The sequence below is a fragment of the Dermacentor andersoni genome, chromosome 8, assembly GCF_023375885.2.
Source record: "Dermacentor andersoni chromosome 8, qqDerAnde1_hic_scaffold, whole genome shotgun sequence".
NCBI classification, from domain to species: Eukaryota; Metazoa; Arthropoda; class Arachnida; order Ixodida; family Ixodidae; genus Dermacentor; species Dermacentor andersoni.
The window spans coordinates 32,078,006-32,199,901 of NC_092821.1; the positions used below are offsets into that span (position 1 = coordinate 32,078,006).

At 46.8% G+C, this 121,896-nt stretch overlaps 1 protein-coding gene and 1 long non-coding RNA gene across 3 annotated transcripts in view; one reads left to right on the plus strand and one right to left on the minus strand.

The window, feature by feature from the left end:
• The window catches only part of LOC129383424 (uncharacterized), a 7,678-nt gene extending 4,901 nt beyond the window's left edge, over nucleotides 1-2,777 (minus strand). The window contains exon 1 of the long non-coding RNA XR_008611330.2: nucleotides 2,368-2,777. This is a non-coding gene — a long non-coding RNA (uncharacterized lncRNA). The remainder of the gene's footprint in view (nucleotides 1-2,367) is intronic.
• Nucleotides 2,778-21,074: 18,297 nt separating this feature from the next.
• On the plus strand, nucleotides 21,075-102,194 carry LOC126526177 (cell-death-related nuclease 7-like). Of its 2 annotated transcripts, XM_050174121.2 has the most exons (7): nucleotides 21,075-21,188; nucleotides 40,724-40,919; nucleotides 48,883-48,955; nucleotides 50,332-50,502; nucleotides 67,162-67,356; nucleotides 92,950-93,191; nucleotides 101,923-102,194. In XM_050174121.2, exons 1-7 carry the CDS (start codon nucleotides 21,079-21,081, stop codon nucleotides 102,022-102,024), a joined length of 1,089 nt encoding a protein of 362 aa, XP_050030078.2. In that variant the 5' UTR covers nucleotides 21,075-21,078; the 3' UTR covers nucleotides 102,025-102,194. The 2 variants fall into 2 exon arrangements, with proteins under 2 accessions (XP_050030078.2, XP_054924006.1); XM_055068031.1 differs by lacking the exon at nucleotides 67,162-67,356.
• The last annotated feature ends 19,702 nt before the right edge of the window (nucleotides 102,195-121,896 follow it).

A 121,896-nucleotide genomic window follows, 5' to 3' on the forward strand; every position in this document is an offset into this window, starting at 1 on the left:
TGAGATAATCTCAGCCTCTCTGACTTTCCGCTTGACGTTCTTTGTTGCTATATTGCTTACTATATGGGTCGCATACTTGCTGGTAAGTTCCTGGTTCTTGCCCTCCACTGTGAGTCAAAGTTTTTCCTGTACAACTGACAGAAAACGCTCTAAACCCGTCTACTTTCTTTCATATTCCTCACTTTCTTCAACATCAACTCTAAGCTCTCCTCACTTCAAAGCTTGTCTTGCCCATATCACCCTGCACAGATTCATCTGTAGTGTTCCCGTGAGCACCCTATGCGAGGCGTGCAACTGACATTTGGTTGCCATCGAGTCCTGATAATACCCCTTGATTTCAAGCAACCCCATTTCAGTATGTAAGTACAGAAACCCTTACGTCTTTCCACATGCCCAGGAGCACGCATCACCATTCTGTGTCTTATTAAGGTTGCATTTTCTACCCCTTTGCTATTACTGTTTTTTTTTTCATTTTTTTATATGTATCTATTTCCTTTGTTTATGCGTACACCAAGCAATTTGTGTTCTTTTAACCGAGGTATTTCTTGGCTCTGTATTGACCCTGTCTTTTCCCTGTTTTCGTTGAATACCTTAAAACCTTATTTAACGCTAAATTTCAATCCTAAATTCTCACCTTCCTGTCCTCGCATATTAGCCAGAGGTTGCATGTCACTTCGCTTGTTAGCAAGCTGCACAATGTCGTCCGCACAAAACAAACGTACAAGCTCCTGATCTACGCTATCCCCCCCCCCTCCCCCTGTTGGTATGAGCTGCATGGATGGATGTTATGAGCATTTCTTTTGAAACCCAGTGGTGGGTTCTGCCACCAAGGTGTTGTTCTTATTTTACCTAATGTCCTGCATATCTTTTTGAAAAATAAATATCCATGAAGTCACAGCATCAAACTTTCTGAACTACTACTGGGAACATTGTTCTTGTACGCCTCCGTTGTTTGTTGTCCCTCTGCTTTTCTTTTACGAAACCTCCAATGACATCTTACCAATTCCTACTGCCGACATGTTTATTTCCCCCTGCTGCCCCTTAACCCAAGGGCTTCAAGGACGCTAAAGGAGCCTAAACCGAGACCTAGGCACCTATCTTCACATTCTAGAAAAATATGTTCCATCGTTACCCTAGCTCCACCGCAGCAAGCGCATGAATCTTGTTCCTTGGTGTACCTCGCTTCATACCTTCGCGTTCTAAAGCATCCTGTCTCGCTTAGAAAAGTGAGGAGCTTCCCTTTTAGAATCATAAATTGTTTCCTTCCTGATTTTGTTTTCTCCTCTTAGGTAGTTGCTCATAGCAGGTTTCTGTTCCGTTGCCGCCACCCATGAGATTGTCTCAGTCTCTATGACTTGGCGTCTAATGTTCTTCGTGGCCGCGTTGCCTACTATACCAGTCGCATACTTGCTGGTAAGCTTTCTTCTTATCTTCCTCCACTGTTCCACTGTAAGTTATTGTCTTTCCTGTACAAACGCCTGAGCAATCTTGCAACCGATTTAATTTCTTTCATTATACTCAGTCGTTCTTGAATATCAATTTTACCCTGAGCTTCCCTCACTTCAAAATTAATCCGGCTCACATCAACCTGCACAGCTTCATTTGTTGATGGATGGATGGATGTTATGAGCGTCCCCTTTGGAACGGGGCGGTGGGTTGCGCCACCAAGCTCTTGCTATTATACTGCCTAATGTCCTACCTAGGTTAAACAATGAAAAAAGAAAAAAAAGACTATGAACTACCACGCCCAAATTTTCTGATCCCCTATTGCGAACTGTGCTTTTGTACGTCTCCGTCTTTTGTCGTTTCCCTACTTTTCTTCCAACAATCCTTCAATCGCCTCCTACCAATGCCTATTGCGGACATGTTTGCTTTACCACTGCTCTCGCTGAACCCAAGGGCTTCAAGGAGGCCAGTGGTGCCTAAATCGACCGCTGTGTGGACGTCTTCACATTCTAATAAAACATGCTCCGTCGTTTCCCTAGCTTTACCGCAGCAAGCACATGTTTCTTCTTCCTTCTTATATCTTGCTTTATAGGTGCGTGTTCTAAGGCATCCCAATCTCGCTTCGAAAAGTAACGAGTTTCCCTTTGAGTTATCATAAATGGTTTCTTCCCTGATTTCGTTTTTTCGTCCTAATTAGTTACTCATGGCACGTTTCTTTTCCATTGCTGCCACCCATGAGATTATTTCAGCCTCTCTGACTTTCCGCTTGACCTTTTTTGCTGTGCTGCCCACCCTACAGGCCGCATACTTGCTGGTAAGCATCCTAGTTCTTTTCCTCCACTGTGAATCACTGTTTTTCCTGTACCTGAACACTCTCCCAGCCCATTTACTTTCTTCCATATTCCTATCCAGCGAGCTCACCCGGTCTGTCAGCGCGGTCGACGGGTCGTGTGCGCGCCTGGCCAGCTGGTCCGCCGTCTCGTTGCCCGCGACTCCGACGTGCGAGGGGATCCACTGCAGGCGTAGGTCGCAACTTCAGACGGGAGCTCGCGCTCCGCCATCCCGACGACCGAGTTGCGCAGGGCCTGGCCAGCTGGTCCGCCGTCTCGTTGCCCGCGACTCCGACGTGCGAGGGGATCCACTGCAGGCGTAGGTCGCAACTTCAGACGGGAGCTCGCGCTCCGCCATCCCGACGACCGAGTTGCGCAGGGGCGCCCACCGCGCTATCTCCCGCAGACCGGATTCACTAGGCGCGAGCGCGCCTTCCTCCTCGCCCTTCGTACCGGTTCTGTGTGGCCCGCCGAGCGGCGGCATCGACTGCGTGGAGCCCCCTCTCCCCTTTGCGGCGACTGCGGCGCGATCGAGACGCTCCAGCACCTGCTATGTGAGTGCCCCAACTTTTCGCTCGCGGGCGCGTCCCTTGCCCGTGTTTACCGGGGGCACGGCCTGCCGTGCGACACCGTGACCTAACTCCTGCACCCCTCGGGCTGCCCTTCACGACACAGGACACTTCTACGTGCGCTCCTGACATTCGCCGAGGCTGTCGGCCTCGCCGACCGCCTTTAGCTCCATCCTATTTCCGCGGCGTGCTGCTGTTTCTGGTGCTCTTTCTCTCCCCCTACTTTCATTCCCTACCCCCTGTGCAGCGCGGTTGAGGTGTCCTCTGCTGAGAGACAGTTACTGCGCTGCACTTTACCCCAACCTTTCCTCCCCATCATCAAGAACCTCCTTCTCTCTCAGCAGTTCTTCATACTCACATTTACTGCAAGCTACCCTCACTTCAAAACTAGTGCAGCCCATATCACCCTGCACAACTTCATTTGTAGGCTTCCCGTGAGCGCCCAATGCGAGGCGACCCACTGATCTTTGGTTCCCGTCGACTCCTGATTGTACCCCTGATTTAAAGCAAACAACCGCATTACCAAAAGCAAATTCTGGAACCATTACACCTTTCCACTTACCTCGGAGGACCTCGTGCCTATTGTATCCCCACAGCGCCCTGTGCTTCATTATGGCTGAATTTCTTTACTGTTATGGTTTTTCCCTGTGTTTCGATACATCTATTGCCTTTGTTTATCCATATACCAAGGTATTTATATTCTGTTACCCGAGGTATTTCCTGGCCCTGTATCTCCACTGTCTATTCACTGTTTTCATTGAATACCATCACACCTGATTTGCTAACACTAAATTTCAAACCTAAATTGTTGCCTTCCTGTTCACAGATATTAGAGAGAGCGCAGGCGAGCGCCGTCTGTTGGTAATGAAAGCATCCCAGCTGCGCGCGTGCTCCGGTGTGATTGATTGGCGCATTCGACTCCAGAACAGCCACGCCGCCGCACCTACGGTCACAAAAACCCGGCGAGGTTCACCAAGAAAACCTTCGCATTTAAAACGCTTAGAATTATTTATCCCACCGCTCACAGCGTAGCTAGCATGAGTGGTGCACGCTAGAAAACACTGGTGGCTGAGAAAGCAACTTCTGTAACAAAACACGATTCCGATTATTGTGAAGTCTCTTACCGCACATGGAGCGACAACACCCCTAAAACACGTAAAAACACGCTGAAAAATTTGTTACGGCCGCAAAATCATGAGACCGCACCGATTATGAGTGGAGCGTACGCCCTGCTTCCGTTGGCTTTACCGCCACGTTACCGCGGTTTACCGGCAGGGTAACCCACGAAGCGGGATCAAGCGAAACGATACCAGAGATTAATGATTTAAACTACCATGCTCCTCTACGCTGCTCGAATGTTTGCCGGCTTTCACCCGCCGTGGTTGCTCAGTTGCTGTGGTGTTAGCCTGCTGAGCACGAGGTCGCGGGATCGAAACCCGGCCACGGCGGCCGCACTTCGTTGGGGGCGTGTACACACGAGCACTTAGTTTTAGGTGCAACGTTAAAGAACCCCAATTGCTTGAAATTTGCGGAGTCCTCCACTACGGCGTGCCTCATAACCAGAAAGTGGTTTTGGCACGTAAAACATCATATAATATTTGCAGGCTTTCTAAGTATTACAATGGAGCAGCCGGGCGCGTAGCATCGCACGGCTGGAGCCACTGTCGCCGGCGCTCCCGCCTTAAGATAAGCGCACCGTGACTGCATCATCACTAAGCATCCTCGCACGCTCCATGGTGTGCGCTTCGCATGCCACCAATGACAACGGATTGGATTCTGCGGTTTTACGCGCCAAAACCACGATTTGACTATGAGGCAGGCAGTTTGCTGGGGAACTCTAGAATAATTTTTACCACGATCGCATCTTTAACTTCACCCTAATGCACGGAACATGGTAAGTTTTTGCATTTCGGCCACATCGATATGCGGCCGCCGTAGCCGGGATTGCATCCCGCGACTCCGTGCTTAGAAGCAGCACAGCATAGTCGCTAAGCCACCGCGGCGGTTGCATCGAGAACGAGTACGGCGCGAAGCTGAAGTACGAACTCGGGAAAGTTAACCATCTCGAAAAATGACGGTGCCTTTGCCGATGGAGTGCGATATAGTCAAAGAATGAAAAATAAAAGTTAACAATCCGGAGTAGCAAAGTGATCAATAAGGTTGCCTTACCTGAAAGGAGCCAAACCGTGCGTTGCAGACGCGTAGAAGAATGATACGAGGCTTTCTGCGCTCTGCACAAGTCCATCCGATATATTCCTATCTTCACGCAAGCGTTTGCAGGAAGCAACGATGGCGTGCGTACCCCGGTGAACCTTGGGAACGCAATCTTCAAGTCGAGGAGCCAAACATTCGGGACCGCAACGCTTGAGCGCTCTATCCATGGACCACATGTAGGACGTGTTACCGGCAAGAAGGGGAATCGCTCTGGCAAGCAGAGTGTACATGCAAGGCCGTATTCTGCCAGCATCAAATGCCACACCGAGGTCTCCATTGTATCTGATCACTGACGAGTATTCTGGAACACTCTGAGATGCAGTAATCTGCGTTTGAGTGAACTGCAGCAACAACGCCATTCCAATCATCCACGACACAAGTGCTATTTTCATAGACTCGGAGCTCAGGCGGAGATTATCTGGAGGGCTCCTGCCCAAGTACGTGCTCAGGAAAACAATCACAACCGATGAAGCTTTGTTAGCTCTTTCAGAAGTTGAGTGACCTCTTCCACAGAGTATCACACTAAACACAGCCGCAAAGGGAGCCAATATGAATGAGACTGCGAAAAATCTGAGCCATGTGTTAGCGAATGATGGGCTAACTTGAATGCTCTTACGGACCATGAAGCAAAGGGCATCGGAGGGTAATGCAGCATAGACGTAGTAGAAGCAAGGGGGCGTGCAATATACAATCCCACCGACAAAGTCAACTTGCTTGGAAAGGATGAGAGAGTCAACGCTTCCGTTGTTGCATATCTCTATCATTGTGTTATTTAAGGCTTTATAAGCCTCAATAATGAGCGCGATAATGGGGTTGTGTTTAAAACATGATGTTGCGTGGTCATCCTCAAGTGCATAAGCAATGCTCCGATGCTTTGGGTACCCTTCCAGTCGTCTTTCTTCCTGTCTCGATACATACTCCTCAATCGAAGGGAATACATTACGTAATCTGCATGATTTGTAGTTGTCAGCTGGGACGTTGATTTCGGTGTCGCTTACAGTGGAAACCTGGCATAAATGACCCTCAAGCTTACTTAGCACTTCCAGGTGATCTATCACTGAGAAAAGCCAGTGAACATTTGAATGGCTTTTCTCGGACTGGGCGATTTCCTTGAAAGCTGACAGAGGTGGAATTCTCTGCCGAGGTACAACTATTAAATATTGTTTTGAAAGGGGGCCGTCTTTTGTGAAGGTTGCCGCCATTCTGCGCACACACCCACTCATCTGTAAACAATTCCAAACTGCAACAGGCATGGAGAAGTTTGCAACAAATTTGTCTGGAAATACCGCACGTTCTTTCGACGAGAGAACCACCACATGATATGACTGTCCTGCTAGAGCCTTTGCAGCAGCAAAGATAAAATTACTGTTTGATTGCAAAGCTACAGCTATGCAAAGGAAGTGCAGAGCAATGGAAAATAGAACACATAAAATTGTTAGTTTAAACATTAGTTGAACCAGCCGTGCGTTATTATCTTGCTTTACCGTTAAGAACAAGAAGCTCTTCTCCCAAATGGTCAAAGCTTGTGCGAGAAACGAAACTGCGCGGAAAGAAACTCATGTCGAAAACGTTGAGATTGTTCCTATTGATTTGTTTGTCAAGGCATTATCATCGGTTTTCTACTGAGTACACTTCCATATTACAGCAAATGCACTTAAGCTAGAAAATGGCCTCGCATTTTGTTTCTTCATTGAGAAGCCACTTCAAGAATTCAAGCCAGTCTTGCATTTCATAAAACGGTGAAACACATACTGAAAGAGCGGCGTCAGCTTTCGTTGTTAGAAACCTTTTGTTTGAGCATGTATTATGACCAATCACGCAAGGAAAACCGAGCATGATTTCGTGACGCTCTTTCTGAGCTACGTTTTGTACTAAAGAAACGCTAAAATGCTGGAAGCGATGCCTATGCTTTATACGTAGCGTGACATAAACGTTAATAATAACACCATATGTTGAAAGCGTCCTTCCCATTGATTGCATGAAGCAGTGCCAGAGTCGTTCGCACAAAAAAGCACAATAATAACTCAACTCCCATCGTACATTGTATCATTTCCTATGTGCTCGAACCAGTGCTGAATACGTTTCACCTTGCCCTAAACCGTTACGCAGCTACAAGAGTGCTTGCTTAAATGGCGGGCTAGGGCTGGCGTGTCAATTCGCCCGATCTATATCTACAGCTTGGCCTGCGTTAACAAAGGAGGGATTAGGTGGGAGAGGGCATGTATGAAAGGTTCGTCGAAAACACTCGGAGGCAAACAGACTACGCGGAATAGAGCAAAGGACGGATTGAAAATTGGTGCTTTGATGAAGCTTCTCTGAGAGAGTGTTGCAAACAGAGAGACGAAAACTGTAAATACGACGAACGTAAATTACAGTGAAAGCCGTCCACTTGCTCACAATTGCTAGAAATGTTTATGTACCTCAACTACGCTGATCCGCAAGCCGTGTTTGCATCCTTAGTTCATGCCAATAACGAAGATTATTGCACTTATTCTATTCCCTTCTTTCTGTACCCGCTGCTCGCTTCTTTCCGTGTGGTGTTTGAATACATTGATGCCGCCCTTTCAATGGGCCGTACAAGCATCAAGCACTCCATAAGCAAGACGAAGAGGAATGCTAATTACGGCGGCATAACTACGACGGCAATACCTAAAGGTCTACTGATTACACTTGAGAAGAACTCACACAGATTCAATGCACTCTAGGATTCGGAGTAAGCTGATCATTGTTCCCTCGCGCGCTAGAGCTAGATTGATTGTTTCTGGCCTCATTAGCGCAAATAAGCGTTTCGCTTCTGAGAAACCTTGCTGTCATTCTTGAATATTGACAAAGGTGAGAATAAATTCGAATAAGCTTTTAGACAGACTCGCCCACTTTTAACCATCGCTGCGTGTTTGAATCCTCCCAAACCGCTAGCTGCCACGGGCGAGCAGACGCAAAGCTGAAAATTGGGCTCCTGTGGCGTAATGGTTACAGTATCGGGTGACTATACCTGCGCACCATGCCTCAGGTCCCATTATGGCGCACTTAATACTTATGTATTCACCGTCAACTTGTCTTAAACACCCAGTAAGCCTGTTTGGCGAGACTACGACCGAAACACGCGACACCCTGCGGAGGCATGCCAAGACACCTTGTTCCGTCTTTCCCTTCCAGTGCATGTCTGTCGACGTATGCGTTATATTGTCAATCCTCGACTTCTCCAGTGTTCTGATTGTTTCGTTATGCTTTAAGCATTCCATTCAAAACCACTCTTATTGCAGCAGAGACGGTGTGGTGGCGTTTTCTTCTTCGTACTTGGTGACTTATATGAACGATGGTGTTCACGCGGTGCCGGAAAACACTGAATGCCCCTTCTGTCAGCCATATGCAGTGGCGGACGGTGACGTCATCATTCTGTCAGCGATAGCTAAGCGCTATGCATACGACGATGTCTGCGAGAAGAAAATGTGAAACCTACTGCTCCGGCTCACTGGCTATGGCGTTGCGTTGTTGACTACGAGGCAGCGTGTTCGATTCCCGGAACGGCAGCCTCACTTCAATAGAGCGTAATGCAATGATAACAGAAGCTTTTCTGACGTTTTCCTAAATATATTCGCTTCGCCTATTCCTACATTCCATGTAACTCGACTCTGTTCACTAAATAAAGGCGATGATTTATTTATTTATTTATTCTTTTATTTATTTAGTTATTTATATATTCATTCATTCATTCATTCGAATACCCTCAGGGCCCCAAACGCTTCACAGAGGGGGTGGGCAAACTGTATTCGTGCGATTGTAATAAGGGAAACATTGTTACATATGAAATAAAATACAAAACTAATGAATAACTGAGGAGGTTATTCTAACAGAGGTCAATAATAGAGGCCTTCAATGACGATACCGTAAGCAGCACTAGTGTGCATGTATGGCAGGAAACGGAAGTAACAAATAGCAGCCCCGGTTTTTCTTAGAAGTGCTCAACGACAGCGGCCTTGAATAACTGCATCTTCAATGCTTGCGATGGTGCTGGGAAGGAGCTTCCCTTCTGAACTAGTCTTGGATATAAATGAATCTTGAAACAGGTGAGTATATCAAAAGGAATGGCGACTTTATACTGGTGATCAGTGCGGGATTACAATTATGATGGTTGTGATAAAAGTTCGCCTTTCGATGACTGGTTCAAGAGAACAATTTTTGAAAGAGACAGAGACGTGATATTTTTCTTAAGAGCAAGTTAGGAAGGCTAAGATCAGATTTAATCAAGTATGTACTGGCAGTACGGTACTAGTGTGATTTTGTTATGTTCTTTCAATGCGATTAGCATTTTTAGAACATTTGGCGCGCTTTCCTGTGACCGTTTTGCAGCCAACTTGAGGGGTAGACTACGGTATAATGGGTAGAGCAAAGGGAGCCGCTGTGTTGAGCAAGCTGTGTTCGAAGCCAAACCTCGGATCTTCCTCGGTTGCTGACTACGTGACGGGAGGAAAGATGGCATTATTCACCCAGGCTCATTGACGCCTACTTAGGTCACTGCTTTTACGTGTACTGTATAGTGTTAACGTCTTCATTTGATGGAACTAGGAGCAGCGCAGCGGTGATAGTCTAAGCGGGGCACGGACTCCGATTTCGAGCGGCGTTCCCGAAGAAAAGTGCGGAAGAGGACTACAATACATAGGCCACTAGGTGAGTGGCGTTTTCAATGACAAAAGCTATTTTAAAAAAATGTCCTTCGATTATGATAGTGCATAATCCGAAATTTGAGCGCAGCTGTATACGTGTTTTCATTACGCGATATTTTTGAAGCAAGGAATGGGAGAACGATATCACCGCTCCGACTGGCAGTGGGCCAGTTCCGTCAGTGCCTTTGTAGAAGGAGCGGCAGTATGGGAGAGCTGGCGTGATGAGTGACATCGGAGCCAGCTGTGGAAGAAGACTACGACGAACGTGCTAGTAGTGGCACGAACGCTCTCGCGCAGTTACGCCGTGGGGCGCCGATGCTCAACCAGGGAAGGGGCCCCTATTTTTTTTTTTATAGGAGCTGCGCTGTAAGCTTATTTTGGTGCTGGGTGAGGTCGAACACGCGCGATGTATACCTAGACAATCTTATCGGAATACACATTAACACATGCGTGGACTTCGCAGTGGTGCCATTAGGTTGTGCAGCCTGTATTTATGTAAACGTGAGAGTGTAACCAGGTAGCATAAACGCCTTATACATGGCGCATTTTGGTAGTGCCAATAAGGTGGTTCGCTACATTGCTTCAATGCCGATAACATGAACGTCGACATTCACCGGGAGACAGGGTCTGCCAGAATTTTATTGCCACTCGGCTGGTATTGTAGCCGACTTCTTGCCGTCTTTGTATTCGGTTTTAATTCGTGCTGTAGCGGCTGACACACAATTATAAGCTCTGAAGTCCTTGTTTGGTAAGGATTTGCTGCCTCAGGTGCGCTCACATGGAATACGTATGGTCGTAGTCGGCAGTGAAGCGATTTGAAACCATTACGATTGGGCTGCGTGGAGCGTTGAGCGTAGCACAACGCTCCACGCCCAACGCAAGCTCTGGTCTAATTTTGTTCTCATTACTTTTTTTGTCCGGATTTTGCTGTCGACTTCACTCCTGTTCTCTTGTCTGTTCTGGCACTTAGGCAGTAGCGCTTGTCTAGTCGCGCGTGCCGTGTTGCCCAATTGTCCATTCAGAAATATATCAAGTGGCCCGAGCCCAGTGGCGTTTATAGGGACGCTTGCAAATTGCAGAGCGAGACACCCTTACTTTTGAAGCGATTGTTTTCATTGGCTCTCATTGACAAGTAAGATTGCGTCCAAGTACACGACGCATGCTTTATCTTTAAAGGCATACAGAATAAAAATCCAAGAATGTTGCGAAAGCACCGCAATTGCATTCCTAAGACACGATTTGTCTTGTACATAGTCATTATTGCGGTTATTTTTGAGCGGGTGGCTTTATACTTGAAACTGTGTGAGCGGCCACCAGGTCACATGCTACGCGCTCCCGACAACAAGCCGGCGGATCTGGCGTCACATCTACCTTCAGCATAGACGAAGCGAACTGACCGGCTTAACGCTGTTTAGCTTTCCCCATGTTGCACCGTGCACAATGCTAAGTTCTAGTGAAAGTGATGGTATGCGTGGAAATCATGACTCCGACTTCGATGAGTGGCCTACTGACCGACCGGCAACCACCAGAACGAACGGCATTCCGGTGACACTCCGTCAGAGGTGGCAATGGATTTTTTCACAAATCGCAGCACAGCACGAGCCCCTACCAGATTCGCGCAAAGCATGATGGGAGAATCCAGCGACTGCCTCCCTCGTCGGTGTCTGTCCAAAGTGTTGCCCTATTGAGCCGTGAGCGATGTGCGTCTTTTTTATTCGCTTTCTGTGTTTGTAAGTTTTTCGGAGCAAAATGTAGCAACAGACTGCTCTGGTGGTTAGCGACTTGCCTCTCTGCTCTTTTTAGTGACTTCTTCGGCGTACGACACGTCTGCGAAGACAAATCGTGGTGGCGGTCGAACGTGCTGCGTGGCCAGCTGCAGCGAAAATGCGAGAAAGGAGCCCCATGTTTTATTTCGCCGATTTCAAAAAGACTACAAGGCTCGCAAAGGCGATTTACCCTGTGACAACAATGGATGAACATCATTGTTGACGTCACTTCACGAGGAGCCCGACCAATCACAGGCGGAAACGAAGCGCGCGAGCTGCCCCGAGTCTGCTGCTGCATTTTTCGTCGAAATAAAATCTGTTTGCGCTTTCTTTCGCTCAATTTCGGTGCAATATTCGAATTCGGAGGGTTGAAAACCATGACGTACGGCTCTTCACTCATTTTTTATGGAAAAGCTTTCAGCTTCCCTTTAAGCATTCATCCCCAGCAGCCATAAGGTAACCTCACAGACAAATGCCTTGTGTGTTTACAGTGAGACCTATTTAAAAAATATAGCTAAAATGGAATAGATTTAGATTTTCCAGATGAGACCTCGAAAATATAATCCTGCTATTTTATTTAGCACCAGCTGTTGCCAAGTCCTCCCTAAATGGTTTGTTGCTGTCATTTTATGCTTTGTGTCAACTTTTACTGTCTATAATATCCCATACAACTGCCTTCATTTTTCCCAACCTTACCTTACTATGTCATAAAACTTCTGCTAGTAAAATGCAGCCCATCGTAATGGTTTCAAATCGCTTCACTGCAGACTACGACCATACGTATTCCTTGTGAGTGCGCCTGAGGCAGCACATCCTTACCAACCAAGGACTGCAGAGCTTATAACTGTGTGTGAGCCGCTACAGGAAGAAAATAGAAAGCTGAAACACAATGCAAGTTTCCTCGAAGGAGAAGTAGCAAAGCTCTGCTCAGTGATGCGCAAGGAAAATATTGAAATGGCGAGGGAGAAGCAGCTAACCAAGCAAGGTTCTCATATTGCAGACTTGGTCACGGATGAGAGGCGGCTCAGGTTTTACACTGGTTTCACCTCACTGAAGCGCTTTGAATGATTCATTGCATTTATCAATTCGAAGCACCGCACAATGAAGTCACCATCTAGTCGACGACCTATACTAAGTGTGAGAGAGCAGCTAATTGTTTCTTTGTGCAGGTTAAGAGTGGGCCTCCTTGAGCAGGACATAGCATTCCGTTTTGGCATAAGCACGTAAGCTGTGAGCAACGTATTCGCTTTCTGGGTAGATTTTCTCAGTAACCTCGTAGTTCAGATCCCAATATGGCCATCACGTGAAACTATGTCGTCATACATGCAGTAGCCATTCAGGCTCTCTATCCTTTAACCCCGGTGAGTTGGAACTGCACAGAACTTTTTATTGAAACTCTATCGGAATACGCACTGCAGAGTGACACCTTCAGTACCTACAAAACCCGCAACACAGCACAATGCCCACTGTGGATAACACCTAACGGGTTTATCTCCGTTGTGTCTGACCTGTCTCTTGGCAGGATATCAGACAAGGAAATTACAAGGCAAAGCGGCTTATACAGTCGCTTTGAATCTGGAAATTGTGTGATGACAGAGAGGGGTTTTCTGATCTATAATAATCTTATTGAAATTGGCACTCACTTAAGTGTGCTACCCATGTTGAACGGAAAGAAACAGCTGTCAGTCGCCGAAGAGACCAAAACAAGGGAGATTTCTAACTTCAGAGTGCACATTGAATGCGTCATCAGAGAAGTAAATACATTTTGCACGCTGAAGACCTTTTTTTCCGAATGTTATGGCTCATAAACTGAAGAACTTGAAAAATTTGCAGCTATCTAAACAATTTAGCCAATGAGCCGTTACTGAGCCGACAGCCAAGTACGGTACCTACCTAGAACCACAAAAGGAGTTTTGCTCTATAGAATGTAAGAAATGCACTTTTCAGCGTATGTCCAGGGCTTTTGTTGCATTTGTTGAACACCACAGGTGACATCCGATAACTTGAACTTCACGGGGATCAAGAATCGTTTCATATTCTGCGCAGTTTTTGACCGGGCCTTGTGAATAATGTTGACAGGGCCAAAATATGTGAGTTAAAGTGATTCAAAATAATGCTTATTCACTCTAACGTAAAAAGCACATGCTCTATACAGGCACGGTGCCCATGTTATAAGATCTGTTAGAAGCTGTCCGCACCCATAGGAATTCTTTCCACTTCATTCGTCGTAATAAAGAACAATACGGGGCTGAAAGGGCTGTCATCTCGAGTTGTTCATTTTACTGTAATACACTCTAATACTGCATCAAAAGTCAGTGTCTGTAAATAAAAAAAAGGCATGGTATGTTAGAGAACATGCGTGTCAGTTTGCACGTTCTACTACGACGCAAAGCACACAAGGGAACGAACAGGTACTTCAGTGCAGTAATTGTTAAGATGTTTTTCTTGTAATTAAGCACAATGGCAAGAGCAAGAAATCTGAACCCTGATCATAAATGGCGCATTGCACAAATACTGCTGATGTCTTAACAAGTGCACTTCTTTTACAGCTTTAAAATTGCTAGAGAAGCAAATTGTACTGTTTCTGTCCCATAGCCATCTAAATTTGCATAGTGCTTTTGTGTACTATATGAACAACACGCACTTATTATTAAAAGAAAACAGTAGTACAGGTCAAGGACAATGCAATGAAGTAATTGTAAACACTTAGTATTCGAAATGAGCAAGGAATCTGAGCGCTGGAAATTGCTGCCACATTGATCACGTCATCTCATGACAATTGTGTGTTTATCACAGCTCTAAAATGACTAGTAAAGAGAAGTAATTGTTAACATTCAGTATCGCAATTGAGCAAAGAATCTCAGCAATGCAAATTGCTGCCAGATTAAGCACCTGATTCGATGGCAATTGTGCGTTTATCGCAGCTCTAAAATGACTAGTAAAGAACATTGCACACTCCTTTATTCGTCACATAGCCATCTCAGGTATTGTATTTTGTTGCACAAGCGTTTCTGCGCTGCAGTGAAAAAAAGTGAAAAAACAAATACAATAAAAATAAAATATAGCACACCATGCAAGAGAAAAACTTTTTAAAAAGAGATTTTGCAAGTGATATGCACATGCAAAAGAGTGAACATTGCGACTACTGAAATCACCTACCACAATGTTAACCATTGTGGTAGGTAACCATTGTAACCAAACAAAATGCGCATACCCATTTTGTTTGTCTTTCTGATAATGATGATTGGACAAATATTGTCACTTGGCCTTTCACATGGTTCAATCAGAACAGTTGAAATCGATAAAAACCGCTAACATCCAAATGTAAACCACCTGCGTTCAAATGCATTCGGGAAGAAATGTGACTTCCATGTGTAAACAGCTCGTGCTGTGCGATGTGGGTGCATGTTAAAAAAACCATAGTTGATCTAAATAACCAGGAGTCCTTCCCTATGCAGTACCTCTTATCCAAAGTTCCTGGTTCTGGGCCATATTCTGAAAAAGGCAAGGTTAATGAAAACAAATTTTTGCCTGCACGCACTTCGTACCACTCTCGAACTTGAAGACCTTCGCACTGCTTGTAGACCCTGTACAGCCGGGACAGCATTGTGTTCGTCCATAGAGAACAGTCAACCTGAATTCTCTACAGTGAGTACTCAACGTCGTTGTCGACTACAATATCGCACCAAAAGGGTCCCGTTATTGCCATTTGGCCTCGTGCTTGATAAAAGTATTTATGTTAGGTGCGAAGCAAGCCATCTTTGAGGAACGGTGCTACTTGAATGCCTTTGCACAGAAGTTCTCGGTGTCTGGAAGTCGAGCGTGCCCACTTCCAGGACGCCAAACCTGTCGACATCTTTCACTACTGTATCTGATGTGGCACCTAGTACTGCTACACCAGGGTTAATGCACAGCCTACACTGGAACACTTCAACAGACGTGCTCTTCTCAATAGAGCACTGCACAGCACTTTCCTCGTTAATCAAGCCATCCCTTATATAGCTTGTCTGCAAGTTACTTGATACTAACACTTGCTTCAAAAACGTCTCATCTGTTTGCTTCTGCCGGTTCATAATGTCGCCAAAGTGTGATGCCGTCAAGAGCTTCGCCCTCTCAAAGCGCCATGTTGCAGAGCTGCTCTGGGATCTCGTACTTTCTTCGAGTGCTCCCGCCACTAGGAGTGTGACAGAGCTCTCAGAAAAGTCATAGCCCACTGGCACATTCTTGCTCGAAATCATCCTCCTGGGGAGTCTTATTGCTAGCTATCCCGGTACTGTGCCTTGCTTGATAACTGACAGGGGCACGGCATCAAAACAATTCTTCTGCAGCGTATCACGCGGCATAAGATGCACGTTTTCTTCACATAGTGTTGGATTCTACCCTTGTAGGTCTCGTTGAGTTAACTTGATGCCTGCATTTATCCTTGCACGTTTACTTTATTTTTGCTTCTTGGGCACATGGTTCACAAAGTTCAAATCCGAGAGTTTTAACGTTCGCACGTTAGCTTGTTGTGCCCTAGTTGCCCAGGCGCTTGGCTTACTAGTGCATAAAGCAGTGTCCTGAACATATGCTAGTCCAGAACGCTTCATGTCGAGGACAAACCACAATAAGGCGGCTACATGCTTACACAATCCAGACGCCCCTGCATGGCAGTCGCAACAACCTTCTCTCACCAGTACATTTTGTGAAATTACTGTAGCCACCTTATATTGTGTCGACACAGAAAACCATGCTTCGACAGTGGCTTTGAGGTACACCTCCCCACCAGCATGCAGAGCAGCACCTCGTGCACTTTTGCAGCTTGAAACACCCTATATCAGTAAACGATATGTCGACAGTGGCTCTGATGTACACCTGCCTCCCCCAGCTTTGCAAGGCAGCACCTCGTGCACTTTTGCAGCTTTAAGTATTCTGTATCATAAAACGATGATTCGGCAGTGGCTCTGATTTACACCTCCCCACTAGCTTTGCAGAGCAGCACCTCGTGCACTTTTGCAGCTTTAAATATCCTGTATCCGAAAACGATGCTTCGACAGTGGCTCTGATGTACACCTTTCCCCCAGCTTCGCAGAGCAGCACCTCATGCACTTTTGCAGCTTTAAACATCCTGTATCAGAAAATGATGCATCGACAGTGGCTCTGATGTACACCTCCCCCCCAGCTTTGCAGAGCAGCACCTCGTGCATTTTTGCAGCTTTAAGCATCCTGTATCAGAAAACGATGTTTCGACCGTGGCTCGGAAGTAAACCTCCCCACCAGCTTTACAGAAAGCACCTCGTGTACTTTTGCAGCTTTAAACATCCTGTATCGGAAAACGATGCTTCGACAGTGGCTTTGAGGTATACTTCCCCACCAGCTTTGCAGAGCAGCACCTCGTGTAATTTTGCAGCTTTCAATATCCTGTATCGGAAAACGATGCTTCGACAGTGGCTTTGAGGTATACTTCCCCACCAGCTTTGCAGAGCAGCACCTCGTGCATTTTTGCAGCTTTAAACATCCTGCATCAGAAAACGATGCTTCGACAGTGGCTCGGAAGTAAACCTCCCCACCAGCTTTACAGAAAGCACCTCGTTGACTTCTGCAGCCTTAAATATCATGTATCCGGCTACACAGAGTTTCGAAGCCGATCGAGAATTCTCATGACGCAAAGTTGTGTCCTCTGAAAATTTCCTGTGGATGTCATTGAGTTGCTTTGTCCACGGTCCTTTCTAGAGCCTCAAAGAAAAGGGCGGCACACTTCCCACTGCTGGCAGTGGTGCCTGCAACATACAGATAAATGAACAGATGATATATTTTAGGTCTAATCTTTATTCAACAAAGTACATATGAAGGTTATTGCCACTAAAGCGAGTCACTGCTGTGCACTAGAAATTTGTGCTGTGCTGACACTGTCACAACCATACACTGGGAGACAGTAATATGTGTGCTCATGACAAGTACAGAAGAGATCATATATGCCGACAAAAACTCTCTTAACAGAAAATGTTTTGTACTGTTCACTCACCTTCAAAGAAAATAAGTGCACAGCGTATTTACCTGTCCCAATAATAAGACAGCCAACCTGTCTAAGCTTCCACTTTCATCGTACGTAACATGCATGTGCGGGAGATCTTATGTAACTTCAAATCGCACGCCCGAGCGGCAGTTCATGTGTTGGCGGTTAAATAACGCTCTCCTCTTGCCCGGGCACTCGTTTGCGTCCGATTAGCCACTACTACATTTCGAATACACACTTAGCGTTGCGCGCATACTTAGTTGCTGATGAAGTGAAAACAGCACGATCCCGAACGATCATTACACTCCCAAGCGGCATGACGTCTTGTGAGCAGCAGCAGCAGCAACGAAAACTACACGCGGAAGCTATAACACACCGTAAACAAACAGGACACGCTCATTTCATGGCACGCATTTATGGGGGCGGCGCGACGAGCACGTGCACAGGGTGGGCTACTATACGTTCAGTGGGCGAACGCCGGTCTTTCCGTTTACTTACCGTGCTCGGCTGGTGACCCATGGCCGCAGAACGCTGCCCCCAACTGTGTCATGTGATGCAAAGTTACCGTGGGATCAACACGATGAGCACGACACAGTGCGAAGCAGCGGCGCAAAGATGACAAAGAGATTTCGGGGACGAGCTTCCCAACGCAGTCTTATAGACGGCAGGATACGGATGGTGCGGACAAAGACATAGAATAAAGAACGAACTTTAGAGAATGGAAACTGTACCTTTCGCAGTGGTACCAAAATAAGCAGCGGCCGCGCATGGAACTTACGTAGTTGGACGCCAGATGGCGCTGCTCAACCAGGAAACAATAACAGTGAAGGGGAAGAGAAATGGTAGCAGCCATAATGAAGCACAAAGCGCTATGGGGATACAATAGGTACGAGGTGCTCCGAGATATGTGGAAAGTTGTAAAGGTTCCAGGACTTCCTTTTGGAAATGCGGTTGTTTGCTTCAAATTAGGGTAACAACAAGGACTCGATGTGAACCAAAGGTCAGTGGGTCGCCTCGCATTGAGCGCTCAGTGGAAGACTACAAATGAAGCTGCGCAGGGTGACATGGGCTGGACTAGTTTGGAAGTGAGGGAAGCTCGCAGTAAAATTGAGTATGAAGAACGGCTGAGGAATATGGAAGTAAGTAAATTGGCTGGGAGAGTGTTGAGGTATCTGTACAGGAAAAACATTGATTCACAGTGGAGGAAAAGAACTAGGAAGCTTACCAGCAGGTATGCAGCCTGTAGGGTGGGCAACACAGCAACAAAGAACGTCAAGCGGAAAGTCAGAGAGGCCGAAACAATCTCATGGGTGGCGGCAATGGAAAAGAAACCTACCCTGAGTGACTGCTTAAGAGGAAAAGACAAAATCAGGAAAGAAACAATTTATGATAACTCAAAGGGAAGTTGATTACTTTTCGAAGCGATATCAGAATGCCTCAGAACACGCACCTATAAAGCTAGATATAAGACCGAAGGAGAAGCGTGTGCTTGCTGCGGTAATGCTACGGAAATTATGGAACATGTTTTATTAGAACGTGAAGATATCTCCCTAGCGGTCTATTTAGACACCATTGGCCACCTTGAAACCCTTGGGTTCAGCGAGAGCAGGGGAAAAGTTAACATGTCCACAATAGAGATTAGTAAAAGGCGATTGGAAGATTGTGGAAGAAAAGTAGGGAAACGACAAAAACAGAGACGTAAGAAAAACAATGTTCAGGATCGGGGGTCAGAAAACTTGATTACGGAAATTCATCGTGTTTTTGTTTCTTTTTCAGTTTAGATAGGACATTATGCAGTATAATAGTGAGAGCTTCGTGGCGCAACCCACCGCCCCTGTCAAAGGGGACGCTCATAACATCCATCCATCCGTAAGCGTATGTGTGTGTGTGTGTGTGTGTGTGTGTGTGTGTGTGTGTGTGTGTGTTTACGTAAGTTCAACGCTGTGATGTTCTAGCTACGCCATTCCTTTTCGCGCTTCGACAGTGCTTAGAGCGACGCTCCGCCCGCGTTATTACCGCGATCAGCCGGCCGTCAGCAGTGAGTGATGAGCGGAGCAGTCAAGCGGAAGGCATCGCGATAAAATCATGTCGTACTTGCACGTGGTTCCTTGTGTGTGCAAACAAAGTTTAGCTAGATTTTTTTTTCGGCAAATAACAGTAATGTCCACTAGGCTGATTGTGATATTCAGCTGTCTACTAAATTCGAACGTCTTACCGACAGTTTATTCTTGAGTTTCAATATGCATCAGAAGGCCCCGTATTTACATCACTACATGGTAACAGACGGGATGGATTTATGTACAAAAATGATGGATGGTTAGTGCCACACAAGGAATAGGAAACTCATCCAAGGCCAACAGGTCGCGGCCACCTCCTCTACTTTTCGTTCCGTCGGCTGCGGCGGGCATTGCGACAGTTTCTCCGGGGGCAGATGAAGCTCTCCGAGCTACTTACATAGCCGGGCGGTAGTACAGCTTGAGTCGAGAGACGCGCACGACTTGCGCTTTACGTGACCACCAATTGTGCAAAGAGGCTCTTGCGATGACCTCTTTCACGTCATTCATACCTTTCGCTATGACAGATGGGTCGGTGTATCGTGACAATATTAAATAACTACCTTTTGAAGGTTGTGCCGCAGGCAATTTCTAACGTTTCATAGCTGAACATGGAGAAAGAAAACTAACTTCATCGGTACGTTGAAGATGTAAGAGACGCTTGGCTGATCGTCTTGCGTGCTGCCGCAGGTGCTCAGTGAGACGTATCGTATACTGCAAGTGCGAAATACCACGAATTAGACTCGCCAATGTGGTCTGCGTGTAGCAATCGTGAATACATGCGAAATGTTCAGCCTGGCTGTTGCGGCTACCTGTCAGTCTTCAAAGGCGGCACTACACTGAAGAGCGACACAGTTTTGGTTCGGCAGCGCATTCTGGGCCCCGTCTAAAAGCATCCCCTGTGCGTTTCCCGCCTCAAAATCTCTGCTGGTATTTCTGAGGTCCGCAGGCCTCAACAAAACGTTCTGAATATTTATATTGTGTATGTGTGTTTCTGTTTCTGTATCAGTTGTTTGTGTGATTGCTGCGTATACCACAACTATCATCAAGCATATTTTATTTTTAGCTCCGGGTCACCCAGATGCACCTGGGCTTTTTTTTCTGCTCGTTGCAAGCAGTTTGATTGCCTAAATGTCAAAAGCAGAGTTAAAAATCACGCCGAGATGAGCAAGAAAAAAGGACAAGACAAGCGCTGCATTAAATGTTCAAGCGACACCGAATCCATATAGTAAAACTTCTCGGGTCATTTTTGTGCTGCTTGTACTATTCCAGCAATATATACGTAGTAGCGTGCCCAACCTAGATGACTTTTGAAGAGCGTCTGTGAAACTCATGTATATAATTTAGCATATAACGTAGGACTCAAAGCGAATAAAAATAAAAGACGTGCATTTGGCGTTTGAAAGGTTCTCGCGCACGTCTTTGCTTGAACTTGGCGTTTCACAGAACTCTGAGTTGTGTACAAAAGGCGGTCTGGATTGAAAACCTGTGTAGCCTACTGAAACACTCTGAGTGCCTCATAATAGTGAACTTGTCCAGCATGAACGTTCTTTTATCCGTTTTCCTTTGTCCGTTATGCTTCACACCCAAATATGTGTTCGCTAAAGGAAAGATATCCTGTAAGGATGCCGCTGGAACGGACGTTGACTGGTGAGCGTTGAGTTCATTCTATCTGTAGTCTCTTTGCAAAACGTATGAGATTAACATATGTGACGTCTTCATAATGTTCTTCTGTCGTTTTTCTTCTCAACCGCTTCAAGACACACGTTAACGGTGTGGTTCGTTGCTTTTACCAACGTGTTCTTCAAATATTTGCTGCTGAAAGCGGTAATATTTTAGTTTATGTATTATTGCGTATATTTCCTCTAACCAGCCATGTCATCATGACGCTCACGTTCGGTAGTTCTCAAACAAATGTATAACTTTCAATTAGTGGAATATAATTTTGCACCAACGCTGCAAATTACGAATTTGAGACGCCTGCATGGTTTGGCTTTTTCGAAACCTTCGGCTTGCCGGAAGACGACGTCAAGAAATACGAGGTCGGCAAAAGCAACTTATATAAGCACTTCGTGTCTGCTCGCCACGTGGTTTACGAGAGCTCTTGCTTTCACCGCAGCAACCATTATCAAATTTATTTCTTCCAGCAAGTTAGTTACAGCTCTGCACACACTTTCAGACAGATCAAAATTTGACACTTTCAAAGAGAGAATGATTCGCGACCACTTTGTCGTTGGTCTCAGGGACGCGAAGCTCTACGATACACGGCAAATGGACGCCGACCTCACGCTAGCAAGCGCCGTCGCGAAGGCTTGTCTCAAAAAAACAGTACACGAGCAAACACAGCACTTGCAAAACAACGACTATTCGTCCGTTACAACAAGGGAAACAGACACGGACGCTATCAAAATGAAGAGCGCTTCTTCGCAACCTCTTCGTAAGGAGCATCCCACGCATCGCGCAGGGTGTACAGAACATCTTGACAAAGCTCAGCGGTGTCTGTTCTGTGCGAAAGCGTCCAATCCAAGACTGGCCGGCCCGGCGAAGGCAGCAATGTGCTACCACTGCAACGTGAAGGGGAACTTCAGTGCGGTCTGTCGCAAGAAGTGCTGTCTGGGTGGGATGGTCTTCGCTTGATAAAGACACTGAGTTTTACTTTCTCGGTACTGTTGACAATTACTCCGCGACTACCAAGTTCATGGAAGTGTCTATTAACGGAACGTCAGTTACCGCGAAGGTATACAGGGGCGCTGAGGTATCTGTGGTTCCTTAAGCATTCCCTGAGATCCCATCAAAGTTAGATAGAACGGGCACAGTTTTAATGGAACGAAGTGGAAATCCACTAAAGGTTTTGGGAAAGTTCACTGCGGTAATTAGGTTGAGGCAGGTAACTATCAAACAGGCAGTATATGTCGTTACTTCGTTGCGGTCCGTTCTTCTTGGCAAAAATATCCAGGAGAGGTTCCGGGTGGTTAAATTTGCGGACGGTGTATAGTCTTCAGGACTTTGCTAACATCGGTACCCTCAGCTCTTTAAGGGATTGCGTACACTATCGGGAGAGTATACCATTCCCTTGGCGCAAATTTCTGTGCAAAAAGGGGTTCATGTGGCACGTCCAGTTCCTCTTCACGTGAGAAATGCTGTAAAGCATGAGTTGTAAGACGTAGAAAGAAAAGACGAAATAGATAAAGTACAAGGGCCTTGAGAATAGTGCGCTGGAATGGTTTCAGTGTGGAAACCATCAGCAGCAGCACAAATTTGTGTTGGTTTGGCGCTCCTAAACTGAAATGTACTCAAGGAACGTTATGTTCTGCCCACTGTGGATGAGATGCTAGAGTTGTTAAGTGGTGCAACAGACGCGAATTCTGGTTTTTCCCAGATTAAGTTGTTCAGCGACAGTTAGGTGTTGACCACTTTAATAACGCCGTACGGAAGGTACTACTTTCAGAGGCTGCTTTTTGGTATCGCATTGGCACCTGTGTGCTGCCAGAAACGAATGTCTGAAATGATCACTGGCATGCCAGGAGCTGTCAATTTGATCGATTATATTTTAATTTTCGGGAGCACGAAAGGACGTGAAAGTACAGTGACGTGAAGAAACATTGGAGAAGCTGCAAAAACAATGTGTAACGCTAAACAAAGCGAAGTGTTGCTGCGGGGTCGCAAAAGTAGCATTTCTGGGATGCATATCAATAAGGAAGGTGAGAACCAGATCTAAAGAAATTTGATGCCCATAAGAATCTAGAACCACCTTGAGACACAAGCGGTGTGCTCAGACTTCTCGAACTGACTAATCGCGTAGCCAAGGTAATTCCTCATCTCTCACAGATAAGCGTCCCACTGCGCGAACTTTAGCAAAGGGGTCGCCAGTGGACATGGCCTGAACCTCTAGAAGATACAGAGAGAAAGCAAGGAGAGGAATCGCAGAAAGGTCAACCAAACGTGCGTCTGGTTTGCTACCCTACACTGGGGTAAAGAAAAGGGGGCAGAGAAAGAGGAAGAGAATGAGCACTCGGTGCATGTACGTCGGAGTATCCACACGGACAACTGGTCTCCCAAACCGGTGCACCTCAAGTACTGTCTAGTGCTCAAATCGCTTTGTGTGCCAGTGATAGGTGTGGTCACGGTGCGAGTATCTTTGTCTCAGAGAAAGGTCTCGAGTGTAGTCAATTTAAAGTTGTCTGTAGAGAGAGGCGTTGTATGTTGTAGTCAAGACAGATACACAATAGGTGCTCTATGGTTCCCTCGTGCCTACAGCAGTCGCGCAACGTGCTCTTGGCCATTCCCATACGATAGGAGTAAGCGTTCGCGAACGCCACTGCAAGCCAAAAGCGTCACAGTAAGCTTGTTTCGTCGCGGGAAAGGCTAGATGGCAGTTGTAGTCCTAGAAGGTGGTCCAGCTTATGTAATCAGCTATTGAAGACACTTGAACTCCAGGAAGCTTGTGACTTTTTGCGTGCAAGCAGACGAAGTTCCCTGGCAGCATCCGTCCTTGCCAATGACATTGCTACTCAGAGCGTCAGGAAACTGCTCTTAGAATCATCAAAGAACTCATATGTTATGAACGTTGCATGTCAAAATATAACCCAAAGCGCCCTTCAGTAGTTTCCACTGATGCCTCTTCATTTGAATTTTTGCACGGTATTGTTCCAAGAGCAAAGTGATGGTGAGTTCCACCCGCCGTGGTTGCTCAGTGGCTATAGTGTTGGGCTGCTGAGCACTAGGTGGGGGGATCAAATCCTGGCCACGGTGGCCGCATTTCGATGGGGGCGACATGCGAAAACACCCGTGTACTTTGATTTAGGTGCACGTTAAAGAACCCTAGGTGGTCGAAATTTCCGGAGTCCTCCACTACGGCGTGCCTCATAATCAGAAAGTGGTTTTGGCACGTAAAACCCCATAATTTAATTTTTTTTAATGGTGAGGTCCGTCCAGTGGCGTTTGCCTCCAGTTCATTATCGCCGGCAAAGTCTCGGTACCCACAGATCTAGAAGGAAGCTCTAGCCCTAACATAAACAGCGGAGAGGTTTAAGGGGTATCTCATAGGACTTGACACAAATGCGTCTGTTTGTGGTCCCATACACAAGGCCAAGGAGCTCCGAATTCCCGGACTCTTTATACAGAAAGAAGAGTCGACACAACACTAGAAAAGCTCCGCAAGGTTGGGGACCGAGTGGGGCGAATGGTCCGGCGTGTCTCCAACAAGAGAGGGAGATTACGAAGCAGGGACGCTGTGCGGCTAGCTCACGCTTTCCCAACCAGCTGAATTCTATATTCGGTCCCCTATCTCCATCTGCGGAAACATGATGAAGCGAAACTCGAGGTCATCCTCCGCAAAGTGATGAAGAGGGCCCTTGACCTCCCTGTCGCAACTTCGAACGTGAGATTTCTCGCTCCGGGAGTAGTGAACACCTTTCAAGAGCTCAAGGAAGCCCACCTTACCAGCCAATACACACCTCAAGCTCAGGTGAATTCGGGAAGAAATTTGCTGGACCGGCTCCACTTGAAACACAGCTTTCACATTCAGGAGCGAGTCCCAGTGCCCGAACTCTGGAGACGCGCCATCAGAGTTCGACCCCTCTCCACAAAGATGGATAGGGAACACCACAGTCGTCGTTGCCAGGCGAGGGCGGACGCCTTGCAACGCCACTATGGCAACAAACGCGGAGTCTTCTACGTGGATGTGGCCGGTTCATTCCGCGGGGGGTGGCATACGGCAGTGGTCATCCACGAGGAAAAGCAAGCAGATGGTAGATGGGCTTACCTTCAAAGCCTCGGGCTAACACATTCAGAAGAAGAAGCTATTACCCTAGCTGCCTCTGACCCCCGGTCTCAATATATCGTAACCAACTCGCGCAGGCCTTGTCGAAATTATGAAGCTGGTTGGGTCACCCCGCTAGCGTAACGAATATTGGAGAACTATAGCAAAGGGGGTATTGATCCTACCCCCATTGCCTAGTCCGGGCTCCGAGCCACCAGGGCCCAGCAGGGAATGAAGCCGCGAACACGACGGTCCGAGCACTCATCTACAGGGCGTCCCAGTTAGATCATGGGTACATGGAATCCGAAGGCAGCTATCTTGTTACATTCAAAGATATCACTGCATTTTACAAAGATAGGCATCGCCAATACCTAAGTCCTGCAAAAGAGCTTGGCAAGGCTAATGAACGCATCTTGATCGGACTTTTTACTAACACTTTATTGCGCCCGGCAATCTTGAAACATTTCGATTGTTCCTTCACTGGCAAGTGCCAATACTGTGGGGAGGTGGCTAACACCTACCACATGGTTTGGGCTTGTCAGCTCAATTCAGCTCTTTCCCTCAACCCTAACCCAATCCGAGAGGAGTGGGAGGCGATGCTGCTCGTTTGCTCGGACCTTCAGGCCCAAAAGACCTTGCTCCGGAGGCAAAGCTGCCGGCTCGTACCAATGGGGTCCCGGAATAGGGACTCCACCCACTGCGAAGCCCCTTATGGGCTCCGCCTCTCTTTTTATTTTCAATAAAGGCTTTCAAGCAAGCAAGCATAGGACTCGAAGTAAAGTTCGATACTGACCACAAACCGCTCGTAACGCTGCTGGGCAAAGCACCGCTTGATCTGCTTTCTCTGCGTATTCAACGCTTCCAAGTAAGGCTAATTCCCTTCATGTTCAAGTTCGGATATGTGCCCGGCAAAGTCTTGTATTGTCCGATACTTTGTCAAGGGCTCCACTCCCATTGAGCCAGAGAGATCCTCAAGCACCGTCCGTATCCGAAGTCGAGCACTTTGCCACGGTTGCGTTGATGCCGTGGCTGCAGTTAGCGGCTTCAAACCGCAGTCGGCCAAAAACTCTGTCAAACCTTATTTCGCTTTTGTTGAAACGGGTGGCCACAATACCGCTCTATTCAAGTATGGATGCAACCATATTGTCACGTGGTAGTGAGGGTAAAGAACAGAGTAACAATACTGTGAAAGGCGAAACAAACTTTTATGGGTGAACCTACCCGCCGTGGTTGCTCAGCGGCTATGGTGCTGGGCTGCTGAGCACCGGGTTGCGGGTTCGAATCATGGCAACGGCGGCCACATTTTGATGGGGGCGAAATGCGAAAACACCCGTGTACTTAGATTTAGGTGCACATTAAAGAACCCCAGGTGGTCAAAATTTCCGAAGTCCTCCACTACGGCGTGCCTCATAATCAGAAAGTGGTTTTGGCACGTAAAACCCCATAATTTAATTTTTAAAAATGGGTGGTGAACCTGTGCCCACAAAACAGGCTACACTTAAAGCACAACTATAGCGGTGAACACAGTCGGCGATCGCCGAAATCTGATCTACTGGTCAGGCGCGTCGGCTTTATAGACGAGCCATCGAATGTTCCAGAGTAATCGCTGGTGCCCGCGTGTCTTCCACAATGTTCTACACCATTCGCGTCGCTCATACATGCAATCAGATTACACAAGCTTTGGTGACAACAGACAGCGGATAGAACAGTCGGTAACGTTCTAGAAATTTCCGGTACATGCAGGCGCGTCCTGCACTGAGCGATAACATTCGTTAAAGGGTGAAAGGCGCTCACACGAAAAACATAAGTAAGTCCACGTGTCAATATTAGTAATCTAGGGCGACAATCTCATCTTGTAATGAGGTTTCATGAAAGATATGCGCCTCTTCTTACCGCATTGTCAAATCACCGAAGTCTTGAGTCACCTACGTGGTAGTCACGAGGACATCACTAAATGTGAAGCACGTGCACACGAGTCCGTATGTTGGTCGCGACTAAACTCGGAACTAGCAAAGTTAGCAACAAACTGAAGAGAGTGCTGTATAACCAATGATCTCGTCCTACACCTCGATGCCGCCTTGCATTAAAGCCGAAATTGATCTTTGTCAAATAAAGGATGAGAACTGTCTGGTCGTCGCTGATTACCTGTCACGATATTTAAAGTTGCTCATCATGCAGCGATACCAATGACCACGTCGTTACCCAGCTTAAGATAACCACTGCACGGTATGGTATTCCGCAAGTAGTCCTTTCAGACAATGGAACAGAGTTTATCCCGTCAGCATTTCAGTCCTTTTCGAAAGATTATGAGTTCGAACAAGTCACGTCGAGCCCAAGATATCCACAGGCCAACTGAGAGGTGGAGAGCATGGTTAAGATGATAAAAGGTCAGAAATCCCGTGACCCGTCCCTGCTCTAATTAGGACACAGGGTTACCTCTGGACCTCTGGGAAAGACTTCAGCCGGGCTCTCGATGGGCCAGTGATTGCGTATTACGATTCCCCTGCACCGCATGAAGCTTTCACCCAAGGTCGACAACCTAAAAATGTTCGCGATCAAAGATCGTGCTGTCACAAAGAAGCAGAGGAGGAACTTCAATCGCCGTCATTCGGCACGAAATATTCCACCCTTGCTTCCAGGCAATAGTCTGTGGTTGAACGACTGTAAGACAGCAGGCGTTGTCCTAGAGAACACCAAGAGACCAAGCTTCTACGTCATCAGAATGGACTCAGGAGTACAAATCCAGAGAAATCGGATGGCTCTCGTGCGGCTTGAGCTGAAGGCTGATGATGGAAGGTCACCCCCCACAGCCAGAAATTTAGTCCATCTGCCAAGTGAGCACACTACCGGGTCAGATGTTGGTAAAGAAAGACACCTTGTTCCATTGCCTTGGGATCAACCGAGTGCTTACGTGACATGCCGATGTACCCGAACGTTATGGATACGAGCGGTGAAAATTTTGGTGTCACGATTCAAGTTGCTTGTAGCTCGTCGATTGTCTGAAGTGCTGTATTGTGCGACCAGTGTGACTCTTTTCTTGTACCAGTGCAGTGATATTGCCAAATGTCTCCACGGCTTAAAAAAACAGACGTGGCGTTGCATTAAACGCAACGAGCGCTCCGATAACGGGGAGAGGAACGCATCAAAGTGCTCCAGCGCTCCACCGAGCGACGCGGGCGTTCCAAGGCGGCTGCGGCCTCCGAGCTCGCCGGTAACGTCACCGCCCGCCAGAACATGCGCAACCAAGAGTGGCGCCAGTCAGAAGACGATGATTTGACGTGTGTAGGTGTAATCGGTGTCATCAGCCATATTGTTTAGGCCTCGTTGTCTTTCTCCGTAAATATTCTAAATACGTCGTTATATGTGACTTCTGCAACGTAAAAACTGGTGAGAGGTGTGGGGTACTCACGAGAAACAACAACGGACCTCCGCAGTGGTCGTCACCTCGGACAGGACATGATGCATGCAGCCGGACTTCACATGACGCGGCCCATATCAATGCCTACAATGGCTCAGCCGCGGGATCCAGGAACGTTCTGGGGCATCAACCACCTTGCCGTGGAAGACTGGATCGCCACGCATGGGTGTGTAAGTGCTCACAATAATGGGATCCGACGATTATGTTGGCTAACTTGGTCTTCTACCCGCAAGGCATGGCGAAGGTGTGGTATGACAACCGCGAGGAAGAGCTTAACGATTGGGACACGCGCAAGCAAACCCTCAGGGACTTGTTCGGCCGTCCCGTCGGGCGAAAGACCATCGCAAAGAAAGAACAACCCGCACTCAGAGGTACACAGAATCGTATGTCTCTTAAATCCACGACGTGCTGGCTCTGAGCCGTAAGGCCAACAGCGATATGGCTGAGTTAGACGAGGTGGTGCATGTACTGCAGGAGATGGCTGAAGATGCTTTCAATCTGCTCATGTGCAAAAATTGTGACACAGTACAGAAAATTATAAAATAATTTCAAAGCTTTGGGCAGGTCAAGAGCCACTGTATTGCAACGCCACTCACACGTCTGCCGAACACAGCTGCGACATCCTCTTGTGACAGCACCCTAGGAGTGCAGCTACTATCACCATCAGATGACCTGACGAGGATTGGCATTGTTCCTGCAGGCCGTTTTTCAGCCCCAGGAATCAAGTATCCTCGGCTGAAAGGGGCTGCAGCCTCTTTTTTTCAGCCCTGAAGCCCCAGTCAGCTGAACAAGTTGCCTGCAGCACCATTTGTGCAGGCAATAGTGCGTTAAGAACTCGCTAATCTTGGAGTTCATTCTGTATGCGCTGTTGCCGCTTCACAGATGTCTCATGCTTCAGGTCCATCGACTGATCCACGGGATCCTGCAAGCTACCGAAATCGAGCCGAGTGGCGAACCGCAGACAATCGGCCAATCTGTTTTGCCAGCCGCCCTATTGGTCACATGGCTCGCTATTCAAACAACAGTACTGTCTTCTCACGTGTCCGACCACCATTCAGAACTTATTATCACCCTGAACAGAGCAAGCATCGTTACCAGACTTCATTGGCGCCGCAACAGCCAAAAAATGACGCTCGTGCTCCTTGAACAGTCCCTCGTCGTCATTCCGACGTAACTAGTCCTGTTCGGCGCCAGCTCGTTGCCCGCAGTCCCCGATGCAGCCCCGACGCCTGTCTCTGCAAAACTAAGCGATGCAGCTCCCGGAGGTGATGCTGCATTGACGACTCGACCGCAAAACCTTCTGATCACTTTGCCGACCAAACAGAACTTGATGGACGCTTCAGTCGATGGCGTCAACGTACCAGCACTCATTGACACTGGCTTTCTCCCTCCGAGACACCGAGTTCTTTGGTTCGTTCCGCTTGCTGAGGCACACGTTTCGTTGCCGCGCCGAACTCTGCGTTGTTCGACGCTCACCGCGTGATTGGTGGGTGCAAAGTCCGATGCGGGGCGCCTCGTAAGTGATCACTGCGCCGTAGCGCAATGTCTTACACCCATTGGCGGGTCGACGGGAACGCTGTCGCGTTTCACTCTTGAAGGCGAAGCTTAAGCGTCCTCCAATTTTTGTTTGCCGTTTTGGAACAATTCCCTTGAGACGTTATACACGGCTTAGACTTTTTTATCATCTCATTCAGTCCTCTTTCATTGTGCGTCTAGTGTCATTCAGCTTGAACTGCCCCATGAGTGCCGTAGTCCATAAGTCCCACAACCACGGTTATGCTCTTCCGAAGGCATCCGCCTGTCGCCTGAAGCCGCTACGTACGTAACTCCTTTGTCGTTCCCACCTGTTCTTGATAGCGTCTATGTACTATGTCCCACCGCTTACATACTGCTTGAAAGAATTTGGCTGTTCCCTATACCTACTCACTGTTATAGGCAATCAGACTTCGCTCCCTCTTCTTATATTTAACTGCTCGACTGAAAGTCTTCACACAGGCATGACTTGGACGATATCTCACACCTGTAAATGATTGCGAGATATCGGCTCTTGACACCGAAATTCCGCTGCCGTCTACAGAAACCTCCAATTCACCGACTCTCACATACGAACTTAGCAAGTTGTTTGCATGTGATCTTCTTCCTGCACAAGCTGCTGACCTGCGATGTCTCTTGGGAACTTACTGCGACATTTTTTCACCTTAACGGCCGCCCAATAACCGAGACATCGGTGGTCATTCATCGTATTTAAACACGAGACGCCAATATCAGACGCCGCAGTCTTTCACATACTGAACGACAAGTAATACAACGAGAAGTCGAAAAGATGCTGACTAAAGGTGCTATCGAGCCATCATGCAGTGCATGGGCGTCACCTGTTGCCCTGGTCAAGAAGGACGGCAGTTGGCGTTTTTTTTTTTTTTTGTGGATTGCAGACACCTCAACAAAATCCCGCGCAAGGATATCTACCCCTTGCCGCGTACTGATGACGCATCGGACTGCTTGTACGGAGTCAAGTCGTACTTTTCATCGATAGACCTCCGATCAGGCTATTGACAGACATTCGTATATGATGAGGACAGTGAGAAAACTGTCTTCGTAACACCTGACGGCCTCTACCAATTCAAGTTTATGCCGTTCGGCCATTGGTGTTCCCCGGTAACCTTCGAAAGAATGATGGACTCCTTCCTTCGCGGCTTCAAATGGTCCACATGTCTGTGTTATTTAGACAGTGTCATAGTCTTTTCGCCAATTTTTGCGAGTCATCTAACGCGTCTATCGGCTATTCTTGCTGCTTTGCGGCGCGCCATCCTTCAGTTCAACTTATCCAAGTGCTGCTCTAAACGTCGTCAGATTACCGTTCTTGGCCATCTCGTCAGTGCCGCTGGCGTTCAACCCGACCCTGACAAAATTAGCGCTGTTTAGAACTTTCCTGTTCCGTCTTCCGCCGCTGACATAAGAAGCTTTGTTGGACTATGCTCCTATTTCCGTCGTCTTATCAAAAATTCTGCCGAAAGCGCTCCCCACTCACCGACTTACTTAAGAAGTACGTTGCATTCACATGGGGCCTTGTTCAAAAAGCTTTCTTCCTCGTACACTTGCTCAGGGCTCCCCCATTGCTGGCTCATTATGGCTCATATGCAGCCACTGAACTTCACACAGATGCCAGTGGTCCTGGAATTGGGGTGATACTCGGTCAATGGCAGCGGAACGCCGAGCGCATATTTGCATACGCCAGACGCCTCATGTCACCCACCGAGAGGAATTTTCAATTACCGAACGGGAGTGCCTGGCGTTAACTTGGTCAGTCGCCAAATTCCGCCTCTACTTGTATGGCCGCACATTTCCCGTGGTTACCGATCACCACGCCTTGTACTGGTTCTCTTAACTTAAGACCACACTGGACAATTCGGTATATGGGCGCTACTGCTCCAAGAATATTAATTTGCTGTTTTATACACGTCAGGCCGTTTTCACAAGGATGCCGACTGCCTCTCTGGTCATGCTCTCGAGCGCCTTGAATATGATCTGCCTTACACCGACTCTTGCATCCTGGTCATTTGTTACCTGCACGACATTCGCACTGAAGAACGGCGTGTTGACTGCTTACGTGTTCTCATCGATCGTCTCAATTCTGAACATTCGGAGCCCACGCTGCGCAAGTGTGCTCCGCGACGACTTTCTCTACCGTCGCAGCTTACGCCCTGAATGACCAGAATTTTTACTCGTTGTGCCATGCCATCTCCGGACATCAGTTCTTGAGCAGTTGCATCACGCTCCTACTGCAGGCCACCTCGGCGTTTTCCATACATACGATCGCGTACGCCTCTTCTACTGGTCAGGCCTGTACCGCTCTGTGTACCGCTACGTTGGAGCCTGTGTGCTCTGTCAGCGCCGAAAATAAAAAAACCTGCTGTGAAGCCCGCTGCACGCCTTCACCCCATCGATGTGCCCACAGAACCATTCTTTCAGGTCGGTCTCAATCTTCTCGGCCCTTTTCCGACGTCGAAATGTGGCAATAAGTGGGTTGTTGTCGCGACTGATTACGCGACCCGGTAAGCGATCAAGCGAGCTTTGCGCACAAGATGTGCAACTGAGGTGGCACATTTCCTTTTACATGACGTCATCCTCAATAGCGGCGCACCCCGGCAGCTCCTCAGTGATCGTGGCGGCACTTTCATGTCCAGGGTAGTTGAAGACCTACTTCGGCTCCTCTTCTGCCGATCACGAGCTTTCCATCACCTACCACCCACAGACAAACAGGCTGAGGAAGCGCCTCAATCGCACGTTGACAGAAATGCTGTCTATGTACGTTTCTGACGACCACAGAGATTGGGACAGCACGTTACCCTATGTGACCTTCTCCTATAATTCGTCCCGTCACGAAAGCGCTGGCTTTTCACCATTTTGTGTACCTTCTATTCGGCCGCCACCATTCTTTGCCCTTTGACACGCTGGTTTTTTCCTCCACGAGCACTCCCTCTGAATATGCTCAAGACGTCTTCGCCAGGGCTCACACGGCACTCCAGATTGCTGGCTCCCGGCTCAATGAATCTCAGGCCGCCCAGAACATTCGGCACGACAGCCGACACCGGGACCTTCAGTTTTCCCTTGCCTCCGTTGTCTTCCTATGGACACGCTGTCGCCGCGTCGGCTTGTCTGAAACCTGCTGCCGCGCTGCACAGGGCCCTACACGATAGTGCGTCAGCTTGGCGATGTGAACTACGAGATTGATCCGCTGGATTCACGTGTCTCCGCGGACGTTGTGCATGTGTTCCGGCTGAAGCCTTAGTTACTTTGACGCGAGTTTACCTCCCTTCGCGCCGAGGCGGTGCCTTTGCAGGCGAGGGTTATATTACGGCGCAACCAACAGTGGCGGCAGCCAGAAGATTATCTGACGTGCGTAGATGGGGAACGGTCTCGACAGCCATCTTAGTTACGGATCGTTTTCTCTCTTGTAGATATTGTAAATATAATATGTCTGGCATCTGCTACGTAGAAATGTAAAAGCTTCACTGACAATAAACGGTGGGGGTCTTGGTTTCACGATTGCACGGTTGTTTGCTTTTTTCATCCCTCAACGCGCCTTCCCCGACACGATGGCAGTAGCGCTACATTATCTAGTGGCCTTGCCTTTGCACCCGGAGTTGATATGACTCTTCCCCGCTTATTCTTTTGCGGTAGGCTTCTGTTTATGAGCACCCGCGGTTTTTACTGTAGACACGTTTATACGTCTTCATACCCAAAATTTCCTCCACTGATCCTTGTTCTTTTCTTCAATGTGTTGCACCGACGCTGTGCAGCGTCACCCCGCCGTAGTGCCTTAGCGACTTCTTCTTGATATACGATTTCCCTATATTGTAGCCGTCCCTTTGCTTCTTCGATCTATCCTTCTCTCGATTGTTTGTTGCCACCTCATCTTTTCTCTCTGTGAAATCTAGCTCTCCGGCCGATTCTATGCCTTGTAGGCGGTATACTTCCGAGTCACTCTTGGAGCTTGTGCACCTCTCTTTATCTGGATATGCCTTTTCTTGCGGACTGTTCTCCTGCTCGCGCTTATCGTTATCGATATCGACAACGCTAGTTATCTTTTTCAAACAATCGCCTACGTGGCAGTTGGGTACTGTCATATCCTGCGTAAAAACTTCATTCGCTGTTTTCATAACAGAGGCGCTCTGCATGGATGAACTCTTTCTTTCTTTCATGCCCTCGTGGCTCGTCCATTCTGGTGCTTGGAGCTCTCTGAAACAGTCTTCAGTTACAAAAACAATGTCGTTCCGAGGTGAAGCAACTCTCGTCTCTTCTACATTCCTACATTCTGCTCGTTTGCTATGCAAAACTCAATTAGAATATCAGCCGTCCTCTCGTCTGGGTCATTCTGCAGACGGAGTTCCCAAGTCGCAAGCGCCTCTTCAAAGACGTTATGAGTGCTCTCTAATCTCTTAAGTTCTAGCATCTTTCTCCTGTCATGCTGCTGTGCTACCATAATAAGCCCACTCTACATGGTAATCTTAGCATCACTGACTTTGATTTTGAAAGCATGTAATCTTTCTCGCAGCATGTTTATAGCTTTCTCTTGGTACTGCTTCCCCTCCTCATATGCTTTCCGAACTGCAGACGATGAGCAAAACGAGAACAAGGTGAAAGCAGGAGCCAACGTTTCGACAAGTGCAATTGTGCTGCAGTCTTCTGCAGCACATTCTACGTATGAAGTGGCATGGACAAGGTTTCCTTCCATCCGCAATTAGCTTGAGGCCCTGCTCCTTGCTAAGCCTTTCCTAATATCCTGTTCCAGTTCATCTATGCGCTACCAAAATCGGAGTGCAGGACCGGAAGTTTATCCTGACAGGCTCGTTTATTGTTACGAATTTTAGCACTCTCAAGAGAGACAGGAGGCAACGTGTGCATGATAGAAAAATAAATCCCCGACGATTAAGATACTCCGCAATTCGCAATTTTAGGACCGCTCTGTTGGTGTTTTCATGTCGCGATATATTGATGCAAAGAATTTGAGAGAGACATGTAGCAAGGTCGGCGATCGTCGAAAATCTGATCTGCGGGTCAAGCGCGTCGGCTTCATACATCATTCGTTGAAGGCTCCACGGGCTTAAAAGGGTCGGAAGGTGAGCTCGTTCGATGCATAACAGCGCCAGTCCTGTGTTTCTTCCGCGTGTCCGTGTTTCAGTGCTGTTTTTCTAGCAATGTTCCAGTGTAATCGCTGGTACCACATGGCTTCCAGAAAGTAGCACACAATCCACGTCACGCATACAGTCAGATGACAAAACAAACGCAAACCAAGACAATCCAAACGAGCGTGAACGAGACCATACCATGCGCGAAAAAACAAGCGCGAACGAGAGCTGACGCCAGCAGACGATAATGCGAAACGAGCGATCCGGCTGAGACCACATACGAGTGCGCACCCAGCGGTCGGGTAGGTCGGCATGAACCAGTTTTCTGCGCGCACGTCGCTGAAGGAACCGCTCTCATCGGTCCTTTCGCGCCTCATCCCTTTCGCCATCCACTCCGTGATCGCTCTTTCATCGTTAGCTGTGCTCGTTCACTCGGTCATGCCATCTACGCCGCCACCCCTCGGCACCGAAACGGGCGCCTAAGACCCAATCCGACGTGGCACAAGACGCGGCTGTTGTAGTTCGGACGTCACGCAGGCGTCGGCCTCCGTCGCTGTCGCTTGACGGGACTGGTTTCTGCAACAGCGGTGATGACCACGTAGCACAGGAGTTGGTCGTAGTCGGTAGTGCACTCGGTCGATAACGTGGCCAGGCGGTTGCTCCCGTGGCACTGGACGGCGGTGGGTGACGGGTTCACGGGGCTGAACCGAGGCCGTGGTGCACTGCCACAGCACCGTAGCCGGGGCTCAGGAGTTGGAGCTGTCGGCGACCAACTCTCAGACGTCCGCTATTCGGTCCGGGTCTCCGAGGGGTCCCGATCACGTCATCTTAGCATAGCTAGTGATGCATATAACGTTATTATAAGTTTTTGACCTCCTTGATACGCTTGCAAATAAAAATTCTACGGAACTAACTTGAATGATTCTTCGCAAATCAAAAGGATATTCGTGCCTATATAAATGCAACGTTGTGCTGTGTGTAACGACCTTTTATGTTACATTTTGCCTCAAGCGTCGGTCCTTGGCGGTTGCTGTTCCTCATATTTATCAATGATATAAGTGAAGGCTGTGTTTCAAATATCAGATGTATGCGGATGATTGCGTTGTGTAGCATATTGTGTCATGTGCCGAACATACGAGTGTGTTGCAGTTTGATCTCGAAAAAATTTATTGCTGGTGTGCTTAATGGAAAATTCTTTTGAACGTAGCAAAGCTTTATCATGTTAAATTTACGAACAAAAAGGAAGAAGGTGCCTAGTTCATACTCTGTAAATAATGTTTTAGTGCAATGCGTTGACGAAGTCAAATACTTGGGCGTCACTTTAACTGCGGCATTAGACTGGACATCCCACATTGACATAACAGGTGCTAAAGCGTGCCGCCTTTTCCACCTTTTCCAGAGAACTTTAAGTATGCGCCCAAACGTTTGAAGAAAGCTTTGTATCTTACAAATATTAGGCCTGTGCTAGAATACGCTTGCGCAGCATGGGAACCCTTCACAAAAGTTCTTTAAGATAAGTTGGTTTTCATCGGTTAGCAGCTCGCGCCCCGTGTTTTCTGCCGCCTTCGACAACGTCAGCCACGCGGCCATAATGGAGGGCCTCAACAACACCAACTGCGGAAGGAAAGTGCACGACTACGTCAAGGACTTCCTAACCGACAGAACGGCAACGGTATGGCTGGGGGAGTTGAGAAGCGACACCTTCTCCACACCGTGTAAAGGCACACCCCAAGGCTCCGTGATATCGCCCGTGCTATATATTGTGGCGATGATCGGCCTGGCAAAACGACTCGGCGAGATCCAGGGCATCCAACACGCGATGTACGCGGGCGACGTCACGGTTTGGGTCACGCAAGGTTCACTGGGAGAAAAACAAGAGAAGCTACAAGAGGCTGCGCGCTGTGTCGCAAAGTAAACCAGAGAGAGCAGACTGGTATGCTCCACAGAAAAATCCGAACTACTGAGAGTAGGTAGACACCCCACCCAAGCAGCACTGGTAGTAACGCTTGACGGTCAAAACATCCCATAAAAGAACATGATCAGAATCCTGGGCATGTGGCTACAGGGCAGCAGAAAATGCAGCCACACCATCAGCCTCCTGAGCAAAGCGACGGAGCAGGTGGGCCGGATGATCAACAGGGTCTCCCAAAAAAGATACGGCATGAAAGAGGAAGACACACTCAAACTCGTCGGCAGCTTAGTCGTCAGCCGAGTCATCTACTCGCTACCGTACCACGCGATGACCAAAGGAGAGAGGGAACAGGCGGACACGATACTCAGGAAAGCATACAAGACGGCTCTCCATCTGCCAAAAAAAAAAACGTCAAACGAAAAACTGCTCCAACTGGGCATCAGCAACACTTTCAGTGAACTGGCGGAAGCCCTGCTCGAAACGCAAAAAACCAGACTCAAAAGCATCCCTGCAGAGAGAGCGCTCCTGACTAGGCTGGGACGGGACACGAGCGGACACGTAGATAGCTACGCAGACGTGCCCGACTGCCTAAGAAAAACAATAAGCGTTAGGCCAGTACCTAAGAACATGGACCCCAACCTCCACGAGAGCAGAAGGCAGACACGAGCCGAATACGTGGAAAAGACACTAGCGCGACTAGACAACATGGTATACACGGATGCTGCCACGTACCCGCGAGAAGGGAAGCGCACGGCCACGGCGGTGGTAGTGGACAGTGACGGGAATCTGATCACATGTGCGACGGCAAAGGCAGCCGGCACAGCGGAGGCCGAAGAAATTGCCGTGGCGCTGGCGGCAGTAGAAGGGCATAGGACAGACAGGCCTCTAAACATCTTAACAGACTCGAAGAAAGCGTGCAGAAATTACAAGAGGGGCAGGATTAGCAAAGCCGCCCTCAGGATTCTTGGTGGAGCCAACTTCGCCGAGAGGAACGTTACGCACAAGTTAATCTGGATTCTGGCCCACGCAAGCATAGAGGGTAATGAAAGGTCAGACAGCCTAGCTCGAGAGACCACGTTCCGAGCAGAGCAGTCGCACGCCCCGGAGTATCACCCACACGCTTGTGAAGGAGGATACACAGAAACCTTAAACTTACACAGAGGGACGAGAGCCAAATATCCCCCACCGCACAAAGCTCTAACGAAGGAGGAAGCAACGAGTTGGCGCTGATTGCAGACAAACTCCTTCCCAAATTTATACATCCTAAACAAAATGTACCCAACAGAATACAGAGACACCTGCCCATGGTGCGGGGCCACACCCACACTCTATCATGTCACATGGGAATGTAAACACAATCAATCGTTCCACCAACACAATAACCCGAGTGCGGGGCTATGGGAGAGCCGGCTTACCAGCTGCGAGCTCACGGCCCAAAGGGCCTTAGTGCAGCACGCTAGTGAGGTAGCTAGGCTCAGTGGAGCCCTGGAATAGGGGCCCACCCTTGCCGGAAGAGGTGGAAGAGACAGAACCAAGTCGCCGGCGCCCAAGAAGACGACGGAGACCTCGAGACGCTAAATCCTTGAAAGAACCAAATAAAGTTTTTCTCTCTCTCTCTCTCTCTCTTAAGATAAGTTAGAGCATGTTCAGAAAAGGGCTGCAAGATTCGTCACGGGCGTGTACGACTGCAAAATTAGAGGTTCGCAAATCAGGGAAAATCTAAGGTGGAAATTGCTGTCCACACGCAGAAAAAAAGCAGGTTAACGCTTTTACACATTAACAGCGGTAACACAGGAATCGATTAGAACATATTGACACGTGTACTTATCTTTATCGGGCGACCACGTTTCGCCGCCTAACAAATGTAATCGCACAGCGCGGGACGCGCCTGCATGTATCCGAAGTTTCTGGAAAGTTATCGATGCTTCTACCCGGCTGTCTGTTGTCGCCGAATTTTGTGTTATCTGATTGCATCGCGTGACACGAATGGTGTAGAACTTTGTGGAAGGCACGCGGGTCCGAACGATTAGTCTGGAACATTCGACGACTGCTCTATAAAAGCCGACGCGCTTGACCCGCTGATCAGATTTCCGACGATCGCCGACCGTGTTCGCCGCTATCGTTGTGCTATAAGTGTAGCCTATTTTTGTAGGCACAGGTTCGCCCAATAAAAGCTAGTTTTGTATTCCACCGTATTGCTGCTTTCTTCACCGTCACTATCACGTGACAATATATTTAAAACCACCTCATCATCAGTCTAAGAGACGCGGCCATTCCAAGAAAATAAGGGCCTACCAAAGTCGTATAAATGTATTTAAGTTTTCATTCTTTCCGCGAACAATTGCACAAGGGAATTTGCTCCCGGACGAGGTAGTGTCTGCACCCGATTTTTCATCTGCCATAGAGAACTTTACATGAATCTGTTTTAGACAATATTTCTAGTGTGCCGTTTTATGCATTGTGTAACAAATTTTATAATTGGATGTTGTTAGTATTGGATGTGTTGTCTTTCTCTACTAATTACGATGATTGTATTTTTAATACCATAACTGATATGATCCCGTTTATCGCGAAGTTCAATCTTTGACCTTTATGTTTGTAATTAACCCCCCTACGATAATACCCAACTCGGGCGCTGTAGGTATTTGTAATAAATAAATAAATGCATTACTTCATTGTATTGGGGCGAAGCGCTGTATTGGAAGTTTCTAGGATTCTACATGTGCAGGACGGTCCAACTATCATGAACCAAGATTTATAGATATGCACATGCCATGGTGTTGGACAGAACCAAGGTAATGTTATTTGTCGTCGCTTGGAGATCCTCAAACTATTTTTTGCATTCCACCTAAATATATATTTAGTCTTAAATAATTAAATAACTTCTGAAATACTATAGTTACATTAAAACTGCCAATGAGAAGATTCTGGAGCAACATGAAAAACTCCCGATACACGTTTTCATTGCTCAATATATGCTACATAAAAATGTTTTTCCGAGCGTGAAAGAAGCTCCCGAACAGACGCAAAGTGCCTGGAGTGGCTAATCGCGTGGCAATTTTGCGTGTATTCGTGTGCTTCGTTCGCTCTTAGTAAAACACTTTCATATAGGACGTATTGAGCAACAGAAAGGTGTATCGGGAGCTTCTCATGTTGCTCTACAATTTTCACATTGACACTTTTCACCTCATTATAATAATTCAGAAGGTTACTAAGGACTATTTATGCAATTAGGTGGAATGAAAAAAATAGTATGGATATCTCCTAGCGGCGGTAAAAAGCATTAATTTTGTTCTCTGCAGTTACGTGCCAATTGCATATTTTTAAATCTTAGTGTATAATAGTTGCGACATCCTGTATACACCAGCGCAGCTTAGGAAACAGCATATGTACTGAATATAAATGCTTCCAATTGAAAGTAACAGCACAACGTGAAGTGCGCAATGCCATTTGGTTGTCATTTAGGTTCGTGTTATACAAGCTTCCGAAGACAAGTCGAAACAATAAAACATCTCTGAAATTGTATGGAGGTGAAATGGCGTATTACGACAGCATTTCAAACACAACAACCTGGAAATTGTTGCCTTCAGATATATACAATGACCTCAAGAACCCAGTTACGGAGACGCTCAAACCTATTTTTGGAAAGAAACCTGAAAAAGTGAGTACTCAGCCTGTTTGGTCTCATCGGAGTATTGTACCTCACCGTATAGAGGAACAAAAGCGTTTTACAGAGTTTTTTTTTTTTTTTACCTAGAACTGCTGACACTTCACGTGACATCCGTGAAGTGTTTCTGAATATATTACAATTTCTGCGCGTAGCAATTGCTGTTTAAATAGCGTAGCTTTCTTCCCGAATTATTTCTCTAACGCATTTAAGTTCTTCATGAATCATGTTGACTTTGGCTCATGTTATTACGCGCGCATCGCAGTTTGTCCATGTCGCAGTGTCTTTATTTCAACCCTACAGTACGACAAAAAATTTTCACAGCTTCAAGCATAGTACATCTTGCGACGTGAATGGTTTTCAAGTGCATCCGATAAAATACCTCCTGTGTGTCATTGCACCTGTTTTACCACATATGTTTAACCTTTGCTTGGAATTCGGCACTTTTCCGGCGCAAATGCAACCACCTAGACTAATATAATTAAGAGTTCGACGAAAGTTCGTCTGGTCAGGCATGGAAATGAAGGGATTACGGTCACTGACCAAGTCTGATGAATAATCTGACGTTTCGGAACCGCGTACGGGTTCCTTGTACACTGAATTGGACATGAAATCGTCGTCACTTATATAGCCAGCACGTGACGTGATGAATAATCTGACGTTTCGGAACCGCGTACGGGTTCCTTGTTCACTGAATTGGACATGAAATCGTCGTCACTTATATAGCCAGCACGTGACGGCTATATAAGTGACGACGATTTCATGTCCAATTCAGTGAACAAGGAACCCGTACGCGGTTCCGAAACGTCAGATTATTCATCAGACTTGGTCAGTGACCGTAATCCCTTCATTCCCTTCCTTTACCCAGACTAATACCCGTGTTCAAGAAGGAAAGCCATGAAGATATATACAATTACAGGCCAATATCATCACATTCCATCTTCTCTAAAGGGCTTGAAAATGCTATTACAGGACGCTTCTCTCACTTCCTAGAGAAAGCTAATGTCATCACAGCTTCACAGCACGAATTTAAGAAACACTGTTCGACAGAAACAGCTCTTCTAACTCAAAAAGAATATACAAGAAACAACATTGAAGCAAGAACAATAGTTTTAGATGTATTTATAAACTTTAAGAAGGCTTTTGGTAGCATAAGTCACGATATCTTTCTTGTAAAACTTGATAAATACGACCATCCGAGGCAACCCTCCACAGTTCGTCCGTTCATACCTATCACAGTGCTGTCAGCACGTCGATCTCAATGGTCACGCTTCGCGAACGAGGCCAATTCGAAGTTGAGTAAGTCAAGGAATCCTCTTGGGACAACCTTTCTTATTTTTGATAACAATTAAATCGAGAACATTTACTAAAATACATTCTTTATTATACGCGCTCGCGACACTAGTATATTGTTTGGTTCGGCAATGAACCAAGTGAGTTCGTTGTTGCCGCAAAGACAATAATCTGTAGTCTTCACCATTGGGCCATGCTGAATGTTTATAGCTAAGATTTTCAAAACTGAATCAATACTTTCCCCCTTCAGGATAAGCGACTCAGTTACTCTAGAACTCTTCACTATGATTCGAAGGATATCGGAATCCTTACTGGGTTGAAGACATTAGGAGTGTCGTTTTGAATTAAGCTTCTGTAGGATACACGTCATAATTTCATCTGCCTGAAGATTCCTCGTACTGTTGCGGTATCGTTCCCATGATTGTGCGAAGGTTGTGGGATCGTTCCGAATCTGCGGCAAGTTGTTTTTTCATCCACTTTCATTTCCATTAAAATTATCGTTTCTTTATTTCATTTATTAGGCACAAGTAATTTCCCCTATGCTGTCCTTGATGTCAGTGTTTGTTGGCTTCTTCTGATATGACTAATAAAAATCGGGCACCTCGGTTAACCTCCTTTCTTCTCGTTTATTACATAACGAGTGTCTTGAATCCGGCAACACTGATTGCCTTCAGGTAGCATGCGTGGGTTTATTAACCGGTTACCTTCACCCAAAAAAGAACACGTTCTCGTGACGCCTGCAGAAGAAAGGACGTTCTACACCCGCCCCCAAGGTCTGTGGGTGGTGGCACTGGCTAGCACTCTCATGGTTCTACTAGGAAACCTGAATACCCAAGAAAGTGGAGGGGGAAACGACGCCGCGGTAGCTCAATTGGTAGAGCATGCCACGGGAAATGTGAAGGCTGGGGGATGGTTCCTCACCTGCGGCAAGTTGTTTATTCATCCACATTCATTTCCATTCATTTATCGTTTCTTTATTTCATTTATTAAGCACAAGTAATTTCCCCTATGTTGTCCTTTGTGTGAGTGCTTGTTGGCTTCTTGTGATATGACTCGTACTGTTGGTATATTATGTCGTCATGCAAAATCTTTTCCTCCAATATGAAATATATTCTCCTCCAATCTTTATTTATGTCGCATCTTCACTACCGTCATCTCCTTAGAGATAGCCCCAGTTCAGAACGTTTTCTGAGTAAAACAAGGCTAAAATTTGAAGTCTCTACGATGGCTGTCTTTTGATTCGTTATACGCATGAGCTTAGATGCACCATCTCAGTTATTTCTGATATAGCTGCACTCGCCTTCCTTATAGCCTCGTACCCTTTACGCCGTATAAGCACCTTTACACTACCCCACCATGTACAAACCACGGAAAAGACATGCTGCAGCACTATTTACCTGAGCTCCTCAACAGCATTACTTCTGTAGGCTTTGACATAAGCACGAGTAGTGATGCTGCAATCCTCATTTATTTTATTACAAAATGATATCTATTTTTAATTATTGTACTCCTTCGCGAATATGCAAGATTGTAAGTTTACTATATCCTTTGTACGCTTAATAATACTCAATATGCATTGTTTATTTTGAATACTTGCAGTTGTGCACTTTCTTAATGTCATGGTAATTAGATAATAGCCAACGTTTTCTCTTTCTTTGCTGTCTCGTTTTTGTGCACGTTGTATATGTGTTTCCTTGTCTGTACCTTTTTTTTTTTTGTTGAATACCGGTTGTCTTCTTCATAATTGCTTTTGTTACACCGGTTTTTGTGAGTCTTGTAAACAAGGGGGGTGGGAGCTTGTCAAGCTGCTGTTCAGCAGCTTTTTCTTCCCTCTCCCCATGTTTCGAACAAACATGAAATAAATCGTATTCGTATTCGTAAATGTAACCTGCATTGTGTGCAGTCTGCATGCAGTTACTGCCGTTAATGTTAGATTTCTCTCCAACTGTTTCGGGCTCAGGAGCTCGTAAAGTTCTGGCTTGTTCTGCTGTCGCCTTGTTCTCATTGTGACGGAAAATAAAGATTGATTGATTGATTGATTGATTGATTGATTGATTGATTGATTGATTGATTGATTGATTGATTGATTGATTGATTGATTGATTGATTGATTGATTGATTGATTGATTGATTGATTGATTGATTGATTGATCAGCTGATGTATAGGTTGCCTAGAGTACTTTGCGAAGGGAATAACAAAATTACCGTGATGCCCGACACCGCTTTTGATATGTGAAAATGTATAGAAAAATAGGAGTTCACTGGTTCACAGAGTTAGACTTCATATGTTCAATATAAATTAAGATCAAAATACAAGTGGGCGAGAAGCTAAATTGCAATGGCTGAGAGCTGAAGCATTGTGATGCTCTACGCGGCCTTCTACCAATTCAACTACGGCGACGAATATATATTTCATGCCGTTATCGCGTACCCCTGTTTATCTCATAAAGCTGCCCCTAGAAACTTTGGAAGCGTTACTCACGACTACAACGATGTATGTGGCGCACACACCTATTAGAAGATTGCAAACATCGTACATACGTTGCCAATTTGAGTCCCACCAGCGCAGATTAGTAATGTGGCTCTATCATTTCCTTATATCTTTATCAAAAACATAAGCTGATATTGACTGAAACCTTCATTTCAACAGTTGTATTTATTGTCACGTTGTAGTTACGATAAATAACACAGTAGTGAAACTGTGAAGTACGAAACTGAGTTTTTTATTGGGTGAACTTGTGCCCCTAAAGAAAAGTGACAGTAAAAGCACAACAATAGTGGCGAACATAGTCGGCGATCGTCGAAAATCTGATGAGCGGGTCAAGCACATCAGCTTTTATAGATGAGTCATCAAAGGTTCCAGAGTAATCGCTAGTGCCCGCGTGTCTTCCAGAAGGTTCTACTGAATGTGCGTCGCACTTACAGTCAGATTACGCAATATTCAGTGACAACAAACAACGGATGGAACTCCAAATAACATTCTAGAGAATTCCGATACACACAGGCCCGTCCTGCGCTGAGCGATAACGCCTACCATTTGTGAGCTGGTGAAGAGCGGTCTCCCGAGAAAGATAAACACGTACACGTGTCGATATCAATAAACATTCAATTCCTTCTGTGATTTCCCTGACCTCTTTGTAAATTCGCTTCATGTGGTCATTTGAAGTGTTAGAGTACCTCAGCTCCCCTGATTTTCCTCACCTAGATCGCTCTGTGCATTGTAGAGACAGAGAGTGAAATTTGTTTACAGAAAGGCAGAGAGGTCAGCCTGAGCTATAACTTGCTCTGGCCTGCTACTTTACACTGGGGAAAAGGGACGGGGAGGGAAAGGGCTGATGAATGATGATTGTATAAGGAAGCGATGCGTATATACAAATTCACAGAGTTGTGCCATCTCTAAAGCCGTGCATCCAGCCCAGTGGCTTGGAAAAAAGCTATAGCAGCTCTTGTTACCAGGGCTGCGCTGTTTGCATTAGGCCAAGGACCTCAAAGAAACTCGTCTGATAGCGGTCTCTCGTGGATCTTTGCAATGGAAGAGACAAGTTGCTGTCGTTCTTGCTCGTACGCGGGACACACACAAAATATATGTTCAAGTGTTTCTGGCACCTCACAGCATTCACAGTTTGGGCTAGTATCACTGGCACCTATCACATGTCTATAACGGTTGGTGAATGCGACACAAAGGCGAATCCGGTGCACCATGCTCGTGTGGCTTATTTTGAGATTGTCAGGCATACGAAATTTCATTTCTTGGTCCCATTTGTGCAATCGCTTGTGTCGTCGATCTGATTGGGTCCAGTGTTCTAACGTAGAGTTGCGGTCTACGCGACGAAGTAGGGCGTTTGTGTCTGCTCGTGAGAACGGAATGCGTAATTCACAAGCATTATCTAAAGCATTTTTCGCTTCAGCGTCTGCCTGTTCGTTCCCGATCAGGCCACAGTGTGAGGGTATCCCCTGAAAGGTGGCATTGTGGCCATTTCTAGTTGCGTGGTCGAGATGCTCTGTAATTTATATAGCCGTGGAATAATACGGGCCCCGTCTGAGGGCACAGTCAATCGTTTGAAGAGCTGGCTTGCAATCGCAGAATATCGTCCATGCGTGAGGAGGCTCCTCGGAGAGAAATCGAAGTGCCTCCCGGATAGCAACAAGTTCTGCGGCAGTTGATGTTGAGCTATGGTCTAGTTTAAACCGCCGAGCGGTAATCATATGTGGAATGACAGAGCCATCGGTATACACGTGCACAGTATCTCCGTACTTTGCAGAAATGTGCAACAGGGTGAGTTGCCTGAGGCCAATAGATGCAACGGATGACTTTTTAGTAATTCCAGGGATCGGCAATGTAACGACAGGTTTAGGCAGAACCCACGGGGGTATTCTCCAAATACAGGCAGGAGAAAATCCTGACGACAAAACACTCTGATGGCGTGATATAGTCCTTGAAAAGCTGGAACCTGGGTTGGTGGCAGGGAGCGATGACAGAGGACAGGCACCGTCCTCTGTCAACACGCGAAGGTACATTCGAAGAGGCTCGTAGAGCAAGTATACCCCAATAGGACAAGCACAGGCTTCTGCTATTGTTCCATTGGTTGACGTGCATCGTGGAAGGGCTAAACATGCGCGATGCTTGAGCTTGAATGCTCTCCAGCACGCACACACAGCTAAGTTCCATGCTTGAGAGCGCCGGAATGCTGTACCGTATATACCCTATGAATAGTGCTTGGTAAAATTGGAGTAATGACGACTCCGAGGGGCCCCATCTTGTTCCTGCAACGACGCGAAGGACGTGAACAAAACTCTTCAGCTTTGACTTCAGTGCGGTGACGAGTCTTGACCAAGATAATCCCCGGTCTATGACTAAGCCAAGGAATCTGTGGTGTGTAGCCGTAGGTATCGCTACTCCGTTAACGATTATCGGACACCGGGTCATTTGTTTTCGCGTGAATGTAATCACGGAACATTTTTCTGTTGAGAGTTCGAGGCCTTGAGGCCGCAGATACTTAGCTGGGATTGTCACTGCGTGTTGAAGCCTAGCAGGCATTTGGGGACGGGTAGCTCCAGATGTCCATATGCATATGTCGTCCGCATACGCGCTAATCTTCACCGTGCTAGGAAGTTCGGATGCAAGGCCAATCAATGCAACATTGAAAAGAGTTGGACTGAGAACTCCCCCTTCGGGAACACCGCGATGCATATGGTACTGTACGGTGTCGCCATCACTTGTCGACGTATACACCGAGCGGCCACTGAGGTAGCTAACAATCCATGGATATAGCCGGCCACCAACGTCTAAATATTCCAGTGCATCAAGGATTGCATAATGGAGCACATTGTCGTATGCACCCTTAATATCCAGAAAAACAGCTCCAACTAACCGAAGGCAACTTCTTTCCTGTTCAACAGTGGAGACCAAGTCGATAACACCGTCAATGAAAGAACGGCCTCTTCTAAATCCGTGCATAAAATCAGGAAAGCAATTATTTTTCTCTAGAAACCATTCCAGCCTTGACAAGACCATTCTTTCCATTACTTTGCCGACGCAACTGGCTAAGGCGATCGGTCTGTAGGAGGAAAGCTCGTTAGGGCACTTCCCCGGTTTATACAGTGCTACAACGCGACTGCATTTCCTGTCTCCAATGTCGTATTATAATATGATAGAAGAAGACGTCGTGATTCGGTGACAAGATGGCAGAGTGCAGCGTATGTGATTCCGTCTAGTCCTGGTAACGATGAGCGTCGCGAAACCGAAATCGGAGCGTCAAGCTCTTGCATCGTAAACGGTACTTCGAGTCGCTCATCAGGTGACGGGGGAGCGACAGTGACAAGGGATGAAGTCACTGCATTAGATGCGTCCACAATGAGTTTAAAGTAGTCCTCTGCTACCTTCAATTAGGTCCGGCGTTCATGTAGAGCCACCGCACATAATTGGTGTCTTTGTTGTGGAGTTCCCCGGAGACTTCGTATGACCCGCCAGATCTTAGATAGAGGCTGTCTTGGATCTAGGGATCCACAGAATGCCCTCCAACGCTGTCTGTCAAGCTTCTGCAGATGTCGAAGAACATGTCGTTGAGCTCGACGACTGTTCGAAAGATCTGACGGTGACTTTGTTCTTCTGCATCGCCGCTGTGCATTATACTTGTTAAAAATATTTTTAAAATAACTTCTGTGGATTCGCAAGTAGATATTGCAAAAGTCATCAAGACAGCCTGCACTTCCGGTGCTTGCTTATACCAAGTGCATAAGCACACTGACTACTTTGGGGATACAGGGGCTATTTAGGATGTACGTCTGGTCAGTAAGCATGAAGGCTCCTATCGAGCAATGTGGACATTAAAATCACGTACGCACTGAAATTCACAGAAGTCTGTGGCCACTTTAACGGTGTAATTCAAATATGCTAGAGGTAAGTTAGGAAAGTTTTCTTCCACAGGCTAGGCTGTTATTGCCGAAAGCCTGCATTATTATTCATGTAAAATATCATGCATGAGTAAGGGTAGAAAATGAAATGTCTTAGTGTCTAATTGGTCCCAAAGACATTTCACTTTCGTTTTCTTTGTTGTAGACTTCCCAATGAAAAGTTCAGTAAGCATACCTGACATACGTTTAGGGCATGTTGTGAAATAAAAAAAAAAGCGAATTTTCTAAGGAATAATCATACCTTTTTTAGGGCGTTGGAGCCGTGGTGTACAATGACCAGCCACCAAAAAATTTTAGTGGAACACGAGCAGGGCATTCGAAAGGTAGGTAAATTTACATATCGTTAGAAACAACACACAATGCGTAACATACCAATTTAACTATGAATAATTCGTGGCACGTTCGGCGCCTGAAGGCAGCGTGATTTCTTTACATACTAAAAGGTTTTTTTTTGCGTACATTCGTTGTACGACAAAGCGAATAACTCGCTCCCGAGACTACACTACTGTGGCGCAGTATAAGCAAGATAACTTGAGCCTACTGCCATTGTACCTTTGTACACTTGATGAAATAATGAGGTGGTGCGGTGTCGCAGAAATGAGGTGTCGCGATCGTCACCGGGCGCTTGTTACCGCACGTACACGTGAATTGGTGCCAAGCGTCTCTCGCGTTTGGTTACGTTCATGGGTCCTGCACACCCCATTATCCAGCTCCTGCTGTTACTTAAAGTGCATACGGTTTGTAGAATGGTTCGGTAGCGGGCATTACTCGCCCATGCGATAATTCATCTTCCAAGGTAACGCCAATGACATGGCGCAAATGGCAACCTTTAAGACGGCCATCTTTTCTGTGCTGTTCTTTTTCTGGCAGTGTTCTAGACAACGTGGAGAGTAAGAAATGGTATTGCGCATGCGAGACCCCAGGAACACAGTCAGGTCTATGATGCTTGGGGAATCGTTTCGCAGAGCTTTGAGCGACGGAGCCTTTGAAACTGAGCTCCCGGCCCTTTACTGCTGTACTAGACGTAGCATCGGTACTCGACACGTTCGGTTCTGCCGCGTTTTACACGTCATATTCATTATTCAGCTGCTGTCAAGTACTCTGTTTTGTTCTTATTTCGCGTATTTTTCTATGTTTAAAACGTAAATCGTGTTCCATCCTTGATGGCAAAGTAACAAAGGTGGAAGCAGTAGGTGAAGATTAGAGGGGTGGTATCCTCTGGACATTACCATCGGAGATAGTTTCGCTTTCATGATGTTCCAAGACACTAGCGCCGGACGCGTTCAGCGACTACAAGCCGCAGCCTTCTGGCACTGTGCCAACTGGGGTGAAATAATTTGTCAGGAACGCAGTCTCTAGAGTTCTGCGCGTCCTCACGCCACAATAGAAACTGCGACTTAGCACGCCAAACAATGATGCGATTCAGTAAAAGGTGTTTCCCTCAATAAAGACATTCATGATTTTAGGCTCCAATATCATCGCTTCGGGTGTGATTACTTTTGTCACCTTTTAAATGGAGTCGTCACCTTCTGTTCACCCTAGAAACATCTCTAATGCAGATAATATCTTAAAACAGGTATTTCGCCTAAATTTTTTGTGCGCCAAGGAAACAACAGCTGCGACGATAACAAAAGAATACAGCGTTACTCTATACTTCACGCGTGAAGGCGTAGATTGACTACAGAACATTGTGCTTCAGGAGTCCTCATGGCCGGGAAAGGGAAGTACGGCGGCACAGTGTGGCTCCAGCACAGTGTTCCCAGGTTCTTGGAACATCTGGAACAAGGCTTTGTGTACCCAACCAGTGGACGAGAGAACGGACAGCTGTTTCTGTGCCTTTCGATGGAGCTTGAGGCAGTTGAAGTAGTTGGTAAGCTTCTTCTTATGCTGCTGTTCGGTATTATGTAAATACCGACACGTTATTAGTGACATTCGCCGAGGGTTTTATAATTACAACTCTTGCATTGTGTTGCGCCTTTGACGCACGAGCGAGACAGGCTGGATACATTTGCTTGTCGGCACACCTAGCACGCTACTCCAGGTAAACGCGAGGATATTTGAAATAATACAAGTAAATACAACAAACGCACCGAAAACAATACATAAGCATGAGGGCTCCGGCATGAGCTATATGGTAATAACAAAAAGCTCAGGTGTACGATATCAGAGTAGATTTTGTGTTAAAGATTGTTAAGTTTCTTGCAGAATGCAGTTCTGATGTTTATGTCATTTTTTTTACCAAGAAATCCCGTACTCTCTTGTAGGCGTAAGCTAATGAAATAGTTGGCATTCGCTCCAAATAACATCTAACAGCACAAAAAGTGACTGAGCCTATACCGGCGCATAATGCTTTAAGGAATACTTGGTTAATGCTGTTGTCAGCCATAAAGTTGCTGTTAGTGAGGCAATACCGAATTACATATAGCACCAGATTCATCATTCCTTCTTGACTGTCATTAGAAATGACGCAGCATCTTCCCGCGAGCATAGGCGGAACGAGGGACATTTCTCAACCTGTGGGTGTCCAACAAAGCTAAGATAATATTGTAATAAAACACCGGAAGGCAATTTCCGCTTCCCGCAGTAGTTATGGATGTACTGCGTTCAACCACCGCTGTAGTTGCAGCACCCTATAGAAACCCTAGGTGACACGTATTGTAGAAAATCTCTAATGACCTTTTGGGCATTTTTTAATACAGTCCAACGACAGCGGGAACAGGTTGGGGCCGTAGTGGCGCGAGAAGAGTGACAAGGTCGTACGTCGCTTTGAATCTACGGGCTATCACATACATTGCACAGCAAATCCAAGCCACTATCTGCAAATGTTCGCTTAGACTTGTCATAGCGAGCCGCACACATCTGTTTTCTCAGGTGCAGTTTCCGCCGGTGTGCGTGTCGTAGGATTTGGTCATCGTCGTCACTTCCACATGCGATGGCATCTTCAAGGTAGAGTCGGCAGCCTTTGGGTTGGGAGATCGCATAACAGCTCTACGTGAGAGCCGAATCAGTTCCCTTGGCCCCCGATTGCGCATCTAACTGTTTTCAAGGAGACGTCAGTAAGCTGGTCTTCACGGCGCTTTCTGTTCTTCAGCGTGAGGGGTTCGCTGCTCACTAGACGCGGCGATAACTTCAGCGTTACGAAGCACGTAACATGAAGGCAGTGGCCATACGCTAAGGCTTTTAATTTGCTATCTGTCCTTGGAATTTGGAACACTCGAATCAAGCGCAAATGCGACCTTTATCACGAGGCTCTCAGCACGATTAAAACTGCCCTAAGGTCTAGAAGCTGGCACCGACAAGTCACGCGCGCGAGGTTATCGATATTCTCCAAAGGGAGGGCTTATAGTTGCTGCACTTTTTCGGTACAAATTCATTGAGCCTACAACTTATCAATTTTTTAACGTCTCCCTTTTCATGGATTAGTATAATGTTGGCATTTTTCCAGCTCCCTGGAACACTCGAAGTCGTGAGACATTTCGTATAAAGAGCCGGAAGCATTTCAAGCTTCAGAGATCCTCCATATTTGATTATATTGACTGTTGTTCCACCTTGTCCTGGCGCTTTTCCCTTGGTCATGTCTTGCAAGATCCTTCTAACTTCATCGTAAGATACAGAACGGGCTTCTGTATCCTGTTTATTACTACTTCTAGCGGGGGCAGCGTGGTTGGTCTTGGTACTGTACAGGTCAGTACTGAGTTCTTCCGCTTCTTTTACTATATCTTCGCAATTGCTGACGATATTACCTTGTTCATCTTTCAAAGGCAAGTAGGAGAGTTCTAAATACCGTGGAGCATCCGAGATATTTATTTTCAAGCTTTGACACCGTGTGATGTTCCTGCAGATGTCGTGCGCTCCTTCCTTGTGCACCATGTGGAAGTTTTCTTTTTCTTTAGCAGTGGTGCCCGCATATTTTTAATGCGTAAGCATTTCTTGACGTATACCACAAAGAAATTTGTCCGTCACGCGAAAGGTGTCATGCCTTGTATCTGTGCAGAAATGCGTAATTTGCAAGGTTAGCCTATTTATTATTTATAATAGTGTAAATGTACATGATTGGTAACTTTATAAGGGATCAAGAACAACTGAAACAAAAAACGACAATGATCAGAGAGAATATTAATAGGATACAAGTGCTGCATTTAAAACGCATAGGGAAGCTATGAACCACAGCTTGATGGGCCAAATGAATCTTGCGTGTAGGTCAACCCGAAGTTAACGGAATGCTTACGCATAATTAGGCAACGCCAGCGGATTTTCTGCCTGCTTTTTAATATAAGCGAGAAGGAATGCTACTGAAAAACTAAAATGTGCATTTTTTATGCATATGCGTGTAGCCGTGTAAAAAAATTCTGCATAAATAAACTGTTAGAATACTCAAGAAACAAATCAGAATTTTACGCAATAACACTTTAGCAAAATATGATGTTTCAGCCTTAAACATTTTGTTGAAAACTCTGCTGATTCGATCAAAATTTAGGATATCCTTATTTATCCTTATTTATCCACATATCCTTATTGTCCGCAGCGAATCGTTTTCAGGGCGTATGATGTATAATTTATGTAGGACGTTTTTTTTGGCTTTTGCTTAATGTTTAGAATCATATTTCGGATGACCAATATGAGCCTTTGATTATGCGTTATTTTGGCAAAAAGAAGCTAAACCCGTACGCTGTGCCCAGCATGCTCTAATGTTATTAGCCAGAGCGCACAGTCACTGCCACCGAAACAAATATTAGTGTTTATTTTAAGGCTGTAGGCGAAGCCATCATGCCAGAATGGCCGATGCGACTTCAGTAGCCACTTCCGCTCGCTTTAACGACGTGGCTGTATAACTCAGCCGTTACACTCGGTCGTATAGTCAGAACAGATTTGTAGCTTCTATTTCTCACGAACACTTTGAGGCAGCCGTGCTTCGCAGCTGCTTGCGACAATGCACAAACAGTACTAAGCGAAAACGAGTACAGAGACGTGAAGGCGTGCGCCTACGCTATCGTTGTCGTGACTCTAAAGCGTACATTTCAGAGCGCAGCTCCTAGGCGCCCGTGCCTGCGTTGAGCGTCGGCTTCATACATCGGCGGCGTAACCGAGCGAACGAGCAGAGCAAAATATGAAAGCGAACGCGCAGCGAGAAAAGAGAACGCGCGAGGACGAAAATGGAGAAGGATGCTACAGCGAAAGCATGAGGCGGGAAAGGAGCGCAGGGAAGGCGAGGGTAGACGGCCTCTGGAAGCGGCTCGTTGCCGGTGGCCACGGCCGCCGCAGCTGCATGGCCGATATCATTTGCGCTTTCGAGGGGAAGGGGAGGACAGAGTAGCGTAAGGTGGAGAGCGCTACGCTCGTCCGCGGCGTCGTCAGTCCGCGGCACCAGCGTGTGTCACGTGGACCACTGCTCCTGCAAGGTGCGATGCAAGCGGCTACGAGTGATGCGCGACGTGACGCTCCCTTGGGTGTGTTGTCGCCGCTCAGACTCGTGGCACAATTTCCCCACGACGAAGGGCCGCTGTCATCTTCGGCGGAACTGAAACGTGAAAAGAAAGGCGTAGTGTAGCGCGAGACGGGCAACGATGGCTACGATATTGCGCCAGAATAGCGCGCGTCGTCTGTATTCAACAGCGTGTGCTACGAGGTCGAACCAAGTTGGCCGTCGGAGAGGGTTCGGCAGGGAAAGCGAGGTGATGGAAAAATAAGATAAATTTAATACATCGTTAGCAGGGGCGTAGCCAGGGGGGAGGGGTGCTTATGGGGCTTCAGCCCCCCCCCCCCGAAATTTTTTCGTGCTCTCCATGCACCGCCGGCGCAAGAAATCATTCTAGATTTCGTGTAGAATGTATTTCTCACGCTCAAAAAGACATTTCAGCACGCACATTGCGAACTCGGGCTGGATTTCGAGGCCACGCCCATGCACCGGGAATCGCATAACTCTAGGAGCCCCATCCGAGCACAAAGTTTCGAGGGCATTTTGATGGCGGGCGGGCTCGTCGCGGCATCTCGTTAGGCCACGGAATCTACGGAGCGCATGGATTTAAATTGCCAGACTTTATGGGTATAAAGTTCTCATAAATTTTTGATGCGAAAGATTCACTGACATAATTGCAACCTTTGCGCATAATTGCAAAGGTTGATGAGCTGATTAAACAGTCTTGCTTTAGATTTTCAATTACGGGGCTCTGCGCGTTTATTGTTGTTATAAACATCTGACGCCAAAGGTGCATTGACTTTTCTAAAGTACATCGGAACATACAATGAGACATGCCAAATCAACACACTATCAGGCAAGTTGACAAAGCACGCAGCGAGCTCCAATGAGACGAAGCGTTGTGGCGGTTCATTTGTGCCATCATGTCACAGAAAAGAATACCAACATCTTCATTCACCTCCGTTAAAGCATCAATGTCACGACACTAAAGCCAGCAAAGGTAACGAAGTTCTTATCTATTTTTTCAACTTCGCCTTTTATTTGCGATGACCACGTTGAGCCTCTTCAATTTTCTTGTTCTTGCTACCCGCGGGCTGTCGGCGCCAGCCAAAGTGCATGCGTTTTTCTCGTGTTGACCCGACCACCGCACGGCACGTTCGATGCGCGTTCGTTTTATGCGAAGCATATTACTAGAGCTCAGCCCAGCTCCTCAGGTGCGGCGGTGTCGCCTTCAATACCACGTGACACCGTGACGTCACGACAGAGGAGAAACGGGGTTCCAACTCGCGCCGTCGCTCGCGGCGTCGCCTTCAAGGCTGGCCACGTGACACCGTGACGTCACGACAGAGGATGGTGGTGGTGGTGGTGAAAAACGTTTATTTGCTCTATTTACATATGGAGTTATCGGTTCTTCAGATGGCTTCTTCCATCTTGATTTGCAGGGTTGGTGCCCCTAGTCCAGGGCCCCACTGAGGGTAGCTGCCGTGCGAGCACGCCTTACTAGCCCTTGCTGGACTTTCAGGATGTCGCTGGAAAGCATCCTCTCCCACTGCTCCGCACTCGGGTTTTCTATTATGGTTATTTCTTTTGCTTTTTGGCAGGCCCACGTGATATGATATAGCGTGGGCTTGTCCCCGCACCAGGGGCATGTGTTCTCATATTGGGTAGGGTAAATTTTATTTAGAATGTATAAGTTCGGGTATGTGCCCGTTTGTAGTTGCCGCCAGATTACGGCTTCTTCTCTGTTGAGTTGTTTGTCTGGTGCCGGGTATCTCATTCTGGCGCCCCTGAAGTAGTTTAGCGTGTCAGCGTATGTTTGGCCTACCGGTTCTGGGTCCTCTATGGCGGCAGTGTTCTTGGACGCCCGGTTTGTTGCGTACCCTCGAGCTATCCTATCTGCCTCCAGATTTCCCTCGACACTCATGTGTCCCGGTATCCAAACTATCGCGTGTTTGCTTTGCTTGTCTGTGGGTCGGCCGTTAGAGCGGAGAATGTTCAGCGCTTTGCGGCTGATCCTGCCATTCATGTAATTCCGGCATGCTGTTTGCGAGTCTGTTAGAATCGTTAGGGATTTGCCTAGTCGATAGCCCTCCACTGCCGCTAGAGCTACGGCCGCTTCCTCGGCTTCAACTACCGTGCAGTTTCGTATTGACGCGCTGGTGATTTCCCTGAGGTCCGGGCCAATCACCGTCGCCACTTTATGCTTATTGCCTTCTCCTTTGCCGGCGTATGTTGCGGCGTCAACATACACCGTTTCGTTCCGGGTGGCCAGTGTCCTTTGCACGTACTCTGCCCTCGCCTCCCTGCGTGCCTTGTGCAGGTTCGGGTCCATATTTCTGGGTATTGGTGCTACCCTGATGGTACTGCGGTACTCGTCCGGGATCGTCATGTTATCTTGTACTTCTCGTAGGGTTGATTCGCCGCCGTACCTGACTAGAAGCCTTCTACCGGTTTCAGTTCGCTGTAGTCTTTGGAATTGTGCGATCCTTTGGGCTTCTTGCAGTTCCTCAAAGCTGTTGTGCAGCCCTAGGGCTAGCAGCTTCTCGGTCGACGCTGTTTGGGGTATTTGAAGCGCCGTCTTGAGTGCTTTCCTTAGGATGGTATCGATTTGCTGGATTTCGCTTTTGACACAGTTGTAGTACGGTAGGCTGTACACCACTCTGCTGACTACTAGGCTTTTTATCAGCTTGAGTGTGTCTGCCTCCTTCACACCCGGTTTATCATTCTGGCCACTTGGTTGACTGCAGTCTTGGTTAGTGCCAGGGCGTATGTGCAACGCTGGTTTGTTTGCACCCACATCCCCAGTATTCTGCATTGCGTCACTTCCGGGATCTGGTGTCCCTCCAGGTAGATTTTCAGGGGCTCGGCCTCGTCGCTGGCCTTGCGTCTCCGGCGTACTCTCAGGAGCTCAGATTTCTCCGTTGAGCATGCGAGTCCTCTTGCCCTGACATATGTTTCTACGCATGCTGCGGCCTCTTGCAACTTGAGTTCTTGGTATCCTAGCGGAGCTCTTTGCGCCCAGATGGTGATATCGTCGGCGTACATCGCATGACGTATACCCCCAATTTCCTCTAATTGTTTGGCCAGTCCTATCATTGCCACGTTGAAAAGGATGGGCGAGATAACTGACCCTTGCGGTGTGCCTTTGTTTGGAGTGCTGAACTTGTCTGATCTTAGCTCTCCTAGCCCGATGGTCGCTGTTCTGCCCGACAGGAATGCTTTGACATAGCCGTGTGTTTTTCTGCCGCAGTTCAGGTTGTCTAGGCCCGTTAGTATGGCTTCGTGACTGACATTGTCAAAGGCGCCTTTGATGTCGAGTGCCATGATGATATTTTCTCCGTAGCGTGGGATTTCGCTGAGTATTTCTTCTTTTATCTGCAGCAGCACGTCTTGCGTCGACAGCTTGGCTCTGAAGCCGAACATGCTGTGTGGGTATAATTCGTTATCGTCCATGTAGTCTTGAAGTCTCTTCGTAACCACTCTCTCGTATATCTTGCCCAAGCATGATGTGAGAGAGATTGGTCTGAGGTTCTCTACTTGGAGTTTCTTTCCTGGCTTTGGAATCATGATGATTTTAGCGTGTTTCCATTCTTCTGGAACTGTTTCCGCTCCCCAGTGATTGTTGAGGTAGTCGGTTAATTTTTCGACTAACTCGTCATTGAGGTTGCGGATAAGTGCGTTGTTGATTTTGTCCGCACCCGCTGCCGTGTTTCTTGTTGCTCTTCTTATTGCCGCATAAACTTCTTCCTTACTTATGGGCCTGTCCAATGCTTCGTTTTCTTCCCCTTTATATCCTTCTGTGTAAGCGGCCGGGTTGCTGTCGCCAAAGCATTTCTTGCGTACGTTTTCTAGCAGTTCTTCATTCGTCCCTTCATACTGGTGAACCAGTCGATGGATGGCTTTGTTATTCTCTGACGTGGTTTTGGTCGGGTCTAGTAGGGCTTTGAGTATGCTCCACGTCTTTGCTGTGTTCAAGGTCCCGTTCAGTGAATTGCTGAACTGCTGCCAGTTTTGTCTCGCAAGCTGCTCCGCATACTCCTCCGCTTTCCTTGTGATCTCTGCTATTTTTATTTTGAGCTTTCTGTTAAATTTCTGCCTCTTCCACCTCTTCGTGAGTCCTTTTCTTGCTTCCCACAGTCTGAGTAGCCTAGAGTCCACGTCCGGTGTTGGCTGCGTGCGTTCGACTTCTTTCGTGAACTTCCTTACTTGTTCTTTGAGGTTTTCTCCCCATTCGGATATCGACTGGATTTCCCCTCTTGTCGTATCGCTGTCCGACTCTCTGAAGGCTCTCCAATCCGTGATTCTGGCTTTGCCTATTTGCCGTCTGATTTTATCTGATGTCGTGATTTGGGTTTTTATTATATAGTGGTCGCTTCCTAGGTTTTCCATTAGGTTTTCCCACTCTGCTTGTTTTGTTCGCAGGACGAAGGTGAGGTCTGGGCAGGTATCTTCGGTTACGCTGTTCCCGGTTCTTGTCGGGTTTTCGGCGTCGGTGATTAGCTCGCACCCCGTGTTATCTGCCGCGTCGGCTACTGTCCTACCTTTTATTTCTGATGTCTTGTACCCCCAACTTTCCTCTCTGGCATTGAAGTCGCCTAATATAACCAGCGCATTTCCTTTTGCGATTTTGTTTGCTCCTCTAAATAGCTCTTCAAATTTGGCCTTCTTTTGCTTAGGAGAACTATATACATTGACTATGAATATGCTTCCTCCTGCCCTTTTCTTTTTCGGAATTATTTCGACTATTACATGTTCTACGTCCGTGTCAGCTATCCTGTCGCGTTGTATGGCCGTGAGGCTTTTGCTAACTAGGATCGCTGTCCTTTTCCGTTCTTCGTCCGGACTTTCGTAGCACGTGTAGCCTTGTAATTTTGGTTCTACGTTTGTTTCTTGTAGCGCAATTATGTCCGGAGGTATTAATCGCTTGTTAATGTATTGTTGTAGTAGTCCTTGTTTTCTTTTGTAACCTCTACAGTTCCACTGCCATATTTCTAGTTTTTCTTCTTTTTTCTCTCTTTTGGCTCGACTATCCATGATTATATTTCGGAGTCGTCTCTCGTACTGTAGTTTTCTAGCATTGGGCGTCTCTGATTAAACTTGTCTTTGGCTCCCTCCGTAATTTTCTGTTTGCGCATGGTGCGGATTTCCGTACCCTGCATCATAATTTGCTGTTTCATTTCTTGCATTGCTTTTTGCACTTCTGCCATGAATTGGGCAAAGTCCGGTTGGTTTGTTATCTCAGGTTGGCTAGGTGGGGGGTTTGGTGTCGTGAGCGATCTAGGGGGGCTACCTGATCTTAGCTCCTGCATCTCTTGCATTAGTCTATTAATTTTCGCGTCCTGCTCTTCGAGTTTTCTTTTGAGGACCTTATTTTCCTCCTCTAGTTGTTTTTCCCTATTGCTTATAATGTTTTGATTTTGATTGCCCGAGTGCGGAAAAAGGGATTTGGGAGGGCCTGCTTCCCAGCTCACCTTTGTGCCGCCGTTGGGCTTCTTCTTGGCCATCTTCTGCTGCTGCTGGCCCTTGTCCTTGGTGGCCGGGGGCACCAATGGCGGGGATGATCTGGAGCAGCTGCGTGAGCGGCTCCGTGAGCGGCTCCGCGAGCGGCTCTGCGAGCGGTCCCACGACTGGTTCCGCGAGCGGCTCCGTGACCTGTCTTGTCCTCCCTCCGAGCTAAACCACCTTGGTCTCCGTTCCCGTGCCGTTCCATTCCGTTGCTGGTGTAGTTGCTGCTGTTGCCGGCCTCGCAGCTCTCTTGCTTTCTTGAGTCGGTCCCTGCAGTCCCTGGATCCCGTGGCGTGATCGCCTCCGCAGATCAGGCACTTGGCTTGACATTGGTGGTTCTCCGGCGGGTTCTGCATACCGCACGCCCTGCACGCCTTTGTGCTGGGCGCAGGGCAGACGTCGGACCGGTGGCCTTGCTGACAGCAAATGTAACACACCTGCCTCGTCGGTCTGTACGGGTAGCATCTGAATTCCCCTCCGGCGAAAAGCACGTACTTGGGTATGGTGGGGCCGTCGAAAGTGATAACCGCCGTTGCTGATTCTCCTAGCATTCTTGCCGTGAGTACTGTGACTCCTTGCGTGCGTACTTTGATTCTTGCTTTGAGCTCTTCCGACGAGGTCCCTGCGTCGATGCCATGTATAACGCCTCGCTTGACGTCTTCCGGTAGAGCCACGTACTTGTTGATTTCGTAGGTATGGCCTCTAAATTGTAGATTAGTCATCCCCAGCATCGTCTTCGCTGCTTCCTCGTTTGAGGTACTTGCGATGATGATGTTGGATCCCGTTCTTAGTCTGACGGTGACGTCGTCTTCTTTAAACTTGCCGTTGCATGCCTTTACGATAGCTCTTGCAACCTCGGTCGCTTTTAGCTCTCTGATTGGTAGGCCGTTCCTCGGGCGTATTATAATCTTCGCGTCGTCCTTGGGGAGCGGCGGTAACCTTTGTCTCGGCTGCCGTTGACCTTTGCTCGCAGCTGCTGCTCCAGCTGTCTTCGCGTTCGTGCCACCCTCTGCCGAGGTGGACGACGCCATCTTGCTATTCGTCTCCCCGCTCGGGGCTTCTTTCTGATTCAAAGTGGCGGCGTTCCGGGATCCGCTCTTCTGTAGTTTCTTCTGGCGTTTAGAGTAGTAAATCTGCCAGTGGTCGTCGAAATTTTGCATACCTGAGGTACTGGGCTGGTCTTGCTGCATGGCGGTGGCTGTGAGCTCTCCGTCTCCGGTGGCCTCGGTGCCGGAGGAGCTGCTGTAGCGATCGTCCTCCATATCTTGAGATTCGAGCGGTTTTTGGGCAGGGCCGCTCATGAAAAGCTTGGGGTTCGGTAGACTCGGTCGGCGGGAGTCCATTTCGGCCCGCGTCGGTGTCGTCGACGCGGCCTGGTCTCCCTCGAGCGTCGTGCTCGTGCGTTCCTAGCCTAGCGTTCGGCTTAGCTCCACGGCCACGTGGGAGGTTCAAAGTCCGGTAAAACGCCGAAAATTGGGCCTACCGCCTTGAAACTGGTATCCGCGTGGTCCAGCTTGTGAGATGTATCCGGTCCTAAAAGCTTTTGCTGGCCCCGTGGGTCTTGATCGCATGGGTCGGTCGAAAACTGCGGAGCGCATGCGGCGCACGTTCGCACTCCTCCGCTGCCACGACGGAACTCCTCACGACAGAGGAGAAACGGGGCTCCAACTCGCGCCGTCGCTCGCGGCGTCGCGACGGTATATAAGCAGCTGCGCTTGTTTCTAGGTGGCTTTGGCTCAACTCTTGCAAGATGGGCTGGGTGGGAATCGAACCAGGGTCTCCGGAGTGTGAGACGGAGACGCTACCACTGAGCCACGAGTTTTTTTTTTTCTTTATTGCCCCACTGAGCCACGAGTACGATGCTTCAAAGATGTACAAAAGCGCCTCTAGTGAATGCGGTGTTGCCTTAGAAACGAGCTGTTTCTAAGGCTCAGGCGTGCGTCGCTTGCTCAGGCGCACATTTCGTTGCCGCGCCGAACGCTGCGTTGCTCGACGCTCACCGCGTCCAATGCGGGACGCGTAGTCGCTGCGCCGTAGCTCATTGTCTTACACCCCTTGGCGGGTCGACGGGAACGCTGTCGCGTTCCACTCTTGAAGGCGAAGCAGAGTAACGCATTTGTTTCTTCGTCTAGCCGAACCAAATATAGCCAAGCAACAGCAGTTCACCAGGCTAAACAGTGGTTCAACAACTAAAATAAAGGCTAGTATGCTTCGCATCCTGGGCTTAACCTTAGCTAAGCCACAGCCATTTTTTTCTCTAGCCAAGTGCATTTTAGCCTGGCAGAGATTTGGACGCTTTCTGGCTAGCAGACGAGAAAAAGAAATAATAGTCGATCGCCGCCATCACTGTGGGGACTCGGCGGATTGTAACGCGTTCGCTTGAGCGCAACCTCTGCGGAAAGCCTTTTCTCGCCAGTGTAGGATACCGAGCAACATGCGTATGGTTCTCTGTAGACCAAGTGTCTCACGTTTTCTTCGATATTCCGTGGGTAGCCACATTAGGTTCCCAAAGTAGGCATTCGATTGTGGCCAACATGCTTTCACTTGCGTTTCTTCATTTCGGTTCCCCCGCCGCATAAAAGAAAAAAGAAAGACGTTGCAGCGCAGCGCATTGTCGCATGGTAAAAGTGCAAGTTTGTTGGTTCTTCATTTGCGGAAAGTAATGGGCCCCGGGACGCTTCATTTGCCGGATGCTCGTATTATATTATTGCGATAGCAATCATATGGACACTGCAGGCGCATTCCTGCCGTCGCCTTCGCCCTCATGTACCGTATAAAGTTCAAGGGCCATAACCTTGTGACCGCGCGGCGCATGCTGTATGTCCGAATGAAAACATGGGGGGGGGGGGGGGGGGGGAAGGCATGGGTGAGCGGATGGTGGTGGTTCAGTATGGTGTGCGCAAGGGAGGAAAGCGGGGAGGAAGCGCGCCGCCTTCCATCGTGCGCGATACATCACGGGGGAGCGGAGGGAGGGGTGGCGGGCGTTAGGATTTTGTTTTCTCTGAATCTCTGATTGCGCAACATGTTTATTTGCCTTGTTTCGCGCATTATATACAGTAACTTTTTCTTAGATAAGTAGATTTATTTGGGACTTATACATATATTTAAATATCTTCTTGCGAGGTTTTGTGTATACGTGCAGCGAACTTTATTTCCAGTGGCACTTTTTTGCCCTTTATCAAGCTCTATCTTCGCATTTGTATATTCCATTGTATCTTCGCATTTCTAATCTATGAGGGCGAGTCAAATGAAAGTGAGCCAACCAACGCCGCTCAATAATGGTTATCCGTGAGGCATGCGGGTAGCACACAGGCATCTATCATTTACGAAAGTGACACGCAGGTGTGAGAATAAATGTTCGTTAATGCTATCATACACTGCGTCGAATATGGTTGCGCGACGTAATGGACGCTCGAAAAGTAGAACAGCGCGGTGTCGTGACAATTTGACAGCTGAAGGCATTTCCAAAAATGAAATTAGTCGCTGTATGGATGCTGCGTACGTTGCACATTGCATTCCATTGGCCGCAGTGAAGTGTTGGAGGAAAGGCTCAAAGAAGGAAGTGATAGTTGCAAAGACGATCCAAGACCCGGTGAAAGCTACCGTGCAATCACCTCCAACACAACTGCAAAGGTTGATGAGCTGATTAAACACGAACTGAGGATATTCATCGATGAACAGGCAGGGCGTGTGAACATCAGTCACTGTTCGGTTCACAACATAATTCGTCAACATCTCGGTTATCGGCTCATGTGTGGGCAATGGTTGCCGAAGATTTTGAACTGCTGCCAGAATACGGAGAGGTTCGGCGCTGCCTTGACTCATCTGATCCGGTATCACAATAAGAGTGACGACTTCTTGTCTGCACTTGTGACTAGGGACGAATCGTGGTACCACTACTACGAGCCTGAAACATGACGGCGAAGCTCACTGTGGAAACATTCGAATTGACCACCCCCGAAGAAAGCAAAGGCCGTTATTTCCACCGGAAAGGTGTTGACTTTTTTTAGATCGTCAGGGGCCATTACTGATCGAATTTGCTAAGCCTAGAAAGACTATCAATCATTTCCGATATTGTGAAACGCCGGATCGGCTGCGTGTCGCAATCAATAACAAACGACGTAGAAAATTGACGAATGGGGCCATCTTGCTCCACGCAATGCCCGTCTCAATGCCGTTGATGTCGTTAACATAAAATTGGCAATGTTCAAGCGGGAAACGCTGCAACATCCGCCATACTGCCCAAACTTGTCGCCTTGGACTTCCACATTTTGGGGCAATTGAAAAAAAAGAGCTCAAGGGAACTAGACTCGTGTCCAACGATGACGTGAAATAGACAGTTGCGGACTTTTTCAATAAGCAACCGAAAGAGCTTTATGAAACGAGAATCACGCGACTCGTTAGTCAGCGGGACAAATCTCTAAATGCTCATGGAGACTACTTTTAAATAAAGTAACCCGTTTGTCATATATTCGCATTGGCTCCCTTTCATTTGCCTCGCCCTCGTATATTCTGCAGAACTTCTGCATTCTATATGTGCTCTCTGTTGAGACTATAATTTCGGTGCCATTACAACGCACGACCCGTGACAACTGCTCCTGCGCAATACATTAGAACAAATGACAGCGTCATTAAGATTCTTCCCTGGCCGTTGCATAAGTACAAAAGTGTAAACAAGGTCCTTTACTGACAAAGTTTTATTAACATATTTGTCCTCAACTTGTTTATTTCATGGCCTTTACATTCTTTTTTTCATATCAGCGGCATGCACTGCTTTGCTGGTTTCGAACTGATATATTTCTGAAGTTGGTGTGATATTTTATTTACCTATTAAATAGACAGAAACATCGAAGCATTGATATCACTTATTTTGAGCGCAATTTTTGGGACATACGAGTATATTCTTTTATGAAAAATACATACTTGTCTTGACAGTGCGTAGCGTTTAAGAATTCGTTTGCAGCATCTTTGGCAATGACAATGCAGTTATTATTCATGTATTTGATCCCTCGACGAATTCTATAACGAGCAGGCTGAGTTGCATCGTGAGCCCCCCCCCCCCCCCTCCCCCGAACAAAATTTCTGGCTACGCTACTGACCGTTAGGGGTGAACGGTACGCTCCAAGAGAAAAAAAAATTATGAACCTTCAAAGTGCTTACACCTGCACGCAAGGGCAGAGAAGATGCCACCACACGTGGTGGATTTCTTATACCCTCCACCAACCAGGCATCCGCCTTCTTGAGGATGCCCGCTTGGTCCTTGTCAGGACACGTGGGGACAACTCACACAGAGGGGTGTAGAGGGGTTGAGCGCCGTAAAGAGGGCAGTACGATTTGTACATTCCGCGCATAATCCTGTCGCACACACCCGACGGACAAGACTTACCATATTGGAGAGCGTAAAGATAACGCAAACCGTTTCTCATGCGTTTGGCATTTCTTCCATTCATTGCCGCATAAAGTGATCCGTAACAATGGAAACAAAGCGCGCTATAAACAGCGTTGTCTTCGTAATATAAACTGTGCCCTTATGTTATCGTAATACAAATATTGCCAGGCGAAATGAAAACAAGTATAGAGCTGCGCTCAAATTTTGCATTAAGGAGTATCGTAATCGTAGGTTAATTTTTTTTCTTGTTTTCCCCCTATTATTTCGGTCGTACCGCTTCTTTTCTTCCCAGGGTTCAAATACGGCTCTCACAGGTCATTTCAGTGCGCTGAAAATAAATAGGGGCTAAAAGAAAAGCGCGAACGAAAACGTTTTCTCCCATTAACGCTTGGATTCGTCTGCTACGCTGCATCGGACAAGGGGGCGCCACCACTGAGGGGCGAGAGTGCGCGAGATGAACCGAGCGCGAAGCGGAGAAAGGCCGCGGATATGGCGCTACATTTAATCATGGAGGGGTTTTGGCAAGCATAAATTTATGTCGCCCCCTGGCGGCACCTACAGAAAGCAGCATTCCAGGGAGTGCTGTCGTGTGTTCCAAGAACGGGCAAAACGCGGCAACCCTCCCTGACCAACTGCTTTCTATATCTACCAGCAGGCGGCGACCCAAGATTATACTTACTCAGTGGAGGAAAAGAACTAGGAAGCTTACCATCAAGTATGCGGCCTGTATTGTGGGCAACACAGCAACAAAGAAGGTCAAGCGGAAAGTCAGAGAGGCTGAAATGATCTCATGGGTGGCGGCAATGAAAAAGAAACCTGCCATGAGTAACTACTCAAGAGGAAAAAACGGAATCAGGAAAGAAACCATTTATGATAACTCAAAGGGAAGCTCATTACTTTTCGAAGCGAGATCGGTATGCCTTAGAACACGCACCTATAAAGCGAGATATAAGAAGGAAGAAGAAGCATGCGCTTGCTGCGGTAAAGCTAGAGAAACGACGGAGCATGTTTTATTAGAATGTGAAGACGCCTACCCAGTGGTCGATTTAGGCACCACTGGCCTCCTTGAAGCGCTTAGGTTCAGCGGGAGCAGTGGTAAACCAAACATGTCTGTAATAGGCAATAATAAGAGGCGATTGGAGGATTCGTGGAAAAAAGCAGGGAAACGACAAAAGACGGAGACGTACAAGCACAGTTCGAAATAGGGGATCAGAAAATTTGGGCGTGGTAGTCCATATTGTCTTTTTTTTCTTTTTTCATTGTTCAACCTAGGTAGGACATTAGGCAGTATAATAGCAAGAGCTTGACGGCGCAACGCACCACCCCGTTCCAAAGGGGACGCTCATAACATCCATCCATCTATCCATACGTTGTCGCGGCAGAAGCTCGCATCCCCATAAGCGAAGGGAACTTTGCACTTTACAAAAAGACAGGCAGTTATATTTAACAAAGAACTTTACGCAGAAACTCCTAGGGGAGTTGTCTAGGAGTTCGTGAGCATTGTGGCACTTGCTCATCTCTACACGTCAGGTGTCATAATCAATGTTATGAAACATTATCCGTCGAGCGCAAACGACAGCGCTGAGGTGACACGAACTGCTGCCGACGGCAGCGCAGAGTGGATTGATTACGCAAGCAAACTACTGTAGATGAGGGCGCCAGCTGCGCTGATGACGTGGCGATCATTATGAGCCATTATCGCTCTTTAGCGCCTTATCCATGCGCATCGAACCATTATTAACCTTGTTTACCCGCACTCTGGCGGCGGCGGCAGCGTCTAGCGCGGTCTCGAGGGGCGCATCTTGAAAGCGATCTGCAATGGCGACAGAGAGCGTCGATTGCTGACAGCCTCGTGGGCTCTGTGCTCTCGCCGCGTAGCTCGCATTGAAGTGACAGGTAGCACGAAGATGAATTCACTCCTTGCAACGGGCGCTATATTGAAAGCGATCGTGTTACGGGGCGGACGGTTAGTTGTTCCTTGAATAAGCATATAAATACTTACGGATTAAAGAAAATATAAAATAAAGTTTGCTTTTTAAAAGAGGAAATACAACGTATACATTCATTCCCGTTCAGAAGTTCCCGTAAGGCGTTCTGCCCTTTCACCCTCCGTGACTTCTCTTGTTGGTCCTCTTTAAAAAATGCAAAACATGTCGTTGCCCTTAGGACTTTTTCGCCTATAAGTGTCTTTCACATGTTGCTTTCTTTATGTAACGCAGCCAGTCATCTTCAAGTGCAAGCAGCCAACGTTTACCAAAGAAATGTGGCAGAATGGGCTAAGAACTTCCCAGAATTTTGGAAGATACTCAACAAAAATTATATGCGGAGCCCCAAAGAAATAAAGGTCGATTTTCTGAAGACCCTGAAGGAGCAGACTATAATAGCAATCGCAAAGCCACCGAACTGGCAAAAAGGTAATTACGCTCAAAACAGCGCTCACATTATCCTTTGCACATTTGAACTCTTCGTCATTCATTTTACTCCACTGTAATAGGTTCAATCTTTGCAACAAATTTATACATATCCGTTTATTAAAACGTCGGCAGATCCCACGCCCTGTGGGAATCAATGTTATGGGAAGTAGTGTGCGAAGAGCCTACCAAGTTAACGAAACGACCATGAGAGCGCCAATACATAAGTGGCTGTTTCATCACCTACATGACACGCATGTCATGACATTCATGTCATGACCTATCGTTTATGTTCGTCGTACACTCTTGTCATGCTATGACAATTTTTGTACTCATTAAGTTAACGATACAAACATGAGAGCACAAATACGAAGCCGGTTGTTTCATGACGAACATGACACGCAAGTCACGACATTGATGTAATGAACTATAATATATGTTTGTCATGCACTCTTGTCATAGTATGCCAATTTTGGTACATACCAAGACGTGGACGGCTGTTTCATGACCTACACGACACGCATGTCATGGCCCATCATTTATGTTCGTCATACACTCTAGTCATACTATGACAATTTTTGGTGTTTACCAAGTTAACGAGACCACCATGAGAGCACCAAGACGAAGCCGGCTGTTTCATGACCTACAAAGCGCGCACGTTACGACATTCACGTCAGAAATTATCATTGGTGTTTTTCATGCACACTTGTCATTCTATGCCGATTTTCGTACATACCAAGACGTAGACGGCTGTTCCATGACCTGCATGACAGACATGTCATGACCTATCATTTATGTTCGTCATACACTCTCGTCATACTATGACAATTTTGGGGCATACCAAGTTAACGAAACCACCATGACAACACCCAGACGAACCCGGCTGTTTCATGACCTACATGAACGATCATTTATTTTTATTATACAATCTTCTCAAACTATACCAGTTTTGGTACATACCAAGTTAACGGAACGACCACGAGGGCACAACTTACCGCTAATCTATTCAATGGCTCGCTCCATTGGCGATTATAATCACTGTTCTAATGGTGACAGACAGCAAACAGCCCCAACAAGGCATTTAAAAACAATATACAGTCGTATATAGAGTGGTCAGAAACTGAAACGTGATACTCGGAGCGCGTCGCTGGATTAATGGATGAATGTTATGAGCGTCCCCTTTGGAACGGGGTGGGGGATTGGGCCATCAAGCTCTTGCCATTATACTGCCTGATGTCCTACCTAGGTTAAAAAAGAAAAAAAAAGAAATACCCACGATCATTTCTCCTAAGCTAAGTTTCTAACCCCCTATTGTCAACTTCGTTTTTGTACGTCTCAGTTTTTTCCGTTTCCCTACTTTTCTTCGATCAGTCTTCCAATCGCCCCTTTCTAATCTCTATTGCGGACATGTTTACTTTTCCCCTGCTCTCGCTGGACCTAAGGGCTTCAGGAGGCCAGTGGTGCCTAAATCGACCACTGAGCAGATATCTTCATATTCTGATAAAACATGCCTCATCGTTCCCCTAGCTTTACCGCAGCAAGCAGATGTTTCTTCCTTCTTATATCTCGCTTTATAGCTGCGTGTTCTAAAGCATCCTGATTTCGCTTCGAAAAGTAATGAGCTTCCTTTTGAGTTATCATAAATTGTTTCTTCCCTGGTGTCGTTTTTTTCAGCCTCGATCCTGCGTCGAATCCAAACTAAATCGTTCCCCAGCCCACATTGGCTAGCCATAATTACCAATGGGCAATGGAACCCAATATGTCAAAACTGCACAAATCAAACATTGGCTACCCAAAATCACATTCTTTGGGGGTGCGAGGGCTTACCCTCTCCCAGGTCGCTCCTGCCAGCTCCCTCACAACAGACGTGGGAGGAGCTGCTCAGAACGCCGGATGAAAAAGTACAAAAAGCCCTCATTGCCTGGGCTGAAAGGGTCGCTCCTCGTGAGGGGCCATTCTAGGACTCGGGCCTGCCAGATCATAACTGAGCAGAGTCTCAATAAGGTTGTTACCACCACCACCCCTCTTAAGTATTCATTCGTGGCAGGTTTCTTTTTCCATTGCTGTCACCTATGAGAATATTTCAGCCTCCCTGACTTGCCGCTGGACGTTCTTTGTTGCTGTGTTGCTCACCCTATAGGCCGCATATTTGCTGGTAAGCTTCCTAGTTCTTTTCCTCCAATATGAATCACTGCTTTTTTACAAATACCTCAACCCTCTCCAAACCCATTTGCTTTCTTCCATATTCCTCAGTCGTTCTTCATAATTATTTTACTGTGTGCTTCCCTTTCTTCAAAACTTGTCCAGTCCATCTTTCGCCGCCCATCTTTACCGCCACCGATGGCCATTGTGAACACTGAGTTGATGCATTTTTTAACCACATGAAAACGAGAGCTTTTGTTATGCATTTTGAGTGAGATTTTCACCTCCTGAGATTACGCTACGGTAACCGGTGTTGCAAAGAGCTCCGGCCGCTATGCTGTGTGAGTATGGCGTTTCACCTTTTGAGCACTGTACACGATAAATTTCACTGGAAGCTGATGGCTCAGTCTTGTAGCAGAAGAACTGACCAGGCCCATAAGGCGTTGATCACTGCTTTTGTTCCTAAAAGCCCCCACTTCTTCGTCCTTAGGAGCTTTCTGGCTTCCTTTTTCTTCAGCCAAGTTGTAATCAGAGGTGTATTAAGCTGTCTTTCTGCTCTTCTCCTGATATGTGACTTCTTTATTCGTGGAGCCAGTTGATCTTGGGATTTCATACCATGTAATTCTACTCCTCCGTAGACAGTGCTGACACTATAACAAATGCTCAGAGGTTCCTGAACATTCTAACACGGCTCCTTCATATTCTGCAGTAACACTTCTGTGTTTGATTTTCGGAGCCTAACTCCTCATCCCCTGTCGTCGGGAAATCCCATCATAATCAGTGTAACAAGTGAAGCCTGGGAAAAGCAGAGGCACTTAAATGTAGCAGTTTCCATTTCTAAAAAAAATAGCCAATAACGGACCCGGAGTTGAACTTGTAAGATGTAGCTTCATCCCAGCTTCGAAGCTTTTTCTCACCGAATGAAATTAATGAGCTCTGTTTCCACTCGTTCCATGGGCGTTCCGCTTTTTCACAAGCTCGAAGCTCCGGCCAATTCTTTGCACTATCTCGCAAGTACAGTTGCATATTTATAATTTTGTCTTCCCAGCAATTCCTGTCATAGACGTACTCGTAAAAATCCAGACATTGGGCAGTTCTTGTCTACGACTGGTCGTACATCCCCGGCCTGACGAATTGCTAGTGTAGCAAGCATGTCACGCCCCCTCAGGTATAATCTTGGTTCACCGCTAGGCTCGGTGGCCTGCCAAGCTCGGCAGGCAACATTGGTCACCGCACCGTAATAAACACTGACGAGCACGGCTGCTCGGCGGTCAGTCATCGTTCAGCACCACCAAGCTGCGGAGCGTCCGTCTAACGGAGGGTGCCTCGAGCCGTCCCTTGTTCACGAACCCGGGAAGATACTCGTGACACTGGCGACGAGGACGGGATACCCGTGACGCTGGCGACGAGGATGGCGACGAGTACCCACGGATCGTCCCTCGCCGCCGAGAGCGGCGAAACCCCCCCCCCCCCCCCCCGTTGCTGCCGCCATGCCGCTGTATGGAAGGCTCGAGCCGTTCGAGGGAGATGGGTCCGCCTGGCAAATTTACGAGGAGCAAGTCCACGTGTTTTTCCGGGCAAAACGACACACCCGAGTCTGAACAGAGGGACATTTTCCTGGCCAGCTGCGGGGCCCGCGTCTTCAGCCTCTTGCTCGACCTTCTCAAGCCAGCCACACCGCACGTTAAGACGCTGGGTGAGCTGCTCGCCATAATGCGCTCGTATTTCAACCCACCACCGTCCACACTAATAAAGCGTTTCCGCTTCAACAACCGGAGCCGCCGGGAAGGCGATATCCTTGGGCAGTTCGTTGCTGCGCTACGAGGGTTAGCGAGTGCCTGCGCCTTCGAGGACCAGCTGGACTCGCTGCTCCGGGACCATTTCGTCTGCGGCATCAACAGCCCCGCCATGCAGACGCGACTCCTGGAGCTCCCCGACTCCTCGCTGGACGACGCCGTGAAGGCAGCTCTGGCAATGGAAGCTGCCGCCAAGGACGCCGGCGAGATTTCCCGTGCGACTGGCTCACCGTCGGCGGAAGCGTCGGTCAACGAGTTGGCGACAAAGGGCAGTACCTGCAGTCACTGTGGTGGTGCCGACTCCCCCTCAGAGTACCAGTTCTCTCAAGCACAATGCTTTACGTGCGGGAAAACTGGGCCACTGGCACGTGTATGCCGAAGGGGGAGGACGAACAGCAAACAGCAACAGCAGCCTGATTCAAGCCCAGGTACCACACAAGCCCGTGGCCAGGGCAGCCGTCGCAAACGTACGCGGCGGGGGCATGCGGCAGAAGGCTCAAGTTCTTCCGCGGCCAGGCTCCACGTCGTGGCCGAGAACCCGCCGATTTTCGACATGTGGCACACAGGCTTTGTACCGTCGCCTGTGCCGCCGTACATGCTGACCGTCAAAATCTGCGGGCACCCCATTTCCAAGGAGCTGGACACGGGGGCCCGCGTGTCAGTCATGGCCGGGAAACTCTTCAAGCGTACTTTCCCCGGCGTGTCCGTCGAGGGTTCGGCCGTGATGCTACGCATCTACTCCGGGCAACTCTCCCAGTTCCAGGGTCAGGCACACGTCAGCGTTCACTTTGGCGACAGGGAGGCAACCCTTCCCATTTACTTAACAAAGGGGTCGTCGCCGACGCTGCTGGGCCGAAACTGGATTCATGCACTGGGCGTTTGTCTGCCAGAGTACCAGGAAGCCAGCGTGCATGTGGTGCAGAGTTGCCAAATCTGCCAGAAGCATCAGCGAGCCTCGCGTCATGTGGAAAGCACCCCCTGGCCGTTCCCACAGAGACCCTGGTCCCGCCTACATGTGTATTTTGGGGGACCCTTCAAGGGCCATTACTTCCTGATGGTGGTGGACGCCTTTTCAAAGTGGGTGGAGGTTCTACATGTCACCACTCCATCAGCAGGCGTGATCATTGCAGCGCTACGACAGGTCTTCGCCGCCCAGGGGTTCCCAGATGTCATCGTGTCCGACAATGGTCCTGCTTTCGCCAGCACAGAGTACCTGGCCTGGCTGACGAAGAATGGAATCCGCCGGTTGATGGCTCCGCCGTACCACCCTGCTTCAAATGGTGCAGCCGAGCGGGTGCTGCAAACCATCAAAGACAAGCTAAAGAAGAGCCAGACTGGGGATTTCCGGACGCAGATTGGCCGGATACTGTTTCAGTACCGGACCACGCCCCACGATGTCACTGGCCGTGCCCCCTGTGAGCTCCTGTTGGGTCGGATGGTCAAGACAGCCTTGGACGTCTTGCATCCGGACCTCCGATACACAGTGCTCTTGAAGCAGCTGAAGCAGAAGCTGGCTGCTGACCAAGGGTGCCGTCCCGGGCCTTTGCCAGAGTCAGGAGCTCCAGTTTTCGCCAGGAACTTCCGTCCTGGTCCACCCTGGTCTGCCGGACAGGTGATGTCTCCTGCCAGCGCCTCATCGCTGCTCGTCCGCATGACAGACGGGGCCATGTGGCACAGACACGCCGACCATACACGCCGGCCTCGGGATCTGGCCAGCACCCTCGGCTGCCACTGAGTTCCAGCCCGCAGGAGGACTACTGGCAGCACCAGTCGCTTCCAGCGGAGCACCACCCACCTCGGAGGCGGCAACCGTTACCAGTGGTGCGGCACCCGTTGGCCCGGTGTCGAGCCCGGCACCACTCGCAAGACCGACCGCTACAGGCCCTCCGGTTGGAGCGAGGCTGGCTCAAGCAGCACGCGGCGTTGCCACACCCGACCCATCAACATCGATGCCCAGGCGGAGTACTCGACGGCGGAGGCCACCGGACCATTACTCGCCTAGATAGCAGGCACCGTCGACGCAGCTAGGGTGGAGGCAGAGCCTCATATTTTGAACATGGACGTTTGTTTTTTATTTAACAAACAAACTGGGGGTATGGGGTGTAGCAAGCATGTGACGCCCCCTCAGGCATATCTTGGTTCACCGCTAGGCTCGGTGGCCTGCCAAACTCGGCAGGCAACATTGGTCACCGCACCGTAATAAACACCGACGAGCACGGCTGCTCGGCGGTCAGTCATCGTTCAGCACCACCATGCTGCGGAGCGTCCCTCTAACGGGGGGTGCCTCGAGCCCTCCCGGGTTCACAAACCCGGGTGGAGCGTGACACATAGGTATTTTGTCCTTTTTCCGAAAATCAGCTTCCAGTCCACTAGTTGCTGCTGACGCTGACTATTCGTTTCTTTCAATTTTATTATATTGACACGTGTGCTTATCTTTATCGGGCGACCACGTTTCGCCGCTTAACAACTGTAATCACACAGAGAGGGACGCGCCTGCATGTATCCGACGTTTCTGGAAAGTTATCGATGCTTCTACCCGGCTGTCTGTTGTCGCCGAACCTTGTGTTATCTGATTTCATCGCGTGACTCGAACGTTGTAGAACTTTGTGGAAGGCATGCGGGTCCCAATGATTAGTCTGGAACATTCGACGACTGTTGTATAAAAGCCGACGCGCTTGACCCGCTGATCAGATTTTCGACGATCGCCGGGCGTGTTCGCCGCTATCGTTGTGCTATAAGTGTAGCCTGTTTTGTGGGCACAGGTTCACCCAATAAAAGTTTGTTTTTGTCGTTCACAGTATTGCTACTGTGTTATTCAACGTCACCATCATGTGACATCTGGTGGAGGTGCTTTACGTTCATGTACCGGACGCCCCCGACAAGCCGTAATTCAAGCCCGGACCGCAAAGACAACACCAGCGCCGTCCCGGAACATCGAGCAAGCCGCCGGCTACAGCAGCTGCCCCCGGAACACGGAATTCTACCAGAGACGACCAAGAAGAGCGTCAGAGAAGTTCGTCCAGAGACGACCAAGAAGACAGCCCCAATGGCAGCCGGAGCAGCCCCAATAGTTCTGCAGCAGCCCAGGGAGCCACCGACGTTCCGCGGTTCCACATTTGAGGACCCGGAAAGCTGGCTGGAGACGTATGAGAGGGTCGCTAAGTTTAACAGTTGGGACAGCGACGACAAGCTGCGGCATGTCTATTTCGCATTGGAAGACGCCGCCAGGACGTGGTTCGAGAATCGGGAAGCCACCTTAACGACGTGGGACCTTTTCCGAAGCGGCTTCTTGCACACGTTTACAAGCGTCGTGCGAAAAGAGCGAGCCCAAGCTCTACTAGAAACCAGAGTGCAGCTGCCAAACGAGACAATCGCGATCTTCACGGAGGAGATGGCCCGTCTTTTCCGGCACGCCGACCCGGAAATGTCGGAGGAGAAAAAAGTTCGCTTCCTGATGCACGGCGTCAAGCAAGACCTTTTCGCCGGACTTATTCGTAACCCACCGAAGACTGTGGCTGAGTTTTCTGCAGAGGCATCGACGATCGAGAAAACTCTGGAGATGCGCACCCGGCAATATAACCGCCAGGGGCACACGCCGCAGTATGCCATCCAAGGACTGGGTTCGGACGACCTTCAAGAGACCATCAGGGCCATTGTGCGCGAAGAACTGCGCAAGGTCCTGCCTTCGTCGCAGTCTCAAGTAGCTTCGATCGCTGACATCGTGAAAGATGAGGTTCAGCGATCGCTTGGGGTTCCTGAGGTGCAACCTCAATTACCGCAGCCCCAGCCAGAAGCGATGACCTACGCCGCCGTCGCACGCCGTCAAGGTCCCCCTCCGCGACCACACCAGGGCCCTGCAACGACGCAATTCCGTCGTCCGCCGCCGCCGCCGCCGCCGCCGCCAGCACGCCCACCCGTCGCCCAGCGCACCTACGCGAGGAAGACGGACATTTGGCGAGCCCCCGACCACCGACCGCTCTGCTATCACTGCGGAGAAGCCGGCCATGTGTATCGCCGATGCCCATACCGGGAGATGGGACTGCGAGGTTTCGCCGTCAATGCTCCGCGCCCGCAGCGAGGTGAACGCCCTCGCGATATCGCCGACTACCTCGCCGCTACTCAGTGGAGCTCTCGACGACCGTCGCGTTCGCCATCACCAGGCCGCTACCTGTCGCCGCAGCGCCGACCATACACTGGCCCAGCCCGCGGCCGGTCAGCGAGCCCGTATCCGGAAAACTAAAAGCAGCAACCGATGGAGGTGCGGTTGCTGTTCGTCGAACTGACGAAGATCCTCCGCCGCCGACGAAGACGACGAAGAAACCATCTCGACGACCTAATGACGACACGCCGCCGTCCCGACGAAGTCAGGAAGCCAAGACTACACCGACGAAAGACGACTTGACGACGCGACGTTCCAGCTTCAGTTCAACACGACGCAGCCGTGATCCGACGCCGAGACCTAACTGTAACGCAAGACAAAAAACCACCGACCTCGACGTGCTTCTCGACGGCCACGCAGTCACCGCCTTAGTAGACACAGGAGCCGATTACTCCGTCATGAGTGGACCCATCGCCGCCCAGTTGAGGAAAGTTAAGACTGCATGGGAAGGCCCTCAAATTCGCACCGCTGGAGGACACCTGATTACGCCGACTGGGATCTGCACGGCAAGAATTACCGTTCATGACCGGACTTACCCTGCCACCTTCGTTTCCTCCAACAGTGCTCACGAGACGTCATTCTCGGCATGGACTTCCTGAATCAACATGGCGCAGTCATCGACCTGAAGTCGAAATCGATAACGCTGTCACAAGATCAAGCAATACCGCCGGAGAGCTGTCGTAGTCACCACGCCTTGAGTGTGCTCGAAGATCAAGTGAGCATCCCGCCGCGCGCCAGCATTATTATTTCCGTCGGCACTGAAACACCCGCTGACGTAGAAGGCGTCATCGAGGGCGACCAACATCTACTGCTCGACCGTGAAATTTGCGTCGCAAGAGGGATCGCTCGACTCCACGGGGGGCAAGTGGAAGTTATGCTAACCAACTTCAGCGAAGAGTTCAAGCACATCAACAAGGGCACGACAATCGCATACATCGAGGAAATTGTGGAAACCAGCAATGCCTTTGTCCTCTCGGATTCAGCCGCATCTACCCCGATGAGCATTGTCCCCGAACCAGACTTCGACGTGAATCCAAGTCTTCCTATGAGTAAGCAGCAACAGATCAGAAGTCTTCTCCGACGATACAAAGACTGCTTTTCGACGTCATCGAGGATTCGACAAACACCAGTTGCAAAGCATCGCATAATAACCGAAGAGAGCACTCGACCACTCCGCCAGAGCCCTTACCGAGTTTCGACGCGAGAACGTGAAGCTATTAGGCAACAAGTCGACGAAATGCTGCGCGACGACATCATCCAGCCGTCGAAAAGCCCGTGGGCCTCTCCTGCAGTCCTGGTAAAGAAAAAGGACGGAACCCTACGCTTCTGCGTCGATTATCGTCGACTGAACAAGATCACGAAGAAAGATGTGTACCCACTTCCGCGGATAGACGACGCATTGGATCGGCTCTGCAACGCTAAATACTTCTCGTCGATGGACCTCAAGTCTGGCTACTGGCAAATAGAAGTCGACGAGAGAGATCGCGAAAAGACTACCTTCATCACGCCAGACGGCCTCTACGAGTTCAAGGTCATGCCATTCGGACTGTGCTCGGCGCCTGCAACGTTTCAGCGCGTCATGGACACGGTGTTAGCCGGACTGAAGTGGCAGACGTGCCTTGTTTACCTGGACGACGTCGTTGTCTTCGCCGGAAATTTCGACGATCACCTTAGGCGGCTTGCGACAGTGTTAGAAGCCATCAAGTCATCAGGGCTCACTCTGAAGCCGGAAAAGTGCCGCTTCGCTTACGATGAGCTTTTGTTCCTAGGCCACGTGATCAGCAAATCAGGAGTACGCCCCGACCCACAGAAGACAGCTGCCATCGCAAAGTTCCCGCAGCCAGCCGACAAGAAGGCAGTACGCAGATTCCTTGGCATGTGTGCCTACTATAGGCGCTTTGTCAAGGACTTCTCACGCATCGCGGCGCCGCTAACACATCTAACCAAATGTGATGTCGCGTTCAAGTGGGAAACGCCGCAGGCCGACGCATTTCAAGAACTGAAACGACGCATGCAGTCGCCGCCGGTACTTGCACACTTCGACGAGGACGCCGATACCGAAATCCACACTGACGCCAGTAGCCTAGGCCTTGGTGCCGTCCTAGTCCAGAGGAAAGAAGGACTTGAAAGGGTAATATCGTATGCTAGCCGGTCGCTGTCAAAAGCGGAAAGCAACTATTCTACGACTGAAAAGGAATGCCTCACCATCATTTGGGCTATAGCTAAATTCCGCCCTTACCTCTATGGCAGGCCATTCAAAGTCGTCAGTGGCCATCATGCATTGTGTTGGCTAGCTAACTTAAAGGACCCTTCAGGACGGCTGGCGCGGTGGAGCCTCAGACTACAAGAATATGACGTCACGGTAATATACAAGTCCGGAAGAAAACACTCCGACGCCGACTGCTTATCGCGCGCCCCCATCGATCCCCCGCCGCAAGACGACGAGGACGACGACGCCTTCCTTGGGATAATAAGCGCGGAAGACTTCACTAAACAGCAACGAGCAGACCCGGAGCTAAAAGGCCTCGTCGAGTACTTGGAAGGAAACACCGACGTTGTCCCTAGGGCATTTAAGCGCGGGTGGTCGTCGTTCACGCTACAAAACAACCTGCTCGTGAAGAAGAACTTCTCACCGGTCCGCGCCAGCTACCTTCTTGTTGTACCGTCAGCGCTGCGTCCAGAAATACTGCACGCCCTACACGACGATCCAACCGCTGGGCACCTCGGATTCTCCCGGACGCTGTCGAGAATACAGGAAAGGTATTACTGGCCGCGTCTGACCGCCGACGTCGCCCGTTACGTCAAGACATGCCGAGACTGTCAACGACGCAAGACACCACCGACAAGGCCAGCAGGATTACTACAGCCGATCGAACCTCCTCGCCGACCATTTCAGCAGATTGGGATGGATTTGTTGGGGCCGTTTCCGATATCAACATCCGGGAATAAGTGGATCGTCGTGGCGACGGACTATCTCACCCGCTTTGCTGAAACTAAAGCTCTACCAAAAGGCAGCGCAGCCGAAGTGGCGAAATTTTTCGTCGAGAACCTCCTCCTGCGACATGGTGCCCCAGAAGTCCTCATCACCGACAGAGGAACGGCTTTTACAGCAGAGCTCACCCAAGCCTTTCTGCAGTACAGCCAGACAAGCCACAGGAGGACAACTGCCTACCATCCGCAGACGAATGGTCTCACGGAGCGCCTGAACAAGACCCTCGCCGACATGCTAGCAATGTACGTCGACGTCGAACACAAGACGTGGGACGCGATCCTGCCGTACGTAACCTTTGCGTACAACACGGCGGTGCAAGAAACAACACAGATCACGCCGTTTAAGCTGGTTTACGGCAGAAACCCGACGACGACGACGCTTGACGCCATGCTGCCGCACGTAACTGACGAAGAGAATGTTGACGTCGCTAGCTATCTCCAGCGCGCCGAAGAAGCCCGACAGCTCGCCCGCCTGCGAATCAAGAGCCAGCAGAGGACCGACAGCCGACACTACAACCTCCGACGACGCTTCGTCGAGTACCAGCCTGGCGACCGTGTTTGGGTCTGGACCCCGATACGCCGTCGAGGACTCAGTGAGAAACTACTCCGACGCTATTTCGGACCCTACAAGGTCATCCGACGTATTGGCGCTCTGGACTATGAGGTCGTGCCAGACGGCATTTCGCATTCACAGCGGCGCCGCGCGCGATCTGAAGTGGTCCACGTGGTGCGCCTTAAACCCTTTTACGGACGCTGACGAACTTCGTTATTTTTGTTCTTTTCTTTGCTACGAGTGCTTTTGTTTATTAACTTCGTTTGTTTGCACCATCGGGTCGATGCTTTTTAAGAGGGGGGTATTGACACGTGTGCTTATCTTTATCGGGCGACCACGTTTCGCCGCTTAACAACTGTAATCACACAGCGAGGGACGCGCCTGCATGTATCCGACGTTTCTGGAAAGTTATCGATGCTTCTACCCGGCTGTCTGTTGTCGCCGAACCTTGTGTTATCTGATTTCATCGCGTGACTCGAATGTTGTAGAACTTTGTGGAAGGCATGCGGGTCCCAATGATTAGTCTGGAACATTCGACGACTGTTGTATAAAAGCCGACGCGCTTGACCCGCTGATCAGATTTTCGACGATCGCCGGGCGTGTTCGCCGCTATCGTTGTGCTATAAGTGTAGCCTGTTTTGTGGGCACAGGTTCACCCAATAAAAGTTTGTTTTTGTCGTTCACAGTATTGCTACTGTGTTATTCAACGTCACCATCACGTGACAATATCGTACATCAGCGCACTTCTACGGTGGCCCGCTAAATCGTGGCTATAAGAGCTTACCTCCGTTTCTGTGAAAACGGGATTTGATGTGGTGCAATCGCGAAATTCTCTTCAACGCGGACGTCTGCGTCATGCGGAGGATCACTCATGGCAATCTTGAAAGTCCTGCTAGCTCTCGACTTCAGGGAATCAAGCCTGCAGTAAAAGAGTTCAATATGATGAGCGCTCACTCGAACAGGACGGCTCTTTACCGTTACCGTTTACTTTCACCGGCTTATCATCGGCAACTTTTGGGTCAGTGCACATTGTCCATGGGCAAAACCGGAGCGGCTCAGGCGAGCAGTACAACGTTTCGTATCCGACATCGCCAAATTTGTAACAGAAGTTAACAGGTGAACAAGGCGATCATCACTGTTTAGGTATATGTAGATGTAGAACCTAGATGTTAGTGGCACATACCCACCCTGGCCCATTGGCCAAGAATCAGGTGGTTCAATACAAAAATAAGAAAAACGAATTACTACATAATGTAGGCAACATTTGGGAATAGGTAAATGGGAAATAATAGATTCCCCCCCCCCCCACCAGCGTATGATTTTATTAGAATGAAAAATAAATAAAAACACAGTCCAAATAATCTAATTCATTTGTAGAAGTATAACGAAACCTTAAGTTCTGATTTTATAGTCTGCATCTTTCTGACGATGCAATAACACCCTCGACGGCTTCGGCAACCTTGCTTTCGCTGTGCCAAATGATCGAGGGCCCCAAAGATAGAAAAATTTGTATATGCAAGTATAATCTATGAAAGCAGAACGATATTTCTAATGGCATTTTTTGCAATTCACAATAAGCTAATAAATGAGAAAGTAATCTAATGATCATGTTTCCTCAAGAGCGACAATTCGGTGAGGGAGCAAAAGCAGCTCCGCGTAGGAAAATTTTGGAAATGTTATTCGGCAGCGCGGTCTAGTGCTATCGACTTCAAGTGCTGGCGCTTGAGAGATTTAGTATTGCAATAGTGCGACAAGTACTTAACATCTGCAGAGTTTGTTAAAGAAGGGGCGTGAAATTCATGCAGCGTCATTTGCCTCCGAAATCTGGCCCCTATGATGAAAGCTGATGCCGGTAAGCTTTCAGTTACTGGATATTTCAGAGACGCTTTCGCCAACTAATCAGCCATTTCGTTTAGAAATAAGCCCTTACGCCTTGCAACCGAAACCAATCTAATCAGAGCTAAATGAGGGGATACTGACAATTTCAATGTTTCCAAAACCTGGGAGTCGTCGGAAGCAGTAAAAAAGGGACACAGAGACAGAAAATGCGTCACGACGCCTGTGGAACGTGTTGATGCATTTAGTTAGCGGAGGGCTAGAATTACAGTGAAAAATCCTGCTGATTGGCACGAAGTCTGGGAGGCGAGGAGGAAACTACCAATCGATTATAGGAGGAACTATTCCAATTGCACACTTTTCTTCACTTCGGAAAGCATGAGTTACAATGACTGCCTTGATTGGTATGTGCAAAAAGTGATCATTTAAGATAGAGCTGAGGGTGCTGTAAATGATGCCTTTGCATTTTCAGGGAAAGTATAATCAAACTGAACTTTTGATGGAATTTCTGTTGCAACAAACAGGAGTCACCTCACGAAGTCGGATGCTTAACTGATCTACGGGAACTTGCATAAAAATGATGTGAGGTTTGTGGAATTGTAGCCAGTGCAACCAAAAAACAAATCCCGCTGGGAAGCCTAAAAATGATTGTACAGCTAACTATGGAAACCGCGTAACCAGAGAAGCGGTCCTAACTTCCAGATGTAAAACTCCATTTGCGACAAAGTTATGTAGTAATAAACGTTGTCGCAAGACCTGCCTCTCACATGCACGAGCTCCGCTACAACACACATCCATATTCCAATACCGGGTGAACGTAGATGGGGTATATTGATAACAGCATATTTCTTCGAAATCCTTATCGATTATACTTAGCCTGCATAGCATACCAACCGCACGAAAATCTTTTGCAGCAATATAGTAAATGTGCGCCTTCCAAGACGTAGAGCCGCGATATATCACGCCAAGACACCGGATTGTCTCTACTTGTTGGAGAATATTTAGATGATAAGCGAGAGAAATAAATGTGGGGTCTTTTAACGATATTTCTAGCAACGAGCATTTGCTAACCTTGAAATAAAGATGCATTGCATCAAGCCGGCTTTCTATAACAGGCAGTCATGTCTGCAATATTTCATAAACGTTTGGATGTCATTTGCCGGCAAGAAGAACGCTATATCATCAGAATGCACGTAAGTATGTACATCATCATGGCACGGACTGTAAATAAGTAAGACTGGAGAAAAGATTGCCCGTTGTGGAACGCTTCTGGCCTGCGCGTACCTAGCCGTAGAAATGCAGCTTTGAAAGCAGTAAAACTCTTTGTTCCTTAAAAAGTCTGCAATCTATGCTTGAAGCTATTTTGGAAAAGTTATGTGCCTAAGCTAATTGAGCAATATCACATGGTCAACGCTATCATATGCTTTTGAGATGTCTGGAGTGACTAATGCCGCATACTACCTTTTGTGTCATGCCAACTGAATACGGCTTTCAAAGTCAATATGTGCCTGCCAGCACTTTGATTTGAAATCAATTAGTTTCGGGCTGAGGATTTATCGCTCATAAAGGAAACTTATCAAACGAATATTTATAACTATTTCAAGTAATTTTAACAAACTTGAAGTTAACCCGATGAGCCTGATATATCGTCTAACACATAACATCCACCCGGATTTTTTAATAAAGGTATGACCTTGGCAATTTTCCGCTCAGTGCAAAGCATTCTATTATGTTGGAATAATTCATGATCTCTAATTGATAATCTTGTGATTCTTTATATAAAAATTTTTAACATAAACGAAGTGATTCGATCGGGTCACGGAGCCGTTGACGGAAAGCTTAGTAAAACATTTGATAATTTATACTTGTGGATTTCCGTGAAATTTTGCTAGGTCGGTGATACCAATGGACCTAATGGAAGTTGGGAAAGAAAACAACGTTCTAATTCTCTAGCGATTACCTCCAATGAATCCTTAATTTAATCGTGAGACAAAAGTGCGTATTCTGCATTTATTCGCTGCCGAATCACTTTCTTGGCACGCACAAAGCTGTAGAGTGTGCGTTTATTATTTATTTAAGAACAAATTCAAAATGCCGAATGCCGTACTCATCATTTGCCTTCAACACTGTCCGTCTAATAGTATCCGAGTAGAATGTGTAATCCATCCGGCTATGAAGGCATTGATTTTGTAACAGTTTCTTCCAAGATGCTTTCCTTCGCCTGTCGTCAAGCAAACAAGGATCATCCCGCCAAGGAGACGAATTCGTTTTAACCGATTTTGGCAAAAATTCACAATCTTCACGCGAATCTTTTAAAACAGAACAAATGCACAATGCTTTCGATTTGAGACTAGCATCAGTCGCAGAAGCAGATGAGGATCGTTTATTTCTGCTCCTAAACATCCGCTACGCTTTCGTCTTCAGGAGCACCTTCCTCGCTTCTTTTTCTTCGGCTCAGTTGCAAGTCTTCTATCGCGCATGCCGTGTTTACGTCTGTGAATAATTTTCTCGTAATAGCATCATGTCATGCGATATAGAAATAGTCCGTAGCAATCGGCTGCCGTTAAACGAATACGCGAAACGAGCAAATATACGATGTAAATTAAAACGGCAACTTGGCTGTGCCTATATCATGTACCTCGAGTCTTATGGCTTTGTTCGCTGTCTTGAACTTGAGAATAACTAACGTACCAAGGTTAAAGTGAATCGTCGCATTAGTGTTCGTACCGTAATGGTAAATACGGCATTTATAAAAGAAGCAATTAGTTTACTTTTAATTTAACACCCGAACACATTATCATAAATGTGATAAGTTAAGCGTGTGGCTATGGGTGCATTGATTTTAATGAGGCCTGCATTGTTCGAGCAATACATAGCTTTAGTTCTATGTGATACATGATACCTGTGCGTGAAACGCTACCGTAAAAAAATGATACGGTAGGCCAACTGCGCGTACGCGTTTTATACAACTAACTACCGCTGCAGCTACTGCTAGTCACCATGATTTAACAGAATATAGTAACATTCAAGCCTCCAGCTTAGATATGAATTTGTTCTTCTTATTTCTATCTCCCTCTCTCGCGACAACAGCAAGTAAATTGTCAACTCAGAATTCGCTTGGTCTAGTCTAGCGTTGACAACAAAATTGTCAGCGATGTTTTCTCGGTATTATCCAGACCGTGCGGGGTTATGCCGGAATGTACGAGTTTGGCATAGTTCTGGATCTCCATGATCTCTGGCGATGTCCTCACATGAATGAGCTAATGGTGTCAACAGAAAATTAAACATCCGGCACGCCTCGAATTTCATTGGCTTATCTAGATTCACTCTTGTGAGTTACATCCACTTGGGTCTCACCTGATGGGTGGCCGAAACAGGAGTCACGCGGTCAAACCGGCAGTGCCTTCTTTTATTCCTTTATCCACCCAGTGCATTGCCAGTGCGAATAAGTTAGAGAAAATTTTATATTTTAATGTGTTCGAAAAGGAGGAGAGGAATGGCTCGAGAATACGCCACGTCTGTACTGCTGAGATTCAGCGATGGACAGCCAGAAAATGTCCGAAACAGGAGACATGGTCATGACACATCCCAGAAAGGCATGCCAAGCGGCGTGCGCTGAATGTGTGGATAAATAGCTGTACAGTCGCCGTATTGCGATATTGCGTTGATAACAATACATCTCTTTAGAATAAGGTTTGCAACCAAATGCAGGCGCATTACGTACCGTCGGCCAAAAAAGTTTGTGACCATGGGATCCCAGAAAACGATTAAATTTTCAGTAGCTTGTATCACTCGTTAGTAAAACTGTTTATCAGAATGTTATTCGCATATACTCGTAGAGGCTGGAAGGGCAGATACCAGATTGGGTTGTGAGGTTGCTATTTCCGATGGTCCGTAAATGTTTTTGGTTGACAGTACGTCAACAAAAAGCGTTGCTTTCACTGCGCATACACTGATGCATGAGACGTGTGCGATGATAGCGTACGTTATTTGGCGAATTTAACGTTCATAATGTTTGCGTACGCTAAGAAATAGTGTTGCCGAACATGGCGGCACACGTGGCTCCCGCTTCCTCGTGGATTCTCGTTATGCCTATCCTCGCGCTCCCGTTGACCGCGAATAACTATTCAAATGAGATTTCCCTTCCTCTAAACTCACGTTACCTATGAGTCAATAGCGTGTCTAATTTCCCAGATCGTTTGGCGATTCCGGCCTCCCTAGGTAAGAGAGACGCGACCACATAGCAACAGGGTGGTTGCTAATGGATTGCCTTGGCTTCGATACGTTTGGGTTGCGGCAAAATACGGCGCCTTGTTTGATAATGTCTCCCATACGTTTGCGTTTCTGTACGGTAAACTAAAAAATTTGAAAAGACGCGCACCGTAACGTCCCGCTAGGATGCTTACGTTTAACCCTTGTTTAGCGGACGTGAGGCGACAAATACTATTCTAAATCTCTCTAAATGTCTTGAAGGGACGTGCACCGTAATGTCCTGCAAAGGTAATTGCATTTAACGTACAAAAGCCGACAAACGCTATCCTAAGACTATCTCATAACCGGTGTGTGTGTGTGAAAACATTTATTGGAATGAGGTCCGGAGGCTCGACTTCTTAAGTCAAGGCGGGCCGCTGCCACGGTGGCACTGTCAGGCCAAGCCTTTCAGCGACATCATGGGCCCTCTGGACGGCCCTTAGTTGGTCCTGAAACAATGGGCTTTGAATCCTTTTCTCCCACTGTGTCCATTCTTCAACGAGGTTGGGGAGAATCGCGGGGCACCCCGCCAGCATATGTCTGATTCCAATAATAATAATAATAATAATAATAATAATAATAATAATAATAATAATAATAATAATAATAATAATAATACCTTTATTGCCAATAATCAAAACAGTACATTCATACAGGCCTGCCAAAGCCTTTGAAGGCTTGAGCGGCAGCGCCTGGCAGGCAGCAAAACCATACACGGTACATTAATAGACCAGTTATAAGCAGCGAACTCAAGTATAGAACACCAAAAAAGGTTATTAGAATTGATACAGTGTCTATTATATCACGAGATAATGCATAACCATATACCAGACTGACCGTCATGGTTCAAAGGAATCACAGAATCACATGTACGAACCCAAACAATAACGGTAAATAAACGGAACAAGGACGCATTTACGAGCAGATACGCCTTAGCAGTCTCTTTAACTTATATTTCGTTTTTGCACAGAAGGTGCTGTGCGGCAGTTTATTGAACTAGGTGGGCACATAATGGGCCCGAGCTCTAGTGCCATACCTTGTGGAACAACATGGCCTCCAAAAGGGGTCCCTGGGCCTTAAGCAGCAGGAAGCTGTGTACGGAACTAAGAATTGACTAGACCAGAAGTGTTCTAAGACAACCGTTTGCATTAAAAGATCGTTGAAATTCGGCATCGAAAGTACTTTGAAACGGTCTGTGTCAGCATTCAGGCTCAGATCATCAGATATGTTTTTTAAGAGGGAGTGCAGTATCGCATTTATTCTGTTGTGCCAGCGGACAGCACAGTGCCCGTAAATTGTTATGCCATACCGGAGTAGACTGTAGCCTGTGTTATTGTTTTCCTTACTGATAAGGGCATGTAGTATCTTATATTGTACAGTAGACATGATATGGCGCGAAGTTTTTTGCAAACGTAAGCAAGGTGGCTGTTCCAAGAAAGGTGGCTGTCAAGATATAAACCAAGATATTTTACAACAGATGAGTACTGTAATGGTCTACAAGAACAAGCTGAACAATCTGAAGAATGCAAAACAAGAGGAAAGTCAAGGGCTACCTTCCTTAAAGGATTATGGAAGCAGATTAATTGCGTCTTAGATACATTTATAGCAATTAGGTTGTTTCGAAATCAATCCATAGCTTTTGTGGCAGCAGACTGTAAAGAAGCAATCGCATCATAGTAGCTGTGGGCAGAAGTTACGATCATCGTATCATCGGCGTATTGATAAAGCAAAACGGGTATCACGCTAGAAAGGTCATTTACAAAAATATTAAATAATAACGGGCTGAGTATAGATCCCTGCGGAACTCCAGCATTAATAATGGAGAATGCACTATGAACTTGCCCAACTGAGACGACCTGACGCCTACCCCAAAGCCAATGATGCCATTACAATCGTTGCAGTCCATCTTAATCTCCCCTTCTGGATATATTTTATTAATGGTGTACGGTGTGGGATATGTACCTGTTTGCAATAAGCGCAGTGAGACTGACTGAGCCCTGATCAGTTTTCAGTGTGGCAATGGGAATTGCCTGCGCCCTAAATAGTAGTGTTTGGTAATGTCATTGTATGTTATTAAATTATCTCTAGATTCCCTGGCTTGATGGTGAACGGCTCGGTTGTGTCTGTCACGGTTAGCAAGTCCTCGTGCCAAGTCATGAGCAACCTCACTGAGGTTTATCCGAGTCTCGTCCACTTTTCCCATATGCGCAGGAAACCATCGAATTTCAATTCTCATAATCCCAATGTTTTCAAAAAGTTTAGCTGCAACACCAGCTACGTAGCCTTTTTCAAAACACTTTATAGCGTATTTCGAATCACTGTAAATGCAGGCCCACTTATTACTCCTGATGGCTAGAGCAATTGCCACTTGTTCCGCCACCACGGGGTCCTTGGTAAAAATAGTGATAGCATCTTGCACCTTCCCTTGATAATTTGAGACAATGGCCGTATATGCTTCTTTACCTTTCACCCAGGCTGCATCAACTATAGCTGCCAATTGGTTCTGCTGTTCTATTTCCTGCAAGAGTGCTTTAGCTCTTGCCTTTCTCCTTTCGACATTGTATTCTGGGTGCATGTTTCTAGGGAGAGGGTTGGTTCTGATCTTGTTCCTAACGTCAGTCCTTAATTCTACTTCAGCCTCTATTGGGCTCCTTGATGTATTCAGTTCTGCACCTATTGCCTGTAATATGTTCCTGCCAGCTCGTGCTTTTGTCAATCTTTCGTGTTGCGCTAGCTGTTGGGCCTCCGCGATTTCTTCCATTGTGTTGTGCACCCCTAGACTCATGAGTTTGTCAGTTGCAGCGTTACTGGGTATCCCTAGGGCTACTTTAACGAGCTTCCTGAGCATCACATTAAGTTTGCTAAGTTCTGCCTGCTTCCATTTGAACAATCCAGCCACATAAGTGAAGCGACAGAGAGCAAAGGCGTGTATTAGCCTCAAAGCGCTGTCCTCTCCTAAGCCTCTGTGTCTATTGGTAATTCTCCTTAGTAACCTAATGACTTCATCTGTTTTATTCGAGATATGTTGCATTGTTCTATAGTTAGCATTGTTTCCGTCTATGTGATACCCAAGAACCTTGATTGTTTCAACTAGCCTGACTGTGCATCCTTCATGAGTGTATAAGCACACTCTTGGCTCATCTTCCGGACTGTAACCTCTTGGTTTGGGACCTTTTCTGCGATGTTTAACGACCAAGAGTTCTGATTTGGCTGCCGAGCTTTTCAACCCCACGTCTTTCAGTGTGTTCTCTACAACATATAAGCTTTCCCTTAATCTGGTCTCTGTCTGTCCTACATTACCCTTGGCACTCCATATGGTTATGTCGTCGGCATATACCACATAATGTATACCCTCAATTTTCTCCAGATTTCTTGCAACCTTGGGCATTGCTAAATTAAATAGCATGGGTGAGAGCACAGCCCCTTGTGGAGTGCCCCTATTTCCCAAATTCTTAGCTTCTGATTTAAGCTCACCCAGCATGAGTTGTGCAGTTCGATTTCTAAGAAAAGTCCTTAATCATGTTAAAAAGTCTCTTACCTAACCCCATCTCCGCGAGGACGCCAAGCATTGCCTTATGCTTTATACGATCAGAAGCTTTTTTCCGCATCCAATCCCAAAAGAGCTTTCGTATGCGCTGGGCTGGCCTGTATAAGTTGGTGTTTGATCAGCAGCATAGCATCCAGAGTAGGCAGCGCGGGACGAAAGCCGATCAAGTTGTATGAGAGGATGTCGTTCTGCTCAACGTATTTAGTGAGTCGATTTAGGATGACATGTTCCATAGCCTTGCCTAGACAGGACGTTAAGAAAATAGGACGCAGGTTGTCCAGAGTGAGTTGTTTTCCTGGCTTTGGTATGAGGATAGTATTGGCCACCCTCCATTCCTCTGAGTATACCCCTTTTCTCCAACACTCATTGAAATGTTCAGCTAGATAAGAAATTGATTCATCATCCAGATTTCTTAATATCTTGTTAGTTATTCCGTCAGGTCCAGCCGCCGATCTACTATTAAGACTGTGACGAGCCGCCCTCACTTCACTCTCAGTGAAGTCCCGGTCAAGTTCTTCACATATGCCTTCCGTATATTCGGGGCTCTCGTCTTCTTCGTTTGGTTGTTTAAGTGGGAGATATTTGGCTGCGAGACTATCCATGATATCCTTCTGTGTTTTATCTTGGCTTTCCTGATGAACCAGCTTAGATATAGCTGTTCTCTTGCTTGTCCTTGTTTCATTCTCGTTGAGCAAGTGCTTGAGGAGGTTCCAGCTACCTCCATGCTTGAGTCTACCATCAGCCGAATTACAGATCTCATCCCACTGTTGCTTCACGAGAGTCTTCGAGTGATCATCAATTTCTCTGTTTAATTGCGAACTTTTTTTCCTTATCCTTCTGTTAAGTCTCTGCGTTTTCCATCTCTGTAATATAGACTGTTTGGCCTCAATCAGATGCGCCAGCCTGCTGTCCATAGCCTCAATATTTTCCTCTGTCTTGATTTCTTTAGTGGCCTCTTTGACGTCCTCTCTGAGCTGGGTGACCCACGTCTGAAGGGGATCCTGCTCGGCATCTAGAGGCCCCACTTTTCTTCTGTTCGCCCTGATTTTTCTGAACTGATCCCAATCAGTGAATTTGAAGATTCTAGTTTCCTGTCTCGGTATGCGTATGGTTATGTGTTTGATAATGATCGCTTCCCGAGATCCATGTTTCAATTTTCCCAATTGGCTCCTCTTGAGTTCTTTACGACAGTAAGATTTGGTGTGGAGTCCCTGCTTGTGGACGTGCCACAGCGGGTGGGATACGCCGGATCAGTAATCAAGCATAACCCCAAATCCATGGCAAGACTCCATAGCTCCTCTCCATTCTTTGTGTTCCAAGTGTATCCCCATGTGGGATAGGGAGCATTAAAGTCCCCTCCAATTATGAGCGGGGAGTTTTTGGCAACCGAAAGCACCTTGTTGAAGAGTGCTCTAAACCTCTGTCTCATGTCGTTAGGACTGCTGTAAATATTCAAACAGAAAATGCTTTGCGTCTTACCTCTGTTCTTTTTAAGTATTATCTCAACTAGAATGAATTCAAACCTGGAATGTCTAAGATGAATATCATGCTCAATGTATGGCAACTTTTTGTCAATGAGGGTCGCCAACCCCCTCCCCGTTTTTATGTCTCTACATATAACTTTGTACCCAGTAAGCATAATTTCGTCCGCTAAGGTTTCCTGCAGCACAATTACTTTTGGCCTGGCCTCAGATGACCTGATCACCTGTCGCAGTGCTGCTTTTTTGTGTTGGAACCCGCGACAATTCCATTGCCACACGTTAAATCCATGATTACTGTCCATTGTTATTAGGTAAGGCTGCCTTTCTATTACCCGCTACTTTCCTCTTTGTGATGGCCCCCGACAATCCAGAAATGGACTTTATACTATCCGCCTCCGATGGCAGATACTCATCGTCGTCATCCCCTCGCGTCTCAATTTTCCTAAGTCTTTTCTCCGCCGTTAGTCTCCATTTCCACAATTTGTCCACTTTAATGTTGGTCGTTTCCACTGTCTCTCTTGTCGCTTTAATTGCATCTTTTATTTAACTGAGAGCTGAGAAGACTGACTCATCCTCGGAACTCACCGCCCTCTTTTTAGGGGCAGGAGATCTGGATTCTCCTGGATCGTTGCTTTTCCTTACAGGTCTATCTATCTCTACTCTAGCAGGGCTCGACTGGTCTTTCTTACGAAGCTCTACTACCTGCCTGGTCAATTCTTCATTAGATTTTCTTAAAGAAGTTACTTCTTTAATTAGTTGCTCTATTCTGGCATCATTGTCATCCCCCACAGCAGCCGAGGCGCCCCCAGCAACTCTCGCCATACCTTTTACTTTGTCAGCCCAAGTGGTTCCTAGCGTCTTCTTCTCGCCAGGTATTGAGTCCCTTTGCCCGAAGAGCACCTGCACTTCCCTTGACTTGGAGCGCCTTCTCTCCCTGGATAGTGAACGATGCCTGGATCTGGTGCGACTCCTGGAGCGTGAGTGCTCCCTGTCCTCGGGGCGATGGTTGGGCGCCAGCTGTTGCGCTTCAGACTGCACTCTTGTTGACGACCGAGTCCTGTTGCGCTCTCTTCGATGAAGTCGTACGAGGTAAGGGATTTGAAATCTTTGCTTACAAAACTTGTCGCCGGTAGGGTGATCGCCTTCACAAAATTTACACTTAGGTACATACATGTTCATCTCCTGGGTTGCGAGTTCCACATCCCCTACACTGAACAAAGTCAGGTGTTGGACACACATCAGAGCGGCGCCCGACCTTTCCGCAGGTGAAGCAGACGTCGAATTGCTTCCTTTAGAGGTAGCATCTCACTAGTGTGGATCCGTACCTGACAAAATTGGGCACTTTGAGTCCATCGAAAAGTACGATGACCGATCCCGACGTCTTGATGCGCTTGGCAGCCAGCGCAAGCGGGTTCAAGTCATGCACAATGTTTCTTGTTATTATAGCTTGCGAGTCTCTGATGTCCACTCTTCGGATGACGCCTTTGCATGCGGCATGTGGTGCCGCTTCGTATTCATTTGCTTCGTATTCCGCTTCCATAATCTTGAAAGACTTGATTCTAACGTACTTCGCAGCATGTTCGGGCTTAGGTGTGCTTACTACGATGATATTTTGAGTGAAGTTCGGGCAGACAACATCTTCACGGGCCTCCTCTTCTGTTAGGCCGGACGCCTCGATGACTGCGGAACCAATCGTGGTGGTGCTCACTTTGTTTAAATTGAGCCCTCCTCGAGGTCGTATAATGATTTTTTGTGCTCCTCGAGCAGTTGAGGCATCCTCGAAGCTTTGATAATCCGATTCTTGACCATTCCACCGACGGCGGTTCCCTTGACTCCATGCTCTCGCTGATTACGTGGCAATGTGCTGTCCTCATCCACAGCCTTTGTGCTAGCTCGTGATCTTCGGCCAGCCACTACTTGCCAGCCGTAGTCGTCCTGACCATTGTTTCCTTCATTTTCAGTAAAATCTTCATCTTCCATGTTTGTATCCGCCATGACTGCGGTCAGGTGGGCTTACTAGGCCCAACAAAGGCCCTACTCCTCACTAAGGAGCAGAAAACGTTCCGTAAGATTGTGAAAAAACAAGCCCCACCTCGAATCTTGGTGTCAGTAGATTCGCCGTCGCTTCGCGGATCCAGTGGTATGCTTCTTTTCATTGCACTCTCAAAACTGACGAGCGGAGCATGGAAAAAGAAACGGAGCCGATGCTTCCACGTCTGCACTGCTCGGCGCTTCTTCTTCTTCCCCATAACCGGTGCTGGCGCGCAACATTACCGCCGCAGCTTTCTGTGTTTGAAACGAGGAAGCGGCGTCTGCAAGGTGCGTTCCCCGCCTCGACATAGGTAGCTGTTGACATAGGTGACCGCGCTACCTTTGTTCAGTGCCTGCCGTCTAGGAAACTCACGCGAGCGAGAAACTCTGGGCATCCTCGCTGCACAGCTGCACAGCACCCCAGCTCTTCCTTTCGACGCTGACAACGTAAACGAACGCTTATCAGCCGGAACGCTCAACTCGGCGGCTAGCTTCGCACATGAAGTGACTATGCGGTCCGAAAATGTGACCTGCACTCAGGTGTTTGAAGGACATAACCGCATTGGCAAGCGTCTGTTTATGAATATCTACCAACACTCTGGATACAAAAGTCGAGTGCCGAAATGCAAGTATCTGCAAGACCCTCCAAACTGTGAACATAAGTATCAAGTTTTCAATAACACCTAAGAGGAACGCTGTGAATCAAAATGTAGTGACATGGTATGTTCGTTCGCTCACGGCGAACCAGACAATAAACCAGACAATGAAAACTAAACATTTTACGTATTTCGTTCCATTGCCTTTAACAGATGTATACACTGAAGGACTGAGGGATCAAGTTAAGGATAATATCACAGTACAGTCCTGGAGAAATGGCGCAGGCGGTGCTCAAGATACGTACTGCACACGAAACTATAGCGTCAGAGACGTTAATATAATAGGTGTGCAGACTAGCAATGGATATGCTGAGTTTGGGAGCAGTGAAGACCACAGCAAGTGGTGTGTCGCACAAGAGAAGGGAATCTTCTGCGTTTCCTCGCTGAACCGCATGGTGAGCTGTTCTTCTAAACCTTAGACTTTGCATGTGTGGGAAAACCAGGGCTCTGTGAATACCTTCTTTTTCCACCTTTGGGTACTCTGCGACTGAAACTCATGATTTTTCCCTGAATGTCATTTAGTATATCGGCTATACCCATTTGCTCTGTGATCTAAACAGCTCTCCTTCTGTGTCTCTTAACGTTATGCATAGCATTCTTCGTTCTATTGCTCTTTGCGCGGTCCTTCACTTGTTCTCAAGCTTCTCTGTCAGTCTCCAACTTTCTGCCCCGTATGTGAGCCCCGGTAAAATGCACTGATTGAACACCTTCCTTCTCAATGATAACGGTAAGCTTCCAGTCACGAGCTGACAATTTCTGCCGTATGCGCTTCAACCCATTTTTATTCTTTTGTGAATTTCCTTCTCATGATCAGAGTTCCCTCTGAATAATTGGCCTAGGTAAACGTACTCCTTCACAGACTCTAGAGGCTGAATGGCGATCCTGAACCTTTGTTCCCTTTCCCGGCCATTCATGATTATGTTTGTCTTGTGCATATTATCTTCGACACCACTCATACACTCTATCTGCTAAGGCGACTGATGTCCCGTGAACGTACTTTGCCTCTGTGGGACTCGAACGCTTTCACCATGTGTCGTTTGCGTTTGTTGTCTCCGGACATACGGACACACCTACTGCCTGGGTTACCTCGACGTGAACAGACCATGCTATACCATCTGTGGCTAGGTGTTGCATTTACAAACTCGTATGCTTTCCTTATTGGAATGGCCAACAGCCCAACGTGCGCCACATGCAACATCGATGAGACTCTCGCACATATTATCTGTGTCTGCCCGCGATATAGTGCCCAGAGACAAGTGCTGTGCAGAGCACAGGAGCAGTTGGACAATCGTCCCTATCAGAATTCAAAGCTTTAGGTCAGTACTCCCTCAGAACATCCACGCTGAAGGCCTTACTCGCGTTATCAAGGTTCCTGCGGTCAGCGGGGCTTCACGATAGACTGTAAGAACACCGCGCCCTACCGCTCTGTAGTGTACGAGGTTTGGTCGTGCTCGCCTCTATTTCTATCACCCCTTTCCGCTCTATTTCTCTTTTTACCCCTTTCACCCTTCTCCCCGTGCAGGGTAGCCAGCCGAAAGTGCCTCTGGTTAACCCCCCTGCCTTTCTATGGATCCTTCGGTCTCTCTCTCTCTCTGCTATGGTCCTTAATCATTTGTTGTAACTCGTCTGCAGTGTTGCGGAAGAGAACAATGTCATCTGCAAACCGAAGGTTGATGACATAATCGCTGTCAATCCTTATTCCTAAGCCTGCCCAGTTTATTAACTTGAATACTTCTTCGAAGCTCTCAGTGAATAGCATTGGAGAGATTGTGTCTCCTTGTCGGACCCCTTTCTTTATAGGTATCTTCGTATTTTTCGTGTGTAGAATTAAGGTAGCTGTGGAATCGCTAGATATTTTCCAATATATTTACGTAAGTGGTCTGTACTCCTTGATTACGTAATGCCTGTATGTCTGCTGGTATTCCAATGCCTTTTCGTAATCTATGAAAGCCATATAGAGAGGCTGATTGTACTCTGCGGATTTCTCAATTTCCTGATTAGTCACATGGATATATAGAAAATTATCAGTCATAGCACTCGTAGTACAGCCCGCTGGGCAGTTCTTTTTTTTTTCGAAAGTAGTCCTATAAAGGGTTATAATTACACGAAGGTATTTCGCCCTCGTCAGCAGCAGTCCTTGAGATAGTTACTCTGGCTAGCTTCCCACGCTATGGATGCCGTGCTCGCACCTGTTTAAGCTTTTCCTAGACGCTAGAGCTATACTATGTCCGCACAACTTTGAGCGATCGGAACGCACGTTTTCTGCGCTTGGCCGGCAGAGAAGGGAGGCTTTGTTCCGGCCGCAAAGCCCTCCATGTCTCAGTAAGGTGCCTGGTGGTGGTCTCGTGCGGACGCTGCCCTCTCGGTGAGCGCATATTCCCCTCATCTTTTAAAAAGTTCAATACTTACAAGCATTTGTCTCGCAAACCATACTTAGTTAAAGGGAATTTTCTACGTCTTAATAATTTCTCTCGTCGTATTCGAGTGCTGATTGCCGTGTTATCGTTTGTTAACGAAGCTTTCCCTCAAGTCTCAAATATTTTAAGGCAGTTTGTCGTGTGCGTATCATGGCCACGCACGCTTATATCGCCTACCGTTTCGCTACCGCGGGTGCGCTTTAAAACCACGGCAATGCAATTTCGCTTCAGAAACTTTCCTTTCCTTTCTTCTTCTCCTCCCTTAAACTGGCTCCCTTAACTACTACACGCAGAGACAAAGCAACAGCGCTCGCATTCGATCCCATAGATGAGATGAATATATATATATATATATATATATATATATATATATATATATATATATATATATATATATATAGAGAGAGAGAGAGAGAGAGAGAGAGAGAAACTTATCAGTCATAGCACTCGTAGTACAGCCCTCTGGGCAGTTCTTTTTTTTTTTTGAAAGTAGTCTTATTTAGGGTTATTATAATTACACGAAGGTATTTCGCCCTCGTCAGCAGCAGTCCTTGAGATAGTTACTCTGGCTGGCTTCCCACGCTATGCGTGCCGCGCTCGCCTAGCACGTGATCCAGCTTTTCCTAGTCTCAAAAGCCGCTCGAGTTCGCTCTTCTCCACGGGCGGCCATTTTTCCAAGAAAGTATGCCTTACAACCACTCGGAATAGCAAAAATCGACCATCGCAGACCCCATCAGTCCCTTTCCACGTAAGTATCCAACCGACTGAGCTAGCTTCCTGGGCAACATCCAAGGGTTACGAGTTCAAATCACCTATTCTCTTCTTCTTTTTTTGTTTCCCTTCCTTTTTTTCTTCCCCCTTTTTAATCTCTTTTCTTTTAGTTTATCACTGTACGGGAACCGTCCTAAAAAAAAGAAAAAAGAATTATATATATCCTCAATTATGTATGACCACACATGTGCAGGTCATAAATACCAGGTTCTCTAGCCGAGTGCCATCAGTGCGGTATAACCGAGCTCAGATTGGTCCACCTTGACTGATCAAATAAGGCACCACTGTAGGTTAAATGAGGCGTACAACTCCTGCGGGACCCGCCGTGGTTGCTCAGTGGCTATGGTGTTAGACTGCTGAGCAGGAGGTTGCGGGATCGAATCCCGGCCACGGCGGCCGCATTTCGATGGGGGCGAAATGCGAAAACACCCGTGTACTTAGATTTAGGTGCACGTTAAAGAACCCCAGGTGGTCGAAATTTCCGGAGTCCTCCACTACGGCGTGCCTCATAATCAGAAAGTGGTTTTGGCACGTAAAACCCCATAATTTAATTTTGAATTTAACTCCTGCGGGGGCGGTAGAGTATCCGCCTCCCGTGCAAGAGGACCATGGTTCAAATCCTGGTTCAAATCCCCATGGTTCAAATTCTCCACCGGAAAATACAAAAAAAAAGCCGGGTGTTGAGAAAATTGCACAAACAGGCCTGGAGTGCGGCCTGATCCCGGTGACCAGAACCGGTAACGCACTCTCTCACCAGAGCAGGATTGGCCACCCTGGTGCAGTACTTGGCCACAACCTCCTATATGAATACAACAATCAGACCCCGGCCCTCAGTCTCCAGCAGCCGCGAAGCAACTGACCACGGCGGTGGTCAGATCTGTGACGCAGCAGAGGGTGCTAAGAATACCTGGCTCCGGACAGGCCGCCATTGGAATCTGAACCTGGCAACGTTTGACATTAGAACGTTATCTAGTGAGGCGAGTCTAGCAGTGTTATTGGAGGAATTAGAGGGTAGTAAATGGGATATAATAGGGCTCAGTGAGGTTAGGAGGACAAAAGAAGCATATACAGTGCTAAAAAGCGGGCATGTACTGTGCTACCGGGGCTTAGCGGAGAGACGAGAACTAGGAGTCGGATTCCTGATTAATAAGGATATAGCTGGTAACATACAGGAATTCTATAGCATTAACGAGAGGGTGGCAGGTCTTGTTCTGAAACTTAATAAGAGGTACAAATTGAAGGCAGTACAAGTTTACGCCCCTACATCCAGTCATGATGACCAGGAAGTCGAAAGCTTTTATGAAGACGTGGAATCGGCGATGGGTAAAGTCAAAACAATATACACTATACTGATGGGCGACTTCAATGCCAGGGTAGGCAAGAAGCAGGCTGGTGACAAGTCAGTGGGGGAATATGGCATAGGCTCTTGGAACAGCAGAGGAGAGTTATTAGTAGAGTTTGCAGAACAGAATAATATGCGGATAATGAATGCCTTTTTCCGCAAGCGGGTTAGCCGAAAGTGGACGTGGAGGAACCCGAATGGTGAGACTAGAAATTAAATCGACTTCATACTCTGCGCGAACCCTGGCATCATACAATATGTAGACGTGCTCGGCAAGGTGCGCTGCAGTGACCATAGGATGGTAAGAACTCGAATTAGCCTTGCCTTGAGAAGGGAAAGGAAGAACCTGGTACATAAGAAGCCGATCAATGAGTTAGCGGTAAGAGGGAAAATAGAGGAATTCCGGATCAAGCTACAGAACAGGTATTCGCCTTCAACTCAGGAAGAGGACCTTAGTGTTGAAGCAATGAACGACAATCTTATGGGCATCATTAAGGAGTGCGCAATAGAAGTCGGTGGTAACGCCGTTAGACAGGAGACCAGTAAGCTATCGCAGGAGACGAAAGATCTGATCAAGAAACGCCAGTGTATGAAGGCCTCTAACCCTACAGCTAGAATAGAACTGGCAGAACTTTCTAAGTTAATCAACAAGCGTAAGACAGCTGACATAACGGAACTATAATATGGATGGAGGAAGCGTAAAAGCAGTGAAGAAGAATCTAGGAATATGCAAGGATCAGATGTATGCGTTAAGAGACAAAGCCGGCAATATTGTTACTAATATGGATGAGATAGTTGAAGTGGCTGAGGAGTTTTATAGAGATTTATACAGTACCAGTAACACCCACGACGATAAGGTGAGAGAGAATAGTCTAGAGGAACTTGAAATCCCACAAGTAACGCCGGAAGAGGTAAAGAACGCCTTGGGAGCTATGCGAAGGGGGAAGGCAGCTCGGGAGGATCAGGTAAGAGCAGATTTGTTGAAGGATGGTGGGAACACTGTCCTAGAAAGACTGGCCACCCTATATACACAATGCCTCATGACCTCGAACGTACCGGAATCTTGGAAGAACGCTAACATAATCCTAATCCATAAGAAAGGGGACGCCAAAGACTTGAAAAATTATAGACCGATCAGCTTACTGTCCGTTGCCTACAAAGTATTTACTAAGGTAATCGCAAATAGAATCAGGAACACCTTAGACTTCCGTCAACCAAAGGACCAGACAGGATTCCGTAAAGGCTACTCAACAATAGACCATATTCACACTATCAATCAGGTGATAGAGAAATGTGCGATGAGAAATATATAGCCTTCATTGATTACGAAAAAGTGTTTGATTCAGTCGAAACCTCAGCAGTCATGAAGGCATTACGGAATCAGGGTGTAGATGAGCCATATGTAAGAATACTGGAAGATATCTATAGCGGCTCCACAGCCACCGTAGTCCTCCACAAAGAAAGCAACAAAATCCCAATAAAGAAAGGCGTCAGACAGGGAGATACGATCTCTCCAATGCTATTCACAGCATGTTTACAGGAGGTATTCAGAGACCTGGAGTGGGAAGAATTGGGAATAAAAGTTGATAGAGAATACCTTAGCAACTTGCGATTCGCTGATGATATTGCCTTTCTTAGTAACTTAGGAGACCGATTGCAATGCCTGCTCACTGATCTGGAGAGACAAAGAAGAGTGGGTCTGAAAATTAATCTGCAGAAAACTAAAGTAATGTTTAACAGTCTCGGAAGAGAACAGCAGTCTACAATAGGTAGCGAGGCACTGGAAGTGGTAATGGAATACATCTACTTAGGGCAGGTAGTGACCACGGATCCGGATCATGAGACTGAAATAACCAGAAGAATAAGAATGGGCTGGGGTGCGTTTGGCAGGCATTCTCAAATCATGAACAGCAGATTGCCACTATCCCTCAAGAGGAAAGTGTATAACAGTTGTGTGTTACCAGTACTCACGTATGGGGCAGAAACCTGGAGGCGAAAAGGGTTCTGCTAAAATTGAGGACGACGCAACGAGCTATGGAAAGAATGATGGGTGTAACGTTAAGGGATAAGAAAAGAGCAGATTGGGTGAGGGAACAAACGCGAGTAAATGACATCTTAGTTGAAATCAAGAAAAAGAAATGGGCATGGGCCGGACATGTAATGAGGAGGGAAGATAACTGATGGTCATTAAGGGTTACGGACTGCATTCCAAGGGAAGGGGAGCGTAGCAGGGGGCGGCAGAAAGTTAGGTGGGCGGATGACATTAAGACGTTTGCAGGGACAACATGGCCACAATTAGTGCATGACCGGGGTAGTTGGAGAAGTATGGGAGAGGCCTTTGCCCTGCAGTGAGCGTAACTAGGCTAATGATGATGATGATGATGATGATGATGATGATGATGGTGATGGTGATGGTGATGATGATGACATGGATGCGACCCATTGTGGAGTATCCCTTCCTGAAGCCAGCCTGTTCCCTTTGGTGACTAGAGTCCAGTGTTGCCCGAATTTTATTGCAAATAATCTTGGTGAATTTTTATATAATACTGCGAGTAAGCTAATGGACCTATTATTTTTCAATTCTATAACGTCTCCCTTTTTGTACATTGCTATAACGCTTGCATTGTTCAAGTTTTCTGGGACCCTTGAAATTGATAGACACTTCGTATAGAGAGCCGTTAGTTTTGCAAGCATTATGTATCGTTCATCATTGATTAAATCGACTGTCATTCCATCTTCTCCTGCCACTTTTCCCCGTTGCATGTCTTTCAAGGCCCTTCCGTCCTCATCGCTAGGTATAGGAGGGGTATGTGTAACCTGTTCATTACTGCTTCGAACGGAGGTATCATGGCTCCTCTAGGTACTGTACAGGTCATTCAAGAATTATTACGCTGCTTTTCCTATACCTTTGAGATTGCTGATGATATTACCCTGCTTATCTTTCATTGCATACATCTTGGTTTGTCCTGTGCCAAGTTTCCTTCTCACTGACTTCAGCCTAGATTCATTTTAAGGCTTCCTTAGTCTTTCTCACGTTATAATTTCGAATATCCCTTATTTTCTCCTTGTTGATTAGTTTTGACAGTTCCGCGAATTCTATCTTATCTCTTGAGTTGGACACTTTCATTATTTGTCGTTTCTTTATTAGATCCTTTCTTACTTGGTAGAGTTTGCCTACTGGTTGCATTGGTGCCATGTCCCCTACTTTGCTGCCTCTGAAGCCAGCCTAGTTACGGTTACCTCAATGACACCTGCATCTCTCCGTGCTAAGGCTGCATGTTTGTTTGCAAGCACGATCGTGAATTTGTTTGCTTTACGCTTACTGCATCTAGGTTTTCCTCTTTCTTCTTGACCAGATTTACTCTTTTTCTCTTCATATTGAGGTGAATCCTAGCCCTCACTAACCTACGATCACTGCACTTTACCCTACCGAACACTTACATCCTGCACTATGCTGGGATCAGCAGAAAGTATGAAATCAAATTCATTTATTGTTTCACCATTAGGGCTTTTCCAGATCGACTTTCTGTTGCTATGCTTCCTGAAGGAGGTGTTCATTATTCAAAGCTTATTTATTTCTGTGAATTCTACCAGTATCCCTCCTCTAGCATTACTACATTTGACAATGTAGTTTCCAGTTGCTTGTTCATCAGCCTTCTTTTTCCCCACTTTCGCATTGAAGTCACCAATTACAACAGTATGCTGAGTTTGCGCTTTTCTCATCGCTAATTCAACATCTTCGTAATAACTAATTTACTCCATCATCATAGTGACTCTGCGTTGGAGCGTAGGCTTGTACTATCTTTAATCTATACCTTTTATTAAGTATGCTTACGACAACAGCTTCCCTCTCGTTAATGCTGTAGAATTAATGCTGTAGAAGTGTTGCCCGCTATGTCCTTATGGATTAGGAATCCTACCTCGTATTGCTTCTTATATGGGAGACCTCTATAGCAGATGAAATAGCCGTTAGTCAGCACTGTATAAGCCCTCCCCAGTTCTACTCTCCCTAAGGCTGATAATATCCCAAACAATGTCTGATAGTTTCTCAAAGAGTCCTGCTAAGCTAGCCTCACTCGACAGAGTTCGGGTGTTAAAGGTCATGTAATGCGCAGGTTAGATAACCGGTGGACCATTCGGGTTACAGAATAGGTGCCAAGAGAAGGGTTGCGCAGTCGAAGACTGGATAATAATACGTGGAGCGATGAAGTTGGGAAATTCGCGGGTGATAACGGTGGTGCACAGGATCACATCCTCACCGTGGCCACCTTTCACTGTGATAGTAAATATAAGGACAGTTCTAGCGCATTTCTGCGGTCGCCATCGCCGTGAGGTTCCCTATAAAATTCAAGGGCGATGACATATTCGTCGCGCGCTCTACGCCATATGTGCGAGCGAAAGCGTGGGAATGTGAACCGGCGATAGCGGCTCCATCTCGCGCACGCAACTGAGGAAAGCGCGGAGGAAGCACACCATCCTCCGTCGCGAGATAGGCTCCAGGGGTAGTGTTTAGCTCGGTTTAGGTTTAGGTTTACGTTTAGTATCGTTTAGCTTTTACCTCAGAAACGTTTGTTGACGCTTCCAATTTCCTTGCAGAATTCCCAGAAGAAGCGCGGTGGCGAAGTCACGTGTCTGCTGGATGCCAACTTGGCTCAACTCTTCAGGAGCACGATCGCAGAAAGCACCAAATGCGAATAACACGTGGCACTGCAGTGACGGCATTAAGAAGAGAGCGTTGCAACTACTGTAGGAAGCCACCACTGCAGAAATGCCGCAGCACGGTGCGAAATTCCGAGGGAATAGAAATTTGGGGGCTTTGTACCGAATGTGTCTGGATTATCCCTTCGAGGAAAATAACAGCAAGCTAGTATCAGTAGCAGTTATGACAAGCATTTATTATTCATGCGAAGAGTTCATTTGCTGGCAAAACACGAAGCAGTGACACGATAGCCGACAACTTATAATGTGCAGTAAGCCATAGAGTGTTTCATGCGCTCTCTATAGATTGGTTCTGCAGGAAGTTTGTAGCGAAGCTCTTAAGGAGATTTTTGCGACTGCTTTCAACTGCTTCCATGTCTGTTCGATATCAAATGTGAATGTCATACAACATATATAAAAGCAACAACTTTGCTGTGAAACGTAATATACATGATTATAATATAAAAATTAACTTGCGTTTTTCACATTCGAATAAACAGCAACCAGTATTCTGCTACTTTTATTCCTCCCAGATGAAGTTGTCAGTCAGCTGGGAGTTTACAGCTAATGCAGTGAAATCTTACGTTGTTTTGTTGCAACGCGGCCTGCGTGGGGACCGCCCTAGGACTTTGCGTTAAAATGTACCTAATAGTTATTGTACAATAAAAGTTACCTATCGCACACGTAACTGTAATATACAACTCCTTTGCCTCGTTTTTAGCAGGTAAATTGTAATTGCAGCTTCTCACGTTGCTTTCAACCGAGTACACATTGCAGTCCAGCTATAATATCAGTGTGTACAGCAGCGAAGGTAAAATATGACGGTGCTCTCCAGCGTCGCAGCTTGCGTGAGAGCATTAAAGCAGACATATGGCCACACCATCATATACAGTTTTTATGGAACCATATCAGCTAGCGCCCCCAATCGCCATGGCGCAAGGCAAGCGCGTTTTCAATAGAATGAGCAGGTTTTTCGCGAGCAAGTGAAATTACAGCTCGGTTATTGAAAAAGACAGGTGATAGAGAGGTTCTGGAAGGCAAGCCACTTGAGACAAATGAAATGAAGGGCTGTTGAAAGCTAGAATTTTGTCCACGCTGCGCTTAAAGATTCAGTCATGTGTAGTAAGGATCAAGCAACGCACGCAACAGTGGGACACTGTCTGCGCAGGAGGTGCGAGCGCAGATTGCGAGCTGTTGACGCCGGATGACACTGTCTTTGCTGCGCCCGTAGTCCGGTTCTTCCGCCTGTCATCCAACGCTGATAAACGCCCTTTCAAAGCGGTGAAGGGGCGAGGTATTCAAACCTGGAACTCCAAAGTCGGACTCTACCAAATTCCCGGACAATGCCTGACGAAACCACCCAGCAGGCAGTCGCCCAATCCCCGCCGGTTTTCGAAACTGGCAGGCTGCGCAAGCGCGACCATCCCTTCCTTTAGTGGAACAGATGACCACGATGTGAAAGATTGGTTCACGGCATTCGAAAAGGTGAGCGGTTACAATAAATGAGATGAACCGTCGAAACTACAGAATGTCTCGTTTTATCTGCAGTCGTCGCAAGCCTGCAAAAACGCAAAAATTGGCCGATTTCACGTATTTATTTTTATTTATTTATTTATACAAGTACCTGCAGCACCACAAGGGCATTATTGCAGGGGGGGGACAAATTGAAGAAAAATGAACATGTGATAAAAACTTGATACAGCTAAGCACAGGTGGTAAAAGTAACAAAATACGTGACATCGATGAGTCATCTCGACGGCAAAACAGTCTTCAGTGAAATGCGGTGCCAAATTGCAAGACAGAAATGAGAAGGGTTCACTATCGCATGAAGTGCAATGCCAGCCAAATGATATAAGGAAAACGGGATAATATACTACGACAGACTGCGTGACAATAAAGACAGAAACTCTGAACACGTTTTACATTTACCAATGCTCCTGGGAAACCTATTCCAATGTGTGGAAGCATGCGGTTTTTGTGAATTACGGTAGACATCAGTACGACAGCGCATTTCAAGAACTTTAAGCTCGTGACCACATCGTTCAGAGATGAAGTGGGGAGGGAAAATGTACAAGTTCTTGTTTATTCCTGTGAGATCAGAGTAGATTCGGAAAAACAGTTCTAATTTTGCAGTTAATCGGCGGTGTGCTAGTGTTTTCCAACCAAGGTCCTCTTTAAGTAATGTAATACTGCTACGGAAGTTATAATTACCAGAAACAAATCTTGCAGCGCAGTTTTGGACGCGTTCGAGCTTTTCTATAAGTTTAGAGCTTTGAGGGTCCCATACCTGGCAAGCGTATTCGAGCACCGGACGAACATTTGTTATGTAAAGCAGTTCTTTTACTTTCTGGGGGGCGTTTTAAAAATTACATCTAACAAGGTTTTGCATACGAGATGATTTTAAGGTTAAGTATTCAATATGTCCGTTCCATGTTAAATTTTCTGAAAAATAGACCCCGAGGTATTTGTAGTGTTGGACCTTTTCAAGAAGTAGTCCGTCCAATTCATACACTGATCTCACAGGAAAACGTTTACGGGTGAATGACACAAGTTGGCATTTAGCATTTTTCAAAGACATGCCCCACTTAATGCACCAAGCATGAATTTTGTTTAGATCATTCTGCAAACTACTAACATCACAATCATCTTCTACATTCTTGTATATGGCACAATCATCAGCATATAACCTCACTTTGCATTCTAGATTGTGGACAATGTCATTTATAAAGACTAAAAATAACAAAGGCCCCAAAACAGACCCTTGGGGCACGCCAGAGGTTACGGTGACAGGCGTTGATTTAGTGCCGTTTATTAAAACATGTTGTGTTCGTCCAGGCAGGTAATTTCCAATCCAATGTACTATGCAGGGTGTATACCGAGACAAGATAATTTATGTAAAAGCAATGCATGAGAAACGGTGTCAAAAGCTTTCCGGAAATCCAAAAATATACAGTCTACCTGAAATCCAAGGTCCAAAGAGTAAAAGAGATCATGAGAGAACTCTACCAGTTGAGTCGTACATGACAAGCCAGGCCTGAATCCACGTTGAAAATTCGAAAAGAAATTATTGCTTTGAAGGTGTTTCATCACAGCACTGTATATGATGTGTTCTATTGTTTTGCAACATACACATGTTAGAGAAATAGGCCTGTAGTTTTCTAGTACATTTTTGGGACCGTTTTTATGAATGGGAACGACGTGGGCTACGTTCCACTCTGCAGGTAATGAAATGCTATTTAATAATTTATTAAACAGAGCGACAAAAAATGCGCAATTTCTTGAGAGCAGGATTTCAATACCTGTGACGGAATACCATCAGGACCACCAGTCAGATTCAGATTGGAAATAAGCTTCAGAACACCGTTATATGTGACAGTGACCATAGGCTTATTCTCATAGACTATTTCTTGTATTTCAGGCGGTTCACCAGTGTACGTCTCAGAAAAAACACTTTTAAAATAGTAATTCAGACAGCAAGCCTTCTCATAATCATCAAGCACTGTTTTCTCGCCAACTGATAAAATAGGGACAGTTGTGTCCACTTTACCATTTATTTTAACAAATTTCCAAAATTCTTTAGGATTATCCCTTAACTTTGCGTCAAGCGATGAAATATAAGTTTGTTTATTCACCTTTATTTCTTGCTTAATTTTGTAGTTCACGTGACGCATTTCATGGAAAACAGACTGCGAGTCTTCAAATACGAAGCGTACAGCGGCGTTTTTTGTTAATTAGCGAGCGAATTTTCTTATCTACCCAAGGTTTATCTTTCCGGCGTCTAGTTGTCAAAAGTTTGGAAGGTATGTATTGTTCAATTAAAGCCTTTAATTTATCTCTAAAAAGAATCCAAGCTTCATCTATGTCCCCTGTCTGGCTGACCTCATAAAAAATAGGGAAGAAATTTGAAAGCTCTCGTGATAAAGACATGTAATCCCCTCGGTCGTAGAAAAAAAACTTTTAGGATATTTATGGGCTGGTCTAACTGAAGCGGCACTAGACGTGGCAACAGCGCAATCGTGATCACTGATACCACGGATGACAGCTACATTTTGGATCAATGACTCAGAGCTAGCAAAAAACAAATCTAAAGTGCTGGCAGAAGAATGGTCTCGTCGCGTGCATTCGGAGACGAATTGGGTTAGGTCATTAGTTATAATAAACTCGGAAAAGACAAGAGATAGGGCAGTCGAGTCCGTGAACACAGGTTTGCCATCTTCCCAGTCAACAGCAGGCATGTTAAAGTCACGCCCAAGTATATACTCAGTATTTATGGTCGTTAAAAAGTTTGATAGCTCGGTAAATGATTCCGGATTACAAGAACTAGGAGACCGGTAAAAAGACCCAACATGCAAGGTAATTGCCATTGCTCATTCTAACCCTGCACCATATGGATTCAGAGTGATTGAAAGAAGTAGGGAGTTCATTACTGTGAAGGCACTCAATAATGAGAAGAAAAACGCCACCACCATGTGTGTTTATGTCACACCGGTAAACATCATAACCACACGGAAATACCTCGTTATTGGCGATGGATTCATGAAGCCAGGATTCAGTTCCGATCACTATGTGCGGTTGAACAGCGGAAAGTAAAGCTGCAAACTCATCGACCTCATTTTTCAAGCTTCGGCAGTTAAATAACAGAAGATTAAGTGTAAGATATCAAGAAGTATTATTTTCCGCACCAGTACGCAAGGTTTCAGGCTCTGCACAATGCTTGACCTGTAGCTATCTTATTTCGGTTACCACCTTTTTTCCGCTATCATAGCCAAAGATTTTGTTGCCCATGTGCAGTTTATCGAAACGTAGTTTAAATGAGAGGTTTGTGGCTCGGAAATATGCGGAAATCGGTGATAAGGAAAGCTCTTGATGCTTGGTTAAATGAATTTGCTTCACTGCTCCTTCTTACCTTCCGTGTAGTTCAATGCTTCTTTGCAAAAACAATATTCTGGCTTAATTAGGTTCGCTTGATGCGATTAGTTTCTCAGGATATTTAACGCACTTTTACGTGTCTATGTCTGTAACCGTTTTCCCGCTATATTGGCTTTTTGGTTAGTCTATTGCATAATGGGAAAATAGTGCCTCCGCAGGGGCGTCTGCGTGAGCAGGCGTTTGGTGGTTTGCGACATCACGTACCCGAGCACATGAGGGTTGGACCCTCCCGCGTGTAGCCGTACGCGGCTTAGCCGTGTCTGGGGAAAGGGGGATCCGGGGAGTTGAGCCGATGATGGGTGTTTGGACCATTGGGTGTTTGCCTCCCGGTGAAGGCAACACACCTCTTTGGCCTCTGCTTCACATAGACTGCACCTCCAGACTGACCCACCTGGAGGAAATCGGCAGTCGCCTTTTCCTGTCCCCCTCTTCCATCTTTTTCTTTCTCTCTCACTTTCCCATCTTTCCCGTCTTCTAGTCACTTCTTCTCACTTCCGAATTTCTGGGCCTAGATTACAGCATATTTGGTTATAGCAATCATGTACTGCTGACGTGTACAAAACTTGCACTTATGTAGTCACGTACCCTTGTTGGGCTCGGTGGTGGATGGCAGGCGTCACTACTGAACATAATACTACATACAGTCGGATCAACCTATCCTCCACTTCCTGATCATCTCCCTCAGAAAAGGGGGCACACCGACGCAACACTCAATTTTTTCGCCCAACCTAAGGTGACATTCCCGTAGTTCCACATTGTGCATTGTGAAAATCAAGGCAAGACTGTATCAACAATCTCACTATTTCTCGTGTCAAAATCTCTGACTGAAACAATAGGGTCAGGTTACGAAGCAATGAACATGGCTGGCGCTGACTTGCTCCTTGAGCTGAGTGATAAAGCACAGCACAGCAAGCTGTCTCACCTCCAGGCGATTGAGGACAACCCTGCCTCCATTAATCCACACCGCTCACTTAACACAGTCCGTGGAGTAGTATCTGAACAAGACCTTATGGACCTAACTGAAACAAAACTGCTTGAAGGATGGAAGGAGCAAGATGTAGTCAATGTACAGAGAATTAAATTGAGACGCGATAACAAAGAAATACCAACAAAGCACCTAATTCTGACCTTCACCATGAGTAACCTACCAGAGTCCATTGAGACAGGCTATATTATGATCCGTGTGAAATCGTACATACCGAATCTCCGCCGATGTTTCAAATGCCAGAGGTTTGGCCACGGCTCACAGAGCTGCCGTGATCGGCAGACGTATGCTAAATGTGGAGCGAATGACCACCCTGCAGATGTCTGTCAAGGGGAATTTCCCTGTGCTAACTGTGATGGAAGGCACGCCGCATACTCGCGGTCATGTCCCAAATGGAAACAAGAAAAAGAAATTCTAGCGCTGAAAGTAAAACAGAACATCTCTTTCAAAGAATCACGCAAGCGCTTCTTTTTTCCTTTATTGAGCACACAACTTATGCCGATGTAGCCTGTCAGGGGGCGGCACCACCACGGCCAAAGGCGGATGATAAGACCACTAGCTGTGAGCTTGCCGTTCCGCCACCCACCCCCTTGGTGACTGCAGCTAGCCCTGCCTCACCTAACCCGAAAAAAGGGAAGCTGACCGCTGAGTCAGTGACTCCCAAAACCCCGCGAGAGTCGGGGGCCCGTGGCGAGTGGCAAACTGCCGCCTCGCAGAACATATACTAAATACGGCCTTAGAGTCCATCCTGCAAACAGGACGCACTCGAGTTAATACCAAGCCGTGGTGGAACCGCGAGTGTGAATTAGCTAAAAGGAGACCAAATAAGGCGTGGGGTTAGCTTTCGCGTTACCTCAATACAGAAAATCTAATCGCTTTCAAGCGAGCAAAGGCATATCCGGCGTGAAGCCAAGACAGAACGCTAGAGAAGCTATCTATCGCACATAACCTCATATGAACGTAAAAATAAGGTCTATGCCAGGGTGTGAAAGCTTAAGTGCCAAGCTTCTAGCCAACTATCATTGGTAAATAATCTGGGCAACACACTGGAACAACAAGCTGACGCACTAGGTGAGCATTCTTAAAACATTTCTGGTTCACTACATACACTATGCAAAAGCGTTTTAGCGCACAAAAAACAGGCTGAACGTAGACCACTTCTTTCCCATAAACGAAGTCGAGAGAGCTACAACAGCGCTATAACAATACACGAATTAAAGATCGCTCTAAACAGCTGCCGAAGTTCCGATCCGGGTAAGAACCAGATCAGTCATGACATGCTAAAGAAACTGCCGCAGTAGACGCTTGAATGCTTGCTGGGCCTCTTTAATAAAATTTTTGGTGATGGCTGTTTGTTCAACAGCTGGAAAGAGGTCATCTTTATACCCATCCTCAAACAAGGCAACGATCCCTCCATGATTGCAAATTATCGGCCGATAGCTTTAACTAGTTGTTTATGCCCGGTGTTTGAAAAAAAATCATGAATCGTCGTATTATAATTTTTTTGGAAGACAATCGTATACTAGATCCGCTACAAGCTGGTTTTCGTGCAGGTAGATCAACAACCGACAACATGGTCCTCCTCGAATCGTACATACGAGATGCATATGTCCATAATCAGTACTTTCTTTCTGTATTTTTTTATCTCGAAAAGGCATATGAGACAGCATGGCGGTATGGCATAGTGCAAGGCTTGGCCGCATATGGGATAAACAGAAACATGCTCCAAGTCATACAGAGCCACCTCTCCCATCGAAAGTTTTGGGGGAGGATAGGTAACAGACTATTTCGAGCTTTTCTGCAGGCAAATGGTGTTCCTCAGGGAGGTGTACTTAGTTACACTGTTCATTGTAAAAATGAATTTGCTTCTAACTTCTGTACCACCAACAATCGCCTACTCAGTCTACGTACGTGTTCTGCAAGTGAGCCTCAAATCCGTATGTGAGCGTCAGGTTCAGCTTTGTGTAAATAGGCTATCGAGATGGGGAAATGAGAATGGTTTCCACTTTAATACAGCAAAAACAACATGCGTACTATTTGCAAGAAAGAAAAGGCCCGCACCCTGATCTACTCATTGAACTAAATAGACACAAAGTTACCGTCACAAGCGAACATAAATTTCTTGGCGTCATTTTTCATAGCAAACTTTCATTTATTGCGCATATCAAGAATTTAAAGCTAATGTGCCTCAAATCGATATTTATTTATTTATTTATTTATTTATTTATTTATTTATTTATTTATTTAAGATACTTTCAAGGCCCGAAGGCATTACAGAAAGGAGTGGGTGAACATAACAAAAATATTGTGCAAAATACAAACATATTCAACGTGGCGTTTCATGAATGCTGGTTTTGAAGGTGTCGGTATCTAGGATGGCTGAAATGGTGGCGGGAAGGTGGTTCCAATCTTTACTTCTGCTAGGGATGAATGCATTACCACAAAGTTTAGTACGTGAAGACGGCACACCAACTTTGAAACTGGTCAGAGCGAGATGATATGTATGACGGTTGGGGGATGAGCTGTTCTTTCAACAAATGATTGGGGTGGTAGATTTTATGGAATAGCGAAAGGTGGAAGCATCTACGACGGAAAGAAAGTTCTGGCAAGTTAAGTGTTGTTTTCATTTAGGTAACGCTAGCATGTCGAGAGTAGTTTGATAAGATGAAACGCGCTGCACGATTTTGAATGGCTTCTATGCTGTTTATGAGTGTAATGTTAGCCGGGTCCCAAATGGCGCATGCGTATTCTAGTTTGGAGCGAACTAATGTTTTGTAGAGAGTTAGCTTCAGTGACGATGGCGCGGATGAGAAGTTTCGGCGCAAATAGCCCAACACGCGATTGGCATTGCTACATATAATGTCGACATGCATGTGCCAGGAAAGGTTGCTGGTGATGTTTAGTCCAAGGTATTTGTACGATGAGACCACTGAGAGAGGGCTATTATTTAGGAAATATGTATGCAGATTAGTACTATTGGTACGCTGTGATACGCGCATGCATTTACATTTCCTTGAGTTAAGCTTCATAGACCACTTGGTTTACCATAACAGAATGTTATTAATGTCGTCTTGAAGTTTACGAGAATCATTGAGGTCCGTAATTTTATGATATATAACGCAGTCATAAGCAAAAAGCCTAATAGTTGAAAATTTCACACAGGAAGCAAGATCATTATTATAAACTAGAAAAGTAGAGGACCGAGAACCGACCCTTGCGGCACGCCTGACGTTACCGCGAGGGGCGCATACGACGAATTGTTCGCGATTACGTATTGTGTTCTATTAGAAAGAAAGATTTTAATCCAGTCCAGTACTAGCGGGTGAATGTTAAGTCTAAATTTATGGATTAGTAGGTTATGGGATACGGTATCGAAGGCTTTAGCGAAATCGATAAAGATGCAATCGGTGTCAAATTCTAAGTCGATGTTAGAAAAGAGGTCGTTAGTAAAGCAAGCTAGTTGCGTTTCGCAGGAGAAGGATTTCCTAAAGCCATGCTGGCTGTTGTTAAAAAAAGAGTTCGTCTCAAGAAAATCAACTATGTGGGAATATATTATATGCTCCAGAATCTTACAGGGAATGCTGGTTAGTGATATGGGACAGTAGTTTTCGGGACAATGTGTGTTACCTGATTTCTGAACAGGAACCACCTTTCCCACCTTCCAGTCGCTTGGTAGTGATGAGCAGTGTAATGATTGTTGGAATACCCCAAGAAGAATAATTTATTAATACAGTTCGGTACACTTGAGTATATTTGAATTAATTTCATCTGAACCCGCAGACGAAGATATATTCAAATTACCCATTAGTTTTCTAATGCCCACCCAATCTATAAGAATTGAATCCATTGGGGTATCATAAACTTTCATTGAAGGTTTCAAAAGCATAGGTGCAGCGTCATGAAAAAAGGAAGCAAAGACATCATTAAAATTGTGCAACACCGAACACTTTGAACAGAGGTGTTAGATTGGGACAATTGAATTGTGGCTCGTGTATTACCACGAACAACATTCCAGAATTTACGTGGGTTGACATGTAAGCATGATGGTAATGTAATGTTGAAAAAGATTTGCTTAGGTTGGGAAATGGCGCTACAATATTCATCGTTGATGCGGTGGTATTCGGACCAACGAATCGGGTTGTTAGATATTTTTTTTGTGTGTGGAACGAAATAACCATTTTTTTCTTTTCCCGAAGACGGCGCAAGGCGGTCGTAAACAAAGGCGACTGGGGATTACAGTGTACTTTTCGTTGGGGAACATATTTTCAAATTAGAAATAACAGATTGCACTTATAAGGGACCAGGTTTCTTCAAGTGTTCGTTGATCGAAATCGGGCATCCTTGCATCCATAAAATGCTCCATTTCTTGCGTAATTTTGGGAATATCAGATTTGGAATAATCGCGAATTCTCTTAACCTTCTTTGTGTAAGAAAAGCGTGTTATTAAATCAAACTGCAGCGATGAATGATCACTTATCCCAGGAAGATAAGTTATGGAGGAATCTCGGTCGGGGTAGCAGACAGCACTAGGTCAAGTGCGTTAGAAGATGTTGAAGTTACTCAGGTTGGTTTGTGGACCAGCTGTGTTTAGTTGAAGTCAAAGCACAAATTTAAGAATTCAATGGAATCGGCTGAAGTACGCTTAAAATTAACACAGTCAGTCTCCCATATTATATGTGGAATACTCAAGTCCCCCAAAATAAATACCGGAGAGTTGGGAAACCTAATACTCAATTTGTTAAAGACATCATGGAAATCTGAACAAAATGTAGAGGACGAATTTGGTGGCCTATAACATGCACAGAATATAAAGGGACGGTCTGAAATGCTCCCGCGCACACACACTAATTCTAGAGGTGATGTAATGTCAATAACGGATGAATTTATGTTATCTTTGATGGCACTCAAAACCTTCCTGACCGGATATCGTGGTCGCACCTGTAGATGTTATAAGCACTTTCACAGTCGAATATTTCACTGTTCTTTATTTTCGTGGGAAGCCAAGTTTCAGTAAGGGCAATGACGTCAGCGGAGCAAGAATTGATAGTTGAAGGTAAAGCTGTTCGCTTGTTGGAAACGCTACGCACATTAATGAAAAGAACAGACACGCTATTTTGACAAGGTCGACTTGGAGATAGCTATGCAGAATGAGAGGAAGGATTGTTAAGACCTGTGGCATCGTTATTCACTTCAGCGGCGAAATCGTAAGAATGAAGTTCGCAGGTAGTATCGGTGACAGAAGAATAGACATAGGTTTTTTTTGTTCATGACTAATTTATTTGTCCGCAAGGAAAATGATCGCCCGCTGGCTTTTCCGAATTCAATTAGTTTCTTTCGAGACTGGCGTGTAGCCCTGCAGAAATCTTCTCCTAGCGATACTCTTGTGGCCTTTAGTAGGCCTTTCAGTGACAGGATCTTTTCTCTTGTTTTGAATGATGAAAACTTGATAATAATGGGGCGAGTCTTGCCGACCACAAAAGAGCCAAGACGATGTGCCCTAGCAATCGCTTCATCAGATATTTCTCATTTTAGATGGTTTTTAATAAGATCGCGGACAAGGATTTCAGTTTGTGCACATGTTTCCGAAGCATTATCAGCAACGCATAGAACAAAAGGTTGTCCCTCCGTGATCGATCCTACAAGTCGTCAAGCCTTTATTTCAATTCAGAGTTTTCGGTACTAACGGCAGTAGTACCTATTTTGTATATGTCTGTGGGAGGTGTGGAAGATTGAAGTGTTTCTACAACCGTTTCAAGGGTTACCAATCTGGTTGACAGGTCCGACACTTTGTGAGTGAGGGCTTCTTGAGTTGCTTTAAGTTCCGAAAAGGAACGCATTACGTCTTCATGAGCGGACTCAGCTAAAGCGGATAAAGCAGCAATGGCAGCAAGGACTGGGCTAGTTAAATCAACAGGTCCAGGATTCAACTCTACATCCCCGCAGAGAAGGAGCAGTTTAGAAACGTGCGCACAATCACAAAAATGGTATATAACACACTCGGGCTCGGCAGGAGCAGCAAAAAGACGTTATCTGAACGCTTTCAACGCAGGGACGGACTACCACTAACCTGCACATAGAAGAAGGAGACATTGAGCGCCGAGCGCATTGTGGCTGCCTCTCCGTGCCCACTGAAGGCGGCCAGGCCGTGCGAGTCCTTTAAATAGTGGCGCCGTTGTGACGTTGCGTGTGACGTGTGGAAGAGGGAGGCGTGGCCGGTCTCATGGTGGTGACCACAGCAGAACCCACACTGCTCGGCTGATGACGAAGATGGAAACACTCGTGCTGACGATATCTGGTAATCAGCAGCTTGTGGTACCGAGCCTAACGATCCGCCAAGGAAGAAAATCTGCACATAAAAAAAGGAGACATCGAGCGGCGAGCGCATTTTGACTGCTCCTCCGTGCCCACTCTAATAAACGTCATAAAGATCCTTGCTCATTATTCCTGGGCAGCTGACACGAAATGTCTGCTGTCACTCTTCAATAGACTTGTGAGGTCCCAAATCAACTATGGCAGCATAGTATTTCAGTCAGCATCTAAAACAACGTTAAAGATGCTTGACCCCATATACCATTTAGGCATTCGGCTAGCCACTAATGCTTTTCGAACCAGCCCTGTTCATAGTCTCCACGCAGAGTCCAATCAGTAGCCCTTGGAGTATCAGAGAACGTACTTAGGAATTACATATGCCCTCAACATAATAGCTCAGAGGGAACACCCGTGCAGAACACTAATGGATGACAGAACATCGGAAAAGCAGTGCGTGAATAAACCATCACTAGCTCAGCCATTTCCTTTGACTGTCACAACATTTGCCAAAAAATTAGGGCTTATAGTTTCTCAGATCTCTACGAAACTGTACCTAATGATATCATTGCTCCTTGGTGCCTCCGCCCAGTTCTGTGTGACATATCTTTTAAAGCACTTGACAAGAAAAACGTGCCACGCGAGGCTATTATGCAACAGTTCTTGTCACCGGAAGACAAGTACAATGCAACATTCTTTTTTACGGACGCCTCAAACATGGCTAAGGCAGTCTCATGCGCTGCACATTGTCACTGCTATAATATTACAAAAACCCTCAATAGAAACTGCAGCATATTCACTGCCGAAGCATATGGTATGCGACTGGCTGTACATCATATATTACAACAAAACATACAAAAAGCTATTATCTACACAGATGCTCTAAGTGTCGTAACTGCATTAGCCGGTGGAAGGCAGGGGGATAACCCTGTTTTTAATCAGCTGCTGAAATCCATTTATGATGCTTACAATAAAGAACTTTCCCTCATGGTATGTTGGGTACCGGGGCATTACGACATAATAGGAAATGAGGTAGCAGATCAGAATGCTAGCGAAGCTGGTCTATGTGATGACATTGAAGTTACTAAGGCCCTTAGTCGAGATAATAAACCTTCCGTCCGTAACCGGCTACGCCAGCACTGGCCGCATCAATGGGATACAGAAATTGAAAACACATTACATCCAATAAAACTCCAACTAGGCAAATTTTCCTGCAAAAAGTCCCAAGATTAACAGAAGCCACACCGTGCAGGCTACGTGTAGGACACACATACGCAACACACATTTGCCTATTAACAGACACACAACCACCCGTTTGCGCAAAATGTGAACCACTCACAGACCGGCACATCTTAATTGAATGTCAAAGATTTGACCATGCAAGATTACAGCACTTTCAAGAACATTACACGCATAAAACACCGTTTCACCTTGCATTATTTTTATCCCATAACCCTATGTTTAGTGTCAGCAGAGTTTTTAAAAACATTGCCAAGGTCAGTTTTTTAAACAATGTATACTACAACCCAAACCGCCACGCTCCACCACCAAAGATCCATGATGATAAAGCGTGATGAGGAGCTGCATGCCTCGAGGTCTCGCCCCTCTTCGCAAGGTAAAAGTTTATTGCTGACGGCTTCAAGGCAGAATTTATCGCTTATAATTACTGGAAACTACAAATAATCTGTATAACACATACAAAGCTTATAACATATAACAAGTCATCGCTCATAGTCACCGAAGTCTGTAACCCACGCACAGATGAAATAACTGATATAACATTAACAGCATTGTTTAGCTAGGCCTTTTATATCTTCTTAACTAGCAAATATCTGCCCCTTTATATAGCACACTTCAACAAGCTTACCATTTTGGTCTGATTCTGCTATTTATACTATAAATCGTTGACTATATCATAGACTTGGCGTTCCTTTGGCAAAGATGCCCTTGCGCCATTAAAACCCACCAATCAATGAGCAAATCGTGAGGCTCTCCTGCTGAGGGAACTATGTTCGAAACGAAGAGTCCCGCCATCTTGAGTTCGTGGTTATGTGACGCTGTCTGTCTACTGCTCTTCAATTAACCTGTCTCACGCCCACTCGGATCACAGGTTATATGCCACTTGATATTTGCCGCTCTTCACTGAACCTCTTTCACGGCAACTTAGGGCACTGAGTATGGGCCACTCTTCAAGGAACATCTTTCGCGCCAACTTTGATCAGTGGTTGTGTGCCACTGGGGATGTTACACTCTCAAATGACAAAGAAAACCTTTCCATTTTTCTGATTCTGGGCGGAATCGAATCCGCGTCATATAGATTCACACAATCTTGTCAGAATACATACTCGCGCGTGCATCACACGGACTTACTTCGCAGAGGCGCCGCTGGATGGTACAGCGTGCTTAGAAGGAAGCGTGAGAGAGGAGCGCTGTAGCCTACACGCCTCATACATTACGTGTTTCAACCCTGACAACAGGGTGTTTCACTACAATGCGTCAGCGCTAATTAATCGCAATAACGTCGCCATTCATCGTGATATGGCTTTTCTCAGATTTCTTTTTCACGTCCCGCTGCTATTGTTGCCGAATTCTTCGATTCCCCGCAGCCCGCTTTAACTTTTTGTTGCTGACTTCTTCACTGCAGTGTAGTCCAACGCTCCACGCTGAATGCACGATGTGGTTCAATTATACTCGGTCGACTTGTCCCTCGAATTCGCTTCCTTTGTTGAAGACTTCACTTCTTCCCTCTTGTACTGCTTGTCTGTTCGGACACTTACCCAGGCGCACGTACACTTTGGCACGTACATACTCACTCATGTTGTTTATTCGTAGACACAGTTTCACATGGCTAATTGCACATACCCCGTGGCTCAGGTTGTGTATGTTGAAACATGCTTAGTGACGCATGTGCAGTTGTACATACGCAGCGGCGCAAATTGTTTATTCGGAAATACACTCAGTTACATATTCCCAGTTACACACAGTGGCCTAAGTCCTGTATTCCTGCAGAGCCCCAAGGACAAATCCACAATCACACAAGTTCTGTAATCGGCAAAACACCAGCTGCCGTCAGCCAGCACCCGCTAGTAGGATAGGAGACAGAAATAAATTTTGCTTTAAAACTTTAGTATATAGGGTTTAGGGTGCACGTTAGAAACACAAAGTTGTCAACATAATCGAGGGCCCTTCCCTACCGTACTCCTCATAAACCATTGTGCAGCTTCGTGACGTTAAACCTCTCCATTTAGAAGAAAATACCATAGGGTTGCTACGGCGATTCTGGAGAAACGACACTAGAGGACTAGACGGGCAGACAACATTCTGTGCGGGAATGCTGCAAAGAAAACGCACGCAAGTCAGCGCTCTCTTGAAACTGTCCAGCATTGTAATTGGTGTTAGCTCAAGCTGGGGAAAAACCATTAACCTGTCGTTTACAACAACAAAATTATAGTAAATACGTCATTGAGTGGCGAACATTTGAAATATATTTTTTTTTTACTGCACTTGATAAAATGGGAAACCGTCGCACGACAAAGATACGCCGATTAACCATCTGCTCCAAGTAACCAAAACCGCTTCCAGAATATTTGCGCAGTAACGCATCGCAGAAGCTCTGCCACTGCAGGTCGTCGGTCAGTGCTACAGAAAGTTGGCCGCTTGCATAGTGCGCTGCGCCGAGCGTAGAGTGAATGAGTATTGTGGGCTCTCACGCCCAGCATGCCTATGGTTGCTGCGCAGCACTACGACTCTGCAGGGCTGGCTAATGAGCGCGTATTCTATTTGTGAGAGAACGCGACCAGTACACCCGTCTTCTGCAATGTAAGCGACAAGCGTGCTTCAAGTTCGAAGGATGGGTACTGGGATTGCCAGCTGGCATTGTTATATGGCACATGATTTATTCTGTGCTCGATGGTTGGAGCCTCACGCGGGAATTGTAGGATCGGCACCTACTATCACAGCACGGAAACGTGCAATTTCGGCGGCTGTGTGTCTTTAATTGTCGACCTTATTGAACAAAATTATGCGATTGAAAAAAAATATAAGCTGAACAGCGCGAGTGCACAGGCTTGTATACCCGTAATGAAAAGTATACGGATGACCAACTTTTCAAAAATATCCAATTTAGTTCTTCCATATATGCAGACACAGAGATTTACGAGTGGGTGATTTGGTTTTTGTGCTGAAGTCTGGACTGCATTGGCAAATTTTAGGATGCGTGACAAAGCTTCTAATATAATGAGCCTTTTTCCAGAACCCATGTTCCGTACACTTTTGACTACGAAAGTAGGCACACAAAACCAAAATTACATGGCTGCATCATCTCTGATTCTTTGTTCTGCATAAGAGCGGCTATTCTTGTGTGCCCTTGAGGCTTCTAAGTTTTTTGCCACTATATTATGCAGCGATGTCAAGGAAAGCCTGGAACTTATCGGTTACATTTTCCTTGCACTGAAGAATTGCATAGTTCTTAATTCTTCAATGTGTATTAATTGTTTCATTGTGACGCCTAACCTAAACTTTATCGGACGTATGATTTAGCAATATGTAACAACGTTTTTACTTAAAAAGCCCTTCGTCGCCTACATCAAGGGGAAGCTTAGAGCTATGCAAAATAGGATGAATTTTCATTCTTTCGTTTTTAGCTGCGAATAGAGAATTCAGAAGTGAATTTTCATGTAGTCAATGTCTTCCATAATTCGTTCATGACCTGACTTTATTGCCAAGAAGAAAACTTTCTGGGATTCACGTGAAGAACACAACACGTCAGGTTAACACAAAATTTCATGAGTCATTCCACTCTGTGATGATGGATGACCAGCGAAGCTGTTTAGTGCACGACACAGAGGTTACATAAAATATTAAAGGTACGAACATATTTAGCGTCCTAATCTGTGGTCATCGTGGCGACATAGGATCCCACAGATATTGGCGTGTATGACCTCTGTTATTAAATGTGTCCGGCACGTAAGACAATGAATGGCTCATACCTCTGGAAGGGACACTAAAGGCAAATGCTAGGTCCACGTGCAGTACTTAAATATCATTACAGAAAAGTCGCAGCGCTTGTTTCATGCCAAGAAAAGACTTAGTTAACGAGAAAATTGCTTCTGACGGGTTCGAATATCTCTTTCAGAATTCAAATCTCCCGTCACCCAACCAGGGAAGTGGTGACGTTGCATACCTAATCACCAGCCTTTGCTGCCGTCGATGAGTAAAATGGCGCCCAACAGACGGCGGTTGCGAGCCAAGACAGAGCTATGGTGACAATAGCCACCATGGTTCTGTCTATCGCTTTGTTATGGAGGCTACAGCCACCATAACAAAGCGGTGGATTTGCCGCTGCAACTGCTTTTTGATCAAGTGGTGTAGACTGTTTGGGCATCCCGAGACGTAACATAGAAGTTGAATTCACTGCTACTTTCAGTTTGTGCGAGTTTCAGCAGCCAGCCAAACCAGCGCAGCACTACGCAATAACGAAACTACTGAAGCGGTAAAGCGTGGCGGGCACAGAGTCGAGCGAAAAGAGAACCTCTAGTCCGCCTGCTTCTTGTGAAAGGGTAATTTCAATTAGTTCTTTTTCTAAAAATGAAATTGCACTGGAGAAGTGGCATTTTATTTCGCCTTATAATGAAAGGAGGTTCTTTTTCAACGAGTGGTTGAGTACTAGTAACAGAATTTACCTGAGGAGTGCGTCCGTCATCGGGCAAGTACTTGAACGTCCCGGGAGAATCTGTAGTCATGTCCTGCATTCACCTGAATTTCTCGATTATTAAGGCTCTGTTCACAATAATATTGACGCCTTAGAGATTCTCGAACAATAATCTATCACTTTCGCTTGCTTAATATTTGCCTTTAGTGGCCCTTTATGCAATGGCTCATACCTCCGTAAACGTGGCCTTCCCATAACGAAGACAGAAGAGAAATTCAACGCCGGAATTATGAGCGGTGCGGAATTATGAGCAGCTGTGGAAGACCACGACGCTCAAGCCACTGCTTATGATGATAGCTTTTTGCACAACGGAGTCAACTGTGAAACAAGACGACGACGAAGGTGCGAACACTGGCACTCGTACGTTTGCGCGGTTTACGTCGAGAATTGTTTAAAAGTTCTTTTCGAAAAAGTTATACAAACCATTTTTTTTTGCAAAGACATCTGTTCTTACCCTTGTGCCTGGAACCACTTCGGGTCCCACGTGTGAAAAGGATAGTTCAAGAGCGCGTTAAAGGTCCCCGAACTCACATGCGTGTGTGCCATTGAGCTTAGACCCTTCCTGCACTGTCACCAGGACCGGCCCCCATGATGATTTCTTTTTGTCAACATCTCGGACACAAGTCCTTCCAGATCCTAGCCACAGACAGCTTCGTCCTAAGAAGCGTAATAAGAAAAAGCCAATCACTGAATCAGCTTTTGCTGCGACATAGTTACTTGCGCTAACAAAACTAACGAAAAAAGGTGGTACAGAACAGAGCGCCAGATTGATCAGGTTGTTCTGAAGGTACAACGCCTCTTCATCAGTGAGTACCAGTGCTGGAGCGCTATGCATTCATTCGCAGCTTTGGAAATGCAACACGCCTCAAATATTTCCCTACCTAACTGCCTGGCGAACCGCTTGAGCACTTGCGTGTTATGAAAACACGGGGAGAATTTACGTGTGCATCTACAACAGTGGTCAGCCAAGCGGCCAGCGCCTGCCAGAGAACTAACTGCATTCCGGTGCTCCCTAGGCCGGTAATTCAGGCACCTACCAACACAGCACTTTCCCCAGGGAAGTGGAAATTTGTACAGCACCCCTATAAGCTGTACTAGCTGTCGTGCTAATATGGCCTAACTAATCGAATCAGCAAGCTCAGTATAACGAGTGTACTACATGACAAACAGAGGTCGAATTGTCTGAATTTGTCTGTGAGAACACAGTTCATCTAAACTGTTTTTTTTCTACATGACTACATGTGACAACACCATCGCTTTGAAAGGACGCGTCTGTCTGAAGACAAACGTTCGCACATAAGTGTCCACGACCGTGGCTGTGGACTCTGATCGTAACGACAAGAATTATGAGGTACTTAATAGGTAATAGGCTGTGCTAGGAAGAACAGCGTCAACGCCGTGAAGCTGGTAAAATTGTGTTCTGTAGACCACGGTAAGTGTAAAAAAATCTGCGTTGTGGTCGCACAGCTGAAAGGCGTGCGCATCTCATGCTATATGCGGAAGACGCGCGCATAGCAAGCCGGAAGCTTAAGCACATTAGGCGTCATCTTGATGATCACACCAAGAGAGAATGGAGGTCACTCTACTCGAAGCTTGCTCCAACAAAACCACCAATCATAATATGGAAGAACTTCCTCGAACTGACAAGCGCAAAGGGAAAGAGTTGGCACAGGGAACGAGTTGACTCCATGGAATCAGCTTCTTTCCTTCAGCTGTGTTGCTCACCAGTACATCAACAACCAGGAAGCAGCAGAGGCTTTCTGCGCAAAAGTAACTGTTCCAGCTGCCTCATTGATATTGTCAGTGCCAGCTCAGAGAACAAGTTTTTCGCTCAGCTCATATCTAATGCAAGTGCCATTTACCACGGCCAAGTTCTTAGCGCCATTGGCGTTAGGTAAAAGTTGTTCATATGGAGATCTAGACGACAATAGCAGTACCACGC

What these genes read in the sequence shown, in the direction of transcription:
- LOC126526177 (XM_050174121.2), top strand. Translation starts at nt 21,079, where the DNA reads ATGAACGTTCTTTTATCCGTTTTCCTTTGTCCGTTATGCTTCACACCC. An exon ending in TTGGAAAGAAACCTGAAAAA is followed by an intron (nt 40,920 to 48,882) that starts GTGAGTACTCAG and finishes TACCTTTTTTAG; the next exon opens with GGCGTTGGAGCCGTGGTGTA. An exon ending in ACGAGCAGGGCATTCGAAAG is followed by an intron (nt 48,956 to 50,331) that starts GTAGGTAAATTT and finishes ATTGTGCTTCAG; the next exon opens with GAGTCCTCATGGCCGGGAAA.